Genomic DNA, 142029 nt, shown 5'->3' with positions numbered 1-142029 from the left:
ACACATGAATGGATGAATCAACAAGTGAAGGAATGCCTGGGCAGTGACTGGGCAGTGTGCCACGCTCCGGAGTCACCTGCCACACAGCATTTGACCTCTCCTCCCAGCCCACTTTACTTTTCTCAACAGAGTTTCTAAGCCTGGATTCTGGAGTGTGGAGGATTTTACCCCCTCATCCTGTCTCCTTGAGAATGTTACACACTTTGAACACGGCCTGCGGTCATTCCTGAAAACACTCCTGGAGCAAGGACTCTGTCGCCCTGCTTGGTTTTAATTAAATTTTCAGGGGCAGGTGGTGAAGGAGACAGGTGCGAGGGGGAGTGGGCTCTGAGGCCAGAAGCTGGGAGGTCTGGTGTTTCTTTTGCTGAGTCGACCAGCTGTGGGGCAGAAACAGCTGGACGATGCTCAGTTGGCTGGACGCCACGCGCGACCCAAGGCAGGTGTTCACCCGCACACCTGCCCAGAAGCTGCCCACAAAGGACATTAGATCCTGGTGCCTCCACCCTTCCCTGATCTCCTGGGAGTAAATGGTTGGACTTGGCCAACCCCCCAACAAGATCCCGCTGCTTCAGTTTGACATGCCCTTGGACGCTCGTCCTAAGTGTATAACACAAAGTAGAAGCAAAAGGCTAAGTGTTTGCCATACTGAATAAATCTCTGATGCCTTTATAATTCATTAAAACACACACAGTTGAAGAAAAATGAACAAGCAAATTGGCTTGGAATGTACTGATACCTAGAAATATTCTAACTTAAATTACCTAGTGGTAACTTCAGTTAACAGCTGCACTTCAGACAGGAGGGAAAGGGGATGGGGAAGGAAGGTCCTCTTATTCCTGCCATTCACTGGAGGTTTTTAACCACCCCATTTTACAGAGGAGGAGACTGAGTCCTGAGAGGTGATCACCCAAGGTTGTGCAATAGCTAAGGGGCAGAGCCAGGCCCGGGACATATGTCAGACTCAGGGATCCCTCTCCATTTCACGGGGTCACACAACCTCCCAAGCAGTCGGCAAAGGAGGCTCCAGAGGGGAGACTCAGGGACCTTGCTCACTGCTGACGCTTGCTTTTACACAACTCTCACAAGTGTCTCCTGGCTCACAGACAGTTACACATAGCAAATAAGTGGGAGGGTTGGCTCCACGGGGAGGTCCACGGAGAGTGACAAATAGCGAGGTAAAGTTTCCAGCTACAGTACACAGGGTTTTGTTTTAATGAGACTAACCCTTCTAATGGTAACAGTTAAAAATCTCTGGACAATACATATTTATTTATTTAGAGGGAGAAAGAGAGAGAGAGAGCGCGTTCACACATGCATGAGCTGAGAGGAGGGGCTAAGGGGGAGGAAGAGGGAGAATCTTAAGCAGGCTCCACTCCCAGCACAGAGCCTGATGCAGGGACTTAATTCCATGATCCTGAGATCACGACCTGAGTAGGAATCAAGAGTTAGACACTTAACCGCTGAACCACAGAGGGACCCCTGGACAATACACTTTTAAAAACCATCTGAAGGGGGTGCCTGGGTGGTTCAGTGGGTTAAGCATCTACCTTTGGCTCATGTCATGATCCCAGGGTCCTGGGGATGGAGCCCCACATCTGGCTCCCAGCTCAGCGGGAAAACTGCTTATCCCTCCAACCCTCCACCCGGTATGTGCTCTCTCTCTCAAGTAAATAAATAAAATCTTTAAAAAAAATTAAAGCACTGGAGAGAAACCAAAAACAGGAAGTAATCCAACTCTTGAAAAAAAAAAAAAAGGAAACACATAATTTTATTGCTCTTCTCAAAGAAAAAGCACTTGATTTCATTCTCTCTTCAGTTTTCAAATCACTGATTTCTAATTTATTTCATTATTTCTTTGCTTCTGACTTTGGGCTTAATTGTTCTCCCTGTTCTTGTTTCTTCAGGTGAGAGCCTAGATCGTTGCTTTCAGAACTTTCCTCTTTTCTAGTGGCAATCGGGGCTATAAGTTTTCCCCTAAGCATTGCTTTAGCTGCATCTTAAAAACGTTGATCTGTCGTATTTTAATTTTCATTCAGTTCAAATAACATTCTGGTTTCACTTTCAATTTCCTCTTGGCCTATAGGTTAGTTAGAGGTGTGTTATTGTGTTTTTGATATTGTGGAATTTTCCAGATATCTTTTGAGTATTTCCTATTTAATTCCCCCACCACAGAACACAGTTTATGTGCCGGGGATGCACAGACATGTACGGTAACCTGGTCTGCAGCCCAGAATGTGGTCTGCCTTGGTGTGCGTTCTATGTGCATTTGAAAGGAGTGTGTTTTCTGCCACCCGTGAGTGACATTTCTGCAGACATCAAGTGTGCCGTGCTGGGTGATAGTGTCCCATTTGTTTTTTGTTTCATTTTCCTCCTCTTCTGCCTCCTTTTAGATTATATTTTTATGATTCCCTCTTATCTCTTTTGTTGGTTTCTTAGCTATAGTTCTCTGGTGGTGTTAGCGGTTGCTTTAGGGTTATAGTGCATATTTTTAATTATCACAGGCTCCCTTCACGTGATATTACATCACTTCACATATCGTATGAGACCCTTCCCTCAGTGAACTCCCATGTCCTCTCTCCGGGCCTTTGTATGTTAATGTGTCAGACATTTTTAACCTCAATATGTGCTAGAAGCTGCATACTATGTTGTTAGTATAATAACTTTAAACAATTATCTTTTTTTTTTTTTATGTAGGCTTCATGCCTAACGTGGGGCTTGAACTCACCACCCTGAAATCAATAGTGGCATGCTCTACCAGCTGAAGGCAGGCACCCCACAGTCCCTTTTAAAGGGATTCTTTAAAAGCAGAAAAATTTATATTTACCCACATATCATTATTTCCCACATATATCATTATCATGAATGCTCTTCATACCTTTAAGAAGACTGACTATACCAAGTATTGCCAAGGGTGTGGAGCAGCTGGAACTCTGCTCTGTTGGTAGGGATATAAAATGATACAACCACTTTGAACACACTTCGGTGGTTTCAAGCTAAGCACATACCTAGGTATGATCCAGCCACTCTCCATGGAATTTATACACAAGAAATGCAGCTCTATTTCCACACAAAGGCCAATACATGAAAGCTCACAGCCAGTTGTTTTGTTGCAATAGCCAAAAACTGAAAACAACTCATGTCCATTAATAGGTGAGTGGATAAATAAACTGTGGTACATCCGTATAACAGAACACAACTCAGAGATAGGAAAGAATGCATTACTGACCCCTGCAACAGTGTGGATGTGGGCAAAATCATGATGCCATAAGAAATAATCCAGACAGAAAAAAAAAGTACATTCTGATTATATAAAATTCTAGAGAAAGCAAGCTAATTTTTGTTACAGAAAGCAGGTCAGTGGCTACCCGGGAATGGAGGGCAAGAGATGGGAGGGAGAGATGGGAATGGCTTTCAAAGAAGCACAAAGAAATTTGGAGGGTAATAAGTAAATTCATTTTCTTAATCGTGGTGATGGTTTTATGATGGTTGCATATGTCAAAATTTTTCAAAGTTTACACTTGAAATATGTGTAATTTATTATATGTCAATTACACATCAGTAAAGCTGTAAAAATGTATGGAGTGGGCTTAAAGCAGACTGGACATAAGAGAAGAAATCATCAGTGAACTTGAAGAAAACGTAATAGAAATTATTCAAACTGGTTAAATAGTTAGTGGGACCTAACCAGCAGCTTAACACATGTTCATCCAGAGACTCAGAGGAAGAGAGCGATAAGGAAACAGAAAAATGCAAGGACAATAACAGCCACATATTTTTTTTCTTTTCAAATTTCCGACAAACTGCAAGTCCCCAAAAGGTCAACAAACCCCACGTAGGAAAAAAATATAAAGAAATCCACATCACAAGTGAAATGTTCTGAAGATGAAATCTAGAGCAAATCTTAGAAGCATCCAGAATAAAGAAAAAAGATACATGAAGTACAGGGCAACAGTAAGGGGAGTGACAGCTGCCTTCTCAGTAGAAACAGGGTGACAGAAGACAGCAGATTCACAGCTTTACGAGTGTGAAGGAAAGTGTCTGTCAACCTACGATTCTGCAGCCGGTAAAAGTTTTCCTCAGAAACACAGGGAAATGAAGACTTCCTCAGATAAACAAGAGCCGAGAGAATTCACTGCTGGCAGATCCACACCACAAGGAATAGTAAAATCAATTTTTCAGGCTGGAAACGTGAATCTCATGGAAAGAAAGAACAGTACTGGGAATGTTAAGTATGACGGTAAATATAATGATGATTTTTTTCTTAATTTCTTTAAAAGACACTTAAGCCCTTAAAGCAAAAATGTTTTAAGTGTATTGTAGGGTTTATAACTTACGAAGCTGTAAAATATATGACAGGAAAAGCACAGAGGACAGGGCAAGAGTAAATGGATTTCTGCCATCTGTTGCAATGCTTGTATTTTACATGAAAGGGTATAATACTAATTCAAGGTGAGCTGTGATAAGTTCAGAGTGCATGTTATAATACCTAAAGGAACCACTAAGAAGTAACACAAATGCTAAAATGGAACACTAAAAATATTCTGTTATTCAAAAGAAAACCCCAAAGGAGAAATAAAGACACAGAGGGAAAAGACCAAAAAATAAACAAAAAACAAACAAACAAAAAACAACAAGAAAAAGGAGAGGGGTACCTGGGTGGCTCAGTGGGTTAAGCCTCTGCTTTCAGCTCGGGTCATGATCTCAGGGTCCTAGGATCGAGCCCCGCACCGGGCTTTCTGCTCAGCCGGAAGCCTGGTTCCCTGCTCGCTCGCTCTCTGCCTGCTTCTCTGCCTACTCGTGATCTCTGTCTGTCAAATAAATAAAATCTTTTTTTAAAAAAAGGAGAAAAAAAAGACCTGCACTGGACCATATCAACTCCTTCACACATAAAATTAACACTCCAGTTGACAGATAGCAGTTGTCAGACTCGATCGAAGAGTAAACAGTAAGAAAATTAAAGCAAGATCCAACTCTACACAGTTGACAGGCGAGAACTCTCAACATAACGAAGAAAGCAGATATGAAATTCGAATGATGGGGAAAATGCATAACATGGAAATATGAAGCATGAAAAGGCTGGTGTGGATAGACTCACATCCGAGAAAGTAGAGTTCAAGACAGGGTGTATTTCCAGAGAAAAAGAGGAAGATTCCATAATGAAAAGGATCAATTCATTAAAAAAATGCAATAGGGGCACCTGGGTGGCTCACTGGGTTAAGTGTCTACCTTCAGCTCAGGTCATGATCTCAGGGTCCTGGAATTGAGTCCTGCATTGGGCTCCCTGCTCAGTGAGGAGCCTGCTCCTCCCCCAGCTCCCGCTCACTCTCTCTCTCTCTCTTAAAGAAATTAAAAAAAAAAAAAAACCATAATAGACCTAAAAATATATGCTTAAACTCTAACCTTAAAAATAAAGCTTCAAATCAAGTAAAGCAAAAATTCACAGAATTAAAAGGAGAAATAAGCACATTCACAATCACAGTTGGAGATTTTGACAATCACTCCATCAATAACTGATAGAACCAGGGCCAGGATTAGGGTAAGGCAAGTGAGGCAGTCACCTTAGGTACAAAATGTAAAAGTTCGCAAACAAACCCTGTCATCATAATAAGTAATATTTTGAAGAAATAAATTGTCTTTTTAAAAAAATAAAAAAATTATTATTTTTAAAAATTTATTTATTTGTTTGTTAGAGTGAAAGAGAGAGAGCACAATCAGGCAGAAAGGCATGCAGAGGCAGAGGGAAAAGCAGGCTCCCCGTGGAGCAAGGAGTCCGATGTGGGTCTTGATCACGGGATACTGAGATCATGACCTGAGCAAGAGGCAGCCACTCAACCGACTGAGCCATCCGGGCATCCCCCCAATATTATATTTTTAAAAAATGAAAATTAATGCCAAAAAATCCATGAGGAACAAAACACCAAAACTTTAAATAATAGTGGAATCAGTATTTCTGATCTTTCCTTTTACCTCAGGTTACAGTATGGATCTGAATGGCAACATCACTGATCCTTCTTTATTTAACATTTTTATATATTCCTCAGCACTTCTACCCATGGGTCACCAAGGAAATTAGAACATATCTCAATCTGAATCATAATGAAAAGATAATATAGTGAGATATGTTGGATGCAGCTAAAACACTTCTTATGGGAACATGTTTACCTTTAAATGTCTATATAATAAAAAGAATAAAGTTTTGAAGTCTGTGACCTAAGCTTTCAGGTTAAAAGCTAGGGGGAAAAAAAAGATCAGACTGAATTTGAACAATTTGTTCATTACGAAGATGCATAGAAATCAATGAAACCAAAAGCAAACAGACAACAGTAAATATCAGCAGGGTCAAAAGTAGTTTCCTTGAAATGATGACTAAAACATACAAATCTCTATCTAGATTGAGAAAGAAAAGATAGGGGGAAAAGACCTAGTGCAGCTTACCAATACCAGGAATGAAAGAGGAAGCATTGCTGCACATGCTGCAAAGTTTCAGTGAATCATAATGAATAACTTTATGGTGATATGTTTGACAACTTGGATGAAACAGATTACTTGGAAAGCCCATCCTACTAAAGTTGACTCAAGAAGAAATAAAAACATCTGAAATTATTTAGTCCTGCTCTCAGATAGAGCTACTTTCCCCTCCAGCTCCAGATAATTTTTCAACCCCTGTGTATCTTGCATCTCAGGTTTCCCTGGCACCTGGCCCCTCCTCTGGGAAACACAGTAATTAAATGTTGTTATCGGTTGCTATGTTTTACTTTATAGTTTTCTGTTACCTAGTATATATTCACTCTTTTGTTGATTCAGCAAAGCTTTACTGAGCACCTACTAGGTGTCAGGGCACTGTACTAAGGTATTAGGGACATACCAGCTAATTACATTGATTAATGGTGAATTAAATTTAATCATTTGTGTTCACTCTTATTAAAATCGGGCCTTGGATCCTTGGTAAAGAACACAGTCCATCATTGTGACACTGTGTCTGTGGAAAAATCAGAGTTTCTTGATGTTACTTCAGGGCAGTATCTTTGCATTGGAAATCAAATTTATTACAAACTTGAGGGTTGTCCGTACTCTAATGAGGTGGTAGGGACATGTGTACTATGATTTAGAAAGTTTTTAACCAAAAAAGAAAAAAACAAAAACAAAAACAACCACAAAAATAACACCTAAAAAGTGGTCAAGGTTTGAAAAGGAATGTCAGCTGTCTGGGAAATAAGGACCCCTAGAGGCTGATTCTTGAACAAGAAGCTCTGGATTGCATCATGTGCTTCACCAGCTGTGGCTTCATCCCTCGCACAGGGACTGGGAGGAGGGTGCTGTTGATGCTGGAAGACCGGAGGTAGGGGAAGGGGCCAGGGTACTTAGGTTGGCAGGTTTGAAATCCCAGCTCTGCCCCTTACCAGCTGCATGAGTCTGGACTGCCCCTCAGGGTGCTCACTGGTCCCAGCTCCTGGTACAAAGCCACACCTGCCCTGGGTGTGGCTTATGCTGACCCAGTCACCTCCTCTGAACTGGCTGGGGGACCAGAAATTCCAGCCACAAGGGTCCTGAGAACACTTTCCTACAGGGCTCTGGTCCTATACCCATGGACAACGCAGAATTCACTCACACCCATCCAAGAACCACAGAAAAACATCAAGAGGAGAAGGAGATACTTATAGGTTTAAAAGAATATGCCTGTGCACGTACTTGACCACTTGGGAAGCCCTACTTCTTAGCTCGCTTGGTTTTCACAGCCATCATCTATGACCCTGAGGTACAAATTGCATGCCCATTTCATGGAAGAGAGAACTGTTAATCAGAGGGACATAGTGACTCGCCCAAGGGCCCACAGTAAACGCATGGGTAGGACTAAAGACCTAACCAGGCCTTTGTCCTCCCTACCCTGGGCTGCACAGGTTTCCCTTGTTCCTACCAGTAATGGAGGCGATGTGCAAAACTCTTGTGGGTGCTGAAGACCTAGCTGGGGCATTTTGGCTTTGTAATGGACTCTTGTAAATATCCCTGGAGCCAGGTGGGGCCAGTAAAATGTTAAACAAATAAGAGCTATTGTTTGGAATCTGTAAGTCCCTTCCTGGAGTCAAAGCCAAGCAGGCGTGGTGGGGGTGGGGTTATCCCTTCTGCTGTAAAGGGACCCAAAGCAACCTTTGGGGGTGGTGAACTTCTGGGGATGGTTTGGTTTACTCTCCAAACCTGTGTCAACATCTGAACGGTTTCCAAAGGCTAGAGTGGTATTTGCCAGGGTGATATAACCAGACAGAGAAGGAACTGGAAGGCAGCTTGTACCACGTGAAAGTGGTGCCGAGTCACTGTTCTGGGCCAGGGTTTTCCCACTATGTCATCTCCCCCAGGTTTTTCTCCCCACCTGCATGAAACTTGCTTCTCTTCAGAAGCAAAAGTCTGGGCATCTTTCTACAATCTGTCTTCTCTCCAGCCCCACTCTGGGATAGATTTCAGACCTTTGGTAGCTCCTGAATTCCATCTGGGATTTCCATCTCAAGTTCAACGTCTACATACAAATCTACCCCAGGACTGTTGCACTGCCTTGGGTCTCACCCAGGGGCAGCCCCAGAGGCAGCTCTGCGTGGGGGGCTTAACCATCTCCAGCCCAGATCTTCACCAGCCTCCTCCCTCCCAAGCCACTCCAGGTGACATCAAGGGAGAGAGCCTGCTTGTCCTGGGAACGGGGAACAGCTCTTACATCCTCCTCCACTGGCAGGGAGACCCATCCACCTGTCCTATACTGGATTTCCAGAGCTGTCCCATCGTAGGCCCTAAAGGTGGACTATGAAGCCACTCCAGCCTGCCTTCCACATCCTCGTCCAAACCTGCTCTTTGGGGCTAGTTTCTGCCCCATGATGAAATCTTGGGCAGTCCTCCTGGCTGATCTGCTCCCTCTGGGACAATACCCCCAATAATAATAGTAATCACAGTGGCCTTCTGTCTCATTTTAATAAGTACTGTATTCCTTTAATACGATGATCAAAACTCCTCACTTCATTCAGAGTTAAAGCCTCTCCTCCCTCAGCCAGGAAGCAAAGGGCTAGAAGCCTCGCGGTCTGCGGAGAACGCTTCTGCACCCTCTGTCCCATTTTCAACCCGAGGACCATTGTGCTGTCCCCTCCTAGGCTGCCAGATCCACTCAGGCAGCCTCTCAAAGCCCTTGAGACTTCTTATAAGTGAGTCACAGCCCAGTCCGCTGTGTCTCTGAGGCTGAGGAAGACACATGACAGGCTCTCTGAGCCTTGCTTCCTTGAAGTCTCTCCCAACCAGAGCTGGAGAGAAAAGCACCACCCAGATGCCCGCCCCCCACCAACGTGTCCCCGGTTGGAGGAGGGATAAAGGGTGGGGTTGGGGAAGGGCTCATCTACAGGGACTCCTCCATTGAAGGACGCCCCCCATCTTCTGGCCTCTCTTTCGTGGTCTGGGGCAGAGAAGAAGACAGAGGTCCTGAGATCAGTTGTGGGCTACCTCCTTGGCAAGTTCCACGGAGGCCGTCCAGTACCCACTCTACAATGTGGGAGTCTGTGCATTGAAACCATCATCTCAGGGCCTGGATAGAAAAAGAACATAAAATAGCTCTGTCCTTTTCGATAGAAAAGGAACATAAAATAGCTCTGTCTAAACACTGCAGGATACAGTGTTCCCTCCATTGAGAAGCGCCTGGCACACCGCTACCACGCAATAAATGTTGCTGTTCAGCTAACTACATAACTGCTACCCGGAGCTATTGTTACTAATAGTAATTACTATCCTTACTTGTCCAAGCTCAGCTCTTGCAAGTCTTCTCCCCATTTATGGTCTAAGCTCTGCAAGCGCCTTGCAGTTCCCTGCTTCAGCCCCCCTGGATACCTCCCTGTCCCACTCCCAGTCTTGGGGACTTGACCGATTGCTTCACGTCCCAGGCAGCCACTGGCCTCACTTGTGGGTGGTTTCCACCTGCCCAGATGAAGCTGATCCCTCTCTTTTTCTGGTACTCCCCACAGCAACTATCCTGCTTCTGTCCTGGCACTAATCCAACCCACTGCATGGCCTTTATCTGCTGTATGCCCTTCTTCCCCAACACGACTTTGAACTAGGTCTTAGGCTTTTACATAGCTCTAGCATGCCTGTCTTCAGCAAGGATTGTTGAATAAATAAGTCGTAAGTGAATGAATGAATGGATGAATGAATCAAAAAACCAACCAACCAATCAAGGAACCAACCAACCAACCAATCAACCAATCAACACACAAGTAAAAGGAAGTGAACTCCTCCTCGGTGAATCTTGCCCTAAGCTCCCACCCTTGATTTCAATGAGGACTTGAAGCTAAAATGGAGCTGGGGATTTGTTCTACATTTAAAAAGAAAAAAAAATGTAGATTTTTCTTTCATATTCACCTAAAAATAAAGACCAGTGAGTGGTAGCAAGAATGTGGTTCACTTCAGGTCTTCATAGCCAACTACCTGAGTGGCCCGGACCCTGACGAACCCCAAGTTTCTGAGCCATTAAAATCAGTAGTTTGAGTGACAGTGGTTTCTTCACATTTTACTGGGGTTGCCATTCCTGTGATTCAAGAGGTGTGAGGGACCTGTTCCCTGTGGGATGCTGGTAACTGTGATCATGAACACTGTCTGACCCTGACCAAGTCCTGCCCTTGACAGTTTATGGAGGGATGCCATTTATCCAGTCTCACTTGGAGTCAATAGTCATTGTACGTCCAGTTTGCCAAATCTAATGGTCAACTTTCATCATCTTCTTGGCAGCATTTGACATGACTGATCACAGTTTCCTCCATTTTGAGATACTTTCTTCACATACTTTCTGAGCCACCACATTTTCCTGGTTTTCTTCCTACTGAGCAGATGGTGCTTTCCAGATCCTGCCTTCCCCTGGTCTCCTCTCCTTTCCCCCTCTCCTCCTACAATCCCTCCATCAGTGACCTGTCCCTTTTCATGGCATTGAATATGACTTAACCCTAATGACTCTAAAATATCCATCCATAGCCCTGTCCTCTCTCCTGAGCTTCAGATTCACAATCCAGACAGCCTATTTGACACCCCACCCTTCTCTGAATATCTCAAACTTCAGACTCTTGATTCCCATGACTCACCTCACTGGACGTAAGCCTGTCCCAGTCCCCTGGCCTCGCCCATCTCAGTAAATGACACAGTTGTTCATCCAAATGTTCAAGCCAACAACCTAGCATCATCATTCTTGCCTCCCATTGGCAAATCCTATGGGCAGTCCCTTTGAAGTGTCTCTGAATTCTGAGTACTTCTCTCCTCTCTGCACCTGCCCTTGTCCACGTCAGTGTCGTCTCTTCCTTAGATGAACAACAGTCTCCTGACTCGCCCCATTACTGCCGAACTCTGCCCCATCTGTTCTTCACACAGACACCTGAGTCATTTTTCAAAGCAACAAATCATATCATGTCACTCATCTCCTTCTAATTCTCTGATGATGTCCTAGCCAATGCAATAAAGCAAGAAACAGAATTGTCGTAATGGAGTCCCGTTATAAGAAACAACCAGCTTGGATTCTGTGTTCATGTCTTTGCAGTCTCCACCAATCTGGAATGAATTCTCCTTCTTTCCCTAACTTTCAAGTCCTCAACCAATCTGTAGGATGACGCTCCGCTCAGGCCCATCTGATATGTATGTTGACAGGATGTCCATATGTTCAGTATCAGTAGAAACCACCTGGGAGTTTTCCAAAAAGGTTGTATTTAATATGCACTCCTCCCAGGAGTCACTACACATCCTTACCAACACTAGTTGTTTTCTGTTCTGTTTCATTTTAACCACTCTGGTGGGTGGGTAGTGGAATCTCAAGGAGTTTGAATTTGCATTTCCCCAATGACTAATGATGTAGAACCTCTTTTTATGTGCTTATTGGCCATTTGAATGTCCTCTTTTGTGAAGATCCTATTCAATAATTTTACCCATTTGAAAAAATAGGTTTCCCCTGGGGGCACCTGGCTGCTTCCGTGGCTAGAGCATGTGACTTTTGATCTCAGGTTTTTGAGGTTGAGCCCCACGTTGGGTGCACAGTTTACTTAAAAGTAAAATCTTTTTTAAAAATTTCAAAAACAAGTTTTTCTGTCTTTTCCTTATTGATTTGTGTGAGTTCATTAAATATTTTCAATATGAGTTATTAAATGTTAAAAATAATACAATAAAAAATAATAATAATACAATAAAGCATGCAAAGGAAGCATAGGGGAATAGCCTTATGATTTTGGGGTTAGCAAAGACTTCTTTAATTGAATAAAAAGAACACTAACTACAAAGAAAAAGACTGATAAATTGGATTTTATTAAAATTAAGAATTCTTGGTCACCAAAAGACACTTTAAAAGGCGACAAAAGGAAAGCCACATAGTGGGAGACCCTTGTAGTACATATGTCCAATAATCATGTTTTTTGGCCATATCTATAAAGTAGACTATACATACATCTAATGAATACATATATATACATTTCCTAGGTATGTATCTAACAGAAATGCTTACCTATGTGTGTCAAAAAACACGGACAAAAATATTATTAGCAAGATTTTTATTCATAGCCCCAAGCTGGAAACTACTCAAATGTCCATTAATAATAGAATGGATAGTTAAGATACAGTATAATGGAATACTACATAGTGATGTGGAAAAAAGGAACCGAATTTCTACATGGAACACTATGGGTGACTCTTGGAGACAAGTTAGATCAAAAGAAGACAGACACAAAGAAATGTATACTGTCTCATTCCATTTATATAGAGTTCAAAATAGGCAAAACTCACCTTTCACTATGTAAACATTTATCGCTGATGTGTATACTTAATTTTTGTGTACTTACTGTGTGCAATATACTTTGATTAAAATAAAAATAAAGATAACTAGCCCCCTGGTGGCTTCTCATCATACTCATTAGTCCACATTCTTATCAAGGTCATATCTGATATGGCCCTACCTGGGTCATTGACTTCAAATCCTACCTCTCTGCTCTTCCTTCATTCTAGCCACACTGGCCTATGGCTGATCCTCAAACACAAAGCTGGCTCCCATCTGTAGTCAATAGCACCACTGTTCCCAGTTTTTTTACCCTTCCCTCTCTGTACTTTGCTGGTGCACCCACTAGAGGTAAGGTCTACTTCTCTGCCCAATGGTGTTAAGCTTGACCATGTGATGTGCTTTCGTCCATGAAGTATGGGTGGAAGCCCAGTGTGCTAGATCCAAGCCTAAGCTCTCAGAGAGCTCCCCTCTTTCTGCCTGTCCTATTCTCTTACACCATCAAGCTGAGAACCCGTGCTCCCTAGCATGCTGATCCAAAGAGGACGAGAGACACATAGTTGCAGCTTTTAACCAAGCCTGGGTGAGGCCACCCTAGATCATCCAAGCACTGATGGATCTGCAGAGGCCACATCAAGAATAAGGAACTGTTTTCTCAAGCCACTGAGTTTGGGGATGTTTGTTACACGGCATTACTGTGGCACTAGCAGACCAATTCATCATCTCTGGATCGTCACCTTCAGCCAGATACTCTTTCCCCCCACATACTCACATGGTTCACATCCTCATTCTCTTCTCAGTTCCAATGTCCCTTCTTCAAAGAGTCCTTGCCTGGTCACTCTACCCCCAGAGCCGCACTGATCCTCTCATCCTGCTTTATCCCCTTGCCCTACTTCATATTTTCATAGTTCTTATTGCCACCGATGTTTTATTAACTACCTGTGCATTTGTTCGAGCCGCCTTCCCTAAGAGAATATAAGGCCCACAAGAGCAGGGTCCTCATCTTCTCATCACTGGATCTCCGGTGTCTAGCACAGGGTCTGGCAATAACAAGGAACTCAGTAAATATTTGCTGTGTCCTTGCCCTTATCCCCACACACAGCGTTGCTGGCACATGGAGGAAAAGATAGACTCAAAGGTAATATCCTTTCCCCTGCTTACCCAGGCAGGGCTAACCTGGAAACAGAAAGTGACCAGCCACTGGGCTAGTGGAGGGGGGGAAAAAAAAAAAAACGGAAGCAAAGAATTTGCAAAATCTCAAAATCTACAAGCCGTCACTCCAGCCCCTGGGGAAACTTCTCTATCGTGATGGTGCTTAGGTGTGAGTCAGCGGGGCCCGTAAGAGCACACTTGCTCACCTCATCCCTGGGAAGGACTTTCTGGAGCTTTGTTGCAGGAGAACATGCTCCAGGCAGGAAGCAACAACCCATCGGCAAGGCACTAGGCATCTGCCAAACGCCACCCCCACACCTGATGTTCCCAGAGTCTCCCGGCAGTCCACAAAGGGGGCCAAGGGCCAAGTGTGTGTCCGATTCTGCACTCTGCCCATTAAGGGCATTATGCCATCAATCCTCCAAAAGTCAGGCCAGGGAAACATCAGCCTCATCACTATTTACCAAGGAAACTGTAGCCAGGGCAGCTCAGAAGTTTGCCCAAGGAACTGGCAGCGCCATATTTGAATCCAAAGACTGCTGATGCTGAAGTCCATATGGTTGCCACCCCATTACCCAGTGCTCCTGCCGGAGAGGGGGCCCTGGGGCCACGGTGGACCCCCACAGCACCGTCAGCACACTGAGTCCCACCACACTCTCCTGAGTCTGGAATTTGATTTTGCGGGAACATCTCATTGAATCTGTCCTGCTGGCTGTAAATGATTTGGGGGGGTTATTGAGGTGAATAAACAGACAGCTCTTGCTTGGAATTTTAGAACCCTGCCTCCTCCTGAAATGCTGAAATAAAGACGGAGCAGAGCACCTACATACAACTATAAATACAGGTGCAGACATAGTTAGAAAGATAGACCATTATTAAAAAAAAAAAAAAAAAGGAAGGAGGAAGTGGCCACAGAAATATTTAGAGGGAATTGAAATGAAGAAGGAAAGGGAATAAAAATTGCTTCGCCTTCTACAAGGAAATAGCACAGCAGAATTTGCAGAATTATGTATGCAGAAGCCTCTGGCAAGAGAGAAAGAAAGATGCAGAAAGTTTCTTGTTAAATAACTTTTCCAACCGCAGTGCAAAGGTCTCTGGGTGTGTGCCCAGCGGCCGGGGTGGCAGCAGCAGGCGGCACGGTTGGGGGAGGCGCGAGAGCAGGATGAAGCCACGGGAACGAGCCCTTCAGCTCAGTTGGGTGCTTACTCACCTAGAACACCTAGAGGATCAGTCCTGGGAGAATTAAATCCACCTGTGATCTGTTTGAGGCTCTGCAAGCCCCCCAGGCTGGTGGCCTGGTGTGGCTGAAAGCAGGCACTCGGGTGAGAAGCAGAGCTGGTGCGAGTCTTGGGACTGCTCTTAGCTGGCTAGGACACTGCGCAAGTGGCTTCCCTCTCCCCGGGCCTGGGAAATGTCAACAGCAGTCTGCACCTTTCAGGGCCGCACAGGAAGAGGTGGTATTGTCACATCACACGCATGGGACTCAGAGCCCCAGAAAGCCGACGGTGGTTAGAGCTGAGCTGCTCCTGATTTGGGTTTCTTGCCATTGGAGGTGGAGCTTTGTTAGTTCCAGCCAATATTACGAATGATTTGCATCTTCTGAGCTTGCACCGGCAGATCGGGACGAAGCCGATGCAGGTTCTTACTTTTACAAACTCAGTAATAACACTCTTTCCATGCTCCCCAAGAGCCTTCTCATTTGCCGACTTGCTACTTGTCTGTCGACCCTGCTGGAATATGTTTCAGAAAGGGAGCAAGGATGTTGAGCCCTAAGAACCTACCCAGCGCCAGCGCACCGGAAGGAGCACGGGAAAGAGTTGGCAGCGGGAAGCTATGCATGCCCAGAAGCTGGGTTAAACTCTTTGGTGGGGGGGGATCCGCCTTTGGGTACACTCACCAGTGTGCTGCCTGCAGGCAGTGCTCTGCCGGTCTCAAGTCCATAACGGCACCCTAGATGGTTTCAGGGTTTGAAGCTTAGCAACCAATGACACCTCCTCCTGGGAGCCTTCCTATACTTTAGTTAGAATCGATCCCCGTGTGCTGTGCTTCCATGCCCCACGCTATGGGCCTCTATCATTCCACTGATGCCAGGCATTATGTCAATGACCCCAGTGCACCTCCCCATGGGGGAGTGAGAAGCAGCTGGATGATTGGAGCAGAAAAGCAACATTATCTGAATTAAGGATTTGCAGGATCCATCCAGCTGCTGGGCTGAGCCTGCGGAGCAGTGGGGGAGCAAGGGACAGATGGCAGGAGATTAGTCAGGACGCAACTGCAGTAATCTCCGGGAGAGGTGATGGTGGCAGGGAAGGTGGGGTGAAGTCATTGCATTGTGGAATTTTTTTTTTTAAAGGTAGCACTGACAGGATGTCCCAGAGAACCCAAATACGAAGGTCTGGGAGACCCCGGGAGGAGCCAGTTTGGAAGGAAGCCGAGGACGTCTGTTTGGGACATGGTAAATTGGAGGTGTCAATTAGACACCCAGTGGAGATGGGACAGGGGCAGCTGGATATGTGCGACCGATTGTGGGAGGGATCAGGCCACGCCTGATATCTGAAAGCCAGGAGCCTGGATGACATCCCTGAGAAGTACGTGTGAGACAAAAAAGAAGACAAGCAACTCATCCCCACATCGACTCCCCGAGGCTGGGCGTTTGCACCGTGGCTGGCTCTGTACGGGGAGCTGGGGTAGGCATGGATTCGAATGAGACCTGATTTCCGTCCTCAGGGAGCGCTGAATCTGGTGGACAAGAGGGAGCTTGAAGCTGCCCAGAAGCTGGGCAGTGTGGGAAGATCTCCAATCAGAGCTTGGCAGACCTGGGGTGGACCCCCTCCCCACCTCCCACCTACCAGCCACAGCTTTTCTCTGAGCCTCAGCCTCCTCCTCTATAAAATGGGGATAATTATATGTCCCAGCAGAGGCCACGCTGAGAGCTTTAGAGAGAAGCCATGTGCTTGGCACAGAAGTGCTTGGGAACCTGCGCTCTTCATTGTTTGTTGGCACATTTCACACCCTGCCGCCCCCCCACCCCCGCCCTCTGCCCCGGAGTCCCACTGTCGCACATCATGTCAGCTGGGTTTCCAGGAAGGGAGCTGCGGACTCCCCTCACCTACCGCCCAGCCTCCCTCTGTGGCTGCTGCTGCCTTGTGCTGGCTGGGGACATGCAGTGGCAAGGTCAAGGCCATGCTGCCCCTTGCAGTAATTGGAGATGACAACAGCATTTTGTCTCTTGTGGAGACGGGTAGAGATCAAAGCCGGCACAAAGGAGCGGCTGCGACAGGCAGGAATGCCCCGGCAAATGCCACCAATTACTGAAAATTGGCTGCACTTAGGACTATTACCATTCAGGGCTGCCTGGCTTCTCCCAGTCTGCCCCAGCGGCTCATTCTTGATGGCAGGGGTGAGAGCGTCCCACAGGGCTGGTGGGAAGGCAGCCGGAATTCCAAGGGTTTCCATGGACCACGACCAAGCTTCAGCGTGGATTACTGGCCAGGAGACAGGCCAAAGGGGAGTCTGGGAATGTTCTCTGGGCAAAGAGGAAGCAGGGGTCCTGGAAAAATATGTGGGGAGAGAAGGTGAGCTCTGGAGACCTGTAAGGAGAAGACCCGTGGTCTCCGGGCTCTCTCACACCGGCTACTGCTGTGCTTGGCAGAGAGGTGGGCATCAGCGTTCTGCTCTCTGGCTCCCGAGCACAGGGCACAGCTCTATGACGAACCAGCCGGAGGCCTCCTTTGGGCACAAGAACAAAGCAAAGACAGGATGTAGGACCCTGAGCCAAACCCCAGGGCCCTCCTTGTGTCTGATGTCCACACACTGTCCTCTGTCCAAGCAGCAACTTCAGGAGCAGAGTCCTAAGGAAGACAGGCAGCCAGAAAGTGGCCCCCAGAGCCACATGGGGCACATGGAAGAACTCTAGCAGGTTCCAGGGACGATAGGAGGAAGTCGTGAAGGAACGAGTTACCCCTTCGAGAGAGGTTGACACGGGGTGGAAAGACCACTGTCTTTCTAGCTGTGAAATACGAATCTCATCTCTGCCTCCAATGCTTAGGAGCTGTGTGACCTTAAACAAATTACTTAACCTCTCTGAGCCTCATAGTCCATATCTGCAAATGAGGAACCTGACATCAGAATTGTAGAAGATGGCACTTTGAAATGAGTCATGACAGTACTATTGCCGTGTGTACAAAGTCCAAGGCTAACTGCTGCTTGGCCATGTGCGTGGGGACACGGCCGTCACTCGGCTGCTCAGTGGAGACCCTAAAGCATCATAAGTAAAATATAGTAAAAAAAATTATATTTTATACTTATTTATTTTATTTATATATTTATATTTCTTTATTATATTCATGTTTCTAAAACTAAATTATAAATAAAGAGTAAAAAAAAGTAAAAAATAAAACGACACCATGTTAGGATGCTTCAGGGAGCAAATAACAAGATGTCACCTGACAATGGCTTAAACATGAAGAGAATTAGCTCGGCCAGCAGCTGGGGGGGCTCTTCCAGGTCTGGTCCGGTTTAACAGCCCAACGAATAGAGGATCCAGTTTCTTTCTCCCCTCTGTCCCTGTCACCGCACCATCCTGCCCTCTCAGTCAGGGCCAGCCACACAGTCCGCAAGGCCCAGTGTAACGAAAACGAAGGGCCCATGGTTTAAAAAGAAGGATAAAAGTGATGGGAAAAGTACTGGAATAATAAAACCTTTTCTTTTTTTCTATTGTCTCTTTCTCCACCCTTCACAGTGTTTTTATTTGCTACTTAATGATACGCAGGGGGCCAGGCGCATCCCACCTACAGCCAATGGGGGGCGCTGGCGGCTGGGCCCCTCTCCCGGTGACTGCGGGACTGACACGCGGTGACCAGGCTGCGGCCCTGAGTGCCAGGAGATGAGGACCCCCCCCTGCGGAGACTCCCTCCTGAGAGGTGGGGAAAAGGCAGTAGGAGGCAGGACCACGGGTGAGCGAAGGCTCCATCAGACTTCACTTACAAAACACACGTTCAGAGATAAAATGGATTTTGTTTATTTCATTAATTGTTAAGAGAGGGACCCCAGAGTTCTAGATGCCAAGCGCGGGGTGCTTCCGAGTGACTGCACTGCCCCCCACCCCACCGCCAGCCTCTGCCTCTGCTCTGCCCACCGTCGGGTCACAGTCACGACGCCCGCAGGTGGGAGGAGAGGGGCTTTATCCACAGCACCTCACCCCTCTTTAGGGGCCAGTGAGACATTGCTACTGTCCTCTCCTTGGTCAGGCCGGGCATGTGGCCACTGATGGCCACAGAGGAGTCTGGGAAGGTGAGGGTCTAGAACTCCAAGTTTCCGCTGGCCGGGAGAAGCGGGTGGGCCATAGCTGGTGCTCAGACAGAGGCGTGGGCCCAGGCTGGTATGGGGAGCGCTCCGGGCTGGTTGCTGCGGCCTTGAGCTACGCTGGGCAGCTGGATGACCAGATGTCCGGAGTTCAGATCCATCAACCTGCAAAGGAATGGGTGCGGGAGACAGGATGGTGGCCACGCCAACAGGCTACGGAGTACCCCCTCCCTGACCCAGGCTGCAGGAAGGGGGTGTTAATCCCACTTTCTGCAGATGAGGAACCTGACATGGTCTTCAGCACATTGTCCTGTGTCACACAGGAAGTGAGTTCAGGGAGAGCGTGAGTACGTGAACCTGAGCCTGCCTCACTGTGACGCCTCTGCCCCTAGCCCTGGCCCGGCCCGGTGCTCACTGCGGATGAGGGCATGCAGGCGACTTGCCTTGTGCGGGGGCGGGCAGAGGGCAGGGGCTGGATTGCAAACCAGGCTGGTCCTTGCTATATTCTGGACAGCCTCAGGTCCTTGCAGGCAGGCTGTGAGGGAGTAATTCTCTCCCAGAAGGTCACGGCTGAGTCAATGCCACACCCCGAATGAGATAACACCATTGAGGAAGGTCTCCGCTCTTGCCTATGACAATGCTGGGTGAACTGGGGGCTTGAAGAACAGCCTAGCTTGCTTGACAGAAGTGGTAAAGACATCCCATTAAATACAACTGAAGAAGGTGAGTGACCACCCCATAGCTTGTGCCTAGAGAGGCTCTCGAGCTTCACAGGACAACCTTCAGAGCTCTGCTCCCGCACCTGAGCCCCCCAGCCAGCTCCACGGCCACGAAGCTGCCCGAATCTGGCCCATTGGTGCAGAAAAGTGCAGACCCAGGAAGGCCTCAAATGGAAAGGAAAGTGAAGGACCAGACTCTGAGAGAAGGATAAGGCTGCCTGGGGGTGACAGTGGGGCAAGAGGGGCAGCTAGGGAGCAGGAACCAACAAGGGAGGGGGGCTCCTTGCACACACACCCCCCACCTCTTCCTCAGCCTCAGCCACCTTTAGTGCTTTTGTCCCTGTGCAGGAGATCGAAACTCCAAAGAGCAGAGACAGAGCCTCTGAGGGTCCCAGCTGGGTCCCAGATCCATTCCTGGGCCAGAGGATGAGCGCCCCTCGGTTGAGAATCCCACCATCCAGCCCATCAGGAGGAGGAGGTGATTGCCCTCAAGGAAGTCAGGGCACTACTATCAGAAGGAGCAGGAATCAGTGTTGGACAGGGAAAATGAACACATTCCTACCCCATTGCCCTTTCCGAGAGCTCAGTTTCCTCATCCATAAAATCGAAATAATGATATCCATCTGACGTGAAGATGGGGCTGATTCCGTGCAGCTGTGTGTGCTGACATGGTGCCCAGAGGCTGTTCCTCTTACAGCGCAAGGGTGTCCCGCCTGGTTAAGACCATACCTCGTGTCAGTTGCACAGTCACGCAGTTGGAACTGACGAAGGGCTAGATGTTCGTGGCTGCTCCTGGGGGTCCGGAAGGTGTTTCCTCCACTAGGAAAGGGGCAGGCCATACAAGCATCCAGTCTTGTTTAATCCCACAGCCAGCCCATTTTCCTGATGGGAGCTGAGCCTCGAAGAAGCCAGAGAGCTTGTTAGTGGTGGGCACTGCCGAGTCTGGTTCCAGTCTATGCAACTCCAAAGTCACGATGACAGTCATGGTTTGAGGACTGTGCAGCACATCCAAAATGAGTAGTCTGATTCACAGCCTCCCACCAGGGATGTTGCATTCCCTCTGGAATCCCTCAATGAGTTCTAGGGCCCCTGAGCTCTGCAGCTTTGCCCCTGAAAGAGTATAACGTGGATTCACTTGAAGTCATTTTTGGGGTGAACGAGGTACCAGATGCTCCCCCTCACTCTTTTGAGAGGTATGAAGCTTTAATTTTTGCTTTTCTTAAGAAATAATGGTTCTGGGGGCAGGAGGACATGTAAAATGAATAGAAAATTATAGGCAACGTGCAGACAATTCTTAGTTTCCAGATGCATGTCAACCAACGTCAGGAAACAGGCCCTCCTCACAGGTAGGGGCAGCCAGAAACCCTTTCCGGCTTTGGAACATCCCGCCAGAGAATTAGCAAGAACTCTACCTTCTCACCTGGGACTCATCACTGTATTTAGCAGCATTTAAGAAGCAATCCCCCCATCACCGCTTATTAAGAGGAACATCAATGTTAATGGAGAGGTGTTACCAAAGCTTGGCCATATGCCCTAACTGGAAAGGTCACTTTTCTCAGAGTGTCTGCATTCCTTTCCTTCCCAAATTAGGGAAAGGTATGTGGGAGGGGGCCAGCCTTTTCTACTGAATGGCTGGCCTCTGTCACCTCCCAGGACGGGGGATCGCCCCGGCAAAGCTATCAGGTGGCAAGTAGAGCCCACTTGTTTATACAAGGCTGTGGGTCAGGAGTGGGGTTACAGACTTTTCTGGTCCTGAGGTCTCACCTAGAAACTCTGGGAAACATGATCACCCCTCCCCGAGCCATCTTCTCCTGTGTGCTATTTCACGCCTGTGTGCATTTCCAGCAACCCAGCAAATCAGGGACATGCAAACTGCAACTTGTAAAAGCAGAGAAGTTGGGCATTTGAAAGGAAGCCCAGCTCCCTTGGGCTGCAGGGTCTCTGCCCCGCCTCTTTGCCAAAGAGTCCCTGAGGCTGGGGGTAGACGGGATGGGCTTCCAGCAAGCAAGGGATGGGGAAGGAGAAAGGTCGTGCGGTGCCCATTAGTCTTGATTCAGTTCCATGGAAAGCTTCGTGCAAATTGATCTGATGCATTGGTTATACTATTGTAGCTTACAGAGCAAAAACAAGGTCTCGATAAGAAGATTCATTCTACAGTCATTCTTCAGGCTATACCCTTGGCCATGGAGCCAAGCTGGGGGCAGGGGCAGGGGCGGAGACTGAAGAGTAAGTCCAGGGCAGGAGATGCACCTGGTTTCATCTTCCCCAACCAGGTTCAATGCGGGGCCTCCCAAGCACAGGGCAGCATCCTATGCACTGAAATCCCGTGATGAGCAGGAGGGACCAGATCTCTGTCCTCAGGGAGCCGTGCCTCAGAGTGCAGAATCAGGGGGAGGGGAGAGAACAAACAGAAGCAAGAAAGTAATGCCAGCTTGTGAAAGGGGCTAAAAAGGAAAGGCCAAGGCTGGTGCGAGCGTAACTGGGGCTTCCTAAAATTGCAGGTCAACACACAAGGACATTCCAGGTATGGAGCTATGAGCGTGTAGGGTCCTGTGTTACTGAGCAGGAAGAGATCTCTGAAAAGACGTACCAGTTTTCAAACTCCTGCGACGTGGCAGAAGCTGTATCTGATGCCTGGTGTGTGTTTTCTCTAACCCGTACACCAGGCAGGAGGGGAGCTTGATCATCCTACTGCGCAGATGGGGGAAACTGAGGTTTCAGAGAAGTTGAGTCACCTGTTCAAGGTCACACAGCAAAGTGAGGCAAAGTGAGGGTGGCCCCTAGGGTGGTCTGCCGCCAAGGGTAGAGGTTGTCCAGGCCTGCTGTCTCTGTACAGGCAGTGAGGTCTGAGTGGAATCTTTTTTTTTCTTTTTTTAGGATTTATTTATTTATTCTGAGAGAGGAGAGAGAGCGAGAGAGAGAGCACGCGCACAAGTGGGGGAGGGGCAGTGCGGGAGAATCCCAAGCAGAGTCTGCTCAGCGCGGAGCCCGACGTAGGACTCCATCTCAGGACTCTGAGATCACCAGCCTGAGGTCATCACCTGAGCTGAAACCGAGAGGGCAAACAGAATGACGTCACTGTCCTGACCATCCTCAGTGCTCTGCCTGTTCATCCCTCCACACCATGAACCCTCAGCGGCTGCTCATCTTTTTACCTTCTATGTAGTTTTGCCTTTTCTAGAATGTTACGCGGTTGAAAGGTACAGTACGCAGCCTTTCCAGATTTAAGTTTTCCCCATGGCTTTTTATGGTGTGATACTACTTTCCTTTTCTTTCTTTTCTTTCTGCTGAATACTATTCTATCGTGTGGGTAGACCACAGTTGATTTATCCACTGACCGAGGTAAATTTCCAACAAGGTAATTACATGAACGGCATCAAAAATGTCCCTACCATGTAGTAGGCGCACAGCAAGGACCACTCGCTGTTCTTCAGGGCATCCGGTTAGCACCTTGAAGGCCCATGTTGCTCTAAGGCAAGGACAACCCTCTTCCAAAATGAGGACCCCTCGTGAAGGCAGGACCTTCCCTAAAGACAGGGCCCTCGGGTTTCTAGCAGTCTAGTGGTGATGAGGGCCCCAGTGGAGCTGTGGCGTGAGGTGTGAAGCCTCGGGGCTCCCATATCCTTGAACTTGGCTCACGGAGAGAGGAAGGGCTCGTGCCACCTTGGTCTCGGACCACATTTCCTGCACACGGCTCCTTTTACCAAAGAGAAAGCATTCGCCGCATCTTCTATGCTAATTAGCCAAACCCTTCGGTGCCCATTTAGCAAAGCCATATTTGAAGCTCTCTGTGATGTGGAGTGGGAGTCACCCTCGTGTTACTTCAAACACTAGCCCCTGGGGTGTAGGTTAAAGTTAACTAGCGCACCCACGCTCACACAGCAGTTTCTACTGAAGCGTGCTTCTAAAGATGGTCACGGACGTGTGACAAAGGCTCATGCGGGGTTGTGTCTCAGTCAACTCCCCTTCCGTCCTGGGCATCGGGAACTGGCTTGTCAGTAACTAGTCTCATCTCCTTGGGTTGGTCACAGACCCAGCTGGAAGCTGGGTGTGGAGGTGGGGAGGGGGGCTGGGGAGACAGCAAGGAAGGACAGGACAGGCTGTGACAGAAAGGATGCTGGCCTCCACCGGGAGCCCCGGGCTGCCCTAATTTGCTGCATAGGATTGGAAGTCCCTTTGCCTCTCGAGAATCGGCTCATCTCTTCTCTGAGCCAGTGGGCTGGGCTTGTCCTGACCTTCCTTGGAAACTGTGGCCCCGCACTGCCCACAGGAGCATTGCCCTGGAAGCGCTGGTCTGCCCCGGGGCCCCATCATTCCAGGACAGCCCTGTGCCAGCCAGGAGACGAGTCCTCTTGGCTCCCCTCTATCTGCTGTTGCCCAGAGGTCAGAACCACGGATCCTCCAGCTCCAGCATCCATGAAGGCAAACAGCTCGTGCCCTGGCCCCCCCAGCTCCAAGGCCTCTTTCAGCTCCCGTTACATGCCCCCCCCTCCCCAAAGCCATTCCCATTCTTATCCCCTTAATGGAAATATCAGTTTACCCACCCCAGATTTCTCACCGGGATGGTGGGGTGTTCAGTTGAAATTGTGAAGGAACGTGTTCACGACACTGTGGGCGTTGAATGCCAGGGACCCTTGGGCCATGCAGATATCCAGGAGGAGAGGACTGGGGGGGGGTGTTTGCCGGAGGGGGACGGGTAGACTCTGAGCTGCCGGAGGGGGACGGGTAGACTCTGAGCTGCCCACGGGAGGGTCCGAGGGCTGGGCATGCAGGAGGGGGAAGGTGGGAGGGCAGCCCCGTGAGAGGAACAGGGGGAGCTAAGATACAAAAGCTAAAGGAGGAATAGTGAATTTTGGGGGGGTGTAGAATATGTGGGTACCTAGCCTCCCAGAGATGGCCCAGTCTGTCCTCTTCCAAAGAAGTGCCTCCGTTTCTCTAGGACTTCTCCCGCCTTCCTTCTTTTCCTTCCTTCCTGCTCCCTGTCTCTCTTTTTCTTGTCTTCTTTCGACTTTCTTCATCAAATATTTATCAGTACCCATCATGTCCCAGCCACTGTTCTGGACATGGACTGTACGCCCCAGTCCTTGTGTGCAGAGTTATACGGAAGCGAGGGGGGAAGATAATGAACTACCCACTCTACAAACAGTCCGTTACAGGGGGGTGAGTGCATGGAGGGAACTCTCAGGGAGGGTTAACAGGGAGGTTGTTCTCTGGGAGGAGCTGGGCAGGACAGCAGTGCTTGGAATGTTTAGAAGACACAGCCAGAAGAATTCCTCCTATCCAGAGGTGGAGCTCCTTGCTTTAGCTCCTGAATCTGGGCTTAGCTTTGTACTCCCCTTGGCCAATGGACATTAGCAAATGTGACACTAGCAGAGGCTTAAGAAGACCTTAGGCATTGAGGCTGGCCCTCTTTGATGGGCCTTGGAATCCTGAGCCCATGATGTGACAAGGCCAACTAGTCCACTGGAGAGGCCACATGCGGGTTTGAGGGGCCTCCACCAACACTGGACCCGCTGGGACACACGTGAGCCCATCCTAGAGCCATCGGGCCCGGCCAAGTGCAGAGACTAAGCAGGCCCAGATGAGACTCACACAAGACCCCTCCCCCCAAAGCTGGCAACCAGAGAGTCTGCAGCTGGTTCATGACTGTTGCTGTAAGTCACTATGTTTCTGGGTGGTTTGTTACACAGCCAAGACTGACTGATACAAGAGGAAAAGGATCCCCCAATGAAAGAAGATCTGAGCTAGATCTGAACAATGGGCAGGAATTCACCAGGGAAAGGCTAAGGGAAAGTGGAGAATTCCAGGTGCGGCAAAGAGCGTGTGTCTTTAGGCAGGAGGCAAAACTGTGCTTTTATTTTGTACAAATTGGACTGTCCATGTAATGAGTAAATACCGTGTAACCAGACCCATATAAGAAACAAGACATGAGTGACCTCCCAGACGACCTCCTTCTGCTCTTTCCCAGGACCCCCTCCCTCCCAGGCTGACCAGTAGCCTGGCTTGTATCACCACAGTAAGGAATGGTTTTGAACTTCCTAGATTGCTCTTGAACTTTTTCCCCGTGGAATCCTAAAGGACACATTCTTCTGTGCCTGGCTTCTTTTCCACATGATGGTTCTGAGACTTACCCGTGTTGCTCTTTCATCCTCATTGAGGAATTCCGTTATTTATCCATTCTCCTCCTGGTCGATGTTTGGGTCATCTTAGCTACGCAGAGGAAACCTGCTATGCATGCTTTGGGACACATATTTGAGCAGCCTGTACGCATTTGTGTTCAGTATAGACCAGCAATGGAACTGCTAGGCCATGAAGCTTGTATATAGAGCAATTCTTTCAAGGAAGTGAAAGGAACAGGTGGATGGCACAGAGAAGCATTGCTTGAGGGGAGAAGTGAGACCTTGCCGAGCACTATAGGCATAGGAAAGTGAACATCGGACGCTAGCTACAAGCATGGATTTGGGAAGAGCACGTAAAACTGGCAGGACATGCTGCTCACTTGAGTAAGACTTTTGCCCTTCGTCCTTTGCAATCTGCAAGTCCAAATCCATTTGCATAGCCTGAAATACTTTTCCAGCAGAGCCACACTGAGGGATCTTTACAAAGACAAGTTGCCATCTGAGCTGCCCAGGGGTCGGAAGTGGAAATGCCTGACAGCTTTTCACCTAAACCTAAGAATCGTCCCTGCAGAGGGCAAAGGAGAGTGTATTTTTTTTTCCTGACCTACTAGGAAAAACATGTTCCTAGTGGTCTTGTTTCCTTAAGGCCACCAATTGGCTGTACTTTTTTTTTTTTTTAAGTGAATCTCTAACATGAACAGTTACACTTAGTGACCTGGGCTAGTTCCAAAAGGTCAGCATTTGCTGAGAAGCAGCAGAAAGATCAGACTTGGTTTCTGCCTAATACCTAGGGTCAAGTCCCTTCTCTTGTTAGCCTATGACCTGTGTGACCTTGGGGATATTACTGAACTTCTTTTTATCCTTAGTTTCCATCAATAAAGAGGCTGATAGGACCTCCTTCAAAGGGTTGTAGGATTAAAGTAGATAATGCCAAGCCCTTGACACAACTCTCATCAACTGTTAGCTGCACAGAGGGGAAGAGATACAGAGTAACTTTGTTAAGATCCACTTGCTTGGGGGTGCCTGGGTGGCTCAGTGGGTTAAGCCGCTGCCTTTGGCTCCCGTCATGATCTCAGGGTCCTGGGATCGAGTCCCGCACCGGGACTCTCTGCTCAGCAGGGAGCCTGCTTCCCTCTCACTCTCTCTGCCTGCCTCTCTGCCTACTTGTGATCTCTGTCTGTCAAATAAATAAATAAAATCTTTAAAAAAAAAAAAAGATCCACTTGCTTGTGCTGGGAACACAGGCATGAGGGGCTGGTCCCAGGGATCTTAGCTGCACCAACCTTTGGCTTTTAAATCCCCCTTCTTGGGATTATCATCAACAAAGTTTGCTTTGGATTCCAAAATGTTAAAAACTATATATATTTCGGCAGTACTGTTGCAAACAACAATATGGGATGTTTTTGTTCTGTACATAACATCTCCCCTCTCCCCACAATTTCACATGGCCAACATCTCAAACGTTCCTTTGCTTTACCGGAAAATCTGTCCTTAAATAGTGTTCTAATGCCTGCAAAAAAAAAAAAAAAAAAAAAAAAAAAAAAATTAGCAGTACTGTCTCCAGGGAAGCAGCCTTTGACTATTCAAACCTGGAAGAAATGAAGGGTTTTATTTGTGGAAATTGGGACATCCGGTGCTGTCTACTTAGGGAAGCAGGTTTTTTTTTTTTTTTTAACCACCCATCAACACCTACACATACCAAAAAATTTAATAAAATCCCAGAGAACACATTAATATTTTACACTGTAGGTAATTTCCCAAATTCAGGGGCAATTTTTCTTCTGAGTGTGGTTCATTTTATGCCATGCAAATGATCTGAATCTTACTGAAGAATCTTACCAAAAATCTTACTGAAGCATCTCTTCTCTATACCCCCATATCTTGGTTCTCACAACAATCCAGATAGGGACCCTGGGCCCCATCTTACAGATGAAATCAGAGGCCCAGAGAGGTTCAGAGCTTGCCTGAGGTCACACAGCTCAGGCCATTACTGTCTGCCTACTATCCACCACCCCACACACCTTCCCTCCTTTTTGCTTGAGCCTGATTCTTTCCATTTCTCAGGATCTCTCTCTGCCACCAGCCTTTGCGTCACTTACTGCAGGACTCCCCGGGGCCAGGGAGCAATCAGTGGGTAATCTTTAGCAGGGAAAAAATCAGCAGATAGGTAGATACCTGGCATTCCTAAGGCACAGGGGAGACCTCCTTTAGGGGATCCGGGGCTCCAAAAGTTTTAAGAATTACTGCTTGATGGAGTTTCAATATAATTTGTTCACTCATACACACCACTAACCCTTACTGAGCACAGACAGGCGCTGCGCTGTTCTGGGCCATCCTCGGGTGGGTGCTGTCACCTCCACCATCTGAACAGCTGCCTCTATGGCTATGGCCATCTCACTGCCTCACTGAGACTGACTGTTCCCTGAGCTCCTGTCCCACACCTCTGACCCTCCCTCCACACCACAACAGAAGGGACAAGCTGACCCGTGAGAGTCCTCCAAAGTCACCTCTTAGGACAAAGTCCAAACCCCTGAGCAGGTAGATTCTGGGTCTTGTCCACGGTTGAGTCCTGGCACAGGGCCAGGCCATGGGTAGATATATTCGACCAATGTTTATTAAGTGCATAAATGAGGCTGGTGCTGTTCATGCTACACAAGGGCATGAGCAACACAAGGGCAGCCTTGTGACATCATAATGCAGACCCCGCCCACCCCAGCCCAGGAAGTGGTCTGGGTCTTTGTGAATCATCATCGGTGAGTCTGACTGGGATCCACTACAGCCTCTTAACTGGACTTCCCAACAGTTTTTTTTTTTTTTTTTTCAAAATTTTATTTATCTGAGAGGGAGAGAGACAGGAGACAGGTAGCGAGTGAGAGAGAGAGCATGAATGGAGAGTAGAGGGAGAAGCAGGCTTTCCGCCAAGCCGGAAGCCCGATGTGGGGCTCGATCCCTGGACCCCAAGATCATGACCTGAGCCGAAGGCAGATGCTTAACAGACTGAGCCACCCAGGTGCCCCTCCCCAACAGTTTTTACATGCTGATGAGCTGTCTTTTTTTTTAAATGTCAAATAAACACGACAATACATAAGTCCATATGACTAATACCAAACTGCTATGTGTTCGGTCCACAGCACAAGTCCAGCTGTACTTGCGCTGGACACAGGCAGGCAGTGAGAAGGACAGTTCAAAGTCTCCTTTTGCTTTACTTTGTGACCTTGGGCAGGTATCTGAACAGCTTTAAGCCCCACCAAAAAATGCGCCTGCGTTGTTGGCCTCATGACGGTTATTAGGAAGACTGGCTGACACCGGCCATTCAGGGCTATTCAAGGGCTATGCAAGGGCCATTCAAGCCTCAAGTGTCACACACAAGTACGGGATCATGACAATGACTGGAGAAGGCAGCTTCCCACTGGCTGCGACCCTCATCATACCGCTCTCCTGCAGGGACTGGTGGGGACACTGGGGTTATCTCCGTTGTCTTCATTCTTTCCCAAAGTGGGTCTGGGATGCAGACATGCAAACCTCCCGTCCAGATCATCTGCATGAAGTCATCCGTCCCCATAAACAGAGGCAAGAAGATAACTGGGCCAGATGTTTTAAAAGTCCCTACAAAGGGAGGGATGTTGGACTTGATCTCTGCGGTCCCATCAGGGATTCTTTGAGATTCTCTGATGCCACATCCTTTCGCTTGGCAGAACTCAGTTTTAAACAATGGCACAGATTCTACTGGAATTGGGCAATTTCTAGAAAATCCGTTTCTGGAAACTCCCAGGAAGCCAAGCCTTCAGGCAGAGTACTTTTCCTTCCCAAAAATAAAAGTGTGAAAGAAAAATAGTACTGTTAATTCAGGCAAGAGGGCAAACAGCCTAAAACCCGACGGAAGTCACATGCCCTTCTCTCCCCGCTGGACTTCCAGAACCAGGAGGCTGTATACACCCGAAGAAGGTACAGTGTGGTCTTTGCTTGGGGCCCAGCTTTGCCCATTGCCAGTATGTGAACATTGCTTTGACGGCCACTCCAGAAGTTCACTTGGGCCCAGTTCATGGGGATCAACCGTTTGTCATTTGGTCCTTGCTTTGTGAGTTCTGGCCTATAGTGAACTCTTCAATCACCCACCCACTCAATATTGAGAACTCTCTCTGTGTCAGGCACTGTGCTAGTGCTCAGATAAAGTCATGAGACAGCCATGTTCTCAAGTACTTCAGCTTCAGTGGGAAACCACCAAGTATACCCAATTATTATGAAACGTGTTAAGATGGGGTTCATGGGGTATCATGAGCTTGTACTGAATATTATGGGACTCGTAGAAGATGGGCCCTCAGCTGGGCTTAGGGGTTTTTGAGGAGGTCCTCTTGGGATTAACACGAGTTAGCAGTGGTGTGCTGGGTGAAGGGAAAGTGCAGGGAACAGGGCGGGGAAGGGCATTTCAGAGGGAACAGAATAAGTAGAGGCCTAGGGGTTAGTGGGCTGTGGCCAGACCTCTGTTTTCCACTTCCTAGGTAGAAAAGCATAAAACCAGGATTGATGGGCAAGGAGGTGACACAGGGACCAGTCCGGGAGGGCCAGAGTTCAGGGAGAATGAAGGAAAGAGGAGTGATACTGACACATTAGCTCAGTGAATATTCGGGTACCTGCTAGGGGGTAGCCTTATGCTTTGTGCCAACGTGGGTTCCTACTCCCTCTTAACTACCTAAAATTCTCTACGCCTTGGTACAAAGAATTCCTCTGCACCGACATTTAGCACACGGTTGGTGCCCCATCGATGTGATCAGGCCCCTCTCTGCTAGGGCGTTGTTATCGTCCCCACGACGTTCCTCCAATGAAGCAGCCTTCCGTTCACAGGACAGTCGTCTTTGTGTCCCAAAAAAGGGCCCATCCCTGCCCCTGACATCTGCACCACCTGGTTTAAAGCCTTCTGCTCCCTGAGACCCCCTTCTCGATGCAGAAGGAAGCTGATTTTCTTGGCTCTTTGCTTTGTAAAGAAAATGATTTTCAGCCTCACTCTCCTCTCCACAGCAATTATGGAAAATAAATTGAAGCATAAACACGGGAGATGGCTAGCAGATGGGGCAAAGCCAAGTGATGCCTGGCTACTGGCACCCAGCTCCGGAGGACACAGAAGCAGCCCTGCTCCCCCGAGTGTGAAATGAACAGGCGCTTTCAGACCCAGTCAAGGAGAAGGCAGCACCTGCCTCGAGCCCCAGGGCCTGCACCCAGGCACCTAGGAGCTCCCCCCCACCCGCCCCGTTGGCTCCACTGGCCTCCATTGGGCATGTCGACCCGCAGATGAGGAGAGCCTGGAAATACAAAATCTTGAGAGGTTAAAGGAGAACTTGTTGGTTTTCTGCCCGATTATAAAAATACTTGCTCATGGTGAGAAACTTGGCAAAAAGAACAAGAGAAAGAAAAAGCAATGCAGAGCTTGACATTATATTCCTGTTTATCCTCCGGTGAAACTTCCCTACTGCTATGGTCAGCTCACTGGGCTGCAGTGTCCCGTCCCTGATTATGCCCCTGCCGTCTAGAAACCGGTGGCACACAGGACGCCATCCTGGGGCCTGTGTCCACGGACCCTGCCCAAGTCGCTTTCCCGATGGGGGCTCCCTTCATCCCCGGGTTCAGCTCTAAGGTCAGTCCTCCTGAGATCTCTCTGGACCCCTTCCCCATCTCTGCCACCTACCCCAGTGCATTCTCTCTGTTCTGGAAATCATTTCCATGTGTATTATTTGGTTTCTTGGGTGTCATGTCCCCCCTCCCCTCCAGGAATCTGAGTCTGATCGTAGATTCATTCATCTTAGGGGCACAGGGTCTGTTCACCAGTAGGGGCGGCATAGTTATTAGCTACTGAGGAAGTAGCCAGTCTATCTGAGTTTCTAGTGGTTCGGTAGCATGGACGTGGCAATGAGGAACACAACTCAACCTGTATTTAAATGCTCAGGGAGACCTGCCCACAATTTTTTATTTTTTTGACTATCCCATATATAAGCAATCCTGTGTGGAGCCAGGCTGGGAGAGCCTGTCCCGGCACTCAGGAAAAGGTCAAAGTACTGAGCCAGGGGCTTGGATCTCATGTCCTTAACTCATTCTTCAGCGTTGGGTAAATTCCAAGATCCCAGGACCTCACTTTTTGTGTTCAGGAAACCAGTTAACTTTGCCTGATGTAGTAGCCAGCCCCAAACAAGATGAAGATCTGCAACTCTCAAGAGTTAAAAGAAACAGTGAAGAACCGCCCCCCCAACACACACACACACACACACACACACACACACACACACGCCCCCACATACCCAGAAGGCCCATACTCATTTTCAGGAAAGCCCCAGAAAGGGTCACTTGGAGATTCAGGGGCCTGGGACTGCCCGGGGTTGGGGGTGGGGGCTCGGGCTGCTCCTTCCCTCCCCAGAATCTGGGGTCATCTCCGGACCGGATCTCCAAGGAAAAGGTTTCCAAGCTGGGAAAGCAGTCCTCTCGCTCGAGCTCCCCAGTCTGGAGGCAGAGGAGAGACTGGCCCTGACTCCATCTCAGCGTTCATTTGCCCCTACCCAGGTGCTGGCCGCTACCCCAGGTGCCCACAGGGGAGCCTGGCCTCGGCCCGGGTCCCTGTCTTCCGCAGAGGTGGCCTCTCGGAATTGTGCCGAGGCAGGGGACCTGAGGTGGTGGGGTGTCTGCGGTTGTCTGTACCCCGGACAGGGGTGCGCTGAGGCCCCGGGAGCCGGGTGGGGGGGGCGTGCCCTCCCGGACCGGCGCTGGGACCCGCGGGCTCACCCCGGCCGGCGTCGCCCCGCCCACCGCCCCCTGAGACATCACAATCTGGGGGCCGGGACCCCGCGCCTCATCACCGCCCGTTTGCTACCCAACAATCCACCCAACAAACACCCCGGGTGGGGGGAAAAAAAGAAACCGGCCCGAGCCCAGCCTCCCTCCTCCTCCCCCCCCGACCCCGTCCCGCCCCGCCCCGCCCCTCGCCCCCCGGGGCCCCCGCCCCCGGATGGGGGAGTGAGCGCCAGCCGGGCGCCCCGCACCCGCCGCCCCGCGCCCGCCCGCTGCCCGCCCGCGGCGGGGGCGGCCCGACCGCGCGCCCGCCCCGCCCGCTGCCGCCAGCCGCCGCCGCCGCTCCGGCTCCGCGGCGCCCTCGCCCGCCAGGCTCTCCGCCCGCCGCCCGCGCCCGGCCCCGGCGCCCCGGCCCGCCGCCCGCGCTTCATGGCTGCGCACGAGTGGGACTGGTTCCAACGCGAGGAGCTCATAGGGCAGATCAGCGACATCCGCGTCCAGAACCTGCAAGGTAAGGCGCCCCAGTACCCCCCCCCCCCACCAACCACGGGGAGGGACGCCCGGTCGGGTGGCCCCGGGAGCCCCGGCGCCGCTCCCGCCCGGGACAGCGCCGCCCGGCGCCGCCACCTGGCCCCGCCTGACCCCGCTCGGGTCGCCCGCTGGCGGGGAGGGGGCAGAGACGGCCGCCCCCCCTCCCCAGCTCCCCACGGGGCCGCCCGGCCAGATTCGCGGTCGCCCAGGGGGTGGGGCGGCACACGTGCGTGTGTGTGTCCCGGGGTCCCGCTTTCTTTGGCGGGGGGACGTCACGACTCCCCTGCAGCCAATGCTGCGACTTTGGCCAAGTTTGAACGTGTGGGCTCTTGGGGGCTGTGGCCCAGGTCAGGGAGCGAGGAGAAAGTGCGACTGCGTTTGTGTGTGCGCGCGCGCGTGTGAGCTTGCACACCTCCCAAGTGCCTCTGAGGCTACGGGAACGGACCGGGGGGCGGCGCCTGAGGGGGTGGGCTGGGGACCAGGGCCGGGGGCGCGGATGCGGGGGCTGGGCGGGCTCAGCTCCGGGCCAGCCACTTGCCGCGGGCCGGGGGCTCCAGTGGGGAGGGGGCGAGAGGCCCCGCCCGCCGGACGCGGGACGCTGGGACCCGCCGCTACCTCGACAAGGTGAAAGAGAAACTCGGGAGGCCGGCGCGTCCGACCGGGGCTGGGGGTGCCTCCCGCCACACGCGAAGTGTATTAACCTTTCAAGAGTTTATTCATGGTGGAAACTCGGAAAGCACAATAAAGGGAAAAAGTTACCCACAACCACCGTCTAACCCACGCACCCACCCGCCTACCCAAAGAAAGCTGCTGTTTGCGGAGGTGTATTTCTAGCCCCTTTTCATCTGTGGGCTTTGCAGAACGAGACAGGGTTCCACTTCCGGCCTCGCAGGCACAGAGACCTGGCTGGCCAGGGAAGTTTCTTTCTAAGTTTTCTGGGCAGACTTGGGTTTCTAGAGATTCCAACGTTGGGGGCGCTGCAGAGAGAGCTGGGAGCCCTGGACAGAGAGAGGATGGGGCGGTGGGTGCCCCCCTACCGGGTACCTGCCTTTACTGCCCGAGGGTGGCCTGGGGGGTGGGGAGGGTGGGGATGGCCCCGGCAGTCAAATTTAAACATTGCACCTGAGAGAATGTTTCCTGGGAGTCCTGTGGACCTGCTCCACCCCTAGGCTACACAAGGACAGGGCTAGGAAAGGTGAGCTCACGTGGGGTGGGGGAAGCCCAGTGCAGGGTCCACTGGAAATGGAGTTTGCTCTGGGCTCCCCCCACCCATCTGGCTGTGATTTGTGTAAGAGGAGGAGGATCAGGCTGGAGATGTTGCAAATGATCCCTTCTGATAACAAGCCTGGTGTCTGGATCCTGTTGCCCCAGAACTGACATCCTATTTGGGGGTGGGAATTAGCATTTGTTGCTGAGATGGCATGTGGTTTGGGCGGTCGTGCTGTGTGTGTGTGTGTGTGTGTGTGTGTGTGTGTGTGTGTTAGGCAATCAGTGGGTGTTTAATAAACGCATGCTAACCAATTTTTAATGCAGCAGCTCCCTGCATTCCTCAAAGCCCAGCTTCCAGTGTAAAGGGGATTTTAGGTGCCTTGACTTTCATGCCCAGTGCTCAGCAGTGTGAGCAGTTACACCTGGAACTCTGAGAGAGGGCTTCACTCCATGGGGCAATTTGAGATGGGTCCTGAAGGTTGGGTAGGAGGTCACTGAATGGGTTCTCCCCTCAGCTCCCAGTGAGCAAACTGCCCTTCCCCTTTAGGCAATGTCAGGTACAATGTGAGCATCCGTGGGCTTTGCCGTTTAAAAAAATAAGCTTTTAGATTTGTGTCTATATTATGCATACATCTTCTGTATGGTAGAAAATGTGCCTTGCTCTTTGGTGCCGGGCCAACAAAGTTTTACCCATGGATAACCCAGGTAGTCACCGTCCATATCAAGATACAGATGATTTCCAGTGCCCTGGATGGATGCCTCGTCTCCCTTTCCGGGCAGTGACTCCCTCCCTTGCCTGCCCCCACCAACGGCAGCTACTATTCTGAGCTTTATCACTCTAACTTTGCCTGTAGAACTTCCCTATAAAATGGAAGACTACGATACACCCTCTTTTGCACGGACTTGCTTTGCTCCGTACTTGATCCATGTTCTTGCCTGTGTTTTTTTAAGAGCTTTTGTAGACTGCTTTGTTAAAGTATAATTTCCATACCATAAAATTCACTTGCCTTAAGTTTACAATGCTTATTAGCAAGTCAACAGAATTGGGGAAACCTCCCAACAGTCCAGGTTTGGAACATTTTTTTTTTTAAGATTTTATTTATTTATTTGACATACAGAGATCACAGGTAGGCAGAGAGGCAAGCAGAGAGAGAGGAGGAAGCAGGCTCCTTGCTGAGCAGAGAGCCCGATGTGGGGCTTGATCCCAGGACCCTGGGATCATGACCTGAGCTGAAGGCAGAGGCTTTAACCCACTGAGCCACCCAGGTGCCCCTGGAACATTTTCACCACTCGAAAAAGCTCCCCGGTTGTGGGCACATATGCGTGTCTCAGCCCTGGGCCCAGGCGACACGTGGCTCCTGTTCCTTTTGTCCGATGGGTGCACCCCTCTTCGTGGGGCTGCTCATCGGTGGGGGGACATGGCGTTGTTTGCAGGTTGGCATTATTGTGAAGCGGTTTGTCTTGGGGGGGAGGTGTTTGCATGATAGAAGTGCCCTTCATGGCTTCGCTGATGTCAGGGGCAGGAATCCACCTTCTGTCCCTTTCTCCTTGGGCTTCCCCGTCTTTAGACTGGATGCTTCGTGGAGATCTTCTCTCCCCATCTCCATGGTCCTCAGAAATCCCCAGCCCAAGGGCCAAATCCAGAAGGCTCTGCTTGGCTGTGCTTTGAGCATCTGCCCAGACCAGCTGGCCAGTGTCACTGGGCCTGGACATGTGTGGATGGCCAGCTCTGCAGGCCGCAGGCGGGGTAGGGGACCTTGTCATCTGAACTCCGCGTGGGTGGTAGGCAAGGGAAGCAGGGGGAGTCCAGGCAGAAGGGCTGTGTTTTGAATAAAGCTGTGTGCTTGCTTAGAGCACAGGTAGCCCACAGTTGTCGTGGTGATGGGAGGCCGGGTACCGTGGGATTTCATGACGCTGGAATCCGAGGGACCGAGGATGCCCAGCCTCCCGTCTGCAGGTGGTGGCTGCTGTTGTGGGCAGGAATCCTTTTCTTTTCACAAGGCTTTGACTCTTGTGGTCCTGGGACCCGGGCTTGCCCCACAATCTCAGGCTGGAGGACACTGCGTTTCAGGGAAGATGGCTCAGTAGTATACCTGTGTGTTTCCATCTTTCTCCGTGTCTGTAGTTCAAAGTTGACTTGGAGGTCTGTTCACCTCCTCTCATTTGCCCCTTGAAGCCCTTTGTCCATCGCCCTGAATTGTGGGGTTCTGGAGTTCGAGCAGATAAGATTGCGATGTCACCCGATCACCCCCCCGCGGACCACTGGAACGAAGACTTCCGGGCCTGTCTTTGGAGAGCCGGGTGAGCTCGGCAGAAAGCATGGTCTCTCCCGAGAGGCCTGTCCCTCAGCTTGCTGTCGCTGCCGCAGGGGCCGATGAAGTCCTCGTGGATACGTTCGCTCTGGTGGCTCCTAAAAGGACACTCTGGTGGAGAGCACGGGTGTCCCTCTGGGCCCAGGCTGCCTCTGCCACCCTTACGGGACTCCTTCAGGGAAATAGAGGTGGCCCAGGCAGTTGACTCTCAGAGAGGAGAGAGCAGAGCCATGCCCCGCCCCCCCACCCCCCCGCCGGTGGTCCCACTTCCCTGGAGCTTTGTGGGGTAGCCCTGAGGTCTGAGGTAGTCGGTGGACTGTCTGTGCCTTAGTTCTTGGCCTGGCTGTGTGGGGGGGGCGCTCCGGTTCCTTTCCCGAGCAACAAGGCTGCTTTGGCTGTTCCCTGCCCACCCCCGCCCCTACCCCGTCCCACCACCCGCCCCCCCATCCCCCTTCGACTTGGCCTCAGGGTCCAGCCTAGTGCTCCACCAGGTCTGACTGCTGGGCCAAGGTTGGGTGGGTTGTTGGGAGTTTGGAAGACACTCCTCTTCAGGTCGGAAGCCTCCACTATCCTCAGAATTCCCTGGACTTTTCTGTTCTGTTGGGCAAATGTGTGCAAAGCATATAGCAGTGTGTGGACAACAAGGAATGTCACTGGTCCTTGTTCCTGCCTTTAAAGCAGCACAAAGCCAGGCTGGGCCTCCAGTGTCCGGCTTCTGGCCGTCTGGTGCTTTGTTCCTTCTGATGCTGTGAACCTAGACCTCACTGCTTCAGAGCTGTTCAGCCAAGCCCTGGTCCCCAGAGCGGGGGTGGGGGGTGTGGCTGGAGTTCGGTGGGCCCAGGCCCGCTGCCGCTCTGGTGGTGGGGCTGGGGAGAGCGTCTGCTGCTGCCAGCTGGGCCCTGCTGGCTGGTCGTCCCCGAGCTGTGTCCCCACCGTCCCCACCCCTGCCTCAGTGTCTCCCTCAGTCAGATGGGTTGGGAAGCCGTACTGCCCAGGGTTGACAAACAGGACTGCGGTTTGGGGCCCTTGGAACTGAGGTGGTCCCGGGCACGGTGCTAGCTGCCTCCTCAAGGTTTCCCACAGGCCTTTGAGGCGGGGTGCTTGTTTCGGGAGGGACTTGCCCACAGTCATGGGCTTCTAAGTGGAGCTGGGTTGTGAACCCAGGACCCACTGAGTCCACCTATCTTGTCACACTAGCTCCATGAGTCAAGTATGATGGGTGCCCAAGGGAGGAGCTGGTGGCCTCAGGCATGGGAGCTGGGCAGGCCTCGCAGAGGAGGGGCGTTGGGGTCCGGCCTTGGGGGCTAACCAGAAACGTGATGGTGTGAAATCCCTGTTTCACAGTTCACAGCGTCAGAAAAAGGACAGTCAGGAGAGCCTGAAGGCAGGCTCTGGGCAGGACAGCGCCTGTATGGTTAAAAAGATCAGCCCTTGCCGTGTTCTCTGCCCCTTTCTCTGATTGCGTTGGCTCGGGTCCAGGAGCAGGCCATCCCGTGCTTGCCTGGACTCTGTGGTCACGTCCTTATGGCTCAGGGCTTGTGTCCCTTCTTCCCAACTATCTTCCACTTAGCCACCCCTCACTTGCCCCTCCTAAGCTCCTCGGTGGGTCTCCGTGACCAACCTGCGGGCTGAGGCAGCCCCTGAGTCCATCCCAAGATGATAGCATCATGGTCCACGGACGTCACGATGGGAAGAATGCTGGGCCGCACTGGCTTATGGGATCAAGGCCAAGCCCCTTAGTCTGGCATGCGACGTTTTCTGTGGTCATGTTTGAGATGCCAACCAGCCTCCCCTCCCACAGCTCCCTACCAGCTCCCAGCCCCCCACACCCTCCCCTCCTGGCTCTTATCCCTCTACCTGGAGACCTCCTGTGCAAACAGACAGATCAGGGATGTCACCGTGGTCAAAGTTACCGAGCAGCAAGGAAGAATCGTTCCTGCTTCTACCTCCCCCAGCTCCTGGAGAGCACAGCAAACGTGCTGGAAGTTTCTGTGTGAAAACAAAGAAAATCAAATGCAGAGGTTTCCAGGCCTCTAAAAACTGCTGCCTATAAAGTCCCAGCCCAGGTCTGTGTGCTTGGTTCTAAAGGATAAGAGCTCATGGAGAACATTTTTTCCAGGCTCCCTGCTGGAGTCAGGCCACAGGCTTTGAGTTAACGCTGGGTTTTGCCTCCCTCAAAGACCATGTTCCAGTCCGGCTCTAACCCTCACTTGGGATGTGGATTCTTCTCCAGGGGCCTTTCTGGGTGGAGAATTTTGTGCAGCTGGGGAACCCACAGCCAGGACCTGGAGGTTGACACCCTGAGCCCGAGTCCCAGCTTTGTCACTAACTTGCTATGGGATCCTGGGAAATCTCTTCTCCTGGCCGTGCCTCAGTTTCCTCACTGCAAAACAAGATGGCTGAACTCCCTGGCTCAAATGGGCCCCCTGGAAGGTGGTGTGAGGAGTGGCATGGCCTAACCAGAGCGTGTCCCCGTAAAGGCACCTGAGTTCCAGTCCCTGGCACGCTTGGGCGGCCAGCATGCAACAGCAGGGCTCCCTCCTGGATTCTTTACAGTGTTAAGTGCTAGACACTCACCCCCACTGAGGGTCCCCTATAGAAAAGGTTGCAGTTGATAAGCTCGTTATAGAAGTAGGGCGCAGTAAACGGTGTGCGTTCTTGGTCTGTTCTCGGCAGATCCATCAGAGCTTCTATGAAGAGCCCAGGGCAGGTCTGGGACACCTGCTCCAAATCAGCTGGGCACAGTTGGAGGTTACCCCCATGGGTGGAGTGGCCTGTCCACAGTCGGGGTGAATGAGGGGATCCTGGCGTCACCCATGTCACATTTATGCTGAGGAACGAGAGTGTTTAGGGACCAGGTGGAAGTCTGTACCAGGGGGCGGGGGGGCGGGTGCACAGCCAGTTGGTGGCAGAGCTAGGAAGAGGTGTCATCACAGGGTTACTTACTAGCGGTCCCAGCTCCTGCTTGGCCTTGACTCCAGTGAGCAGCCCAGAGCCATCCGCCGCCGCCGAGCCTCATGGGAGAGGCAGTACTTCTGACTCTACTGAGCGCTCCGGGGAGGCGGCCCTTAGCCGAAGAGGCCCAGATTGCATTAAGTGCCCTCCCTGACCTGTGGAACACTCTGGCATTTAATTTTTGCCTGGAACAGCTGAGGCCCAGGGCACGGTCCTCCGCCTGACCAGCCAGAGGTCCCGCCCGCCCTGCTCCAGAGGGGAAGTGAGAAAAATAAAGTAATTGTCTTTTTAGTGATTGAACCATTAAAAATGAACTCCCTGTTCCCATAGAAACCTTCTTTGATTTCTCCCACCCCCTCCCTGTGTGTCTTTTTTTTTTTTTTTTTTTTTTTTACCCAGTGGTAGATTGTGTCAGTCACAGAAGGAATTAGAGGCAGCATCAAAAATCACAAGTGTGGGTTTAAAGACTCCTTGTGGGTTTTTTCCCCCTCACAGGCCTGTCCCTTGGTCTTTCATCAGTTGTTTTCTGTCAGAGCGGGGCCGGGGGTGGGAGCAGGTAGCAAACTCTGGTTTGCAGGCTGAATCTCGCCCACTGCCCGTTTTTGTGAATAAAGTTTTATTGGAACACAGCTGTGCTCATTTGTTTGCCTATTGTCCACGGCTGCTTCTGCCCTCCAAGGGCAGTTGAGGCGTCGTGACAAGGAAGTACCCGCAAAACTGGAAATATTTACTGTTTGGTTATTTACTGTATGGAATGTGGGAATCCAGAGGGCTTTCTGTGGCCTGGCAGGGGCCTGGAACCCAGACGTGGCACTTGACCAGTGGGAGATGCCCTGATGACCACAGCAAACGATGGTTGTTCCATGTGTAACAGGCCCAGCCTTGTTTCTAGAAGGTTGATGATGCCCGCTGAGGAGGGTTCCGGCCCTGCCTTACAAAACCACATGCCCTCTGTGAGCCTGGCCATTCAGCCAAGCTGCGGTCCCGGGATTGCTGGAATCCTGAAATCCTGGGAGCTGGCATGTCCCCAGGACACAGAGGAGGTGGATATCATGAGGCTAAAAGGAAGCACATTAGGACTGAGTGTGCTCGGTGGGTGCTGCAGGAGTATGGCGGGGAGGGGAGGTCCAATCCAACTTGCAGGGTGGGGCTCTGGGGAGGATGGGGAAAAGTCTGTAATTGCAGATCTCTATCTTGTGTGCAACCAGGGAGTAGGGGAGTGTATGGTGATGGGTGAAGTGGGGGCTCTTGGGGAGAACTGTGGCCATGGTTGGGGTGCGGGGCATATAGGGGAATGGGCCCCAGAAGTAGCCCGTGCCGCTGAGAATTTCCTTTTCATCTTGCCCTTCTGGAGCCCTGTGATCCACTGTATGGGCGATTAGAGCCCAAGTCCCCCAGACGAGGACGGGGACAAGCCTAGGAGGATCTGGGGAATCTGCAGAAAGCCCTAGAGTCACTTGTCCGGTCTTGCAGCACTGGAGGTCTCACTGGAGGGACCTGTAGGGCTCCGATGATGTCATGCCCCACTCCTGCCTCCCTCTCCTGGGGGGCTCGCCGCGCAGGCAGGAACCTTGGCGATATTTATATTCCTCTCCTCTTTTAAACTATTTTCAATCCTCTATGGTATGACATACTTAAAAAGCAGGGTTCTGAGGCCTTCTAGCTGGGAACTGGGACGGGGGGTGGGGAGGGGGCACGGCCATGACCTGCCAGTTGGCTGGTGCGGTAGCTTAGCCTGCCCTGGGCATCCTCCACGCGCCCTCCCTCCCGTCCCGCGTCGGGCCCGGCCCGAAGCTCTCCCCTCTCACCTTTCCGTGCTTGCCTGCTTTTGCCAACATCCTCCTCCTCGGTCACCGGGACCACCGTTTTTCTGCTTCCGGCACCTCTGATCCTGTTTCCTCCCGGCAGTCCCGGAGATCTTTCTGTGTCTTGGTAGAAGATGCCTCTTGGCCTGCAGGAAGAAGCGGAGCTGTGCGCTCTGGGTCACCCTCACTTCTCCTGCCCTTCCCAGAATGAGCCAGCCCCAGCCGCATCCGCCCGTGACCCTGTACATGACTCCTGCAGAGAAGGACCATGACCCGGCCTAGAGCAGCCTCCCTGAACCCTGCCTGCACCCACTTGGGTGGAAATCACGGCCGCCTCCCCTGGGTCCCCGGGGGCTCCCCACGACTAGGTCCCCAAGAGGGGTGCATGTATCTTTCCTCTGCGAGCACTTCCTGGGGACCAGGTCTTCAGAACTGTCCACCGCATTGTGTTATGTTATTTCACTTGGCAGAGGGACTTCACAGATGTGGTTACTTGAAAGATGTTGAGATAGGATAATCCTGGGTTACACAGCTGGGTCCCATTAATCTCAAGCATCCTTAGCGAAGGAGGAGGCTCAGAGAGAGAGGAGAGGTGACAGGGGAAGCCGATTAGGATCATAGCGATGCCGATGCTAGAAGGGGCCGTGAGCAGGAGAGTGCAGGCAGCTTCTGGAAGCTGGAGAAGAGAAGGAGATGGCTTCTCCCCCAAGCGTCTCCAGAAGGAGCACAGTCCTGCCGATAACTTCAATTTTTGCACATCAAGCCCATCTCCAGAGGTAATAAATTTATATTGTTTTAAGCCACTAAGTATCTGGTAACCTGTCATAGCAACAATAGGAAACTGGCACACAAATGAATTACAACTGGCTGTCAAGCCCAGTGGACACCCAGGTGGTGGCATGGAGCCCGAGCTGGGAGCGAAGAGACCGGGGCTCTGGCCACATGGCTGCCACCACTTGGCTGAGGCTACCTGGCAGAGGGCAGGAGAGCAGGGTTTGAGGGGACAGGAGAGGGCGCTGGCCTGGGCTTTCAGGAATTCCAGCCAGGAATCCACAGGCATGGTGTGATCTGAGATATACACAGGGCTGTGAATGACCCTGGGGACAATGACATGAAGATCGATCTCTGCTCTGGCGCCTGGATGGTATGGATGGCTGGGGCGTAAAGAGGGTAACATCACAGTGGCCTCAAGGTACCCACCGTTATGGGACCCAACACTTTCTGGCAACTGCGACACCTCCCTTCTAAGCCTCATGTTCTTTTAGGGTTGAGCTACATGAACCCTGGAAATGCTGTTACCCAAGAGTGGGTCCAGCCCCGGTGGCTTGAAACAGTTGTCTACTTCACATGAAACGTTGAAGTCTATTTAGAAAACAAGAGAACATGCGTAGGGTATTGGCTTGTGGGCAGTTGTGATTTGTTGGTATCGTTCAAAGTCCAAGGCTAGACATATAAGTTATGAGGAACTTAAGTTCCCAGAGAATGAAAGAAAAGTCCTCATCAAGCCTCACGGTTGGAGCATGACGGAAGGCCGCCATATTGTATTCTACATTTTACCCATTTTCCCCTTCCTTCTTAGTTGAAGGGCACCCCCTTGCCTCCCACCAACTTAAAGTTGCTCTTCTCGGTGGTATTAAGTATGAAACCAGTAGTAATCACTGATAATGACACTTTTTTTCCTGTTTCTACTCATTTCTATAAAACAAGGATGAAATGCAATTAGATGTTCCAGTAATTTCTGAAATGAGGTACCATGAAGAAGGCAGTGTAGCTAAAGGGCTCCCCTGTGCAGTGGCTTGGCTCCTTCCTTGTCAGACTATCTTCGTGAAGACCTGACTTGAGTAACAGAGGATAATTTGGTGTGTTATTGTAAAGTGTGTCATATTGAGTACAGGTTGTGTAAAAATCAGCTAAGTCAAGGATTGTCTTCGTTGGTTATAGGGCATTGATGTTGTGTATGGGGAATATGGCAGGGGGCTGGCCACTTGCTAGACAACTGTACATGTCTTCCAAACAGCCCCCATAATGGGCATTATTATCTGTCCCCAAACACTAAGGCTGAGCAGCAATGCCAAGCTACTGAGCTAACAAGTCATAGAACCAGGAGTCAGAAGTTTAAGTCTGGGAGGTTGGAATAAGTTGGGGGATGGGGTATGAAGAGGGAGCACTGATGGGACTTTGGTTTGGGGTAGGGGAGAGACTTGGTGAATGCTGGCTCCAGGCCCAGTTGGCTCTGGAGGGCACAGTTGACTTGGAACCCTGGAAGAGAGCTGGACCAGCCTGAAGGATGTTGGGCAAGAAGTCAGCCAGCCTTGGGTACTGAGCCTTATCCGAGGGGAATCAGTGACTCAGCTGTTCGTGCCATGTACCTACCAGGTTCTTCACACTGTGACAAAATCAAGTCTAAATTCCTGACTGATGACCCCCAACTAGTGATTCCCAGGGGCAGAGTCAAGAAGATAAGAGACAAGGATCCCATCTTAAGAGCTTGACAATATGAAATCTCCATAACCTTGAATTATGGCAGAGCCAGAGGCAACCATAGGAAACCATCCTGTCCTCCCCATTGTGGGTTGTGATAAGGGCGGTGTCAGATTATAAAGCACGGTCACCTTCACTCTATCATTTAATTCTACTGTGACCTGTGAGATTAGTGTTCTGTTCCCTCTACAGATGCAGACACTGGGGCCCAGAGGAGGTCACTGTGGCATCTGAGACTTCCCGTGGCCCAGTCCCACCAGCAGTTGCTGGGAGCTAGTCTGTACAAGGGATTCACTTTCCTTTCATGTACACAAGGGACTGTGTGGAACTTTCCCTTGGAGAGCTGGTCTGGCTTTTGAGCTTGACTCTGATCTAAAACAAAACAAAAAGTGATACCTTTCCGATCAAAGCTAAGGGCCTTGGGCCCCAGTGGCAGGGTGTTGGCAAGCCTGGACGATGGCCTGTCAAGTTCCCAGAATTGCTGTGGGCAAGTGCCACGAAATGGCATGTGGTGGCGGGGGGTGACGGATGTGGAGGACACATGTGGATGCCATAGGACTGATGATTGGCGAGCAGAGGCGGCGGCCAGGAATCAAGAGTTGCCCTTGATAGTGTTTGCCCTGGGTGGGCACTGCTATACTGGGATTTGTTATTAGTGACAGCTTGTTGTTGGCCTGGCCTGCCCTGATGAACCAGAAGGCTCACTGGGTTGGTAACCATCCTGGTTACCCCTGTGTCCCAGGGCCTACCTTCTTGTTCTAGACTCCACTTGCATTCAGAGTTTATCTGTTGGATATGTGAATGTGGACGTGAAAGTGTAGATTCCAGGATCTGGCAGAGCTGGGATTTTAATGTTAGTCTCCTTTCTGTGGACTAGCTGTACATATCTGAACTGTACATCTTTTTGGTGAAAATCCCACCTTCTCATGGTTGTTAAAACATTCAGTGGTATCACATACCTTCAGCATGTTTCCCTATACTCACCTTTTCTAAATCATATGTAACTATAGTTTTCCAAGGTATGTATGAAAAACAGTGGTTCTCCTTTTTACCCCCTTCCCCAGGAGCAATAGCTTGCAAATTTTTTTAGCTGATGATTTTGGTATTTTCCTCTTTGTCGCTGAATAACATGCATATATCCCTTTGTCTTGATATTTGGTTCAGGGCTCTGATTTCCAACTTGGAAGGTAAGGCTGTTGCTCTCCTCTTTACCTCTTCTAACCACAGATCTTTCTGCCCTTCCAAAGCCTGATATGTTTTCATCATACTTTTGGAAGATTAGTGATTGAGGTTAACATCATTAGGCCGGCACTATTCAGAGCTGAGTCATCTAGTTACTTAGGATCACTGTTCCTTTCCTGTTCTATTTTTGGTTTCCTTGGAGTTAGAACTGTCCATTGTTATTGGCATATGTGCTTATTAATTCATTCCCAGACTCTGTTGGTGTTCTGGATATCCCCGCAACTTGTTTGTTGCATCAGTTAAACCTTCTCAGTTTCCTCTTCTTGAGCACATCAGGGTCCTTTGATCTACTCCAATCTGGACTCATTACCCTCCATACCTGGGGCGTGGCTGTCACCTAGGCCTTCTATCACTGTCACCTGGGCCCACCCCCACCTCTTTCCTGGGTTTGTTCTCTCGTTTCCTGTCTTCCTCTTCTGGTTTAGTCTCTTAAATACAAGGGTACATCCTTCCTGAGAAAGTGTGCCTGAGGGGTCAACTTTCTGAGAACTTGCCCATGGAAAAATGAATTTATTCTTTTCTGACTCTTGATTGCTACTTTAGCTGGGTATCAAATTCAAGGTTGGAAATCACTTTCCTTTGGAAGTGGAGCCTTGCTCCATTGTTTTGTTTTGTTTTTTTAAGATTTAATTTATTTATTAATTTGTCAGAGAGGGAGCGAGAGAGAGCGAGTGAGCACACAAGCGGGCAGAGTGGCAGGCAGAGGTGGAGAGAGAAGCAGGCTCCCTGCCGAGCAAGGAGCCCGATGCAAAACTTGATCCCAGGACCCTGGGATCATGACCCAAGCTGAAGGCAGCGGCTTAACTGACTGAGGCGTCCCACTCCATTGTCTTCCAGCTCCCAGCGTGGCAGTTGAGAAATGTGGAGCCATTCTTGATCTTTTCTGTGACCTGCTTTGTTCTCTCTGGAACCTTTTAGGAACCTGTTTCTGTCCCCAGTGCCCTGAGACTTCAGGTTGGCCTGCCTGGGTGCTGGTCTCTCCATGCTGATCACTTAGTGAGACATTCCCCTCTGGAACTGCGGCTGTCTGTTCTGGGAAATTTTCTTTCTTTCTTTCTTTTTTTTTTTTTTTTAAATCTTGATTTCTGCTCATGGTTTTCTCTAATTTTCTAGAACTCCTTTTATTTGGATATTGGTCCTTCTGGACTAATCCTTTAATTTTCGATTTCCATTTTAAATTTCCCTCCCTACTGCTTTTTGCTCTACTTTCTGGGAGATTTAATCAATTTTATATTCTGCATTTTAATCTTCCACATTTTTAATTTACAAGAGCCCTTTGTAGGGCGCCTGGGTGGCTCAGTGGGTTAAGCCACTGCCTTCAGCTCAGGTCATGATCTCAGGGTCCTGGGATCGAGTCCCGCATCGGGCTTTCTGCTCAGTGGGGAGCCTGCTTCCCTCTCTCTCTCTCTCTCTCTGCCTACTTGTGATCTTTCTCTGTCAAACAAATAAATAAAATCTTTAAAAAAAAAAAAGAGAAGTTATTCTTTAGAGAAGTCTTTAGAGAAGTCTTTGTTATTCTTTAGAGAAGTCTTTATTTCAGGGTTGCAGTACCTTCTCCTACACACTGGGAATATTAACTGTGGACAGTGAGAGCCCAGAGCTTGCTTTGAAGGGCAGCATCTGAGAGCACAGAACCAAATGGTCTGGTTCGAATCCCGGCTCTGCTACTCACTTGCTTTGTGAGCTTGAGAAAGTTTCTCAATGTTGTTATTCCTCCAACACTCCATCTGCAAGATGAAAGTAATAATAATGTGGTCTGCCTCAGGATGTCAGAGGGCGCAGAGCTGTTGGGGGTGCTGTGTGTCTGTTACATCTGCCGTTCTCCTTGTTTATGTGGGTTGGTTGGGTCTGGAACTTTTTTTTTTTTTTTTTTTTTTTTATAAAAGATTTTATTTATTTGTTAGAGAGAGAGATACAGAGCGCAAGCACAGGCAGACAGAGTGGCAGGCTAGATGCAGAGGGAGAAGCAGGCTCCCTGCCGAGCAAGGAGCCCGATGTGGGACTCGATCCCAGAACGCTGGGATCATGACCTGAGCCGAAGGCAGCTGCTTAACCAACTGAGCCACCCAGGCGTCCCAAGGGTCTGGAACTTTAACGTTAGAGCCTTCTTTGTTTCGCGGCTCATAGTCCTTGATTGTTTTCTCCTATTTAAGAGTTGAGGACTGAAAAGTGTTCTGTGGGCTTGGAGCATGGGCTGGCGGGGGGGGGGGGGCACTTCTTGGTGAGGAGTCTCTCTGATGGGCACCCTGCTGGGTTGTGTCATAGGGAACCCTGTGTTCCCTGAATCCTCCTGGCTGATCAGATTGAGAGAGGCTTGCGGTCTTCTGTCTGGAGGGTGAGGGCCGGGGATCTGGGAGCTGGAGGAAGAAAGGGAGCTAGGGGCGAGGAGCTCGTCCTCGGCATCCAGTGTGTAGAAATCACTTACTGTGCCTCGTTTCAGCCCAATTCACACTCAGCCCTTCTGTTTTATCCTCTTTAGAGAACAGACTTGTGGTCTTGTGCCTGATGGAGGATGGGACCGTCACCTGCGAGTAGACGTGGGGGAGGGGATATGGGGCCTCATCTTACTGTGTTTTCCCACCCCAACCCCATGCCCACAGATACCTGTCACCAGTAATTCCTAAGAACCTTTGAGACTTCTGGGTCGTAAATTGGGCTGTCTTTGCCCTTCCCCACCACCACATTAAGGTGTGGATTTCTTGCAGTGCTAATCAGTTACCACAGGTCTGTCTTCTCTCCACCCTTTGGGATCTTGCTACTGTCCTGCCTCCTTCTGTTCTCTCCATCCTTGTGGATTTATATTCTAAATACATAGCGTATATCCCACAAAGACCCCTTTGCCCTAGGTTTTCGTAGGATTTCAAGATGGACTGAAATCAGAAGCTTGTGCTGAGTAGAAGCCCAACTCCTGTTTGGCAGGAGATCACTCCCCCACCTCTCCCAGTGCCTCCAAGCAGCTGGGGAGGAAGCTGGCGACAGCGGCGTCCACCCCAGCCCTAAAGGTTTGAAGTGTGAGGACACTTGCTTGCCTGTGTTCCCTTCCATTTTGACTGTTTACCAGAAACTGATGCCCGGTCCTGGTTACCAGGGGAGATCAGGGACATTGCAGATGCGTTTGGTCACCCCTGCTGGCTGTTTTTCCAGGCGCAGGCTCTGGTTACCTGGTGTTTCGAGGCATGGGGATCAGGGGTCCAGGCAAGGGTGCAGCTCTAGGAACAGAGGGACCTTCTCTAACAAACTTGTCCCTGACGTCCTCTGAGGTCTCAAATCCCCAGGCAGCAGCCTCAAGGCTCCTCTCGGCTGGGCTGCAGGCTGTGCCGCCCACGGGGTACACTGGCTCCCAGGAGAGAAAAACCAACCAGGGAAGGAACAATGGGTTGTTTGGTTGCTACATTATTTGATGTTGGAGCCCTGCCTGCTTTTATAAAACATCCCAAGCCCAAAGCCACAGGCTACCTGGGGGAGAATTGGCTGGTGCCAGGCTTTGAAAGTTAAGCTATTCTTCATGGCAAGATTAAAGATTATCCTGCCTGAACCTCCATCAGACACTGGCAGGCTGACTGCACTTGATCTCCTCAATTTTTGAGTGGGTTGGATTACCCAGGAGGAGGAGCACCATGGAAGAACCTTGGAGATACCCAGGAAAGGCAGAATCAATACATGACCCCGCAGGCTCCCTGAAATAATGATGCTTTTTTATCCTGCAGCCTTGATCGAGTCAACAGAGTTGATGAATAAGAACAAAACCAGAGAAAGGAGAGCCTGCCTGATCTCCAGTGGGAAGAGGTGTTTGAGGCCAGGTGTGAACTTGAATTTTAGCCCCTTTGCTTTGTGGCTGTGGAACGTTAGCCCAGTTATGGGTCCCTATGGAATTTTGATCTTCTCTATCTGTAATGTGGCTTTAATAATAGTAATGCCCTCCCAAGGTTGTTTGGAGGACTCCGTGAAGTCATGAATGCCCAGTGCCCAGCGCTCTTCAGGACCTTTGAAATGTTTCTTTCTTTAAAAGAGGAATTTTTTTTTGTTTTGCTTTTTGGTATGGTGATCGAGATTTTGATAGGGGTCCAACTGAACCATAGGAATGGATCGATTGCTTAGTCCATATTTCAAGGACAGATTCAGTGTCTATTATGAAGACCACAGGGCAGTAGCTGACACTAAGTGAGTAGTGTAGTTGGAGGCCTGGCGTCCTTTGGGGATGGGACAGATGATGGGGGGTGAGCCATCCAGCAAGATGGAAGTTGCAGCACCTTGTGTTGAGAGAGTGTCTAGGATGGTAGGCGGAGACGAGCCGGGATGACCCTCGCGGTGAGTGAGGTGGTTGGCGTGAGCCAAGGTGCAGAGGCCGGAATGAGCTGGAGTGTTCAGAAGGTGCGTGGTCCCGCCTGGGTCAGAAAGGGGCCCAGAGTGGGGCAGTGTCTGGGTGCTCGTTAATAATCAAGTGACCTTTTGGACTCATTTCCTCCCCGGCCAGCGTTTGACCCTGGAGACATGGCCTAGGCTGGCTTGTGGCCCTCTTTCCTTGGTGAGGGAGTAGTAGGGGGGGCCACTGTTGGTTTTCGGAGCAGGATGGTCTTCCTGGGATGAGATGTCCCCAATGTAGCAGGTGGTTTAGCATCCTTGAGTGAGCCCACGAAATGCTAATCAGGTGACAATCAAAATCTCCCTCCCCGTTTCTCCCCGGGAGTGGTAAGCACCCATTTGAGACTAATAGGGCACTGTGGATGCAGACGAAGGGGGAGCCCGTGCTTCTCCAGAGCTGTCTCCACTTGTGTATGCAGAAGTGTCATCACTACATGTGCCCCTCACTCAAAAGACTCTTTGATCTGAAGCTCCGGCTCCAAGGCTCTTGGAGAATCAGTCGTTGATGTAATAGTCATTCTGTGAATCGTGTCCATTATAACCAAGTGTGCTCCAGCTGTTGGAAGAATCCGGCAGAGTGAGGTGACAACGCGTGCCCTTTCAGATTATTCCGTGGAAAATCACTTACTGCGTCAGGAGAAGCTGTAATTTTTACTTCTGTGTTCTAAAACATTGCCCGTTTTCTCTCCGTGTCAGGACAGGCAGAGCCCCTCTGGCTCCTGAGTTAACTTCATGCGAGGACTACGTGCAGCAGGTAGTACGGGTGTCAGCTCAACAACCCTGCCAGGCTCTAGGGAGAGACAGGCCCGTCTGTGTCCCATGGCAAGGACTCCATCCCCGTGGTCCCATCGGGACATTAATGATGACCATGATGGGAAGCTATTGTGAGTGTCTCCCGAGGGAGCCCCACATAGCGCCATGAAGGACTTGTGGACGAGGTGCCATTTTCATTTGAAATGAGAAGAAGTGGAATTAGCCCGATGGAAGGGAGAGGAACATTCTATGCCGAGGGGTCAGCTCAGCCAGGGGCTGCGGCGGGCAGGAGCGTGACTCAAAAACACAGCGCTACCGACTGGGGCCCCCAGAGATTGCTGTGGGGGCCGTGTTAGATCCCAGGCACTGTTGTGCAGACCCCTGGAGCCCTGCCCTGGGTGAAGATGGGGCATGTCTTTGGAGTTGGAGGTAGAGCCTCTGGATTTTTTCCGTGCAATGAAGCTGGTGGGGCTTTGGGCCATTATCAGGGGCATCACAAGGTCTGTGACTGACTTCCTTCCAAATAGGCTCAGCTCTGAAGACCTGCTCCCCACCACTGAGAGTGCACTGCGTGGCTTCAGGGTCACAGAGCTGGGGTGGCTTTTGTCTTACTCCTGTGTGTGCCCTGAGGCTCTAGTGTCCTGAGGGCGTGTCCTCTCCTGTCCCCATGTCACCTCATTTCCTCTTCCTGCTCCTGTCCCACCTGTCCCAGGCTAGGCAGATCTGCTCTGTTCAAGCACCATTTCTCTGTTGGGGAGGATGGCAGTGTAGATGGTGGTGTAGATGGTGATGGTGACATAGTCACCGCATATGTCACCATTATGTCCCCGTATTGACTACCTATTGTGTGTCAGGAACTCTGCTGGGTATTTTTATATTTAACTCTTCAGAAACTGTATGAGTAGGGAAGGGGCTCATTTTGTTATATAGGATATTAAGGCTCAGTGAGGTCCAGTTCAAAGTTCATGGTCACACAGCTGGTTAGAGTTACAGGCTCAGAATTTGGCTTTAGATTTTCTGGCTCCCAAAGCTGTGCTTTTTCCACCTAAGCCACACCAGGTCCCCCACTGAAGTTGAGTTTACAATGTGGTTTACAAGCCTGTGGCGCTGGCTTCTTTGAGTCCCCCATGTAGACCTCTGAGTCTGCAGTGAACACTGAGTGCCTCTGTGGTCACCACCACTGATCTGAGGCTCCTGGGGACTTGGGTCTTATCCACGTTGAGACAGGCTAGAAGTGGGAAGGATGCACCACGTTTGAAGACCCGCTAGGAGAAAAGGATGTAAAACATCTCAATAGTGGTCTTTAAATATTGCTTCCATGTTGAAATGAAAATGCTCTGGTTGTAGTCGGTTAAATAAAGTACGTTGTTAAGGTGAATTTCACCCGTGTCGCCTGACCTTCTGCAATATGGTGACTAGAAATTTGCAACATAACCCACATGGCTCACATTATATTTCGACTCAGCAGGACTTTGGCGAGACTGTGGTTTCTGAGGACCTTTCAGTGGTTCCTTCTGCAGACTCGGTGTCTGCCTTTCTTCTCTTCCTCTCCAATGTCCTTGACCCCCAAACCCCCTTCTGAATTACTTGCCCCATGTGTGTCCCCGAGACTGTCCCGGGGGACTCCCCTCCTGCCTGGCCTCTGACCCCATCACAGGATGTGCTGCTCCAGTGTCCCTTGCCACCCTGGACAAGTCATTCTGGCTGTTCTGAGTCTCAAATGGCTCGTCTCTAGAATGGAAGTGACATGCCTTCCTTGTGGGGCTGTTCAGATATGAGGATATGTCAGGTGCCCACACCTGGTAGGGGCCTTCTATAGCGACCCGTGTCACCTCCATGACAGACAGGGGGTGAGGGAATGCCGCAGAGGCTGGTGAGACGCCCCCGCAGCAGGGCACACTGGGTGGTGCCAGTCCGTCCTGCGGCTTGGAGGCCTAGCTGACGTTGCATACCCGGCACGGGGAAATCAGAGTCCACCCTCTGAACAGATGGGTCAAGTGCCCACCTGTAATCCTGTCTCTGGTGCCCTTGGATCCCTCACTAGTCCGTCTGTCCCCTCACCTGGGCTCAGATCGAGAGACCCTGGGGTCCAGGATTTAAAACGGTGATTCACGGTGCTGGTGGGGCCATCCTGGCTGGTGGCAGTGACAAGGGGACAGGGGTAGAACAGAGGGCAGGGCAGCAGCGAGGGAAGGCTCACCCACTCTTAGACAGTGTTCTGTCTGGACACAGAGCCCTCGTAGGCTACAATAGCTGTGGATTCCAGGGCGAGCCTCCTGACCTCCCTAGTCCGTTTCCTCGTCTGTACTTGGAGGAAACCAGGGCCCGCCTTATGATAAGGCCCAGGAAGCCCTTGGCACTGCTGGGCGCTGTGGTGTGCAGGGGTGTGGCCCGGGGTCCTCATCTGTAGCAGTTGCTGGTTTTGTTTTCACGTGGTTCTACAAGTGCTACAAGCACATTTTGCCCCCCCCCCCGGCCCCCCGCACACTTCTGTGTTGCCCCTCCGGTATGTTTCTTGCGATCCTAGCTCCACACTTGGATCTGTTACCCCTTTGAGGCCTGCTTTGGGCTTTTCCATGTTGCGTCTCACCCAGTGCCGCCTTCCGTACTGCTGGGGAGCCTCTCTGACACCCCGAGCTGGGTGAAGCCGCCCCCACCCCTGCCGTGCCCATCTGCTCTTGGCACCATGTCTCAGCTCTTGTCACTTCGTTGTCACGCTGCCGTGACTTGTGACCGGAGCCCTTTGCTGGGAGGGTCCGGTCTGAGCCGGCCCAGCCGTGCCCACAGAATGGACGTGCCGTGCCCCACTGAGCAGCCCGACTAGAATTTCCTTAACCAGCTGCCTCCTGAGACAGATGCCCCCGCTTTCCAAGTAGAGCACCGCCGTGAGCGTCTCGCTCGGGACAGCCATCTTGACCTTGGGGTGGTACTTTCTCAGGCTAGATGGGTTCCCTGAAAAATGACCAGGGCAAACATTCTCTGAGTCCCGATCAACATTCGTGGTGAGTTTTAAACTTGGGGCTGCTCCTTCTTTTTGGGAGTGGGATTCCGGGTTCCCTTCAAACTCCCTTCACTGGGCACTTAGGCAGGAAAAACCAGTTGTGAAGCTGATTCTGATGGGAGCAAGTGCGAGCCAGGAATTAAGATGGAATGGAACAGTCTGACCGAAGCTTGGGCTCCCCTCAGCTCCTTCCCAGTGGGCACAGGCCGAGGGGAGATGATTTCAGGTGGTCCCTGGAGAGCCGGGCATGAAAGCCACTTCCCCAGGGTGGCCCGTGTGGACAGAGCCTCATAGGCCAGCTCTCCCCAGAAGGGGCTGTCCAGAGGGGAGACAGCCAGCGAGGGCCAGGTGGTGCTGTGGGGTGAGGACGATCACAGCACAGAGCCTGGGGCCTGGGCTGAACCTGTCCTGCTCCTCGAAGCAGTTCCCCGGGGAGCTCCTGGAGGGAGGTGTCTGCTTCATGCCCCAGAGAGCAGTGGTTCCCAAACTGGAGGTCCCTTGTCCTCAGCGCAGGGTGATTTTGCCCCCAGGAGACCTCTGACAAGGTCTGGAGACGTTTCTGGTTGTCACAGCTGCGAGGATGCGCCTGGCCTCTGGTGGGGGGAGCCCAGGGATGCTGTCAACGTCCTACAGTGCACAGGACGGCCGCCAGCAGAGAGTGACCCAGCCCAGAATATGCACCCCGCCGAGGCTGAGGAACCCTGCCAAGGGCCCGTTGGGATTGCCTGGAGGGCTGGCTGAACCCCATCCCACTAGGTCTGGTCGGGGGCGAGAATTTGCATGTCTAGCCAGTCCCCAGGTGCTACCGGTCCCTCGAGACAGATCGACAACCCCTGGGCACATTCACCCGCTCTGCTCCTGGCTAAGGCTATTTTCAGTGCTTGTGAGAGCTCGCCAGGGGCCTTGTGAACAGGTTACCCACATGTCACGACTATCCTGAGAGAGGGCTACTTTTGTCTACCCCCCCCCCCCATTTTCCAGAGGTAGAAACTGAGGCTCGTAAAATGTGATTCACGCTAAGTACCTGCACGCATCATTCCCCAGTGGAGCGGTGCGCTCTCCCTCTGAAGGGCCCAGGCCAGCCCAGCGGCGGCCTCCCGGCCCAGCAGGTGCTGGGAGACGAGGTCGGTGTGCTCCTCCCCCTTTCCCCCTTCCAGTCCAAGTTCTGTTCCTTAGCTTCACGGGGTCGGGGGGGGGAGGCGATTAGGACCCCCCGGGCTTTGGTCCCCTGTCTTAGAGAAGAGTGGCGAGGGGAGGCTGCCCAGGACCAGCTTTGGGGACCTGTCTCCTGCCCAGAAATGGATGGGCAGGGCCTCAGAACTCAGGGTGGGGGCGCTAAGCCCCTTTGTGCCCCTTCCTGCCCCCCGGTACTTGGTGTAGGAGCTGAGGCCTGATGGGCTCGCGGAGGACAGGGGGAGACCCAGGTCTATGGGATAGCCACGCTGGGTGTTGGACCCCAACACTCGCGAAGCCGGGCCTTGAATCTTGGCTCCTCCCGTGACTTTGCACAAGACACTTTTTCACAAGAAATGGGGGAGATTCTCCTACCCCACGCAGAACTGTGGTGTGGATTAGCTGATGCCCACCATGTGTGTAACGCAGACCTCACGCACAGCAGCCCTTCCAGAACCAGCAGCCGTCTGTTCCAGGCTGCCGAGGAGCCACCAGACCCTGACTGGCCTCCCGGTCTCCATCTCCTCTGCTGAGAAGCAGGTTTAAACCATTGGCCTGTCTTCCTCACAGTGGCAGAAAGGGTTCAATGAAGCCTGGGTGAGGAATACCCCTCCCTCCACTCCCCATCTGTCTGCCTTTGCTGCTCACCACCTCCAGGCAGCCTTCCTTGATTCTCCGCCTCCTGTTTCCAGCACCCCAGCACTTAGCCCTCTGCCCCCTAATGAGCACTGACCGCTCTCCTCTGGAAGGTGTGAGGCCTCTCTGGGGCAGGGGCTCTATTGTGGTCTCCTGTGTCCCCTGTGCCTGGTGCAGAGTGTGGGTGCTCAGAAAACACCTGAACAAATGCACAGAATGGCCGTGTGCTTGGGGAGCACTCTCGCTCCTGCTGTCAGAGCACCTCACCTCTGATGTGGATCTCAGTGGGGCCTGAGTACCAAGAAATAGAATATTCTCTGGGGGTTCTGATTTTCCCTGGGTGCTCACTCCTGATTTGGGCAAACCTTTTCTGGTTGGGAGAGGGCCTCGGGGGTGGCCCAAGGGGAGGACCCCGGGCAGACCAAATCTCCTAGCTCCACGCATTGGCTCATTAGACCCTAAGTTCTGCCAAGGCAGGATTTGGTCTGGTTCATTCATGGACATGTCCCAAGTGTCTGGAACAGCGTCTGGCACATAGAGGGAACTCAATAAACATTTGCCTGAGTGAATTCTAGAAGGTGCTAGAAGGTTTTTTTATGAGGCATTAAAATACCTAGAACCTGGTAGTAACATAGGAGTTTTTAAAATAAGCTTCTTTCCAAAGATACATTGGAGTCAGGAAAGCCCAGATGGACTCGCCAACTGGCCACTCCGGCTGTGTGACCCAAGCGGGTTGTTGTGTGTCTCTGGGCTCTTGTTCCTCTTCTGCAAAGTGAGGATGATGATACCCAAGTCACAGGGGGTTAGGTTGGATGTGCTCGTGTTATGTGCGTCCTGTTCCCTTTCATGTTAGCCTGTGCCAGGCCTACTGTCCCTCCCCGCAGATATGAACACAGCTTTTGTTCTTTTAAAGATTTATTTATTATTTTAGAGAGAGAGAAAGAGCCCACAAGTTCACAAGTGGGGGGCGGGGCGGATGGGGAGGGGAGGGAGCATCTCAAGCAGACTCCTTGCTGAGCCCAGAGCCCAATGCAGGGCTGGATCTCAGGACCCCAAGATCACGACCTGACCTGAAATCAGGAGTCAGACGCTCTTCCGACAGAGCCCCCCAGGAGCCCCTAAAATACACCTTTTTGAGTGAAACAGTGCCTGCTCACCTGTTAGGGATCCTCCTGGTTGATCCCTGGCTCAGCCCTCAGTCCCCAGATCTCCTTCGCCTGAGCGGAAAGCTTCTTTCTCATACAGATTGTGTGTTTTCGGGGAGGGGGCTGACAAGTGGGGGAGCCACATTGCTTTCGCCGAGGTTACCATCTTTTTGCACCACTGACCCTCCCCTGTTGGGGGCCCCTGGGCCAGCAGCCATGTGGCCCTTTGAATAATCTCTGTTTCCGTGACCCAGCCTGACTCTAGGGGTGGCAGACCAGACGGCGGGAGAAGGTCCTGAGGGCGAGAGGACCTTTACCAGTGGGGGGCTGCCTGTTACGGGCTTAACGGATCTTTCTGTCCATAATGATAAGAGAGAGAAGCAGGCTTCATGCTTTGTGGTTAGCTGGGGTCCAACACCTGTTTGGGGGCAGCTAGCGGGAGAGGACAGAGAGCTGCAGGTGGGTCCCCGTTGGGAGCTGGGCATGGCGGTGGTGGTGGTCCGGGGCCTGGGGCCGGGATGATCACTGGTGTCTACAAGCTGGGACTTTATGGTAGTTCTCAGCAAGGGCTGGCGAGGTGGGGGCACCTGGAGCGCCCTCACTGTCCACAGGTATGAAGGATGGTATCACCACCTGGGAAAACTTAAGTGGTTTTTCAAAAGTGACACATACAGTCGCATTCGCCTCAGTCATTCCCCTCCTGGGTATTTCCCAAGAGAAATGAAAACAGGTTCACTCACACAACTCTCTCTTTATATATATATATATACACATATATATATGTATATATATATATATATATACACACACATACAAATTCATATATATATGTATGTATATATATACACACAGAAATTCATATATCTATATGAATTTTTTTTAAGAATTTATTTATTTATTTGACAGAGAACACAAGCAGGCAGAGAGGCAGGCAGAGAGAGAGGAGGAAGCAGGCCCCCCACTGAGCAGTGAGCCCGATGCGGGGCTCGATCCCAGGACTCTGAGAACATGACCCGAGCCGAAGGCAGCGGCTTAACCCACTGAGCCACCCAGGTGCCCCTATATATATGAATTTTTGTGTGTGCACTATTCCCAGTAGCCAAAAAGTGGAAACAAGCCACATGTCCCCGGGCTGGTGAGTGGCTAACCAGACCATGGTGCCTCCGGCAGAGGAGTCCTGCTCAGCCACAAGAAAGGACATACGACCCAGGTGGATTGCACAAACCTAAGTGGGGGAAGCCAGATTCTAAAGGCTCTAATGGCATTTCATTTATAAAACATTCTGGAAAAGCCAAGATTGTAGAACAAAAATGTGGATCTGTGGTTGTCAGGGGCCGAGGAATGGGGAAGAGAATTGACTACAGTCGAGCACTAAGGTATTTTTGGGGGGATACACTATTCTGTACCTTGAATGTGGTGGTTACTCAACTTTATTCATCAAAACTCATAGAACTGTATACAAGAAAGGGTGAATTTTACTATCTATAAGTCATGCCTCAATAAATGTGATTTTAAAAGTGGGGGGAGGGGGAAAGAGAGAGGGACAGACCACTAACAAGCAGAGTGTCTTTATCACGGGTGTTCTCATGACGCTGGCGTGTCCGTTGAAACAGGCCGTCACACACAAGTGGCCTTCCTTGGTCCTGTGACCGTTGATGTAAGTCAGCACTTTCTAACTGATCTTTGAAATCTCTTCCTTGTAAAAGCTACGGGAACCCCCACTGAGCCCTGGGCATGGATTTACCTTGTAAATGAGAATTTACAGACTTCTTTCAAGTCTAGTAAAGTGAGACCAGCAGGGAGAAGCAGAGGGCGGAGGCTGGCAGCCACCCTTTCACTCTGGCCCCGAGCAGGCACCAAGCCCAGAGCCCTCCCTGGGAGCACACCAACGGGCCCGCCTTTATTCCAAGAGAGACAGACTTAGGGGTGATTCTGGATCCGTCTTGACTAGGTTTGGCCGTGCATTACAGAGAGCCCCACAACAGTGTCGTAAACAGGTGCACATTCTGCACAGGCAATCCAGAACTGGTGTGGCAACTGTGAACCACAAAACCGGAGGGACCCAGGCTTCCTCTAGCTCCCTGCACTGCCATCTCCTGGTCCGGCTCTTGCGTCCTGATCCAGCGTGGCTGCTAGAGCTCCAGCCATCATGTTTAGTGTTTCAGGCAGCAGGGTGGAGGGAGGGACAATAAATAAGGGTCAGGCAAGGGCTGGGTGCTACATCTCTGTTAACGGAAGTTTCAAGAAGCTGTCTCTTGGTATTTCTGCTGACATCTCATTGGCCAGCACGTGATCACATAGTTTCAGTGAACTTTGAGGCAGGCTGGGAAGTTGAATCTAGTGGTGCCCACCTAAGAATGGGGTTCTAGTTCTACAGAGGGAAGAGAGAATGGCTTTTTGGGGTGGGAAATGCAAGCCCTGCTTTCCACCACAGCTCCCGACCCTGCCATGGTTTTGCTCTGGGTTCCTGGACTGGGTTCAAAGCCCATTAGGGCTTACTTTTCCTGTCTGTAAAGTGAGCACAAGTCCTTCTGTTCTTGCTTGTTATGGGTATTAAACAAGATGATTATAATACCCCCCTGGTGGCACTCAGTTTCCCCATGGTAACCGTGTTTATTTCTCCTACTGTGTTTTCTCTAAGTGGCCTCTGGTCATTAAGGGGCACTTCAGGGACTACCATACAGAGAGCACACACTTTAAAGGCACCCAAGATCTAGCCATCCAAACCTATTTGCACAGCAGTTAACTCTAATAGGCCCGCAGGACCAAGCTCCTCGCTTTCTGGTATCACCATGAGCTTTCCTCTGTAGTGGCCCAAGCTCAGGGCCTCTCTGGGAGCTGGAGAGATGCTGTTGTCATTCCTGCCCAAGGCACTGAGAAGATCAGAGGCCCACCCAAGGTCACCTGGTCAGAGGCGGGCTGAAATTGAGCTCAGGCAGCATGGGGACAGGGCCTGGACTCCCTTGCTGACCGGCAGGTGCCCACAGCTCTGTGCAGGGACAGACAGCATGCACAGCGGGGCAGGACAGTGGGGCGGGATGGGCAGATACGTTACAGGTGGCCATGGGATCCCCAAGATTGATGCCCCCCTTGAAAGCACAGCAGCTCAGTAGAGAGACCAGCTGGTGGTGCAGGGGGGCATGCCAGGCAGAGGGAAATGCTGGTGAAGGTGGAGAGGGCTATGTCCATTGGGAGTGATCTAGATGAGGTCATGGCGATTCATTCCATTTGGCATTGAACTGTCGGTCTTCAAAATAAGTACTGTATAGGGCGCCTGGGTGGCTCAGTGGGTTAAGCCGCTGCCTTTGGCTCAGGTCATGATCTCAGGGTCCTGGGATCGAGTCCCACATCGGGCTCTCTGCTCACAGGGAGCCTGCTTCCCTCTCTCTCTCTCTGCCTGCCTCTCCATCTACTTGTGATTTCTCTCTGTCAAATAAATAAAATCTTAAAAAAAAAAATAAGTACTGTATGTGCTGGGCAGGAGGGCGGGGGCTGTCGTTAACCCTGAGTTTACAGGGTGATGTGAATCCCAGCTGTGTAACCTCTCTGAACTTATGCTTTGTTTTTCTCCATATCATGGGCCTGATGCCAGGTCTGCTTGAGGAGACTGGACATGTCCATCAGGAAGTGTCTGGCACCTGTCGGCCATGGCCTCTCCTCCCCTTGACCCATCCTGACCGTGGCCTTCATGGGCTCTGTGGCCTCCACTTCCCCTGGCTGAGGGTCTGCAGAGCAGACCAGCCCCCCTTCAGTGTCAGGATCCATCGTGCCCTCTTCCTTGGGAGTGGAAGAAGTCCCCAACAAGGCTGCCGTACCTGGTGGGGGGTCATCACCCCAGTGGTCCGGGTGAAAGAGGGTCCCTTAGTCCCCCAGGGCCACATCTCATTGCCATAGGTGCCTTTTCTCTGCGAGCCCTGCACACAGCAGAGAGGAGGGGAGCGGGTTGCCTCCTTGAAAAACCCCTAGCTGGACCCCAGGCCGTGGCCATCGGCTCTCTCCCCATGGTAGACCTGATAGTCTGATTATTTTCCTCTCTTGGCTTTGCGGAGTCCCTAATTTTTCTACAAACAATATGTTGAGTTTTGCTAAGCAGAAAACTGGTTTTTAAAGAATGAGATTCCAGCCTTCCGCCTGGTGCATGGGTGGCACTGGGACTTGCTTTCCAGCCCCGCCTTCCCCGCAGACACATCCACCCCGCTCTCGCTTTGTCTCCATCTCAGCCTACTCCATGGAAATGAAACGTCTTAAAACTCATGAATAATTCACAATACAAAGGGAGTATCGCCTTGACAGCAGTCTGCTTTCGGGGTTCATCATCTGACAGAGGCTGTCTGGGGAAACCAAAAGGTGGGTTTGGTGGAGGGTGGAACCGCTTTGTGCAGGTCTTAGGGTCTCCAATGCATCCTCCTTGGTCTGTGTCTCTGCCCCCACCAGGGCCCCACCCCCCAGGGCCGGGAGTGGAGGGTTGGACTTTGCTGCCTGTTCTGATTGGTCAATCACCCAGATCAGGGGTGGGGCCAGCTCTGGGCTCCTTGGACTGGCGGTGCAGGGTTCGATTAGCAATGTCTGCCGGGGCGCTGGGTTGGGAGTATTTCCGCCTGGTGGAGCATTTACTGCCCCAGGACTAGATTATCTCAGAAATCTCTGTGACAGTCTGTGTTTGTGTGACCTGTCCTGGGGCTGGCCAGTGGGGGGAGGAGGGCAGTGTGGAATGAGAATGGGGCCCTGGCTGGCAGTGAGGAAGTCAGTCTGTCCTGTCCTTCTCAGGAGCTCGCTGCCGGCAGCCCTCAGACAGGAGCTCCCTGGAGCCCGGGGTGGGACCGGGGCCCTGCTTCCTGCTTGCCGAAGGCCGCACTTTTGTACCTGCACATGCCTGGGCTCCAGACTTGTGACTTGTGATACCTTCCTGTCCCAATCTCCCTCCGCTGTGGGGCCCCGAGCCACCTTGTCCTGGGCGCCCGCCTGCTGTGCGGGGGTCCAGCTGTTTCTCTTGGCTCACCTTACTCCTCCTCTGCCGGGCCTCCACTGGGCAGCCTCCCCTCTCTGTCTGATGACCCCTGACTTGAACCCTCCTTCCTCAGCCCAGAGCGTGACTGTCCTATGACACCGGCTTGGGTGGCTCCAGGAGGAGGTTGAACACAGGGACTGTGGCTCTGACCTCAGCATGGATTGCAGCCTCTTGCTCAGCCTTCCCAGCTCCCAGCTCCTTACAGGAGCCTGTACTAGCCAGCTTGTGAGCCTTGCAGCCTGAACACATTTCCCGCCCCCACCATGTCCTCCACCATCCTGGTCACGACCAGATGGGTCGAGCTTGTCACAGGGCTGGATCACTGAGGAGCCCAGCTGGGCACGCACAGAAGTGAGTACAGAGTGGAAGGGCTGTTTCCGAGGGGAGGGGGGCAGGAGGAGGACCCCTGCAGGGACCATGCAGCATTTGGGGGGACTCAGAGCAGCGGGGAGCTGTTGCGGGCACGGAGAGGGGGTGGGGCTAGAGGAACCCCCCAAAGCCGTAGCCTCGTGAGGGGTCCCCCTGCAGGAACTGGGGACGGAGGTGGAGGAAGGCAGCCCCGGCCAAAACCCCAGCTGGGGGGCTGAGGGTGGCGGCAGTGCGATGAGTCCTCGGTGCCTTCTACCCGGTCCTCCTGCCAGCGTCCCCTGTGGGCCGAGCCCAGCAGGCAGCCAGAGGACAAGGGTGCCCAGTGATGCAGCCTGTGGAGAGACCGGCCTCCCGGATGGGGCGTGAATTGGAGAGAGGGAACGTGCAAGCGGAGACCGAGCCCTACAAGGACTCACATTCTCCTCCTCAGCAGGGCACTTGAAAATGACTCTTTCTGTGTGTTTTTATAGACCATGAAGTAATTTACAAGCTCACGCTGCTCGGAAGCGACAGGCAAGGGACGGGGAGCTGGGGCGGGGAAGGTCTGTCTCCAGGCTCTTTCTGCTCTACCTGATCCTTGCGTCCAAAAGCTGGTGGGCTTGCGTACCCTTCCCATAGGTCCCTGAGCTCTGGCTGTGGGCAGGGCCTGTCCCCACTGTGCCAGCCCAGCACCCCGGCCCTTCTCCTTCCAGAGGCATTCTGGGCTTTCACCTCCAGCAGCCTAGCTTTGTTCGCCTTTAGTGCAAACATCACAGTAAATCCGTGGTTGGGTTTCTGGATTCATACGTGCTTCCCCATGGCAAGCAGGAACCATGCATCTTGCTTCGCCCTGTAGCCTAGTCTGGAGCCTGGAACATAGTAAGTGCTTAGCAAATAGCCCAAAAATATGGGTAGCTCTTCCCTGTTCATTTTTGGCTCTTCAACAAGCAGGCTGACCTCTGTCCTGGCCATTTGGGGAGGGGGTTGCCTGGAGAGTTGCTTCCCCCTGCCCTCTCCCTCAGCATCCCCCAACCCTCTGTTCCAGAGGAGGGTGTAGAAGCACCGGCTTCCCCCTCTCCAGCCCACGCCCACCTACCCCCAGCCAGGCTGGGACTGGCTCCTTCCCTGCTGGAGTTCTGTGAGCTTTAGCTGCAGCATTAGGGAAGAGACTGGGGGAAGGAAGCGGGCTTCTTCCCTTTTCTCTTCCCGCTGCCTCCTTTCTAGCCATTTCCCCCTCGAGGCCCAGTTTCTAGAGACCATAGCTGGGTCTCATGGAGGGAGGGAGAAGTCGGGAGCAGCGCCCCAGCTTGGCCCTGCCCTTGTGCCCTGGCGCTGGAGTTGGTATGGTTTCCTCCTGCCTGCAAGGTCAGGTGCTCAGAACCCACTGGAAGCTGCTCCTGGCCTTGGCTCCAAAGAGGGCAGTGAAGACTGGCTCTTGGCAGACTTCCCAGGACGGCTTCAGAAACATGTATGTTTATTTGATTCGATTTAAATACAAATTAGAGAAAACGTGGGCATATAGGGTGGGGGTAGAGAAAGAAAGTATCTTCTAGCACATTTCCTGTGCCATCATTATTGTTGTGTTATGTATTTGTTTATTTTAATCCTCTCTCAAATACACTTACGTTTGTTCCCACAGCCATGAAAGGCTGCGTAAAAACTGCATTCTGCTCTGTGTCACTTACCTACCCCCTTTCTCCTGCTGCTTGCTTTCCCCTCTTGGATCAGGTTCAGTGACTGGTTGGGGGCATTGGGGTTGGGTTAGCTATGTCCTTGGAGATGCACAGACTCTAGGCCTCCTGCCCCCATGCTCCCGCTGTAAAAACTGCATTCTGCTCTGTGTCACTTACCTACCCCCTTTCTCCTGCTGCTTGCTTTCCCCTCTTGGATCAGGTTCAGTGACTGGTTGGGGGCATTGGGGTTGGGTTAGCTATGTCCTTGGAGATGCACAGACTCTAGGCCTCCTGCCCCCATGCTCCCGCTGGTATCCTGTGCTCCCTCAGGCCTGTCCTTTCCCAGCCTCATCTTGCCTGTGGTAATCCTTGATGATTTCTCTCTAACTCCTAGAGAAAGTCCTGGGTCCTGGGAGAGCTGTTGTTTTTAGTGGGGGGCACAAGCTCGACCCCCACCCCTTCCCCTGCCACCAGCCTGGGAATCCAGAGAGCAGGTGCAGAGGGTCCCCTGTACCCCTGAGAGGGCAGAAGGGGAGAGCTGTTCTCAGGCTCTTGACCTGAAGCTATTTAAAGTCAAGGGCATAGTCTCCCAGGAAGGAAAATCAATGTGTAAGACAGTACAGCTCATACTGCCCGGGGCAGGGGGTGGGGGTGGGGAGCCCTGGGAGGGCAGATTTCCTTGCATTACTGGTCTTTGTTTGTGTTGTTATTTAAGCCATTCTAGGGAAGGTTATGAAATCTCTGGAGCCTTTTAAAAATAGCATGGTTTCTGGTTTTAAAAGTAGTCTTTGTGCACTGGATAAAATACGGAAAATACTCAAGATATAAAGAACTTTGAAAATAAAAATCATCCCACATGGCACTACCCAGACAGAGATGACTTCCCTTACCTTCAGGCTCTTTGTCCTATAAATGTGTTGATGGCTTTAACATTAATGTCATCACATGCGGTATTCTGGACCTGCAAATGGGTCCCAAAGTCACTGCTCAGTGATCTTAGTGCCTGGTGCTGTGGAGCTGATGACATGTTCTCTCTGTGCCTCCACGCCTTCATCTGTGAAGTGGGCGTGAGGTTGGACCTTCCTCTCAGGCTTGCGGCAAGGCTAAACGAAGCCCAGCCCTGGGCACGGGCCCCCACGGAGCTCGTAATAAATGCTCATCGTCACCATTAGCGATTTCAGTCAATCACATGTGCAATTTTGACTCTACTCTTTTACATGTTGTGTTTGGCTCCCAGAATTTTCCCATCTGAAATGTCCGGCGAACCTCGTCCCGTGGCTACGGGAGAATTCTTCTTACGGTGTCTTCAGCCACCGTCTACAATTCTGTTCTCAGCTTTTCTACTCCTTTCTGTACATCCTGTGATGATGCACTTCTTTGCATGTCGATTGTCAGCCCCGATTTCTGATGACCTTTCTTAGGGCAGACACCGAGAGGCAGACCTACTGGGTCACAGGCTATGGGAGTTGATTTCTGGGGCTCCGGAACAGAGACCAGATGGCTTTGTAAAAGGGTGATAGCCCCTCACATTCCCCCGACCGGATTCGCCGGGGCCACCTCACCCCTCCCTCATCCGCATTCTGGTTGGGTTGATGTTTATTTGCAAAAGCAATCCGTGCCAGCCATGCCTGTGACCAGGAGCCTCTGGGGATGAGAGGCGGCTACTCTGGACTGTGACATTTGCAGGGAGGATGTGGGTGGCCAGGTTTTGTGTTTCTGGCGTGGGCAGCCTGCAGTCCCAGTTGTCAGGCCGCTCGGAGAAGGGCAGGAGCTGTAGCATGCAGATTGGTGTGGGCGGGAGGAGCAATCTGTTTACAGAGCCATTGCTAGGCTGCTGGGCTCCTGCTGAACAGGGCAGCAGGTGGTTTCCTGGATGGCGAGCCAAGCCCCAGGCAGACAAGAAAGCGCCATTCCTCCTGCTCAACTTGGGAATGTTTCTTCTGTAACCAGGGACACCTTCGTCGCTTGGGTTCTGCTCCAGCCAGCTAGAACCTTTGCCACGGCCGTTTCTCTTTTAATTGTCCTTGTTCTTGGGGGGAAGAAGAAAAGTCCGAATTCAACCCCAGAGCTGGGTCAGGTCAGAGCCTAGAAGGTGGCTAACATGATGAGAAGGATGGCCTCGGTTGCTGGTGGGTCAGAGAGCCAACTTCTGGCCACGCACCTGTTCACGTGACTCCTGCTGCTTCCAGGGGGCTCCCCACCTTATTTCTCTGCACCCCTGTTCTGGCCCACCCAGAGCAGGTGCCTGGAGGAGAAAGGGGTCCTCCCCCTCTGACTCTTTATCTTCACACGTTTAGCTCCTGCATTATTTTATTTTATCATAATTTTTTATTTGGAAAAGCAATTTTTTTTTTTAAATTTTGGGGCAAAACCCTTTTTTAACAAAGTGCATAAAATTAACCACTTTACAGCATACAGATCAGGGGCCCCTGGGTGGCTCAGTTGGTTGAGCGTACGACTCTTGGTTTGGGCTCAGGTCATGATCTCAGAGCCCTGGGATGGAGCCCCCGTGTTGGGCTCTGCGCTCAGCGTGGAGTCTGCTTGGGATTCTCTCTCTCCCTCCCGCTTTGCCCCTCCCCCCGCTCACGTGCACATGTTCTCTCTCAAATAAATAAAATAATCCATAAAGTGTCCAAATTAGAGGCATGTAGTGTGTTCAGAATATTGTCTATTGATCACCTCTCTCTAGTTCCAAAATATTCTCATGACCCTCCAAGGAGATCCCTGTGCCCAGTTGTGGTTTGTCCCCGTGCCTCCCTGAACCCCAGTCCCAGTAAGCACTGATCTGCTTCCCATCTCTATGGATTTACCTCTTCTGGATATTTCGTTTAAATGGAATCATACAGTAGGTGCCCTTCTGTCAGGTTTTTTCCGTGTTACATGGTGTCTGGGTTCATCCGTGTGGTCGTGTCGGTCAGCACTGCATTCCTTTTTTATGAGCAGATAATGCTCTGTGACATGGATATTACCTTTCCCCTCTCGTCCCGACTCACTCTCTGGGACTTAGTGAATTGCAGACATCACACTGGTCCATCCATAAATATTTTAGTGTGTTTCTTTAAGAGGTAAGGACGCTCTAAAAGCCACGGCCACACTTAAACCAATGAATGAAAGTTTCTGAACATCACCAAACAGCCAGAGGAAGAAGTTTCTCAGCCTGGCCCTGGGCCCCCACCCCTGCCTCGTCCACTCTCCTCCTCCTCCTCCTCGCACAGATCGGAGAGCTCACGGAGACTTTATTACGCGGTCCCACGTGGATCGATGCTTAGTGGCTGTCTGGAGTGCTCAGCACAAAAGGATCTTGAGGTCAAGTCCAGGATGAGTGGAAGGCGAGCCCTGCGGGTCGTTAGCAGTGCCCGCCTGGGAGCGGATGGAGCCTGTGCCTTAGCAGCAGATCCCAGAGATTGTCTCTGCATTTATTCAGGAACCTAAGTCACCTGTGCCGTGTCCCTGACCTCCCACCTGCCCACCCGCCCTCCACGTCCCCACCCCCCCCCCCGATCTCATCCTGCTGAACCCCCAGCATAAACGTGCGCTCTTCTGAAAGACCTTCTCCGCCTGCGCAGTCATTGCTAATCTTTTCCAGCGCAGCTCCGCTCCGTGACTTTGGGTGACCTTGGGTGGGTTGTTGTTCCTCCCCTGGTCTTGTGTGGTCCTGTGTTCACCAGGGCCGGGGGCTCGGTCACAGGCGATCCCTCTGCCGGCCCTGCTGCATCTCATGGCTCCTCTCCTGCTCCCGCCAAGAACAGTCCAGACCCGCTGAAGAGAGGACGGCAAGCCGAGAGGAAGCAGAGAGATTGTTAGAAATTGGGCTGTTGTTCCTCTCGGGGTCCCTGTTCTGGCCTCTGATCAGGACAATAACCCTGCTAGCACCCAGGTGGGAAATGCCTTGGAATTCAGGCCTCAACTCTGCCTTTGGGGGGCACGGGGTGCGTGGCATTTACCTGGCGCCTGCATACTGGACTCAGCAGCCCCTGTAAGCCCGCCCCACTTTACTCCCTGCTGCCTCCTGGTAACTCTGAGCAAATCATTAGCTCTTTCCTCAGATCTGACCCCTCCTACCTCACCCCCAGCTCCTGCCCTTGGTCAGGGCCCCCAGCACTCATGTCTGGATTAATAGTGCTTCCTAAATGGCTCCCGGTCAGTCTCCTCTCTGTATGCTGCCGGAGTCCTATTCGTAACAATGAAGTCTGATCTGGCCACTCCCCACGGTTCTCTAGAAATCCAAATGTTAGTGCAAGAAAAACTGTGCTGCCAGAGTTTGTAGCTGGGGCTTATTTGCCTCTAAACCACAAGCTCCTGGAGGCAGGGATGGTGCATTTTCATGCTGTTATTTTGCGTGTCTAACACGGTGCTGGGTTCAGAGGTGGTGCTCTGGGTTTGTTGAATGAATGTGTGAGTGATCACTGACTGATCATTCTGGATTTGGGGGAGACCGCCTGACTGCCCCCCACAACCTGGTTCTCTGGGTTTTGCCCTCACTTCCCTATTTCAGTTTTTCCTCTGTTTCTCTTCTCTCAATTAGCCTACCCTTCTCTAGGCCTGGCCCTGCATACTCGGCAGCGTCCCCCTGCTTTGTATTTGAAACATCAAAGAGGAGTGTGTTTACAAAGGTTTCCATGAGAAGGAGTTTGTTTGGATCATGGGAAGATAAGCTTTGGTTATCTAGAACCTTCTCTGTCCCAGCAACTGCCCAAATGAAGTGCTGTTCCTTGAAATGACTCAGAGGGCTCGCAGGTGGGCCATGAGCTTGCACCCAGAATGAAAACTGACCAGACTCTGATAGCTTGGCTTGGTGATTCTTCCTTGGCCCAACCGAGGTCCCCGTCTGTAAGTTGTTCGCGGCGGCATGGGATGGGGAGAGGTTTCTGGGCACTTGACAGAAAGTCCATTTTATTCTGAGGCCGTGTTGAGGTGGGCTGCCCGAACGGCCAGCCGGTGGTGACGGACTTGCTCAGCTGGGAGGGGAACAGCGGGTCCCAGCGGCAGGGGCCTCATCGCTGTGACAAGCCACCCCCTCCTGTGTCCCTGTATTCATGGCATCAGAAGGACCGGGTCAGGACCCTGCCGTCGATGCCCTCACGGACTTCATCTGCCAGGAGGGGACGATAAAATCCCAACCCCCCCCCCCCAGACCTCTTCTTAGAAGCACTGTATACCTTAATTCCTATTAATTTTAAAGACATGGTTATGGACTATGTTGAGCATCTAGAGGGAACAGGACAGCGACGCCCCTGTGTCCTTCACGCTCCAGCAGTAACGGAGCTGTGACCCACTCCAGTGTCACCGGTGACCCGCCCGCACGCCCCCGGGGTTAATTTGCAGCAGATCTCAGACATTATATCATTTTATCCACATATATGATAGTGTAGAACTCTAAAGGAGAAACGCTTTTAAAAATCTAACTACGATGATGTTATCACACCTGAAAACCAAACAAAAACCCTCAGTTAATGATCAGACACCATCAGCCTGCGCAGTTTCCCGCCGTCTCAGCATCGGGGTTCGGTTTTGCGTTTTGCCCTTGTCCTTCACGTGGGAATCCAAACGAGGGCTGGGCCTTGTACTTGGCGGCTCTGTCTTCTAGGTGTTTTGAAGTGAGAGGTGCTTTGTTGGGGGGCTTGGAAATACTCAGAGGGTTTCCAGCCCCTGCGCCTCCGCCTCTGCCCCTCCGGAGCTCCTGCTTCCATCTGTCCGTCTGTCCTTTCGCCTTCCTCAACAAGCCCCTCCTTGTTCCTGTGTTTATTTTATTGTGTCCTAAATGTCCCCCCAGGGTTTGTGGTCTGAGCTAGACACCAGGATGAAGAGCGGATTCTCACCAGAAAGACGTAGGTGAGGTGCCTCGTGTCGGTCAGAGTCTATTCACTGTGTGTGTAATCACATAAATCTGGTGCTCCTTGTTTCCGTCCGGTCTTTACCCGAATGCTACCTTCTCAGTAAGGCACTTCTGAGACACTGTTTTGAAATCAGGGTTTCGCAATCTCAGTGTTGAGCACTTGTTCGCTGAAGGGTTCTGAGTCCTAGGGGGGCTGCCCTGTGCATTGGGGGATGCTGAAACAGCCTTCCTGGCTTGTGCCCTCTGGACGCCAAGGGCTCCCTCCCCTCCACCGTGACCATTAAAACCTCCAGAATTGCTAATGTCTCCTGGGGGCAAAATCCTCTCTGATTGAAATATAAATTGGGGAAAATAGAAAATCACCCTTTGCCCACCCATTTCCATGCACTGCCCTGCCTCCACCTATAATCTCCATCCCCCTTCCCTATCTAAAATAATTTTTTTTTTTCTCTTGAGCCCCTATCCCCTCCTAACCAAGTAGTCATTTTACCTATTTATGCAGGGATGGTTGGCTTCTCCATACCAGACTGTAAGTGCCGTGCACCTGGGACTTTTGTCTGCGTCGTAAGATACTCATCTTTATGGTCTCCTAGAACCCTGCCAGGCCCGTAGGAGGGATCATAAATGTTGCATCAACAAGGGACCGCTCAGTAATACTGCAGGACACACTCAGAAGGAAGCAGGCAGTCAGAGTCTCCCCTGCAAGGAGCTAGCCGAGGCTTGGAGCCTTCCTTCCAAGGCAGCGTGCTGAGGGTGACCAGTTCCCTGGGGCTCAGGACATGCTTCACTCCCAGGAGGTGGCCTGGACCACGTGGCGGAGGTGCCTAGGAAGTAAGCGGAAGGGCTCCAGACAGCTGCTGCCGGGCAGGGGTAAGTGTGCTGCTGGGCACACCATGACACGGTGACGACTAATCAGGAGGCCACGAGTGCAAGGTGTGGGCAGGGGTGGCAATTAAAATACCAGCTGACTTCATGGTCCTGGGTGCCCCGTAGCCCCAGGAAGTTAATCGGGTGCCGTTAGCGCCGTGCGGGGTCTGATAGGGGAAAAGAGAGAAAACAGACATTGCCAAGCAGAGCTAGGGAGAGAGAGCGAGCAGAAGAGGGAGAGCTCTGGGTGTGCAGAGATCTGACGGCAAACAGGCCAGGAGGAAGAGAGCTGGAGCAGAAAAATCGCCACAGGGGGCGGGGGCTGCCCAGCAAAACTGGGGTGGGAAAATGATGGGAAATTGCAATAAAGGGTAGCACGAAATGGACTGGTAAGCCAGAGACGAAATGAAGAAACCCAGAGCTGATAGGGCAAGGCTCTTCTTCGCCTTCGTGTGCCACGACCACACAGCAAAGAAGTAAAACCAGCTCCCGAGCCATGTGGGTCGGCCGCGGGTTCTCCGACACCCAGAGCGGGCGGAGGAGGGTTCCTGGCTGGGCGGCTGAGTGCTGAGCGAGCCGGCGTCCTGAGACTCTGATTGCGGATGTGCGTCCCGGGGCCAGTCTTTGAGAGTTTCAGGAGGATCCCTTGTGGTCATCGTATTCGTAGGACCAGTTCTGGGGACCAGTGAGGACTCGGGACATTGTAGATGTCTTATTGCTGTTGACTTAGGGTGTGCAGTCAGAGCGGAGATCAGGTAGGGGGAGGGTGGAGGCCGTATGTGCAGAACCGGAGGTCAAATACACATGCACAGTTACCCGCCCTCCCTTCTCCACCTCCCGTGGGGCGGGCTGAGACAGCCAAGGTCATGACATTCCTGAGATGCAGCCATGGGCGTCGGGAGTGCAGGACAAGGGTGGTTGTTACTGATCTGTCACAAAGATCCCTGAGCCTTTAGGGGCTACTCCTGAATATGGCTCCCTGCATTGGGAGTATTACTTGTCTAGGGGTGAGCCAGCTTCAGACTGGGGATGTGAGGGCTGTCGGGTACAAAGCTGACCACAGGCAGCTCCTGGTTCTAGGTGAACTATGGTCTCATGAATGCTGCCTCCTCCTCCTCCTCTCTGATAAGCACATGGCCCGACACCAGATGAGGATCCTCTCCCACACGGGGGATGAGTAATGGAGGAGCTCGCCCAGATGTCCACAGGGTCTGTACGTCCTTTGGGGCTTTCCACCGGCTGGTCCCTCTTTCTGGAATGTTCTTCCCACCGCCCTCTGCAGGGCTGACTCCTCCTCAGCCTTCAGGATCCAGTCCTTTAGAGTCTGCTAAATTGGCGGGGGAGGGAGGGTGGGAATGTGTATCGAGACATTTGTTTATAAAAGTCTCAAGTATTTCCAGAAGAAATCGCACATACCAGGACTCTATTATTTACTTTGGGGAAAGGAAATTGACTGGCTGGAGAGAGAGGAAGCTCACGTGTATTATCTTATTATCTATTATTTCATTATTTACTTTGGTTACACGTTTTGAATTTTGAACCCTGTGAATGTTTATTCAAATTTACATTAAAACAAATAACGGAAATTCAATATTTTGCGCCCCCCCCCCCACCAGGGTTTTACCTCTGGAGCCCTATAGACCATGTACAGTTATTTTATTGATTAGCTTGAGTTTGGTTTTTCTTTTCTCCCTTAAGAATATGAACACGCAGGCAGGGCTGTGTTGGCCTTGTTGTTTGGAATCGGGCATGGGGCTGGGCACACAGCCTGACTTAACCCTTTCGTAAGTGGAGAAAGAATGAACTAACTCAGGGCATACGGCTGGTGACTGGAGTAGTAAAGTCGAATTTGTATTCACCAAACTCCATACTTGGCTGCTGTAGATGTCAAGGAACACACAGAGTCTGGTGAGTTTAGCGCTGAAATGCTTGAGTTTCCTGGCCCCTCAGCATGGGGCCTGGTGCATAGTAGGTGGGTAGAGAGATTACTGAGTGACACACGGGTGGCTGACGGCAGTGGTCTGCGTACCTCGCTCTCCCTAACGATGATCCCTGTTTGTTTTTTATTATTTATTTATTTATTTATTTTTTATGATCCCTGTTTGACATTGTGGCATTTTCCTTTCCATCCCTTTTCCCATTCAAATATTTTTCTTTAAGAGAAGACAGGGTTAATGCCTATCAGCAGGAGAACAGATAAATCGTGCATTTGTTATACAATAAAATAATACGCAGCTGTAATAGTTTTTAAAAAGACCATTGTATTGATACACACAGTAACATAGATGAAAATAGGAAATATTAATGGAATTTTTAAAAAGGCACAAAGACCAGGTGCTATGTGATTCGTGTCTGTGAAGTTCAAGAATAGGCAAATTTAATGAAAGTCAGAACAGTACCTACCTTTGGCCAGGGCCGGGTGGATATGGACCATGAAGCGACACAGAAGAGCTTTCTGGGTAATGGACATATTCTGATTCTTGATCTGGTTGTGGGTATATAGATATATACCTGTGCTAAGATTTGTTGAACTATATGCACTTGACTTTTGTGCGTTGGGGGAAATGAAGGAGAGTTTTGTGCTTTGCATCCTGCTCTGTTCCCTGATACTTGACCTTGGTTTTTCAAAAACATTCTGCCATGCTCCCTAGTATTCCATTGATTGGCCATCATTTGTATCTTTGAGACCAGCTTTGTTCCCAAGTAGAACATCCTTCTGCAATGATGCAAGAGAACAGGGGCTGCACAGTATCTTTGGTATCCTCCTTGTGCTTCCGGAGGATGTGGTCTCTGCAGTCAAGGCAGGAGAACATGGCTCTTGTCCTTATTGAATGTCCAGAATAATTTCGTTCATCAGGAAGAACTCATAAAAATGGAACGGGTAGGGGTACCTGGGTGGCTCAGTGGGTTAAAGCCTCTGCCTTCGGCTCAGGTCATTATCCCAGGGTCCTGGGATCGAGCCCCATCTCGGGTTCTCTGTTCAGTGGGGAGCCTGCTTCCTCCTCTCTCTCTGCCTGCCTCTGCCTATTTGTGATCTCTCTCTGTCAAATAAATAAATCTTTAAAAAAAAAATGGAACGGGTGTCATCAAAATTAAAAACTTTTGTGCTCCGAAGGACACCATCAAGACAGCAAAAAGATGAGCCGTAAAATGGAGAAAATATCTGCAAATCACGTATCTGATAAGGGACTTGCCTCCAGAATGTATCAGGAACTCTAGTAACTTAAAAATAAAAAGACAAACAGCCCAATTTTAAAAATGAGCAAAGAATTTGACTAGACAGTTCTCCAAAGAAGAGGTACACATGGTCAGTGCACAGAGGAATAGAAGCCCAGCATCATTAGTTATTAGGGGAATGGCACAGAAGCCACAGTGAACTACCACGTCACACCCCATGGCTGGCTAAAACTAAAAACAAAACAAAAACAGACAACAGCAAGTGTCAGCAAGAATGTGGTGACGTTGGAGCTGTCATACACTGCTGGTGGGAATGTAGAATGGGGCAGCTGCTTTAGAAAATAGCCTAGCAGTTGCTCAGAATTTCAGTTATCGTCAAAAAATCCCACAGTTCCCCTTCTGAGTATCTACCCAAAAGAAATGAAAACCTACATCCACACAAAACTTGCACATGCATGTTCCAGCAGCAGAGCAGAATTCTCCAGAAATGAATGGATGTCCATCAACTGACAAATGAACAAGCAACGTGGTGTCCAACCACTGTTGAGTGCTAAAAAGGAATAAAGCCCTGATTTGTGCTACAACATGGATGAACCTTGAAAACGTTACGTTGAATGAAAGAAGCAAGTCACAAAAGGCCACCTGTGATGACTCCATTGAGATGAGATGTCCTGAACCAAGGGAGAGAGTATATCGGTGTCTGCCTGGGGCTGGGGAGGGGGTGCGGGTTGGGGAATGACTGCTAATGGGAGTAGCATTTTTGTTGCGTATTCTAAAATTAGGTCGTGGTGATGTTTGGAGGACTCCGTGTGCTACTAAAAATCACTGACCTGCACTTTAAATAGGTAATGGCATGTGAGTTACATTTTTAAAAAATGAGTAAGGCACTTGGCAGATACAATGGGAAATTAATTAATTTTTATTAAAAAGACTGAATTAGGTGATCATGATAGGAAGATGGCCCGTATGAACAGGTCTAACTGGACTGTGGCTTGACAAAGAGATGGGGCATGGCACGTGGGGACGGTCCCACGGACGGCCCGCATCCTGGGCTCGGCCCTCCCCCGTGCTGGCTGTCCCCCGTGCATGGCCAAGTCATTCTACCTCCTTGGGTTTTGTTTATTTATTCATAAAAGAGAAATCCCATGTTAGGAGATATGTAGCTGCTGTAACAGATAAACCTATACATTGCAGTGGTTTAACACAGCAAACGTTGAAAGTTAATTTTTTTTTTAAATTATTGAAGTATAGTTGACATTCAATGTTAAGTTAGTTTCAAATGTTCAACCTACTGATTTGACGATTCTGTGCATTACCCAGTGCTCATGATGGTAAGTGTGGCTCCCACAATCTGTTGCTGTGCAGCGTGGTTACATCATCGACTGTATTCTCCATGCTGTACTTTCATGTCTGTGACTTAACTGGAAGCTTGTCCTTCTTAATCCCTTTAATCTGTTTCCACCGGTTTCTTTCCTGGAATTAAGAGTCTGTCTGGTTTTGTTCGCTTTGTTTTTTAGAACCCACATGTAAGTGAAATCATATGGTGTTTGTCTTTCTCTGTCTGATTTCACTTAGCCTGATACCCTCTGGGTCCACTCATGGGGTCGCAAATGGTAAGATCTCATTCTTTTTCATGGCTGAGTAGTATCCCATTGTATAAACATACCACATCTTCTTTATCCCTTTGTCAGTGGACACCTGGGTTGCTTCCATATCTTGGCTCTCGTAAACAATGCTGCAGTAGACATAGAGGTGCATATATCTTTTTGAATCAGTGTTTTTGTTTTCTTTTGGTAAATATCCAGTAGTGGAATTGATAGATCTGTGGTATTTCTATTTTTAATTTTTTGAGAAGCCTCCATACTGTTTTCCACAGTGGCTGCACCAATTTGCATTCCCACCCACCGTGCGTGAGGGCTCCTTTTTTCCCACACCCCTGCCAACATTTGTTATTCCTTGTCTTTTTGATACTAGCCATTCTGACAGGTACAATATATCATTGTGGTTTTGATTTGCATTTCCCTGATGATTAGTGATATGGAACATCTTTTCGTGCATCTCTTGGCTGTCGGTATGTCTTTGGGAAAATGTCTGTTCAGGTCTTCTGCCCATTTTAATCAGATACTTTCTTTTCTTTTCTTTTCTTTTTTAAGATTTTATTTATTTATTTGACAGAGAGATCACAAGTAGGCAGAGAGGCAGGCAGCTGGGGGTGGAGGGGGGAGCAGGCTCCCCGCCAAGCAGAGAGCCCGACGTGGGACTCGATCCCAGGATCCCAAGATCATGACCCGAGCTGAAGGCAGAGGCTTAACCCACTGAGCCACCCAGGCGCCCCAGATTATTTCTTTTGTTTGATGTGTAGTTGTATACGTTTTTATACATTTTGGCTACTAACCGCTTGTCATGTATGCCGTTTGCAGATATGTCCTCATGTTTCCTAGGCTGCCTTCACACAGGTGAATTTCTTACTCATGCCAAGTCCACCTTAGCCAGTCAGTGGGTGGGAGAGCACGAGGGTGGGCGTTAGGGCGCAGCTAGAAGTGACACCTTCCACCCCAGCCCCTCGACCAGAACTCTGTCACATGATGCTAGCTAGATGCAGGGGCCCGACGACACCGTTGCCTCCTGGGAATGTCTGCATAGTTCGGAGGGAAAGTGTGAACATTCGTGGGAAGGCAGCCAGGCTCGTGGCTCCAGGAGGGGAGCCTGGCAGAGGCTCGGACTGACAGAGCCTTTTGACCAGTCAGAGGCGGCCACAGTATTGTTCAGTCGGACCATGAGAATAAGCCCTTTGATGAGTTGGAAGGCAACATATGAACACAAAGCACTCTAACCATAATCGTGGGTCATGAGCTGGGGTAAAGTGCTTTGGGTTCTGAGGGTCAGACCATCTTGAACACCTTTCAGATCTGCCAATCAGAGGGGAGGCATATTTTTACCAGAACACCTATCAAGTGCCGAACCAAAGGCCTATGGTGGCTGGCCTACGCTGTCTTCGCGTTGGTCTCCAGCTGAGGCCTCAATGTGACTGTGCCATGTACGGCTCTGGTGCCTCGTGTGCCGGTGGCGGCTTCTCCCGTGGCAGCTTGTCCTGTGGCCTCCGTGTGAGATGTGTTTCACCGGGAGTTGGCCACTCGCTCGCTGCTTGTAGCTGCCAAGAGGCCTGTGTTGTGGAGCTGTTGCTATAGAGAAAATCTGATTATATTCAAACTCGAATTCGTTAAATCAGAATGTTCTTTTTCCCCGAGGCTGGAGAATGTCACAGGGAGGCCCTTCCTCCTCCTTCCTACCCCAGGCTATTGGAAGGGATGTGTTCAACAGCGTGTGTCTGAGCATGAGAGGAGGCCTTGTTCCTTCTGATCCCAGCCAGCCGTCTGAAGGATGAGTCACTGAGAAGTGAAAATGAGACGGGTTGATCGCAGATTGTTGCAGATGGGAGGTCTGATACAGCAGGGCCGCTCTCCTCCTGGCTCCCGTTTTTCACATACCACAGTTCATACCTGTGTGTATTAGTCAGGGTTCTCCAGAGGGAAAAGAAACAACAGGGCATTGTATATAGTGATTTATTTTTTAAAATTGACTAATGATTATGGAGACAGGTGGGCTGGCAGGCCAGAGGCCAAGGAAGAACTACAGGTCGAGTCCAGGGGCTGAATGCTGGCACCATCCCTTCTTGCTCAGAGGAGCTCAGTTTTTATTTTATGAAGGTCTTCAACTGATTGGGTGAGGCCCACCCACATCCTGAAGAGTCATCTGCTTTACTCAGAGTCTACTAATTTAAATATCAGTCTCATTCATAAAACACCTTCCCAGAAAACAATCCAACTTACTCTTTGACTAGATATCGGGGTGCATGGCCTCATCCAGTGAGCACATAAAATTAACCGTCATGCTGTGTTTAATCCAGACAGGCTCACAGAAACACCATCACCAGCTGACCCGCAAAGTGCATGGAGGCTAGGAAGCCAGGGTGGGCATCTTTCCAATTGAACTTTCTAAGGATGTAACCTTAACTTCACTGAGCCCCTGCAGCCTTGTAAAAGTACCGGCCACTCGTGGAGCCCGAGTGCAGGGGAGTCGTGATTCTTCCCAAGTTTAAAGACAGGACATTTTAAGAGACTGTCCTCACGTTGTACCGCTTGGAGTTGGAAGAGTGGGGTGTGGGATCCAGGTCTGGCCTAGGCGGCATGGTCTTCCCACCGCCACGCTCCAGCCCAGGTGAGAATTAGTTCTGTAAGAGGCAGGTGCACGTGTGGCACTGCCTGACTCGGTCCATAACAGATTCCTTCCCCTAAGTGCCCCACTGGGAATGGTGGACTTGCAGAGTCTCAGGCCAGGTGACGATGGCGACAAGGACAGTGAAAACCACCATTCACTGGGCATTTGCCAGCTCTTCTAGCTCAGGGAGCTGTCATGGCAGCCCTGTGAGGTGGGGACGCTGTTGGCCTCATCTTCCAGGAGATCGAGGCTCCATGTGTATGACTTGCTTGAAGTGTCCTCCTTCGCCTCATGGCCGGTGGCTGCAGCGTCTGTCCCAGTCAGCGCGGGCCACTCTGGTGCACTGTGACAGCAGTTCATTTCCCCCAGTTCTGGTCATTGGAAGGCTACGCTCACCGTGTCTGGGGACAGCTCGTGCCTGGTTCACAGACGCCACTTTCTTGCTCTGTCCTCGCGAGGAAGCTGTCTGGGGCGCCTCCTATCAGGGCGCTAATCCCCATTCATGAGGAGTCCACCCTCGGGACCTAACCGCCCCCCAGGGCCCCACCACCTAATAACCATCCCGTTAAGGGTTGGGTTTCAACGTAGGACTTTTGGGGAGACACAAATGTTCAGTCCCTCACACAGCTCCCTGCCCCCTGACCTTGCATCCAGCTCAGAAAAGCGATTGTTCCCATTCTAAGTGTGTGGCCCCATTGCAAATAAATGTTACGGCTTTGTTGCTGAAATTGCGCATCTGGGGTGAAGTGAGCAGGTTTTCCATCCTCTTTCTCCTCCTGGGCCACTCCACAGCCCTTTTTCTGGATGTCTGTGGCCGCGCCCTCCTCCCGTCAGTATCTGGGTCACTCAGGCCTGCTGGGTGCCTGGCCCCAATGAGCCTCATGCCCCCTGGGCTGTGGGTTTAGCCACCAGAAGCTGGGCCCGGGGTGGCCCCCACTGCTCGCTGATTAAAGGCTGGAGACTCTGGGACCCAGCCCTGGCTTCACACTCCCCTTCCAGAAGGGCAAGCTGTGTGGCCCGGGGCCCATTCCCAGACTCCATAGGTTTGACCTCCTCATCTGGAAAAGGGGGAAAGAGCAGTGCCCACCTCGGACTTACCAGGACTAGAGAAAATACTCTCTAAACCACGTAGCCCAGTGCCTTGCCTGGCATGCAGCAGGAGCTCAAGAAATGGTGTCTGTTTTTATTAGGCATTTAATAAATACCCAGCGGATATCTCTTGGCTGACTCTCCGCTTGCTCTAGATTATTTTGGAGGCCATAGCTTGCTGAGTTGTCCTCTGGTCGCTGGAATGTATTTGCTTGTCTTCTGTGGAGGGAGGTGGGGTTGGCCTTCCGGTGACCTGCACAGCTGGAGAAAGGCTGCGTGTCGAGTAGCCAGGCCAGAAACCCGGGTCACCAAGGGATGGGTACCGGGCCCTAAGGAATGTTAACTTCCAGAGAGACCCCTGGAGCTCAGCTCTGAGAATAGCTTTAATATCTTTGGACAGGTGATGACGCATGATGGCTGGTGCCCCACGCGACTCAAGGAGAGTGCATGTTGACTTTCCAGAATGGTTGGGGACACAGACGCTGGCCCAGCCCCAGCACCTGTCACCCAGGCTTCTGTTGCCAGCTGTCCCACACCTTGAGCCGAGCTGCTGCTCCAAGGAGAGATTCCCAGAAAAGGCATCTGGGAGAGGGAGCTACTTGCAGCTTGTTGGGATTCGTTCCCTCTCGGAATGACTGCCCTCGGAGGCCAGGGTGGGGACGGTTCTAGGCCCCTGCTGCTGGTGGGAGATGGGCAGTGGGGATCCTGGCAGGCCTTCATGGGGGAGGCGGGGAGAGGGGGCCCCCCCGTCTGCGGACAGCAGCAGACGGCCAGATGGCCAGGGCTGGAAGAGCCACCTGACCCGACAGCCACTGTGTGCAAGACACAGGTCTCGGGGACCTTGGTGACTCAAACTTTTGAGAACGAGAAAGGGGAGGCCACTTATTCCAGGTGACACCCCTTCTTCAGACATCCCACATTTGCAGTTCACTGAAATAATTTGGAACCCTAAAATCCACAGCAGTGATCTTTTCCTGGTCATTTGTAGACATGCGCACAGTGACCAAAAAACTGGTGTCCTCTCTGGGGCACGGGGTCCTGGCGGAGGCAGAACAAAGCAACAATCTGTCTTCCTGTTTCGGCTCTCGTTGGGTGAACCAGTGTCTTTTTGGAGGTCTAGTTGGTGTCACATTTGTAGCATTTTTGGGCTTTTGGTTGGTGATTTTGCTGTTTAAGGTGCCCCCCGCCCAAAGAGGCCATGACCTACCTGATGGGAAGAATTGCCTGTGTTACCTAAACTTCGTCCAGGCCAGAGTTACAGTGCTGTGGTCAGGAGTTCAGTGTTAATGAGTCGACAATGTACAGTTGACCCTGGAGTTGCGGGGGAGGTGATGCCTCCCGCAGTCAAGATTCATGTGTAACTTCTGCCTCCCCCTCCCCGGTTTACCCGCTAAGAGCCTGCTGCGAACTGGAAGCCTTACCAGCCGCATGAACGGTCAGCTAACACGTATATTGTATGTTGTATGTACTATATACTGTAATCTTCTAATAAAGTAAGCTAGAGAGAAAACATTTCTCGGAAAATTATAAAGCAGACATATCAGGACATATCAGATTGATTGGGAAAATGTGCGCAGAAGCAGGCCCCTGCAGTTCAGACTTTCTAGAGCATAACTACTGTGAACAAGGAGAACCAACTGTATGATCTTCGGCCAATAGGGATAAATGGGATCATGTAGTCACTCAATACATGACGCGAAGCTGCCACCTCCTCCAGGAAGCCTCCCATGGTCTCTCCAGCCTCCAAAGATCTTTCGCCTAGACAGTTTCACCCCCCATATGTTCATCCTTGATTTAGCACGTGACAGACTGCGGGGTGGTAGTCATTACCCCCATACAGTCCTCTTCCTGTGTGACAAGAGGATGAGCTCCCTGAAGGCTGGGAATGTGTCTTTTATAATTCTTTGGACCCTATGCACGGTAGGCAATGTGTTTGATTCTTTCCGCAAATATTCCATTCATTCATTTGATTTGTGTGTTTGATTCCTTACTTTGAATGAATGTCTGCCTGCAGACTGCCTGGGGGCAGGAAGGAAAAGTGCTCACTGAATGCCCATATCCCTGGGAGGCAGGGAGGCTGCGGGGATGAGGAGGGCCTTAGTCCCAGAGTCTTGGGTGCTGCCGTCGTGGAGAGCAGAGAGGAGGCACTCTCTCATCTAAGGAGGGAAATCGGACAGCTGGGTGCAGAAGCGCAGGGACAGTGTTCCAGGCAGCATGAACAAGTACGTGCAAAGGCCCAGAGGCATGGCAGGCAGATGGGCTAAGAAACTACAAAGATGTGCAGCAGCGAAGGGGATTATGGTCTGGAGGAGCGTCAGGGGCAGAAAGGATGGTAGAGCTGAACGAGCAGTGGGGCCAGGCCCCAGGGGCCATGTGTGTGCACGGGAGCGGCCCTGGGTGACCAAGAGCCTTTGAGGGGTTGAAGCACACAGTGGGACATGAAACTTTAATCAGCTCCACCACACATGTGCGTAATGCAGAGCAGGGATCTGTCCCGTGCTGGCCCGCAGGAGGGCTTAGGGCCCAAGGCTCCCCATGGTCCTCCAGGGGGCTCACACCCAGGAGAGGGCCGAGATGCACTTTTCTTGCCCAGCCCTTCCAGCGATGCATGAAAACAGGATCCCCAAACAGATCAAGATCTCGATTTGCTGGCCCGCTCCCAGCAGCTCTGTGGGAACTGCAGCCATCTCGCTTCCTCTCCAGTGTTTCTGGAAATCCCAGGGGGCCAGCAGCCCCGGGGCGGGGTGTCCCTCCCAGTCCTCCGAAGTCTGCCTTCTGGCACCTGCCAGGCTTTTCCAGGCAGCATTTCCTCCTTGCTCCTGGGCCAGAGGTCGGGCCAGGCTGGGTGGGGGGGAGTGGGGTGTGGCTGGGGGTGTCCAGCCTTGCCCTGTGTCCCACACCCTCTCCTGCCCATGGGGGGGGCGCTGCCTGCCCCCCCCACCTCCCCTAGCCCTGGCAGGCTGGCCCTCCTGGCTTCCTGCTTCCAGGGTCCCCAGCGGCCCCGAACACACACTATACACAATACACACCCCACACAGAGACTGCACACGTCCCCAGACCCCCCCATATACCATACACGACACACACAAACACACCCCAGGGACTACAAACTTCCCCACACACATACCATACACACAACACACACACAACTCTCATGTGCTACACACCTCCCCACACAAACAGCACACACATAGCACACACATACACAACACACACCACACATACATATACTGCACATGTACTACACACTTACCCACACCCCACACACATACCATACACATGCCACATACACATCACACATGTTCTACACACCCCTATACACACCCACACACATACGTCACACACACCACACACACCACAGATGTACTACACTTCCCCCCCCACACAACACACATGTACTAAACACTTCCCCACACCCCACACACACATACTCCTCATACTCCACACTTCACACACACACACACACACACACACACACATTTCTTCTTTGGTGAGTTGGTGATGATGGTGCCTGTCTATTAGGACTCTTGGTGGCAAGTGACAGAAACCCTAACTGGAATTCACCTAAGCACAAAAGGGAGTAAATCTGCGTGTGGATTTCCAGGAGGAGATACTGGTGCAGCCACTCGCCGGGCAGGGGTACAGCGGGGGCCCAGGAGTGAAGGACACCAGGACTCCGGCATCAGCCACTAGTTCACTCCTCTCCGCATTTTGTCAAATTCCCTCTAATTCTTGGAGTGCCTGGGGGGTCATTCGGTTGGGCATCCAACTCTCGATTTCCGCTCAAGTCATGATCCTGGAGTCCTGGGATGGAGCCTCGTGTCAGGCTCCGCGCGGCACCTGCTTGTCGCTCTCCCTCCTCTCCTCCCCTTGCTCACTCATTCTGTCTCTCTCTCTCTCTCGAATAAATAAATCTTTTTTTAAAAAATATTTTTATTGATTTATTTGACAGACAGAGATCGCAAGTAGGCAGAGAGGCAGGCAGAGAGAGAGGAGGAAGCAGGCTCCCTGCTGAGCAGAGACCCTGATGTGGGGCTCGATCCCAGGACCCTGAGATCATGACCTGAGCCAAAGGCAGAGGCTTTAACCCGCTGAGCCACCCAGGCGCCCCTCAAATAAATAAATCTTGAAAAAAATTCTCTCTTACCCTCCAGACCAGCTTTCACCACAGCGTGGAAATATGACGCCATTAACCCCCAAGTTCAAATCCTAGCTGCAGTCATGAGTGAGAGACATCCCTGGTGGTCTCTGTAGTCCCAAGTCCTAAGGTCCCGGGGAAGGAGCTCATTGGCTCAGCTGGGTCCCATGTCCCCCAAGGCCATCTGTGACTGCAAAGGGCTGGGATCTGACAGGTGGTGGGGTCATGGCCTCGGACGTGAGATCCCAGTAGAACACAGTAGCTCCATACCCCTCAGCCACGTGGCAGTGGCGAGGGAGCAAGGAGGCAGTGTCCAAAACGGAGCTCCCAGGCACAGGTGTTGCAGGAAGGAAACAAGATGGCGCTCACGATCACGCTTGGCCAGCCACCTGCCTCTGGAAATGTGTGCTTCCTGCCCCTACCCACCGCTTATGGAATGCGAGGGAATTGAAGGAGACTTATTTGAATTAATGAGGTGCCGTTAAAATATTTTTAACGTTGAAGCACATCATTATTCTATTAACAAAATATTTTAAATGGCTGCTGCTGGGTCTTTGTCGATGAATAGACACCTTCATCATGGTTGGCGCCCTTCACATCTGAGAGAATGACTTAAAATCCGTTCCTTGTAGAGGATGAAGACAGAAACCGAATAAACACAGTAGCGAATAGTTCCTTGTCTAGACACAGTTGGCGGCAGGTACGCGACAATCCTTTACTTGGGTGAACAAAGTATAAATCATTCTCTTTTACTCTTACCTCCTTTGGTTTGCTAATCAAATTCTAACTAGTGTAAACTGCAACCCAGAATGAAAGATCACACATTCTAATTTAAGGAACCCAGATGAAGAATGGCCTCATTGTATGCTCCGTCCAAAGGAAGCCCTTGGGTGGCATTCAAGGCTCTCGCTGAGCTCCCCTCGTGCCCTCCCTGCCACGGAGCTGGGCTTGGCACGTCTCAGAAGCCACCATTCATCACTAGTATTATTATCATTACTGTTATCCCACTTCCCTGTCTGCTCAGGTCCTCCAGGCTGGTGACCCGGCCCCGCAGCAGAGCCCTTCTGCCATCCAGACGTTATCGGGGTCTCTGCCCAGCAGGGTATGGATAGGGAGCCTGTATTTGGCAGTGTTTCTCCCAGACCAGCAAAGACACATGTTGTGTCAAGTGTGTTGTTTCACCTTTAAATGAATAAATAAAGGGACATATAACCCCTGGTTATTTAAGTGTCTTGAGTGAATGTTTAAGAGATGGTTGAGAAGGGGGGGGGGGGTTGGGGGCTCGTAGAGGACTTGCCTGCCCCTCGGCACAGCAGTTGGGATGTGCTCGCTGAGGCAGCCTCTTAGGGAACAAAACAGTGGTCATAAAGAGCTTCCTACGTTGTAAGTGCTACAATTATCTGCTAATTCACAGAGTTCCTTCCAGTGATGCTGCTTTGTGAATAAGATGGGGTAAAAATGACGTGTAGGAGTCCTTCCCGACTGGTGGCAGGGACTCGGTGGCGGCTGAGCTGTGGGAGGAGTGTGTCGCCTGTGTCCTCACCCCCTCCCCATACAACCCCCCAACATCCCAGTTTCGGGATGCTGGGCTCCAGAGAGCCTGACGGCCTGGGCTCGAACTGCAGCAGCGCCCACTTCTAGGGGTACGACTTGAGGCAAGTTACTTGACCTCTCTGTGCCTCAGGCTTCCTGTTTGTAATATGGGATAATAACCCATAGTTGCTTCACAGGGGTAAGAGAATTAAGATTAAAAGTATTGCTTTTAGCAGAGTACTTAGAATAGTCCGACCGTAACAGGCTATGTAACATACGCCCTGTGAGCCCCCCCAAATCACCCCACTGTTATAAGCATAAGAATAAGAGGGGCGACTGGGTGGCCCAGATGGTTAAGCATCTGCCTTCGGCTCAGGTCACGATCTCCAGGCCCTGGGATCGAGTCCTGCATCCGGTGGGAGTCTGCTCCCTCTCCCTCTGCCCCTCCCCCTTGCTTGTATGTGTGCATTCTTTCTCTAATGAATAGATAAAATCTTAAAAAAAAAATGAGAATAAGAGAAAAATAGGCTGGAGTCATGAGTATTAGAATAAAATGCTTTAGACCGGGGGCTCATAAAGAACAGAAATTTGTTTCTTGTGATTTGGGAAGCTGGAAGTCAAGGTTGAGGTGCTGGCAGATTTGGGGCCTGGCAAGAGCCTGCTTCTGGTTCACTGTCGGTGTCTTCTTCTTGTGCACTCCCTTAATGGACAGTTGGCGGGGCGGGGCGTGGGGAGGGGGTGGCAAGGGAGCTTTCTGGGGTTCCTTTTATCAGGGCACTAATCCCATCCACGGGGGCACCACCCTCTCAACCTCATTACCTCCTGGGGGCCCCACCTCCAACACCATTCCATGATGAGGTGAGGATTACACCATGCGAATTGGGGTGGGGCACAGCATCTGGTCTAGAACAGAGCACGACACTCAAGAACTTGGCAGGGACACATAGGAAAAAGAAGTGGGAACCTCGTAAAAAGAGCAGCCCAGTTTTATACCTGGGAAGTGGTTGCAAAAGTCATAAAGACGCAGCCGGTGTGGCAGCCTGCCTTGAGGAAGGCCCGAAGCTTGCTCGTGGTGGGGGGCGCGGCGCGCGTGTGGCTCCTGAGAGACGGCAAACTGGTGGAAGGCGGGTGACCCGGAACTGGATGGAAGGCGGCATGTGCCCATCTGCTCCAGCCGCTGTCGCTAAACACCTCCGGCTGCGTGGGATGAACAGCAGACATTTTTTGTCCCCCAGTCTGGAGGCTGGAAGGCCAGGATCAAGGTGTTGGCTGGATTGTTTTCTCCGGAAGCTTCTCTCCTGGGCCTGCAGACAACCAGCCATTTTCTTGCTGGGGCCCCGCCATGGTCTTCCCTCTGGACAGTCGCTGCCGTGGGGTCTGTGTGTCCAGATCTCCTCTTTTTATGAGGACGCCGGTCATACTGGACTAGGACCCAACCTAATGGCCTCATTTCAGTGGAATCATCTTTTATGTCTACATCTCCAGCTGTAGTCCCATGCGGCGGCCCTGGGGGTCAGGACTCCAACAGAGGAATGTGGGGAGGATGCTGGTCAGCCCACAGTAACACGTAACAGGAGGTGTGGTTGGACACGGCTCGTGACACGGCGGCGAACGAGGTAGCAGGTCGATGTCTGCAGTGTGCACACCTGAGTGTGTGAGTGTATGTGTGTGTGCGTGTGTGTCTGTTACAGATTCCTGTGTGACTCTGTTTAGCTCCGGTCGGCTGGGTGGCGCCGTCTGTGTACATCCAGTGTTGTACGCAAAATTCATGTCGTGCTTAAGTTTCTCCCAAACATGCCAATTGCACCGGCAGGAGTTTGTGTTTTAGGCAAGGGCAGTAGCGGGCCTGGTGTCCGTGCAGGATGGTCCAGGGAGGGCTGTGTGCTGCGGCTCTGCAGGGCAGGGCAGGGTAGGGCAGGGCTCCTGGGTCGTGGTGCTGGACGCTGCTCAGGTATGTCATCCTCATGGCTGGGACCACGAGTGAGAACGTGCAGCCACAGGCACCACCCCTGTTTGCACAGGTGGGGACCCAGGCCCTTTTGATCTGGATGGCGATTCTCAGACCTGCCCCTGCGAGAGGTTGGGCCCCAGGGCATATTGGACATGCAGATTCCCAGGCTCCTCTGCCGGCGTGTGGCTCTCAGCAGGGCCTGGGCCGAGGAGGCTCCCGGGTGGGTGATCGTCATGATGCGACTAGGCAGTGTTAGGTGACACCTGTCCCCCGTCTCCCAGCATGTAGGCAGGACTTGATCCGTGTTTGTCATTGTGATGATTCAGATGTCTGAGACGTTTTCCGTGTGAGTGAGACCTGCCGCTGAGGTTGGGTCTGTCTCCCCACTGAGCTGACCTCAGCCCGGGGAGGGAGCAAAGCTCGGTGCGAAAGGCTGAGACGGTGGAGGTGCCCCGTGTGCTCTTGCTCCCGCTGTGAGACCTCGGATAAGCCACAGCCTAGAGAGAGGCCCATTCAGTGAGTCCCATTTTAGAGATGGGTGGACTGAGGCCCCCAGGAATTGGCCTCTGGAAACTAGGTCACGTAGTGCCCGCCCGAGCTCCCGTTGTCCCCTCATCCATTCCAGTTCAGGTGGTTGGGGGTGACGGTGGGCGGGAAGCTCAGGGGGTTTCATGTTGTAGAAGTCATCCTGGGGGCACCAGACTGCAGAGGTCATGGAAGCAGTCTCCCCATAAGACCCCTCGTATTTCCAACACCAACTACAAGTTCAAGGAGTTCCAGAAAGCACCCACTGCTTTGAGAATTCGTTAGAAGGACAGCATACTAACCGAAAGCTGTTCCCCTCCCATTACATTGGGGAAGATCCCTGAGCCCAGGGCTTTCACTGAGGCATAATGGACTGACTGATGGGCGGCCCTCCTTGTGGAACTTGGTCTCTAGGCCAGCTGATACTGGGTCCCCCTCACCCCCCCAACAAAATCACACAGTTGGTCTTTCTGGCACGGCCAGCCCTACCCTAAGATCCAGAGTGGTCCGGCCCTGCCCTAACCAGACATAGTCCTATTGCCCGTGACCTAGATCACGTCCCAGAAGCCCAGCGTGCAGGCCAGACCTCTCTTTGCACAAGGCCAAAGTCGGCCCTGCTCGGAAATCATGGCAGGGTCTGGCTTTGGCTGCTCTGGTAAATGTAAATAAGCTCATGGGGACAGGCCTGGGGCTGTCCCTTCTGCAGGCACGGCCGTGGGTCCCTTGGAAGCCCTTTGCAGGCCCGAGATCTCATTTCATCCTCGCCAGCCACACGGTACCGCAGACAACTCCCGCTCCACACACACACACACACACACACACACGATGCAGATGGGGACAGTGAGGGGAGGCCTCTCCCCCCCATCACAGAGCTAGTAAGTGGTGGAGCCAGAAGGCCTTGACCCCTCAGAGTTGGCTATTGGTTTAAAAAACATTAATAACTTGCTGCCCTACTTCAGATGGCCTGTCCAGCACCCCGTGGCATTCCTTTGGTAATTTCCGGCCCCTTGGAGAAGAAAAGACCACCCCGAGTCCCCCGGTCCCCGGGCCAGACTCAGCAAGAGCTAGAGGAGGTGCAAAGCCATAAAGCAGCCTGGAGGGAAGTTATTTTTCAATCAAGTTGGGCTTTGCCGTGCTAATCCTTCCCTTCTGCGGGGGCCAAGAGCAGAAAACTCTTCTCTGCATGAAGGGACCCCGGGCCTGACTCCGGCCCTCGGGCCCGAGTATAGAACCTGGGCCTAGAAGTAAAGGAATGTGTCTCAGGACACCACGCGGCCCGAAGAGCTCCAGCTGCCCCTTCTGAAGGAAAAGATTGAATCTGGGAGGAGCGGCTTCCAAAAAAGGCCCAGTGATTCTCTGCGATTCCACGGCTCTGGAGTCAGAGGGAATTTGCTCCCTGCGTTTAGGGTTTCTCTTTCTTCCTGTGTGATCCTGAGCATGAAACTCCCCCATCACCTCTCTTTCCTCGTCCGTAAGGGGGATATCGTGACGTCCATCCACCCCGTGCCCAGCACCATGCACACAACTTAACACAGCGAGTTCCCTGGTTTCCACACGCGGGAGTAACAGATGACCTCTGTGACTCGGACACCGGGCCCTCCTTGCTCTACAGCAGAGGAGCTTGGTTTATAAACTGAAGGCGTTCAGAATGGCGCTAGGAGGGAACCCGTGTGTTTGGAAGATGGCAAAGACCGCTCCGCTGGGAGATGAGCCACGTTTAGGGTCCCCATTCGTCCAATGAGCACGCGGGGCAGAGGTGCAGGGCTTTGGCAGCAAGACGGTGGGTGGACGTCTCATCGCCGCCATCTAAGGGCCAGGAAGATGGACGTTGCCTTTGGCTCTTCAACAGCCCCCCCCACACCGCCCCCCACACACGTGGGATCACTTGGTGCAGACGCGGAACCCACATACCACCTGGGAAATAACAAGTGTGCGCAGGAAACCTGGAGGTTAGATGGGGTGAGGTTTGGTTCCAGGTGGTCCCCCGAGCAGATTTCCTGTATCGTCGTTAAAAGCCTAATGCCTTTTCAAGATCCCACAGTCTTTGCTCCCTTGGCTAATACCTGCCCTTCCCAGGTCCCCCCCTCTTCCCCAGCTCACCCCAACACACAGAAACGTTCGGTTCCTCGTCTCTGAGACTTCTGTCCAGTTCCCGCGCCCCGTCCACTGCCACGTTGTTCAGGGGCCCCGGGCCACATGCAGGATGTGCGAGTCCCTCTTCGTGCCTCCCCCTCTTGCGTCCATTCATTCTTTGCACCCCGCGGTGAGAGGCTTCCCGGCTCGCAGGGTGACTCCCAGGAGGGCTCATCCACGGGGACAACACGTCCCTTAGCTCTTCTCCATTCTTCACCATGTGTAGTTGTTTCTCGTTTCTGGTGTAGACTAGCACCCACGATTCGCTGAAGTTCATGGCTTTTTGAGCACAACGTAGACGGGGGGTGGGTCACAAAGGAGAGAAAAGACATGGCGGAGAGCCCGTTGTCTGTCATGTGGTTCCTGAGCCATTCATTTTTAGCTGCTGCGCTGGGGATGGGGTGTGTGCGGAACAGGGTTGCAGGTTGTGATGTGGGGTAGAGGTGTCGGAGCCTACCGGAGCGTATGCATAACTGTACTCATTGCTCAAGAATTTTCAGTGGCTTGAAACATCGCAGCTAGCTGGACTGCCGACAACGGGGATGTGGCTGAGTCGGCGCTGGTGGGTTTCAAGAAACAAGAGAACGTGTCTTGTACCAGTTAGGATTGTGTTTAGCTGCAAGTAACAAAAACGCAACTTACGGGACTTCATCCGAGAGCGTTGATCTAGCTCGCACAACGGGAAGCCCAGAGCTGGGCAGCCCACGGCCAGTTCGGGACCCGGTGGGGCCGCCAGGGAACCATCAGGGAATCGGCTGCTTCCGCCCACTGCTCAGCCATCCTTAGCACTGGCTCTTGTGTTTCTAGCTCCATGGCCCCCCAGGGTCAGGAGAGAGGCAGAGAGGGCACACTCCAGCATTCTACGCTCCCTTCTACAGAGCCCTCCTGGAATCCCCACCCCAAGTCCCTAATTTCCACCCCTACTTCACTGGCCAGGAGCTGTCACATGAGTACCCCTCGCTGCCCGGGAGGCTGGGAAATGATCCTTCATGAACTAGGCAGATCGCTGACTCGAAATTAGGATCCTGGTGTAGTTGAGAAGAGCAAAATGGTTAGAGGGGGGGCACCCTGCAGTGTGTGCTCAGCCCTCCCTAAGCCACATGGCATCCGTACAGTCCATACACACCTTCTTCCAGGGAGAGAGCCACAGGCTTTCATCCCACCCCTGCAGCTGGGGCTCAAAATCCAGGATCGTGAAGGGCTCTGCCAGGTTCCCTTCCAGGTCTGCATGTGGCTGGTTCCTTGAAACGGAAGGACAGGTTGTCGGCCTGCCTCCCCTCACCCAGCCCCGTCGTACAGTGATGGAGAAGAGAAGGTAGGTAATAGTAAGGACAACAATAACCACGCCCAGGAACGGCGGGGAGAGATCCTGCCTCGGCACCCGGCAGCGCCCGCTGCACGAATACCACGCTGTACGCGTAACGGGGTCTAAAAGTATATTAAAACAAGTGAGGGGCGCCTGGGTGGCTCCGTGGGTTAAAGCCTCTCCGGCTCAGGTCATGATCTCAGGGTTCTGGGATCGAGCCCCGCATCGGGCTCTCTGCTCAGCAGGGAGCCTGCTTCTCTGCCTACTTGTGATCTCTGTCAAATAAATAAATAAAATCTTAAAAAAAAAAAAAAACCCACAAATGAGCACAATGAAAACCCATGCAGAAGGCAAAAATGAAAGGAAAGAAGCGGTCTGGGAATAATTCACCCGTGTGACCCTTTTCTATTGACTTTTCCAGTTTTTTCTGTTCTGGGTATCTTTTATAAACAGAAAATCCTTTTGTCGAATATTACATTTGTAAATATTTCCCCCTTGATGGTCTGGAGGACAGAAGATCAGAAACACTGTGCTCTGCACGGGGTTGAGTACATGGCAGGTTTTTTAAAGTAAAACTTAAAATTCCTCCCAAATGATTGCACATGGCTCAAATGGTAAAATATACAGACAGGCTTATAAGGAAAGCAGAGTTCTTCTCTGGCAGCTTTCTCCACCTGCCGGCCTGTCCCCACGGGGAAGCCCTTCTGCAGCATTCGGACTTTCTCACTTTGGGTTCTTTTGGGCCCGAGGCGTGGTTCTGTGTAGAAGAACTGAGTAAAAATGTGACCTTGAAAATAATGAATCCCCAAAATATGCATCCATTTGCAGAGGGATCTACCAAGGTGGCAGGCAGTGTGGCTGGAGGTGTTGACCTAAATTAAGGACTTTGACTATTCTATGAATGTTCTAGAATGATCTCCATCCTGGTTTACCAGCGAGTCTGAGTTGGTGGAGGGCAAGGGCAGGAGAAGTGTCATAGTTAGGACCACACGCTTTGGGGCCAGACGTAGGTGTGAAACCCGGCTCCATTTCTTCCCGGCTGGGATGACCTCACTTGTCCCCACCTCAGTAGTGCATCTGTGAAATGGGAATTAGGGATGTTCTTGGTAAGGGCTCTTTGCTGTGTTTTTGTTGTTGTTTTTGTTTGTTTGTTTTAACATCTGTTGATTTATTTGAAGTCCCTATTTCTTCCTTCTCTCATTTTGGCTGTTTCTGGTTTTCCAAGAATTTATTTTAGTTCTGTTTTTGAACTTTCAGAACACAGTTATTTTGTTTTTAAAAAGGTTGTTTGAATCGGGATCCAGAGAAGGGCCCTATATGGCAATGGGCTGGTGTCTCCTAAGCCTTCAACCCTTTCTTAATCCATAGGTTTTCCCTCATCTCTTTCTTCTTTGTACTTTGTTTGTTGAAGAGGTTAGGTAGTGAGGATGCTTTTAACCGTAACCAGCAGAAACCCATGAGAGTGTGACGAGGCTAAAGTACTGCATTAAGAAAATGACAGCCGCCCCACGGAGTCCAAAGGCCCGGGTGTAGCAGGGCCTCAGGAAAAGGCTGGGACAGGTCTGTCCTCTGCACGCTTTGCCCCGCTCCATCTTTCTCCTGATTGTTCTTTTTTTGCCCTCCAGCCTACACGGCAGCTGATGGCTTCTGGGCCATCCACTCCGTTCAGGGTCCAGTTGGATGGAGACGGAATTCAGTCTCCATCTGAGTTGGCCTCCAGGGTCCCACTGCCCTTACCACCCAAAGCAACGGGCAGAGCACTCAGGGGGTACGCACTCCAGTGATAGTACACACACCCCATGGGTTCACAGGGTCAGAAGAAAGAGACAAGGCATGCATGGTGTGAGCCCCAAAGACTTCACACCTTAAGCCGTAAAGAACGGACCGCCAAAAACTCTTGAAGTGAAGTTTCCTTTAAGCACATGGGCCTGCACGGCATGGTATCTCACGTCTTCCTGAGAGTCCATCAGACCTAGCTGCTTCATTGGCCATTCATTTAAGCCAAGTGCCAAATGCTAACATGGGCCAGAGGTGGCCCTTGGCCACTGTGTGCAGGTGGGGGGCATTCTGCCGTCAGGCTTGTCCTCATGATCCCAGAACCCATGCACCAGATATGCTGGCCTGGGAGAAATCCCTTCATGGCAGCTCAGTGCCCCCAAACAAGCCCGTGGACTTGGATTCCAAGTCAGACCCCCACTGATAGAGCCACAGTGATCTACTCCCTCAGGGCCACCACCCTGCTGAGCTGGTCCCCACACTGATTCCTGGAAATCCTCCCCCGAACTTTCTGGGTTCCAACCCCGTCAGATCTGCCTGAGGTGGTGGCTCCCAGAAACAGTGAGCAGAGACTGTGGGAGTCGCAGGGGGCAGGTACAAAATGAGAGAAGACCTGGATTTTTTCCTAGAGCCACTCTGGGGAGGTTCGATGGACAGGCTGGAGGTCAAGGTTGCAATTGGAAAGTGAGTGATCCAGGCCATATTGGAATGGGTGTGGTGGTTTCGGAGGCCAAGGGCAAGGAGCAGGCTGGTACGTGGATTTTCCACTCTGTCAACAAGCATCTGCTCTCACATACCAGGGGCAGCAGTGATGTACAAGACACTTTCTGCTAACGGATTTACTCACTCTCGTGTTCATGCCTTCACCGAGGATACCCTACCTTCTTGAACAAAAACCCTTAAGGGGCTTACCTGCTCCGTAAAACAGACTTAAAAAGAAAATCAATAAAAGAGGCTGCATCAGATAATATCTTCGTAAACATGGGGTGAAAGTTGGTGTCCAGATTACGTGGGCTACGGCCCCATTCATCCGCGAAACTTGGACTTCAGGTTTCCTAAAGAACTTCCTGGCAGCAGAGCATTAAAGGAAACTCTGCAGGCTGTGAGGTTTTTCTTGCCCCCAGTGAGGAAAATGTGAGTTTTTCCAGCAGCCCCTGCACGTTTCTGTAAGAAGCTGTTCGTGACAGGATCTGTCCCTTTTTTGGGTGGACTCCTGTGTTTTCATCTCCTGCATAAACACACAGATTGATTTTCAAATACAGATTCACCCCGAAGAAATCTGTGACAAGGAGAGTTGTCGCAGCATATCCGGATGGAGGAAAGGGAATCGTTTTCAAGTGCGGTAACAAAGCCTTCTTCCAGCTCACTGGCTTTTTTGGCAGCCTGAAAACCATTTACCACGCTTTCTACCGAAATCAGCTGCTGGCGAGCACCGGTCTAGTTTTAGTTTCTAAAATGCGAAGATTTGAAGGACTGGAAATGTTTGGCCTCTCCAGGTAGCCCCTTGTGCTGTTGGTCACCTCCGATGGCCTGCCTTCTTGATGTCAAACGGAGGCCCGCTGACTTCCTCTCCCTTCCCTAACTCTTGTACCCTTACTGGATTTGCCCTTTTCTGAAAGACAGCTTTAAGATCATGGGAGCCTGATTTTGGAGAAGTGCTGAGTGCCTCATCCTGAGACGCATTGAAGTAGACTCTGGATGACTGCCTTAATAATGCCATTGCTGGCGGGGAAGCTACCCTCGGTAATCTTGAGAACCTTTTCAATTAGAACACAAGATTCCTGAATGATCTGATGAACAGAGGGATTCTGGGTTCCTCCTGGAGCTCAGAAAATTGGGAAGACAATTACTCTCCTTGAACAAAATTTAATCTACTGAGAAGTTTTGCCTACAAGAGGGAGGAGGTGGCCTTTCTTTTCTTCTCTTTTCTTTTTTTTTTTTACTCATTTCCATTTAAATATTACAAAAGAAGAGAAAAAAAATCAATGATGATTATTTGGGGTGGTTTTTGCTCTTGCTCCCTTGGGTTCCTCAGACAAAGGGGTGAGGCAAGGAAGGAGTAGGTGCTCTGACCAGTTTGTCTTGGAAAAGGCCAGTAGCTGAACAAGGAAAGCAAAGGTAAGAATCACATCAAAGTGTGATTGCCCGAGTGTTGTCTTACTGGAGTTGGTGATGGGAGAAGAGAAAGTATTCTCTGATCTGCAGGCACTAAACACTCAGCTTTTCTGCTTTTCTCTCTTTTTAAGATTTTCTTTATTTGGGGGAAGGGGTGGGACAGAGGGAGGAGGGATCTGAAGCAGACTCCCCACTGAGTGTGGACCCCACGTGGGGCTCGATCCCGCGATCACGAGATCATGACCTGAGCCGAAACCAAGAGTTGGACAGCTCAACCGACTCAGCCACCGAGGTGCCTCTGCTTTTCGGCCTTTATTCCCCATCTGCCTGCCACTCCACCAACCCAAAGCACTCCACCACTGCTGTTTTATTTTCCTATGACAGCAAATAGAATGCAAACAAAAGCCTGCTCTTGAAGCCCCAACGTGAATTTTAAAAGTTGGGCTGTCACTTCTCCAAAGAAGACATACAAATGGCCAACAGACACATGAAAAAATGCTCCACGTCACTAGCCATCAGAAATACAAATCAAAACCACAATGAGAAACCAGCTCACCCCAGTTAGAGTGGCAAAACTTTAACCAAACAGGAAACAACAAGAACAACAAGTGTTGGGTGAGGATGTGGAGAAAGGGGACCCCTCCTACACGGTTGGTGGGAATGCAAGCTGGTGCAGCCACTCTGTGAAACAGTGTGGAGGTTAAGAATAGAGCTTCCCTACAAACCAGCAATCGCAGTGCTGGGTATTTACCCCAAAGATACAGACATAGGGAAAAGAAGGGGCATGTGCACCCCAACATTCATAGCAGCAGTGTCCACAGTCGCCAGACTGTGGAAAGAGCTGAGATGCCCTTCAGCAGATGAATGGATAAAGAAGATGTAGTCCATATATACAATGGAATATTACGCAGCCATCAGAAAAGATGAAGACCCAACTTTTGCATCAACATGGATGGAACTGGAAGGGATTATGCTGAGTGAAGTCAAGCAGAGAAAGGCAATTATCATATGGTTTCACTCATATGTGGATCGTAAGCAGTAGCGCGGAGGGAGGGAAATACAAAGAGGGAGAAATCAGAGAGGGAGATGAACCATGAGCCTCTGTGGACCCTGAGAAACAATCTGGGGGTTTCAGAGGGGAGGAGGGCGGGGGAAACGGTGTAACCAAGCGATGGGTATGGAGGGCACGTGGTGTTATATTTAACTAATGAGTCACTGAGCACTGTATCAAGGACTAATCATGTACTACACAGTGGCTACCTGAACATAATTGAAAAACAAAAAACTTGCGCTGTGAGGTTGGGCCACCGTTAAGACCCGGAATGGCTGCTTGAATCAGGAGGAGGAGCCAGTGGAGTCCAGGACCGGGCTTGGCAAACTGCGGCCCACTGTCTGTTCATATAAATAAAGTTTTATTGGAACATAGTCATGTCCATTTATGTACTGTCTCGGCTGCTTTCCTGCCAGGACCACAGAGTTGATTAGTTGCTGGAGACCACGTGGCCTGCAAAGTCTAAAACATTTACTGTCTGGCCCTTGACAGGAAAAGTTGCCAACTCTTGGCCCAGAGCCGTGGTCTCAGCTCTGGCTCAGCGTCAGAATCACCTGGGGAACTTTAAAAATGCAGATGTCCAGGCCCTGCCCCCAGGGAACTGGGTTCAGTTAGTCTGGAGTGGAGCCCAGACATCTCTATATTTTAACGCTTCCCCAGGTGACTGTCATGTGTGCCAAGGTTGAGAATCACATGTCTAGTCTCTGGGTTGTTTTGTTTTGTTTTGTTTTTTAAGATTACAGACCTGGAATGTGCCATTCTGCAGGATTTGTACCCATGACAACGATCCAACCTTGACCTCAATGTCAGAGTACAGCTGTTGGGTCCCAACCATGTGTCTGTGGCACAGGCACACTAAAATCCCTCTGGGACCCTTGGGGACGCAATATGCCTGAAGAGGGTTGGAGGTGCCCTCGTGTGCACATGGACACACGCGAGTGTCCATTTGGATGGTCTGTGTCGGGAGGTAACTTTGGTCTGCTTTCAAACCAATGCATGTCTAACAGGAGCCAGTGTCGTGTGAAGCAGTGGTCGTCGTCATGTTGGCACAGCTCAGTGGCTGGACCCCGGCACAGGCAGCCTGGCCTCTCTCCTGCTAATTAACGTGGAATGTTGGTGACATGTCCAGCCACCCCCCCACTCCACCCCGCCGCAGGTCCCAGCCCTCCCTGTCCTGCTCACGGTAGGAATTTAGAGTCATGCTGGTGTCGCTCTGTGTTAGCAGCGAAAGCTGTACATGGGGGTTTCACAGTTTGCTTTCTCCGTCGCATGTAAAGCAAGTATTAACCACCTTGCCTCTCCCCATCCGCCCGGCCTCAGACTGTGTCTACCGGCCAGGATGACCAACTCATCCCAGTGTGCCGGAAACTTTCCCAGTTCTAGCCCTGAACCTCCCGAGTCCTGGGGTCCCCCCCCGGGTCCTGGATGACCTGGGGAAGTGGGACGCCCTAATTCTCGAGATTCCCACGGCTGATCGGCCTTTGCTTGTATCTGAAAGCATCAGTATGTGAGGGCAGGTGCAGGGCTTATTAAAGACAGATGTGCTTAAAAATGCAAATCAAGGTCATTTGTATGAAGTGGAATGTTTTTCATCTCCTTTAAAAAAAAAAAAAAAAAAGCTGAACCCAAGCGGTCGAGTTAATTCTTCTCATGAGGCCTGGGGAAGATCCGTTTGGGGATAAAATACCAGGTCGGCCGTTACTCCGCCATTGACCGAACCCGGGTACGAAACAGGTTCTTCGTGAAGGTTCTTCAGTGAAGTGTTCATCTGGAAGGGGTTTTGCCCAGCCCAGCGCCACGCCGCAGGGAGAGTCTTGGCTTACGGGGACCACGCTAGAGTCTTCTCCAGGCTCAACTGCCAAGCGTGCGGGACTCGGCGTCCTTGTCCATGCCTGAAGCACTGTCACTGCCCTCGGGGGAGCGGGCGCTGGGACAAGTGAATGGCGGGTGTCAGTTGAGTCTCACTGTGCCGGAACAAGCAGTAAATGTGGGCATCCTGCCTTCCTTCCTGGGGAGCCTGGTTCTCACTTGTGATGGGTATTAGCTAGGACAGGTGGATCCCCAGCAAAAACCCCAAGATGCCTGTGGCTTAACACAGGGACAGCGTGTTTCTGACTCACTCAGTGGTCCGACCGTGGTATTCCTCATTGGGTGGTATCACTGGTGATCCTTGTCCGAGGAGAGAATTGGGAGTCCAGGCTCCTTCCCTCCTGTGGCATGTCATCCTCTGTGTCCTTGAAGTTGTCCTTGCATAGTGGCCACAAAGCGTGGCGGATTACCCGCGCCTGTGTTGGAAGTGGCCTGCCTTGGACTCACCCGTATGCCACTGGCTAGGGCCCAGTCGTGAGGCCCCCGCCACCTGCGAGAAGGGGCCTGGGAAGTATAGTTTGGCTATGTGCCCAAGAGGAAAAGGAAGCAGAGTTTGGCAAACACATGCTAGTCTGTCCCAGGACGTGTGGCTGCCCGGTTCACTGGCTGTCAGGACCCGGTGGAGACGTCCCTCGTTAATGAACATCTCTCTCTCTATTAGCACAGCAGACGTCTACAAGGAAGCTGTGATCAGTTTTACGAAGAAGAGTGGTCTGGCTTCAAGTGAGCTTAGTTTAGAACAAGTTAAAGAATTTTTTTTCTAATTGCGGGACTTACCAGAACCTTTAATAGACTGCTATTTCCCAGACTTCTTGAACTCCTTTTATTTTATTTTATTTTATTTATTTATTTGACAGAGAGAGAGAGAGATCACAAGTAGGCAGAGAGGCAGGCAGAGAGAGGGAGGGAAGCAGGCTCCCCGCTGAGCAGAGAGCCCAGGACTCTGGGATCATGACCCGAGCTGAAGGCAGAGGCTTAACCCACTGAGCCATCCAGGTGCCCCTGGACTCCTCTTTTGAGAGGCCTTTGAAAACTAGTAGTCTACAGAACATGGTTCAGAAAACACTGCCTTAGAAGTTAATTCAGTATTCAGAGGACAGAATACTTTCACGAAAACACTCGTGTAAAAAAAAAAAAAATCACCAAAATATAGCAGAGTTCAGTTTCCCAAGGATCTCGGTGTCAGGAGTTCCCTGAGGTGAGCCTCCATGCTGTGTGAAGAGAATATTTCTCTACCTCTTTTTCCTTTTTTTTTTTTTAATCCTTCCCTCCTTCTCTCCCCCTCTCCATCCGTCCTGGCAGAGCTGTCAGGACAGGGTCCCCGTCTTACTGCCCGCGGCTGAGTGTCGCCGTTACTGTCTGCGTCCTGGAGGGGCGCGTGCGTGAACGATCCAGGCGGGGCTCCTTCGGTCCCCAACTCGCCTTCAGCTGGACACGTCAGGGCGGGCCGCCTGGACTGGTCGTGTCACCCTGGTCTGTCCATCTGGGTCGATGTAAAAAATCCCTTTCCCAAGCTTAGGTTTTTATGACTGGCTGGCGTCATCCGTCATCATAAAAGTGGACTGAGGTTTAGCGTTGAGGTTAGACAGAATCGCTCGCAGAGAAAAACTAGAGCGGCTTTCTTTTTTATTTCTGTTAGGAGATATATATATATATATATATATATATATATATATAGCTTAAAACTTAATTTGGTGTGTAATTGGGACTAGCTCTGTGGAGCCCTGGGTTATGGGTTTTGGAGCAGCTGAGAGGCAGGGGCATGGCGGGGCAGGACGTGGTATGTTAATTGGTGGCCTCTGGGACCTGTGAGAGAATTGGATTTGAGTCCCCAGTTAGAATGAGCTTGGCAATTTTATTTGAGTCTCTAGTGGTGCATACTGGGAAGACCACTGGTTTGCACCAGCTCGAGCAGGTCGCCGATAGTCTCCGTCTGGGATGCCCCTGGGCACGAGGGACAGAGGCCAGCAGGCGGGAGCCAGAGAGAGGGTGACCGCGCTCGGCCAGCTCTGGCCTGCCACTTCTCTGCACACTTAGGCAATAGTAAGTTGCGTGCTGCTGGGCCTGTGGTCCCAAGGAGGGTTTTGCATTTTACTACCAAAGTCTTGATAAAAGGAACTCAGGTCAGAGCAAACATTCAGGGAGGAAAAACAAAGGAAATTAAATGCAAAATCAGTGTGGGTGCAAAACCACATGGAGGCCTTGGCTTTAATACCACCAGAGCCGGTGGGGGGAAGTGGCCCCCAGGAGTCGGAACCAAGGAATGCTGGCCTGGTGTTCCTGAAGCCTGGCCCCTCTCTCCTGTTGAAAAAGAAATTGCTGTTTAATTTGTTTCTGAGTTTTATTTCTCAAGTGAACCAGCATGGGGCCATGTAATGAGCTTGTGTTTCTGGGAGGTGTTGAAAGACGGGAAAGGAGCAAAACCACAGCCAGACGGGGTGGCCAGGAGCTCCCGGGGGTCCAGCAGCAGGAGGACCAGGGGCCAGCGGGATCTGCCGGAGCACTGGCTTCTCAGGGTGCTTCTGGGGGTGGGGGCGGGCGGGACATGTCCTTGCATGGGCTGCTGGCCGTCCACGGGGAGACCAGAGAGAGGGAGCTGTCTCTCCGTCTCTGTTTAAGATCCTCCGGGCGGGTGGCACGGGCGATGTGAGCCAAGGAGGACACTTCAGTGGAGAGCGGGTCTGAGCCGTGGATAAAAAGAGGAATATTTGGCAGGAATCGAGAGTCTGTGTAAGCCTCTCAGGAGGCTGCTGGTAGAAGGCTTTCTGGATCAGATTATTACCTGAGGAAGCCCTAGAGATTGTCCCCGGTGGGGGGCTGCAGCTGTCCCCTGGAGCTGAGATGGGCATCTGTCCCGTGCCTGGCGGATGGGAGCGGCCACCTGCTAGGAACTTACCCCTGCGCCAAACAGAAGTAATGCTAGGAACGTGTGGGGCCCTCCCACCACCCTGCCTGCCCCTGGACAGAAGGGGTGGGTGACTCTCCCCCTGGAGACAGGCAGAGCCCACCAGCCATAGCCAGGGTAGCAGCGCCCCTGCCAGATGCCCTTGTCGTCCCAGACCTGGGTGTGTGACCCCGTGCGCCCCCCACTGCCACTGCTATTGCCTCCCAAGCGCTGACCAGACCGAGAGGAGCGGCCTCCACGACCGCCAGGTTGATTCGTAAAAAGGAGCTTGTGTCCCGGACTTGCTAAAGGACTAAAGGATACAGGAGCTCGTGTGCCCGTGAGGGGCCGTGAATGGTGAGGACGGGCAGGTCCGGTTCCCGACATGCGTCACACGCCGGGAGGTGAGCAGTAATGGGGACAGCTGGGTTTCCGCAGTGCTGCGTGCCCTGCGCTGGGCCGAGCCCTTTGAATGCTGTGCCCCGTGGAAGGCCTATCGTCACTGTCCCTGCCCCTGCCTCTGTCTGTCCCCTCCTGCACCCTCTATGAGCCCCATTCTATGGATGGGTAAACAGAGTCTCTCCGGGAAGATACCAGCAGAGCTCTTGTTTGCTGGAGCTTTTCTTTGTATTCTGTGGCAGGAAGGCTGAGACAGAAGCCTGCTGGGGGCGTCCCATAGGCAACCCCCCCAGGCCTTCTCACCCTGAGCACTGCTGACATTCAGGGCTGGATACATCTGCCCTGTGGCAGGGGCCATCCTGAGCACGGTAGGGTGTGGAGCTGCGTCCCTGGCTTCAAGCCGCTAGATGCCAGTCGACCCCTCCGCTCCGTGACAATCAAAACGTCCCCAGATGCTGCCAGATGTCCCACAGGGACAGAGGCACCCCCACTCCTTGAGCACTGGCCAGGAGCCAGGCCTATGAGGGGACTTCAGCCCATATAGGGCCTGCCCAGCGTGGGGAGTAGGGCCAGGACTGCAGGAAAGCTGGAGGACTTCCTGGAGGTGGGTGTGGAGCACTGAGCCCAGCAGCCTGGCGGAGGGGAGCGATGAAGCCTCAGCCTACCTGTCTGCCTCCTGCCTCCCGCTAGGCAGTGCCTCTGATGTTGGAAAGAAATGCTCCCGGCTGACACGTCTGAATGGACATTGCAGAGTGAAGGCCCCCTGTGGGAGTTCTGGTCTGCAGTCCTTCTAGTAAATTCTGGTTCATCTTCTGGGGAGTCAGAGAGGTGTATGAATTCAGGACTGAAGCCACTCTCAGGAAGAGCCCTTTGGACAATGAAGGAACAAGAAATGTCTTTTTTTTTGGCCTGTTGCCAGAAGACAAGCTGGGAACCGTACCTGTGTCCCCTATCTTTGGTCTCCAGGGCGACCTACGTACCAGGCTCCAGACGGCCTGTTCCTTCCGTGCCCAGCAACAGGTCTGGTGCACGCCAGACACCGCCTGGACAGAGCCAAGAGATTGTGCCAATTGTCTCTTCTCAGTTAGATCCAGGTTCTCCAAGTGTACCACGTGGTCACCCAGCAAAGCTGATTAAATGCAAGTGCCCAGGCCCAGGCCCCAGAAAGAGTGAGTCTGGAGGTCTTGGATGGGGTCCAGGAATTAGCGTGTTAACTGTCACCCTGGAAGGTCTTGGTGTGAGTCATCTGTGGGCCATACTTTGAGAAACACCGAGGCATTTGCTGATCACATTAAAGTTGCGTACATGAGTATCTTCATGCTTTAGCTGTGTGTGTGTGTGTGTGTGTGTGTGTGCGCGCGCACACACATGGTTCTAGAAGGATAATCAGTAAATTATCAATAGTGGTGATCTCTGGATATAATAAGATTTCAACAACAGATTTTAGATCTGTTTCTCTATGCTTTCCTGTATTTTAATTTTCTTATTACGAGCATGTGCTTATAGACAGATAAACCATCAGGCCTTTCTCATGGGTGAGGAAGAGCAGAGATATTATGGAGGAAATGTTAGAGAGGAAGTAGTTTTAAGGGAAGTGTGGATATAGGGAAAGAAGGCTACAATATAAATCTATTTTCACTCCCAAGCCAACATCCCTCTCTCTGTGGTTCCCAACTCCTGAACCAGCCGCCGGTGGCCTGAAAAGGGAGAAAGGTCACATTTTGGAATTGCCTATTCTTTTTATCTTTCTTTCTTTCTTCCTTTTTTTTAGAGAGAGAGCGACCGTGTGTGCGTGTGAGTGAGATGGGATAGGGAGAGAGAGAATCCCAAGCAGGTGCAGTTCAACCTCACGACCCTAAAATTGTGACCTGAGCCGAAATCAGGAGTCAGACACTTGACCGACTAAGCCACCCAGGCACCCCTGAAATTGTCTATTCTTGGCAAAGCAGGGGGCTAGAGTCACTCCAGGGGTGGCGGGTGGGACTCGGGACGGTGGCTTCGTGCCCAAAGCTTGGGCTTCCCTTTCTGCCTTTCTCCCGTGGGTCCCGGGGCTGGCGAGCTCCTCCTCCTCCTCCTCCAGCCTGCCCCACACTGGGGCACCCGGGGCAGCCAGGCAGGCCTGGAGATGGTGCTTTTATAGCTCTGTTATTGCTCTGCTGTTACCCGGCACCCCCACTCTGGGCCCCACAAACACTCCGTGAAAAGGCCAGACCCCTTCCAGAGGAATCGCTCCCTACACCTTTACAACGTGATAGGTGCGGAGGAAAAAAGGGGCCACGGGATTTATGGAAACTATATAAAGTTTATGGAGTCTTGGCAGGCCAGCAGTAGAACGAGTCTGTGGGGTGGGGGAGGGTATCTCGAAATGGAGAAGGTCATGAAAGAGCGTCAGACTTTGGTGCGGAGACGACAGACGGAATACTGCGGGTCCCGGGTGTGCCGTGTGACCGTGAGGCCCGGGCAGGTGGCCCTCCCTTAGCAGCTGCTGGTGGAACCTTGTGGGGGTGATGCCTTTGAATCTTCACCGCATGCCCGTGAGGAAGGCACAGTTTTCCTCCTCCTGTAGAGGGGAGACTGAGGCAAGGGTGTGTTGGCCGTCGTGAACTTGCCCAAGGTTGCACAGCTAGTGGTGTGTGGCTCACAGGGGATATTCTGGGGCAGGCTAAATTCGCACAGTCTCTCTCTCTCCTGGGTATTGAGCAATGTGTCCCAGTTTCAGGTCCAGAAATTGCAGTCTCCATACCCTATTTCAGTTTGGGACTCATCTGTTATTTGTGACTTAGTCTCATGGTCCCCTGGTGTCTTCCGTCATCACGTTGCCCTCCTGTGGGTCAGCTTTGCTGTCCAAGCTAATCTGTGCTAAGATTCACCCACAGGCCATGGCTGGAAGGGAAATGAAGCCTCCCCGAGATTGGTTGTGGGACAGGGCAGGGCTGGGACACTGCCCTTGCCTGCAGGAGCCCCCTCCATGTCTCACTTCCACTGTGGGATCCTCTTAGGACCCCTGGAGGAGTACCCCACGGGGTCTGAAATTACCTCCTCTCATCCCTATCAGCCTGGAAACTTGTAATTTATTTTGTCTTCATATGTGCCTTTTAGCTTCCATGTTTTCTCTCCTGCTTAGCTGTGAATTCTTGGAGTGCAGATTCCACGAATGTGGTTTTTTAAAAAGATTTTATTTATTTATTTATTTGTCAGAGAAGGAGAGTAAGCACAAGCAGTGGGAACAGCAAGCAGAGGGACAAGCAGGCTCCCTGCCGAGCAAGAAGCCTGATGCAGGACTCGATCTCGGGACCCTGAGATCATGACTTGAGCCAAGGGCAGAGCCACCCAGACTGAGCCACCCAGAAGTGCCACCATGGATGTGTTCTTTATCTCTGACTTTGCCCACAGGGTCTGGCATAGTTCCTAGCATGTAATGATCACTGACTAAATATCAGCCAGGAGGATGGAATGATGGAAGGATGGATGGGTACATGGTGGATGGACGGATGGTTGGATGGACGGATGGTTGGATGGATGGATGGATGGATGGATGGATGGTTGGATGGATGGATGGATGGATGGATGGATGGACGGATGGATGGATACTTGGGTGGAAGGAAGGAAGGAAGGTTGGTTAGATGGATAGATGGAAAGATAGATAGACGCATGGACGGATAGATGCATGTTTGGATGGATGGATAGATGGATACGTGGTGGGTAGAAAGATGGATGGATGGATGGATGGATGGACGGATGGATACGTGGTTGGATGGATGGATAATTGCAAGGATGGATAGATGGACAGACGAATGGGTGGCTGGACGGATACATGAGGCATACGTAGACTAACAGACAGCCACTTCCTCTTTTGTAGCCTTCCACGTAGTTAAGCCAACAGTCCAAACCAGGTTCTCTCAGGCTTTCACTGAATGCACTTCTGTTTCAGGGGACGCACTTTGCTCTCTCTGAAGCCATATGGAGAAACCAGCCTGAGTGTTTGAATGTGTGTGTAAATACTTTACAATCCCATAAACTTGTTTAAAGACAGGTTGGGGGGGAGTATAAACGAGGGCAGCCTTTTGGGAGGGCAATTTAGAAGGAGCTATTAAAATGTTAAATATGCCCACCACTGAGCCCCTGCGGTTGCACTTTCAGTTGTCAGGCATGAGACATACATTCATACGCTTGTGCCCAGAGAACCCCTCAGAAGGGCACTTACACAAGGATGTGCCCTGCCACACTGCTTGTGACGCTGAAACACCGGAAACTGCCAAGTGCCATCAACAGAGAAATGGCCGCCAAGCTATGGGACACCCATACCATGTCAAACACTGCAGAGGCAGAAAGGTCCCACGTGGGGCTGGGGGCAGGGTGCGCTCCAGTCTTCTGGAAAACTCTGAGTCTCTGTAGCCCATGGCCCTCAGCAAATGCCCTGCTCCCTCCCTCCCTCATTTCTATCAACTTCTTTTCCTTTCCTCCTCTTCTACCCACAAAACACAGTTTACTGGAATTAGATCTTTAATTCTTAAACCTGCTTGCTAAGTGACCTTTCCTTACAGAAAAGGAGGAAAATGAGAACAAAGCAGTTAATGTGCATAATTACTGTCTGCCGGTTCTTCAATTAAAAAGATTGAAAGCCACAATATTAAAATTTGATTTATGGGCAGCACTATCTACCTAATAATGAGGCTGAGATGGAAAAAGAACCGTAGTGGTTACAGAGAACCCGAGCCCCTTAGCTCCCCCGGGAGATAAATTGCCTCCCATTTTCTTATTGCTAAAGAAACATGGAATGGTTTTAAGCATATGTGATATGTTCCTCCAATATGTTGAAATCCAGAACTTAGTAACTCAAGAGTCTTCTGGCTCAGACATTTCAAGGAAGCTTCCTGAGGGGCGCAGCAGCCTAAGCTGGGGTGCGGGGAGCGGGGGGGTGTCCTGGGGTCCCAGGGTCCCAGGGTCCCAAGCCAGCTAACCCTGCGGAGCTCAGGAGTCAGTGGGAAACGCACGGAATCCAGCTGCCGAGTCCCAGCTTGGCTGCGTATTAGCGGTTTGTCCCTCTGTTTCATCATCAGTAAAATGGGAATAACCTCACTGGTTGTGTGATGTTGGGCACATGCCTCTGTTTTCCTACCGGAAAGAACATTCTGTGTGTCTGAATTCGTGGTTCTTTATTCTCGTTAAGGGGCTGTGAGGTTGGGCTGGGGGAGAGTGGATTCCAGGTGCCACGTAAGCCTTCGCGGACCCTGTTCCGGGAAGGGCTTCCCTTCTACAGGGGCACGCTGGGGTCCGTCTGCCATCCGCCTGGAACCCCTCTTTGAAAGAGGAGAGCAGCATTTTGCCCGTGTTCTGTGTCACCCAGCTAATGGCATTTCTTTGTTTCCAGTCGAAAGGGAAAATGTGCAGAAGAGGACCTTCACGCGTTGGGTGAACCTGCATCTAGAGAAGGTAAGCGGGGCTCTTGGGCTCTCGTTCGGTGACTGATTCATCCGTGAGCGGGCCGTGCAGGAGCGTGGTGGGAGGGGAGGGGTAGCTCGGTGCTTTGGGCTGTTGCTTTCTTCACGTGTTCGTTTAAACATCTGCTGAGTACATTTCACTGCCAAGTGTCCAGCTCTGTGTTGGGAACACGGACGTTAAGACAGGGTTCTGCCCTCGTGGGGTGATCAGTCCAGTTGCGGAAGGAAAGGGTCTGTCTTTAAATAGGAATCGGTGAGCGCATGTTTGAAGACGTTCACTGTCGAACACCCCAGATGCCTCCATGAACAGAGGGACCCGGGGTGGGGCTAGGGCTGGGCTTCCGGTCCTAGGGGGACAGTAGGGGACCCTCTGTGTGAGTGTCATTTGTAGGTTTTTGGATTGATTTATGCAAGAACTCAACACCTTGTAACAAAGCCAGATTCCCTTGTTAATCACAGAACATCGCTACCGACCAACGATATTACCTGCCCCTTTAGGTGCCTCTGGCTTTGTGCATCACACGTCTCCTTCAGTCCCTGTGACAACCCTCATTCCCCCTCCTGCTACCAATGAGGGAAGAGGCTTTTGAGACCTGAAATGGTTTTCCTGAAACCAAGAAGGAACCTCTTCCAGTGGCTTCTTCTCTGTATTCAACTTGACGTTCAACTTCTTTTACCCCTTTTCTTTCCGACACTCTGGGGCCAGGCAATTTGGGATTGCATATTTGTCTGCAGGCTTCTCACACACGGTCACCATAAAACCGAAGTGGCTGTTTCAGCCCCTGAGAAACAGACAGAAGGATGAGCTGCAGAGGAGAGGCGGGTTGGAGAGTGGATAACCAGCCCAGCCCGGAGCCGGTGGAAATCTGAGCCCTCTGAGCCCTCCCCACACACCAGTTACCCCCGAGGCAGGGAACATTCTAACTTGCCAAGGGCAGGGGGAGGAGAGATGATTTGAAGAGACAGCTGATTCATCAGGCTGCGTGTCCTTCCATCATTTCTTCTTAAATTCCACTTTGTGGTTCCCCCGATAGATGCAGCCCACTGCACGTTTCCTTATAAAGCTGATAGTGTTCAAGTCTCCCACTTTAGTGAGGTTAGGTGTGTGGATTTTCTTCTCTCCTGTCCTCCTAGAAGGTGCAGAGGCAGCTACTGACTGCCCGTAGTTAACCCAGAAGAAGGGGTCATAGGGGAAATCTGTGAGATCGCCAAGAAAATAATAGTGGTTTTTCGGAAGTGCAGCTCTTGACCAAGATTCTAATTCGTGCCATTGACCTTGGGGTCGGTCATGTTTCCCCAAGCAGCCCCTGACCACCCACACCTCTATCCCGCACCTGCACAGTGGGGTCCCCTGGACCCAGGAGGGCTCCCGAACTGCCCAGGATACGGAGTTACAAATCACTTGCCAGTTGTTTTGACTCTTGGTGCATTTTCGGCAGGGCTCATAAAGCGAAGTGTTATTTTTGGAAAAAAGGAAAACCGTTCCCCCAATCTAAGTTCGCAGGACTCCTAAATTAATGCCTGATGTGTGTTAGCTGGAAATTCCTCCTGGTGGATGGAGGGCAGCCATAGCAGTTCTTTCTTTCTTTCTTTCTCTCTTTCTTTCTTAATTGAAAAGTAAATACTGAAAAGGACAGAGTGTGATGCAGCAAATACCCGTACACGCACTCCCCAGCCTCAGGGAGCCCCCGTCCGCGCCTTTCGGATCAGGGATGGTCTCCTTGGCCAAGGCCCCAGTCCCTTCTTCAGGGCAGGTGGGTCGCCCCGCTCTGAGAATAAATCAGATAACACCTGAAACCCATGCCTAATAAACAGGGCGAAATTAACAGCCATGTTTCCAACCTGGAGACTTTCAAGACCAACCTTTCATGTCAAGGAAACCCGGGAACCGCTAAGGGACCTGGGCTTAACTACAATTTGAAGGCTGTCAGAGATATTTACAGAGTCTGGGGCTTCTGGAAAAATTCCTTCATTTACCAAAGGAGTTAGATCATGAAGAAAGCCCTGGGGGTGCTGTTTACTCGGCCATACCGATCTCGTGAAGCCCGCGGAACATTTGGGGCCCCGGCCGTGTTTTCACTGGAGCAGGTTCAATGTCTCCCGCTGCTGTCCCGCCGCGTGGCCTCCGGCCAAGTCCCCATTTGCTGCTGCCGAGGCCCTTCCAGACGCTGTCGGTGGAAATTACTCTCTGGGTTCGACGCCCAAGCAAGGCTTGGCTGTGGCCGGGGCTGGTACCTGGAAAATTTGTTAGTCCATCTATCAGGGGGTGTTTTGTCCGGGCGTCACGTTTTTCTGCCTCGCGTTAGCAGGAATAACATTTCCGCGAGAGTCTCTGTAACCTGATGCCGTCATGTTCTGAGCGGAATGTGCCCAGGGAGCGGTGGGGGTTTGCAAAGAAAATAATTTGCCTGGTGGTTAAAAGGCACTGTTGCCCTAAAAGCAGATCCCTTTTCTGTGCACCTGCAGGAGGAATTGGCCTGTATTTGGACTAACAGGGGGTCAGGGGGCTCATATAAGGGGTAAGGAAATGCCACCTTCCTTCATAAAAAAAGAACACAAGGACCCTCCAAAGCTATCAGAAGAAGGAGGCCTTCCCGGAGGGAAAGGTGCCCAGACCACAGCTCCTCCGTGTTTCCGAGGCTCTGCTCGGACTCCTGAGTCTCTGGCTGGTTTCCAGCCACCAGCCCCACCCCCAGTCCCATGTCCCACGTGAACAGCCCGTTCATTGTACCCAGGAGCAGGCCTCACCTGTTGCAATATTGCCAAAAGCCCCACAACCAAACACTAAACTGAGAATTCACGCTGGGGTGAGGGTATATTACAAAGGTGCATTTCTAGAGTCTGTTCCCTGCGATTCTGTATGCTAAGTTCTCATCATATGGCGTTGAAGGACCTGTTATCAAGCTGGTTTGGTCAACAGCAACCTTTCTTCAGGCAAAGTGTTAACCTCGAACCCGAAAGAAAGGCCAGTAAGAGCTAAACTTCTCTGATGAAAGCATGGGGTGCCAGCGATAAGACTCCTTCTCAGCACTCCCAGGTCCCCCATAGGACACCCTGAAGCTGTTCTGCTCTAGGCCAGGGTTCCAGGAAAAACGTGCTTGGAGATCTGTGTGCTGGGGCCTCTGACTGACAGTTTCCAGGCAGCCCTGGGAGCCCCCAGGCCACACGTCCAGCAAGACTCCTGGTGGACACGGTTCACCTAGACAGTGGATCTCTCTGCATCCAGGCCCAGAGAGGAAACCCCAGGCAGCCTCCGGCTTTGCCCACCCAGGCCTCCTTCATGCTGCAGATCGTGGGGGCCGAGTTGCCCCAGGGAAGCCTATGTGTGGGTCTAAGACCTCGCAGACCAGGACAGTCGGGCCCAGGGACATTAAGGAAAATACCCAAGGCCCAGTTCCTGTTGAAGGTAGAGCCTGGATTTGAACTCAGAACTCCCTTGATTCTTAGTGGAACAGGTAAGAGGAGCATCTTGAGGTTACACTGGTTCTCCAGAAGTCTGGCTTTTGGAGAAGAACCAAGGGAGTGGCGTTCAGAATGCTAATTAACATTTTTATACAGTTTAATTAGTTTGATTTGTAATAAGAAGCATGGATTACTTTTGTGGCTAAACATAGAAATATACATGAACACCTATGATAAACTGCCTCCCAACCTTTGCGTCCCTAACAGGCCTACGAACTTGGTGGGGGTGGGGGCGGAGAAGGGATTCTCCTCCTGAGCCAGCCGTCCAGTCTGTCCATCCGGCCCCTACTCACCACAGCTGAGTCACACACACTCGCTGCCTTCCTGGCTCCCTCCGCCAGGGGTCCCGCCACCTCCAGAGTTGGACTGAAGATTGATGAGGGTCAACTGGCACGTCAGGATGGTCACGTTCAGAGATGGAACAGTGGGGGAGGCGGGGAATCCTTGTGGACACTGGCACTGAGGCCCAGAGGGTCACTGACTCAGCATCATGGCATCGTGGCGTGGGTCTGGACAGCGCCCGCGGGCAGCCAGTGTGTCCTGATGAAGGAACAGGACTGATGGTACAAAAGAGCAGATCTGCCCAAACACTGCGGGTGTCACCTAACCTCTTTGAGCCTCAGTTTCCCCAAATCTAAAGTGAAGGGCTTATCCTAGGTAAGTTCCTGGAAGTCCTGCTAGAATCATTTTATTCTATGGAGGGTGATAATACCCTTTCTTGCTCCCCTTAAGGAGAAGTGTGGATGCAATGTAATGGGGATGGGGGGGTCCCAGATCTCAGGGTCCCAGGGATCTCCAAGGTCCCTTTTGTGATCAGCCCTTTGGTGCCAAGTCTCCTCCATGGTTCACCAGCCCAGGTGTGCCTTCCCCCCGCCCCCGGGGACTGCCTGTACCCAGATTTGGATGCATGGAAGTCTTCTCCTGGGGGAGACCTGCAGCTCGGGCACAGTTTGGTGGATCACACAGGCCACTAATCAGCTTCTTTTTTCTGCTTCTTCAACAGTGCAACCCACCTCTAGAAGTTAAAGATTTATTCGTTGACATACAAGATGGCAAAATCCTAATGGCTTTGTTAGAAGTCCTGTCTGGGCGAAATCTGGTACGTATGTCACATATGTGATGTCAGGGAGACACCAGCTGCAAAGGATAACTGCTGGTTTGCGTTCAGTACACAGCTATATGTATGCGCCCATGCCTGGCCATGTGTGATCCTGTGACCAGAAACTTGGAAGGGTGACATTCCTTTCTCAGTGACCAAGAGTGATACAATCATGAATAGCTAAGCAGCATCTTTTTTTTTTTTTTTTTTTAAAGTAAATACACTTCAGTAAGTAAATAAATAAATGCTCAGTATTTTCCTGGGGTCAGCTAAGGGTAAAGATGGAAACTAGATCATTAAACTTTAGCTCTCCAGGCATTATAGTAACTAGCCAAGAATCAGGAAGTTGGAGGAGAAAGGCATCTTGCCAACCGGATTCCATTACCCACCCAAGGCTAAAAATACAACTGCTGGCTTCTAGAACCTTCTCTTAAGTATAGTCATTCCCCCTTATCTGCAGAGGATACGTGCCAAGACCCCCAATGGATGCCTGAAACTGGCGGCAGTACGAAGCCCCGTCTATGCTGTGTTTTTTCCAATACACACATCCCTGTGATGAAGTTTAATTTAGAAATCAGGCACAGTGAGAGATTAACAAGGATAACTAATGATAAAGTAGAACAATTCTATCACCACATACGGTCACAGAAATTACATGAACATGAAAAACATAAATTAAATTAAAAACAAATTATGTGAATGTGAACTCTCCCTCTCTCACAGTGCCTTACTGTCCTGTCCTTATCCTTCTCCTCGTGATGATGTCAGTTGACATCAAGCCCACGTGGTGAGAGGAAGCGAGGAGAAATGACAGAGGTCCATGATGTAGCATGAGGCCACTCTGACCCTCTGACCACACGTCAGAAGGAGGGTCCTCGGCTTCTGGTCTGCAGTCAGCTGAAAGCGAAACCACATATAAGGGGCGAGTGTGATAGGACCATGTTGTACTGAAGCAGCCAAGCTCGAGGGTCCTTCTACTGTGGGTCTCTTCCCTGGCTCTCCATATTGTATGTGTCCGATGTGTGCAGGTTGGTCCCAGAGCAGGGCTTCTGAACCCCAACACTGTTGGCATTTGGGTCTGATAGTTCTGCGTTGTGGGCATTGCAGGATCTGTAACAGCAGCGTTGGTCTCTACCTACTGGATGCCAGTCGTACCCCCAGGGATGACAGCCAAAAATGTCACTTGACATTGCCAGATGTCCACTGAGGGGGCATGGGGACCCGGCCAAAATGCCAGTGCTGTTGAGAAACCATACTCTAGAGTCTAGCATTTGATGTGGCCTCTGTTCCCCTTGGCGGCAGAAGAGAAGGCACAGCCATGGGTCACAACTCTGCCAGCCTATAGCTCGGCCAGTGCGGACCTCTCCAGATCTACTTCTAATTATAGTTACAGTCAAGAGTGTATCCTGCTTTCAGATCTACTGTTGCTGGGATCTCACTGTACCCATTTAACCCTTCCCGTCTTCACCTCCCAAAGCAAAACGGGAGATTCCTGTTTGCCGCTCCAGGGGGGCTGTGCAGAATCTCATAATGAACTCTCACAAGGGATGGACCCACTGCGGTAAAAACAGGGTTCGTTTCCTTAGGGCTGATAATGAGCCAGCAGCACAGTCCCCATAGGCTTCCTGCAAAAGTGTATCCTCCTTCCTTGTTCTGTGATTCTAGCGACACACGCTCCCACTCAGTAGTCCAGGCCACTGGTTGATAGACACCTGTCCTTGGTGAGCCTCTGTTGGGGGGGTCTTTGATTCTAAGCTAAGAACTGGCCTCTGCCTGCCCGCTAGCTTGGCTGGCAGGTCCCCGCCGGTAGAGCTGACTCCCACTGGTTTGCCAGGTAACGTTAACCCACCCAACCGGAGGCGCTTCCTTGGGATGGTCAACTACCATCCTCAGAGTCTCAGCTTCTACAAGCCTATCTCTCTCTCGCTCTCTCTCTCCCTCTGTCTCTCTCTCTGCCTGTCTGTCTTCCTGCCTCTTTCTCTGACTCGGGACAACTGTCCACAAAGCTCCTGGCAGAAAACAGACACATCTGCTGTTGGCAGGAGGGACTTGGTGGCTGATTTAGCAGCTGTAGGGACACCCCGGCTGGTGCTCCCTGCCTGACCAAACCATCCGCGTGGGGAGGAGAACACGTCCCTGGAGGTCTCTGGAGGGGGTCGATATCAAAGCCAGGAGCCGGGTCAGAGACAACAATTCGACAAATCTGTCCCCTGTTTAACCTGCCTAGGTCCTCCCCATTCACCAACTCCAGTGAGTTTAAGTCCCAAGGACCGTACATAAGGGGTGGGTTTCAGCTGCGAGCCCCTAACTTTCTCTTGGGGTCAATAAGAGGCAGCGACAAAGGCCCGCCCCACAGCACCGCTGCCAGGGAGCGCCTCTGCTGGAGTCACTACTTGTTTGCTCTGTTCTGTCTTGCAGCTGCAGGAATACAAATCCTCATCCCATCGCATTTTCCGGTTGAACAACATAGCGAAAGCACTTAAGTTTTTGGAAGATAGCAACGTAAGTATTTGAGACACATCCTGTCAACACAAGCTTTTCTTGCAACGAGAAAGACGAGGGCCGGTCACAGGAGAGGCGTGAAGCGGGGGCCCTGCTAACACGGCAAAATTTAAGTTTAAACATAACAGGACTCCCTCCGGCCAGCCTTCAACTGGACAGATGGTCCCTGACTCCCCGCCCGCCACGGCCTGTCCATCCGATGCCATCTCGGCCGGGCACCCAGCCGCGGGAAGGGTAGACCAGCAGGCTGGCCCTCCGACTTCAGTATTTCACATTTCCTTCTGTCTCCCTCTGAAGCGTGATGCAGCGCGCGTGCCACAGTGGGGCACTTCCTCTTAGCAAGGAACTTTCTAGACTGAAGTTCGCTTTTTCTGTATTTTGGGCTCTGCTTCATGTCCTTCAAAAGTGGGGAGGGGCGGTCCTAGAGGGATGAACTTTCCAGAGCTGCTCTTCCATTAAAGCTTCACCAGGTAGCCCAGGTAGAAAGTCCACAGCTTGCCCCACATATTGGAGCGTGCAAGAAAACTTCAAGTGTGACGCACATGGGGTTCTTAATAGTAAGCAGTGGAAGCTGACCTGGGCTGCTGTAAGCAGAAAAGGAATTTGTGGAAGGGCTGCCGAGTGCACCGAGAGTGCCTTACTGGACTGAGGTGTGGGGAGTCCAGGGATGTGAGGCGCCAGGACCACTGCAGAGCCTGCCTCCCCACAGTGTAAGGACCCGTGAGCACAGTCCACTGTACGGCCCCTGAGAATGCATTCTCACTGTCACACATTCAGATTCGAAAGCCTGGGCCACCATGCCTGGGTCCCGTCCAGTTCCACGCTGCCGTGGGGGAGGGAAAGCCCTTTCCCTTTTGAAGGAGGTGGGCTCCACCTCCCATACTGTGGGGAAGGCTCCAGATACAGGAGGGAGCTCAGGTGATGGCAGCCAGGAAGCCTGGTAACAGTTTGCTACAGCGGCTTTCACACAGCCAAAAAGGGGGAGGGAACTCGGGGTGCCTGGGCGGCCCAGTCATTTGAAGAGACGACTATTTCAGCTCAAGTCAGGATCTCAGGGTCTTGGGATCAAGCCCCGAGTCAGGCTCCACGCTCGGCAGGGAGTCTGCTTGGAACTCTTTCTCTCCCTCTGCCCCCCTCCCCTCCCCTTCTCTCTCTCTCAAATAAATAAATAAAGCTTTAAAAAAGAAAAGAAAAGAAAGGTGGAGGCAGCCCAAGTGTCCATCAGCAGATGAGTGGGTGAACAAAGTGGGTCTGTCCCCCGGTGGAATATTACTCACCCATGAAAAAAGAGTCAAGTACAACATGGTGGAATCTTGAAAACATTGTGCCGTAGGACAGGAGTCAGACACAAAGGACGTTATTCTTTGACTCCATTCGTATGAAAAGTCCAACACTGTCTTTCAAGACAGAAAATAGGGGCACTTGGGTGGCTCAGTCAGGTAGGCATCTGCCTTCAATTCAGGTCTTGATCCCAGGGTCCTGGGATCGAGCCCCACATCAGGCTCCCTGCTCAGCGGAGAGCCTGCGTCTCCCTCTCCCCTCTGTCTGCTGCTGTTCCTGTTTGTGCTCTCTCTCTCTCCGTGTCAAATAAATAAAATCTTCAAAAAAAAAAAAAAACACAGAAAATAGATTCATGGCTGCTTAGGGTTGTAGAGGCGTGATAGTTCAAGGGTATGGAGTCTCTTGTTGAGGTGCTGAAAATGTTCTAAAAATTGTGATGACAGGCGCATACCTTCATCAATATACCAAAAACCATTGACAGATACAGCTTACACGGGTGAATGCAACAGAATGTGAGTTACAGCTTAATAAAGCTGTTCTATTTTTTTTTTTAAGACTGACTTATTTAGAGCGAGCGAGTAAGTGCACATGCGTGGGGGGAATGCGGAGGGGGAGAGAGAAACGCAAGCAGACTCCCCGGTGAGCACGGAGCCCGACGGGGGTGGGGGTCAGTCTCACACCCTGAGATCATGACCTGAGCCGAAGTCAAGAGTCAGAGGCTCAACTGACTGAGCCACCCAGGCGCCCCAAGACTTTTTTTTTTTTTTTAAAGCAGGTCACATTTCATGAAAATGTCTGGCTGGTCCGCAGCGTTGGCTTCACCCTGGCATCGGCTCCTGTGGTGCTCGGAGCTTGGGTTCTGGGGCACACCTGGCGGGCTTCCAGCCCGGGAAAATCAGGCCGACGCTCCGAGCCTCAGTACCCCCATCCGTAAAATGAAAGTGATAAAAACACAGGAGCTTGTTGAGGATTGGGTGTGCCCGGCCCGGTGGAGGTCAGCCAAGTGCTGGCCCTGGGCCAGGGCTCCGTGGGCACCTGCTCTGACTTCTTCCCTGCCCCCCGCATCTCTGCTTCTGGAAGGGAGCACCGGGCATGGCTCCTCTGGGCAGTGTGTCCCCCATTCCCAAAGCGGCCCTTTTTGTGGTAACGTAGAGCCTTGGAACAAGTGCCTGGGAGGTTCGTTGCTCTTCCTTCCTGCTGGTCGACCCCCAGCCCTTCCCTGCCCTGTCCGCCGCCGCGAGTTGTTGGACCTGCAGTGTGGGCAGCGGAGGTGGCGGGTCTGCTTCCAACAAGCCTTCGGAGCACATTGAACAAGTGTCTTCTGTGGGCCTGGGTTGTGCCCGGGGTTGGGGACACACAGCTGCGTGAGAAGCACGCCTGCGCCTTTGGGGAGCCTGGAGTCCGGCGGGAGAGGCCTCACATGGCCAGCACGCTGCGTGTTGCACCAGGGGCATCCAAAGGAGCCATGATCCCTTTGTGGTTGGCAGGGGGCAGCCGGGGTGGTGGGCCGTGCAGGTAGGACTGGGGTAGCCCCCAGCTAAGGCGGGAAGGCCCGGCCTCTGTCATCCTCCGCGGCTGGTCCAGCAGCCGACTCAGCGTCTCCCGACAAGGCCACTCTGGCATTTTTTGGCTTGGGAAGGTTTCCCATAAAAGCCCAGCTCAGAGGGCCACGCTGGGCTTCCTCCAGGTGGGAGTGAGGCCCGAGACAGGCCCATGGGCTGCTATGATCCCAGTGCAGGGCGTCGCCGATGGGAGGGGGGCCGTCAGCGAAGGGTGTCCGGAGACAGCAAGACCCCGTGTGGCAGGTGACTCCTCCCTGGGATCGGGCTGCCCATGAGGAGCACGAAGAGAACGCCGGACCCAAATTCCATCAGCCCTTTAATTCACAACATTGACGGATTCCTTCCGGGCTCCCAGCTGCCGGTGATGAGTTCGAGCTGCCGGAGTCGGGTGCTCTCTGCTAGGCAGACCGGGACCTCGGGAGTCTCTCCCCCGATCAGGAAAGCCCAGCCCTACCGACGGGGGTCATCAGATCCCCCTGACACATTGAGAGAACCTGAGACCCACATGGACAGTTGTGAAAAGGCCCGGGGAGGAGCGAGAGAGGAGTATTTGAGCGAGACGCGCTCCTCAGTCTTGCTTTCCAGGGTCTCCTGGCAGAATTTTGCAGGGTGGATTTGGGAGGAGAACTTGACTGACTTTAATTCTCCTCTCTGCCCCCAAAGAATGGTTTTTACTTCTGTAGAGGAGTTGGGAAGGAAAGAAGCCAATGTGCCCGAGGTCGGTGTGGCCCACAAACCCTTGTGATTATCTCCCGCCCTTTCCAGAAGAAGGGTGCGGATCTGTGCCCAGATCTGTGCGCTCAGATTCTGTTTGCAGGATAAAGCGACGTCCTCAACCCTGAGCGCACATCAGAATCACCTGGAGTGCAGGTTCCAAGGGCAGGTGGCTGGGCCCCGCTCTCGGACTTCCTGATTCCTGATAACGGAGGATGAAGGAGAGAATGTGTATTCTAACCAAATCGCGGGCAGTGCTGTTGCCCCGGGCCAAAGGAACACACTTTGAAAACGAGTGCTGTAGGGATTCACCAAGAGCATCATCCCGTGGTCAGAACATAGTTAAATAAATAGGTTAGTCCCCTAAGAGTTTCTGTAATGGGAGCATTTTAACCAAAGTACTTAGTAACGGTGTAGACACTCAGAGTATAAGTCTTATACCAACACTCTCTCTTTATCTCTTTCTTTCTTTCTCCCTCCCTCTCTCTCTCTCTCTGTCTTTCTTTTCAGAGAGAGGGAAGAGAGAAAGGCAGGAAGGGGATGGGGGAGCAGAGGGGGAGAATCTTGAGCAGACTCTGCACCCAGTGAGGAGCCCGACATGGGGCTTGATCTCACAACCCCGAGATCATGGCCTGAGCCGAAATGAAGAGTTGTACGCTCAACCGACTGAGCCACCCAGGCACTTCCCGCCCCCACCAAGCCGCTCTCTATACTTAGCAGTGGATAATTATCTTAGCCATTGGTGGTCCTTGATTGCTGTTGTTGGTGCTCTGTGTTTGTCCAAACATGTGTTAAATCTGGAGGTTTTGTGCTGTTGGTGCGGCATGGAAACAGACCAGCGGGCACCACCATCTCCCCTTGAGAACAATGACCAAGACCTTTCCTGGCTCTGGGTCTCAGGCGCATCACATTTGGCTTCGGTGAGATTTCCTCACCCGACACGTAGGGATAACAGAAGCACCTACGTTGTGGGGCGCTTGTGAGGTCGAACTGAGTTCCTCCTTATGAGGAGCTTATGATAGCGGCTACTGGTAAGTATTGTGGACACGTTTAATAAACTCATTTACGTGTGTTCTGCACGCGAGGGTCCCTGAGTTGGCCTTGGGCAGGCCTGAGTGATAAGACGAGAAAGAGTGAGAGCCCGCGAGGGCATCACAAAGGAACAGGCTGCAGCCTTCTGGAAGGCCCCACGTTAAGCTCCTCAATTGCTTCTCTGCAGGTTAAACTGGTTAGCATCGATGCAGCAGAAATAGCAGACGGCAACCCCTCTCTGGTTCTTGGGCTGATATGGAACATAATCCTCTTTTTCCAGGTAAAGTGACTTCTGTGACACACAGTATCATCTCCTTGAGCCTGGTTAGAGCCAGCAAAATGGGGTGGAGGGAGGGGGGGGGCACGTCGAGGAGACTGTGAGATCGTGTTCCTGACGGATTGTGACTTCTCTGCGTCTTGAGAAAGAACCAGGGGCCATCTGATTGCTGACCATCTGGGTCCCTGTGATTTTAATAGGGATGTGAGCTCCATCCTCCAGAAGGGTAGAGCCGTCCCCTTGGGACTTAGGGAGTTACAGATGTATTTCAGAAAATCATTTTGTTGTAAAGCGGAGAAATAGACATTTACTGAATGAATGAATGAATGAATGAATGAATGAATGAATGAATGAATGAAGTAAATGTCACTCCAACCAAAAACTGAGCTTGGAGTTACTTTACTAAAATGACCGACGCGCAGAAGAGAGAATTAAGGAGTCGGTGGGGAAGACGGCTGTGGGAAGAGGCAGGTGTGACAGGTGAGACCCTGCTCTCCATCCTTGGTGACGTCAGCCTGTTTCTGGAAACACGGATTTTATAGGGAAGGACAGAATTGGTGGCTGGAGTCTGAGGGTGGCATTTAAAACAAGCTCAAGTTCTTGTCCCCGAGCAGGAGGGAGTAAGCTGACATTTTGTCTTCTAAAATCCCCTCTTCTGAAATAGAAAGTCCTGGCTCATTGAATTGTCCTGCCAAGAGTAACAGTGACCTGCCCAGTGGTGATGTGTGGGGGCTTTTTTCTCGGTGCTTGCATTGCTAAGAGGAATGCGCACAAACAAGGTTTACGGACAACAGACCCAGTTCCATGTGAGCCTTGAACTTAAAAAAGCAGTGTTATATACAGGCTCCAATTACTAATGTCTCTTATTAAACTCTCCGATCAATGCTGGAAACATCCTGAAAATGAGTCCAAGGTCAAGGCCTTAAATCTACCCCCGATCATTCATTCATTCATTCATTCATTCAGTAAATGTCTAGTGAGTTCTTCCTACGTGCCAGGCTCTTCACACACAGAGTCCTGCCCTCTTGACACTCTGGGACCACAGACAAGGCAGTCCCATAGTACAGAACTGTGTGGTGCAGGTTCTGACCAAAGTATGAGCAGAGTGTTAGAATGCAGAGCACGAGCAAGCAGAGTAGGGAAGGGAGTGAGGTAAACTTCCTAGAGGAAGTGACACCAGAGCTGGGTTTTAAAGGATGAGTAGGAGTGCGTTAGACCGGTTCTCAGACTTTGCTGTGTGTACAGATTGTACAGATTACCTGGGGGAGGTGTTGAAATGCAGATTCTGATTCTGTAGTTCTGGGGCAGGGCCTGGGGTTCTGTATTTCTTGCAAGAGCTGCATGATAGGAGCCAGGAATCTGGTGATGGAGGAAAGGAAAATCCAGGCAGCAGGACCAGGAGGAACACAGGCATGGGGCTTGAAACAGCCTCCTGCGTCCTGGGGCCAGTAAGCCATGAGAGGAAAGGTATAGGCAGAAGCAGGTCAGGAAGACCTCGCAGGCGTGCCTGGCCAAAGCCCCAGAAGAGAGAGGCTCCAGGAAGAAACGCGCTTTCCTGGGAAATGTCTACAGGCACCACCAGCCCCACAGAACAGTCTGGCCGTAACGGGTACTTTAGGAAGCGGCTTTTCCCTATGTGGAGAACTGGTTGTGCGTGAGCTGGGCCCTCCAGCCAGGCTCCTCCTGGCCGGGGGGCGGGCAGAGAAGGGTTTGCCCTGGGACTGTCTCCGGAGCCTGACATACCATTTTCCTTCCAGATTAAGGAGCTCACGGGCAATCTCAGCAGAAACTGTCCATCTTCCAGCCTGTCACCTGGCTCGGGGGGCACAGACTCCGACTCTTCCTTCCCACCCACGCCCACCGCAGAGAGGAGCCTAGCGATAGCAGTGAAGGATCAGAGGAAGGCCATCAGGACCCTGCTGGCATGGGTGCAGAGGAAGACGAGGAAGTAAGCCTCACGCCCTGTCCCCCGCCCAGCACATGCTGTCATCAGGCCAAGGGCAGTGGGGGGGGGGCTTCTTTGGGGAGTGGAGCAGAGGAAGGGGGCTTCAGCATGTGTTAATGTACACACCTGTTGCCTCCTAGAGGCTCTAAGAGCAGGGAGCGCTGTGCATCTGCAGTTTCTGCACACGCAGAGCTGCATTTGCAGAGCGCTTGGTTTGCAGAAAAAAATGACAGGAAGATTGGAATACAAATCAAAGGGGCTTTGCCCCGTTTAATGCCAAAGTGAGAAAGGCTCTTGGATCCTCATGATGGGTGCGTATCCACTGCTAAGCTTCAGGGGCTCTTTCAGAGTCTGTACCAACTTAAACACTAGGAACAGTAAAGGCTGTATCGTGCTCTGTTAGGTGTAACCTTGCCAAAACCGAGACAGGTGACCCAGAGCAAAGGTCCTAGGGCGGCTGGGTGACCCCGTGCCAGCAGGTTGGGGCTCTCTGCAATTTTGCATCAGGCTTTTACTGGCAGCCAGCTGACGGCTCTTGGGGCCCCTGGGCAGTGAACCCTGGATGGGGATAGCTGGAAAGTTAGGTCACCTGTGATAAGAGCCACGCCCCTGCGGGGACACACAGAGACCTGGTGCCCTCCTGGTACATCACAGCGACACCTGCAAGACGGTAACTTACCCACCTTCCGGGACCGTGAGGATTAAGTGACGCAAGCTCATGAAAGCGCCTTGCACGGTCCTATAGCACTTAACAAGCACTCGTCGGGCCCCTTCTCCCCGCTCAATGGAAATAAAAGAGAAAAGAAAAAAGAAGAGAAGAGAGTTGGATCTTCGGGTTTGGGCTGAGGGGTCGGGCATGATAGAGTCGGTGAACACTAACAACCCTCAGAGGTGGTTTAAAATAAATCAGCCGAAGGAGAGAGCTCAGTGCCAGGAGGTGGGGTGACAGTCAAGCTTTCATGTCCACGGGATGGTGGACCGGGTCTGTGTCTGTATCATGGCAGTGGCCGCCATCTATACCTTATACCACCCCCACGGGGGAGCCTCTGGAGAAATCCAGGTGAGGTCAATGGCTCAGTAGTTTCCCACCAATGTCAGGGTCTCGCTTCTGGCGGTTGACTCGGGACAGAAGGCATGCAAGGGAAGCCAGACAGGCAGTATGGGAGCTCTCTGTACCCACTTTTCCAGCTTCTTAGCAATCTCAAGTGATTTCTAAATGAAACTCTCTTTTCAGAGAGGTCAGTGACCACAGTTGGGAGATGGGTGGTGTCTTGGGATGGATCCTAAAGGAAATTAGTGCCTGGCAGGACTCTCTCTCTATATCCCTCACGTGTAGATGGTTGATGTTTTTGATAGAAATAATGACATTGGCTGCCACTTACTTGGTGTCTTGTGTGTGCCACGTGGGCAAAACCTAACGCTTCCCCCAACAGCCGCCAAGGGGTCAACATGAGATGATCCCCATTTTATTTTTTTTTATTTTTTATTTTTTTTTAATTTATTTATTTGACAGACAGAGATCACAAGTAGGCAGAGAGGCAGGCAGAGAGAGAGGAGGAAGCAGGCTCTCCGCTGAGCAGAGAACCCGATGTGGGGCTCGATCCCAGGACCCTGGGATCATGACCTGAGCCGAAGGCAGAGGCTTTAACCCACTGAGCCACCCAGGCGCCCCTTGATCCCCATTTTACAACTGAGGAGCTGGAGGATTAGAGGATCCAGGATTCGCCGCAGCAGGGCTGCACCCATGGCAATGCACAGGGGGCAGCCAGGCTGTGACCTTGGGTGTTAACTGCATGCCCTGACTGGCTATTGCGACCCTCACTGCAGCATGCACAGTGTGCAGAGTCGCTCCTTTACGTGTCTGGGAATCTGAGAGCACAAGCTCCTATATTTGGCCTCTCAGTGCAAATTATACCTTTCTCTTCTATTATTCTAGATTATTCTAACATTATTCTGTTTCCCTGGAAATAGAGATCTGGGTGGTTCGGCACCGCTCTCCCGGGTCCCAGGGCCTCGCGAATCGGCATCTTGGGGGGCTCCGAGGCCTGTGAGGCTGCCACGTGTGGGCTCCTCGCTGGGGAGGGGCGTGCCTGTGCTGACCCACAGCGTGGCCGGCGTGGCCGCTTTGCTGCAGGTATGGCGTGGCGGTGCAGGACTTTGCCGGCAGCTGGAGAAGCGGGATGGCCTTCCTGGCAGTGATCAAGGCCATCGACCCCAGCCTGGTGGACATGAAGCAGGCCCTGGAAGACTCCATGCGGGAGAACCTGGAGAAGGCTTTCAGCATCGCACACGAGGCCCTCCACATCCCCAGGCTCCTGGAGCCAGAAGGTAGCGCTCATTCTCTCTCTCTTTTTTTGCTTGTTAACAATTTTTGTGATATAAGATGTAGACAAATTTGGAAAATACAGAAAAATCTAATGAAGACATGTTTATATTTCCTATATCCCCGCCCCTCAGTATTTTTCCGCACATCTCATTACTTTTTTTTTATATAATTGAGATCATTTGGTGCTTGTATACAGGTGACCCTTGAACAACGTGGGGGGGTGGGTGTAGGGGTGCTGACTGGCCCATCATACTTGGAAATCCACGGGTCACTTCTGACCCCCCAGAAACGTGACTGCCAGTAGCCTACTACTGACTAGAAGCCTTGCTGAGAACATGACCAGTTAATTAACACATACTGCACGTTATATAAATTTTGCGCCGTGTTCTTACGGTAAAGTAAGCCAGAGAAAAGAAAATGTTACTAAGGAAAACATAAGGAAGAGAAAATACATTTATAGGACTGTACTGTGTTTTTTGGGGGGAAAAAAAAATCTGCGTGTGAGCGGCCCCGCCCAGCTCAAACCCGAGTCGTTCCAGGGTCAGCTGTGGTTTTATATTTTACTTTTTGTAATTAAGTTTTTTATTTTAATGCAGCATAGTTGCCATACGGTGTTGTATTCGTTTCAGGTGTACAGTCTGGTGATTCAGCAGTTCTGTATATTGCTCAGTGCTCCTCGTGATAACCGTGCTCTCCATCCCCACTGCCTGTCTTTTGCTTTTTTTACTTAGCGTTGTCATTATGACAGCTGCGCTGTGCCTGTTGCTGTCGTGTCTCTGTTACCCGTTTTACACAGTGGCCTAGCTCATGGGCATACCAAAAGTCTCCGTAGGTCTCCTACCCCCGGGGGACACTGAGGTTGTTTGGGAAATAGTCACTTTTATACATAACCTGCAGTGACCATCTTACTGAACGGACCTCAGCGGGCGGGCGTCCCACAGGATGTCCTCCGGGACCAGACGCCGCCTGGGGAATGCCGGACTTGGAAAGTGAGCACCTTTCTAAGGTGTTTGGCTGTTTGTCAGGTTGCTTTCCGCATGGCTGGGGCTGATTTGGGACTCCCTCCAGCAGAGAGGAAGGGTCCTGACTCAGCGGACTCCCGGATGGGGCCGGCAGTGAGCTGTCTGCTCCCGGGGTGGGGGGAGCAGGAGGAGGTGGGAATTCAGCAGGAAATAACGGGACAGCCTTGAGAACGAGGAATTCTGGATTCTTCGGCATCCCAGCTCCGCTGTCCATCAGCCAGATGTGAGACTATAGTCAAGTGATTCATCCCCTCTGGGTCTCAATTTCCTCAAATACAAAACAAAGAGAAGAAAAAACCTCAAAGTTCTTGGGGGCTCTTCACCATGAAGCATTCCTTGATCGTGTTTAAACATCACACGATTGCCGTCCTTCTAACTCCTGTGTCTCTCTTGACAGACATCATGGTTGACACGCCAGACGAGCAGTCTATCGTGACTTACGTGGCACAGTTTCTGGAACATTTCCCGGAGCTGGAGGCCGTATGTTTGTTTTCCTTACCTTTAATATAGAAAGCGTACATTCGCATCTGCTGGCGTCACACAAAGCTGGGGTTCAGGCCGCGTTGCTCTGTGCAACAAGCAGGGATAGTCAAAATTGGATCTCAAGTCCCTTGAGCGATGCCTTGGCACATTTTAATTTCAGAATCATAGGTAAGGTTTATGTTTAAAAGCAGGATGGCAAATTGGCTAGCCACACCTCTTACAGACGTCTTCCCATACCAGACTTCACTGAGATTGTCAAAGGTGCTCTCTTGTCACATGGATTGGTGACCTGATCCTCTAGGCGTCCGATGGAACATTTTAGCAGTTTATCAGATTTTATCAGAGTGTGCAAAAAAAGACAATGACCGACCGTTCAGAAGCACGCCCTCTTATTTTCAGAATCCCAGATTATACTTGGAACAAAATCAGACCTTTCAGAAGTTATCACAGCTCTACTGAACTTGCACCCACCCCACGCCCAACCTTGAGATGATAATAGTGATGGCAACAATGTAACAGTAAATCGCTGTTGAATTCACTGGTAATTTACCAGACACGCTCAAGGGGACTCAGCAGTAAGCTGGATGGATGAGGTCCCTGACCTGGTACAGCTTTGTTCTACTAGATAAACCAGTTAACAAGTGAGCAAACACATTCTAGTGGTTCAGGTGGTGGCTAAGTACTAGACAGAAGCAGAGTAAGCATGAGAAGCCGATGCTGACGGGGAGCAGAGCCACACTTGGAGCTGGAGGCTGGTCAGATCGGTGCCCTGCGCGTCTCCAGGCTGGCTGCCCCTCCCGCCCGACATGGCTCTGTGTGTTTCAGATGAGGATACAGATGGTCAGAGAAGCTCAAAGACCACCCCAGGATCACAGCTACTGAGAGACCCCAGGTCTCTGTGAATCCTCAGTTCAGGCTCTTAGATTCCCTGACAACATGTGGCTGAAACTGAGGCCCCATTTTGTGCACCTCCAAAGAGCCAGGTGGGGTCCTCCTGTGCTGTGGCCCGGCTCTCATTCCATTCCCTTTCTGTGTGTCGTGTTTCCCCCTGTCCCTGCACCACAGATCACTCCCCAAGATGCCTAAAAGGAATTCCTTGGGCTGGAATGGCAGTTCTGCCACTTAAAGCTCTGCAACCTTGAGCTGCTTACTTAACGTCTCTGATACATGTCATCAGTGAAATGAAAATAGTACCCACATGGCAGAGTTGCATGAAGAATAAATTGATGGTATAAAGTACCCAGTCTTCTGCCTGCCAGACAGTTGATGCTCAGCAAAGGGTGGTGATTGTGACTGTTTTGTAATTCCATTTTCTCTGCCCGTGACTAAATTCTGAGATGCTAGGCACCAGAGCCTTTATGAACCCTGAGCTCTTAAGCTGTAGGCAGAGTCTGAAATCAACTGAATCTTACGGTAACCGTGTGAGTCGAGGTCATAGCCAAGATTCAACAAATCTGACACTTGGACCTCCCCAGCGCTGGGGTCGGAGACTGGGGCTAGGAGGAAAGAGATTGAATGAGATAAGATACCTGGAGAGAGTGGTCCTTGTTCACAGAACACAGCACATTACTGCAGAACTGACCATATACATCCTCAAGGGAATACAGGTGGGAAGTCCCAGCCGATCTATCGGTCCCTCAATCGTCCCTTAACCATTCAGCTGAATGTAATTCATCTTCCTAAACCTTGGGTAAGCCCAGCTCAGCCATGTGCCAGACACCGTGTCTAGCTTTGTGGCCCAACATATGGTTTCTTTGAGTAAATGGATCACATGCACTTGGAAAAAAGGTGTCTTAGGCAGTGAAAAATTGGACATTTTTTGAATACTGATTGGATAGAGTTGCTTACTCTGTTCTTCTAGTATTGTGTACACTTACTGATTTTTTTCCCCCGTCAACTAGTGTGAGGGGAAAATGTTAAAAATCTCCAACTTTTAATGGTTGTGGATAGGTTTCTCTTAGTTCTGTTAGTTTTCGCTTTCTGATGTTGAAGCTGTGCTATAAACGCACACACATTTAGGATTGTTGTTTGTTTCCAATGCCTTGATCATTGGCTTTTTGTGCTGTTTTGGTCTTTGTCTCAAAGCAATACTTTGTCTGATAGGAATATAACCATACCGGCTTTCTTATGATTAGTGTTTACATGATCTACCTTTTTTATTTTTCCCATCTTTTCTTTCCAGTGTATGTGTGCTTATAGTTAAAGCAGGTCCTTGTAAAAACAGTTAGGTCGTCTTTTTTATCTGTTATCACAAGAGTTAGTGAGTCATTTTATTAGTGTGTTTCTCAACTATTGACATAGACTTAATCTACCATTATTGTTTTTCATTGGTCCTGTCTGTTCTGTGCTCTTTGGTCCTTCCTTCCTAACTTTTTTATTATTATTATTTGATTTTTTTTTTGTTTCCATTTTAATCTCCTCTGTTGGCTTTTTGACCACGTCTCCTTGTTTTATCTTTGCAGTAGCTTCTCTAGGGATTATAATACACATCTTGAACCTACTTTAGTCTGCCTTGAATTGTTATATTGCTTTGAGTAAAATGCATATTGTATACATTTTTAAGTATGTAACAATGTAATTCCATTCACTTCTCTGTTCCTTTGGGCTATTACTGTCATTTACTTTACTTCTATATGTGCTTTAACTCCCAGTGCTTTGTTATTGTTGCTGCTTTAAATAGGAGACTTTTTAAGAAAAGTTTTGGCTTTTTTTTAAAGGTTTTATTTATTTATTTGACAGACAAAGATCACAAGTAGGCAGAGAAGCAGGCAGAGAGAGAGGAGGAACCAGGCTCCCTGCTGAGCAGAGGCCTGCTGCAGGGCTCCATCCCAGGAACCTGGGATCATGACCTAAGCCGAAGGCAGAGGCTTTAACCCACTAAGCCACCCAGGCACCCCAAGAAAAGTTTTTAAATAGTCTTTTATGTTGACCATATATTCACCATTGGGTGCTTTGTAGTCGCTCCTTCAGTTCCAGGCTTCTGTCTATGGTCCTTTCCCTTAAGCCTGGAGAACTATCTCTGTATTTCTTGTCATCCTGCTTACTTTTGGAGCCTTTTAATTTGCTAGTTCTAACCCTGGGTCATATTGGAGTCTACTTCTAATGATTGTCATTTCTCTTGACTGTGGATCTCATTTTCCTGCTTCTCTGCGTCTTAAAATGTTATATTTTATACTAGACCTGGTATAAGAAAGAACAGTAGAGACTGAGATAGCCAACATTTTTACCCCAGAGACATGTAGCCTTTTCCCAAACAAGGACCTAGTTGAGTAGCCGATTGTTTTGACCTTTTCAAGAGTCACTAACGGCTCCATTGCAGTTTCACTTAATGTCAGCCACCTGGTTTCCAATGATTTTAGGATGAGGTCAGTTGACTCTCTCCACCAGTATGCCAGGAGCCAGTACCACCAAGATGGCTCTCTGCTGTCCACCCCTGCTCTCAGCTGCTTCTTAGCAAAAGTCTCCGTGTGGAAGAAATAGTCTATGAAGACAATTGGTTTTGCATTTGGGGCCCCTCCACATTTAATCTCTCACACTGGCCCATGCAATCAAGAAAGATTCAGCTAATCTTTCCTTAGCCTGAGTAGGCTCACTCTCTTAGCCATGTTCAGACTAGGTAATGGCCCACCCATGTAAAGTAGCTGAGGCTCACTTAGGAAGGGCTGGTCCTTTTCTAGAGTTCAGTTCTTTGAGATCTCTTTGCACCCATGGCTTTTAAAAATACATTATTTTGGGGCGCCTGGGTGGCTCAGTGGGTTAAAGCCTCTGTCTTCAGCTCAGGTCATGATCCCAGGGTCCTGGGATCGAGCTCTGCATCGGGCTCTGCTCACAAGGAGCTGAGCTGCTTCCTCCTCTCTCCCTGCCTGCCTCTCTGCCTACTTGTGATCTCTCTCTGTCAAATAAATAAATAAAATCTTTTTAAAAATTTTAAAAAATACATTATTTTGAGCTTATCTGGTGTTTTCACATTTCAGCAAGAGCAACTATTGGGATCTCTCCGTGAGAACACTTTGCATTAGTTCTGAAGTGGCTTTCTCCATGCTGGTCTTTGTTTTGTGAAATGGAATATACATTGTACTTTAGCGCTCCTGATTTTTATGTTGCCCTGTTTCTTCGCAGGAAGATTTCATGGATTCAGATAAAGAAGCCCCTATCGAATCCACCTTTGTCCGCATCAAAGAAACTCCCTCTGAACAGGAAAGCACAGTGCTCCTTCTGACTGAAAACGGGGAGCGAGCCTACACTGTTAACCATGAGGCCAGCCAACCACCACCCTCCAAAGTCTTTGTCTGTGACAAGCCCGAGAGCGAGAAAGAATGCTTCCTCAGTGGTGTGTCCAGCCATGCACTGTCAGACAGCTCCCCCGAGTTCACGCCCCAGATCATCGACCAGGCCCCCCAAGGGGTCCCAGGTAAGGCCAGCAGCACCAATGACCCACCTCCAGATTCTTCCATTTTATCATCCAGAAAGGACAGCCGGAGGTCCAACTCTTTACCCATCAAGAAAACTGTGCACTTCGAGGCTGACACCTACAAGGATGCTTCCTGCAGTAAGGACCCTTTCTACAGTCAAGACCTTCGCTTTGAAGGGAGCCCAAGAGGGACAAAGGACTCATTGCCAAAGCAGGATGGGTACATCCTGGCAGTTGAGACTGCTGAGGAAAAGCCAAAACAGGAGGTTCCAAAAGGTTCGGAAGCAGCCTCTGATGAGTCCCCAGGTGACATCTCTTTGGTGGATGGTAAGATCAATCATTCGCAGACTGCCCAGAGTTCTCCCTCCTGGAACGGGGCGCCAGAGGGTGCGGCCAGCCCCAGGGAGGAGAGTTGTCCGCTTTCACCCTTTGGGGACAACACTGTTATGGCTGATTCCTTGGAGATCAAGGTCAAGCTGCTGACCGTAGAAGCTATGAGTAACGAAGACGATTATGAAGATGTTCCTTTAAAAGCCTCTACATTTAACAACGACCTCATAGATTTTGCCTCAACCAGCCAGGCTTTCAAGGAGGTTCCTTGGCCTCAGGAGAAAAAACCAGCAGAGGATGAGGTTTTGGAGAATCAGTCTGAGAAACTGGGGAAGAGGAGAAGTAAGTCTGCGCACCAGAGGAAAGGTTCGGATGAGTCCCCGGAGAGGCCCAGTAAGCTTGAACCTCACAAGGACCCCAGGCAAGAAGACCAAGACCATTCTCTGGCCCTAGGAGAGGCGCCTGCTGATAAGAAGCCAGAGGTGTACGAGAAGCCCAAGAGGAAGTCCGCACGCCGCCATCTGGACGAGGACGAAGGGGAGGTTGTGGGGCTGCAGGGGCCGGAAGGGGAGGCGCCCTCCGAGCCTCCGAGCAGCAGCGTCAGCCTAGAGACCCTGCACAGTCGCAGCGAGGTGGGCCTGGACTTCAAGCCCTCCCCGCCGCTGTCCAAGGTCTCCGTCATCCCCCACGAGCTATTCTACTACCCGCACTATGAGGTGCCCCTGGCTGCGGTTCTGGAGGCTTATGCAGAGGGCGCGGAGGACTTGAAAAACGAAGACCTGGATCTTGAGGAGCCGGACGGTTATCTGTGTGATGTGGGGGCCAGGGACGAGGCCGAGGAGGCCGAGGAGGCCGAGGAGGTCGAGGAGGCCGAGGAGGCCGAGGTGTCTCAAAGCAGCTGCAGCTTCTCAGGGCTGGGCGAGGATGTCCCCGAGGCCAGTTTCCCCGCAGTGCCATGTCCCACTGGGGGTGTGGAAAACACCAGACTGACCTCAGAACCTGCCGACCTGTCCCCACCAGATGACCACCAGCAAGGGGAGGCCGAAGACAGTTCCCATGTGGAGAACCAGCAGGTACTTGATCGTGGGTTCGGGAACCCTGGGCCCTACATGAGGACTCTGCCCTTCTCCCGCCACAAAATAGAGAAGGAGAAGATTCGTTGCGGGCAGCCCAGGCCAGAATTTAAGGAGGCGCTCGCTCAGGCTCGGGCAAGGACGGGGCTGGCACCCTTCAGCACTCCTGAGATTTGTACGTCGGGTGCCTCCCTGGCCTCCCCATAGCCCTGGCCCTCCACCCAGGGGGGCCGAGGGGATGGAATGAGGTCATGTTTGAGGGCCAAGGGTAGTGGTAGCCGTGATCACTGTCAGTGCTACTCATAGCTGCATCTAGTGCACGCTCAGTGAACCTGAGCCCCGCCTCCTGCAGCAGTCTGAGGAATCCCAGTGCGCTCACACTTGACTCTGGCCTTGAGTTTTGAAAATTGCCTGTTGGTACATTATCTGCTTACAAGTGGGGGACACGCACTTCAGAGTTCTAGCAGCGGGGCATACACTCAGCCACCACTTGGTATCCCCATTTGCCTGGCCCAGCAGCTTGAGGGGCTACCGGCATGGGTTATGAAAGGGTACAGGGGGCCCTGAGCTGCTGTTCCTCTCGTCCTCCCCCTTCCCTCCCCTCCAGCCAAGCCAGCCTTCCCCCAGGCTCCCAGGCACTCCACACTCTGCTCTGCCTCCCTCAGCTTCGCTTGACAAACACTGATGGCCCCTTCAAAGCCCAGTGTCAGTGACACCTCCTCCTAGGAGCCTTCCTAGGTTCTCCCCAGGCAGAACAGTTGCTTTCTCCTCTATAGCCAGCAACGCATGACAGCTCTCGAGTCTTCTGCTAGCCTGGTGTGGTAGGTTGTGATTTTCTGTCCCAGCAGAAGAGTGAGCATTTGAATCTTCAGACCCTGGAGAGCATCCTGGGAGGGCTTGACGTGCAGGAAACAAAGGTGGCTGGATTGCATGATGGCTTGGGGGGGTGTAAGGCGACACACATAGGGTCAAGTCAAAGGCCAAGATAAAGATGACACTCTGGCTTGCAGCAAGGGAGAGTCAAGGCTGAGGGAGGGGCTGAAAGGCACTCAGGGGAATGAGAAATCCTTGCACGAGGCCTTCCAGAGAAAGGGACACTCCCAGTAGCCCCACAAAAGACCCGTAGGATTTAGATGGGCCAGAAGGGGTGGCTTGGTCTTCTGGGTTCGCCAATCCCAGAGAATGCACTGGGTGGAGCAGAATTCTCCGACAGGGACGACCTAGAAGCCAGCACGGCAGGACCGATGCTGTGTCTGTGTTTGGAGAGAGAAGGGAGTGGGGGAGTCCCGCAGGTGCCCGGACCCACCTGCCACCTGCCCCTTCTGCCGCAGGGTGAGGAACCCGGGCCCAGCCCCCCCCCCCACCTGCCGTCTGCTGACTTGCTGAAGACCAGATCTTGGGGTCCCCAGGCTGGGGACCATGACAACAACTACAGCAATTCTCGGGACTGTTAAGGGACAGAAGATCTTTTAGGACAGAAGAAAGGGGACTGAGTGGGTGACAGGAAGAAAGACTAATTTTCATCTCTGCCCGTCTCTACTATTTAAAATGGCTTCTTAGCAGCTCCCTTCCTCCCCCGGGGCGGACTGAATGTCGCTGCGGCCGTGCAGACCTGTCCTTCTGCTTTACAAAGACAGAAGTTCTTTGCCAGGAGCAGGTGGTGCGGGTGCATGTGCCCAGCACGTGGACAGGTGATCTGGGGTGTAGCTGGACGAGTCCTGGGCTGGGAATGGAATTGGGAAACGTAGATTTGACTCTACCGTACACTGAGCTCAGCATGACCCTTGGGGAGAGCTTCTTTTCCTGGATCCAATGGGCCACCATTTCCGTGTCTGGGCTCTGACCTGCCTCCCATGGCACTCGCCCCTCCCATGAGAGGGAGCACATGCTCCCCCCAAGCACACCTGGTCCTTGGTGTGCCTTTGGTGGCACACATGGGGTCGCGGTAGTCCCAGGGAGGGGGGGCTGGCTGGGGGCCCAGGAGGACAGGTGAGGCCTGGGAGTCTCGCCTCCTGTCAGACAAGATGACACAGGAACATTTCTCGGATACCTGGGCCTCTTTTAAAAAAAAAAAAAAAAAAAAAAAAGTAAAGAAAAGTCTTCCAAGAAGACTAGAACATGGAAAGTTTCTTCCAGTCTTAAAAAAAAATGTCCTCTTCTCATTTCACCTTTCAGAAAAGGTAGTGTTGGCCCCCGGATCCCAGAGAAGGAACTGGCATTTCCAAATTACTGGGAGCGTTTTTTTTAGTTCCTGCAAGGACCTTTGTTCTCCTGGACTAGCTCGGCTAATCCCCCACTTCCCATACCTGTTGAGCGGGTTCTTCCAGCCCCTGAAGGGACTCTTTTTTTCTTTTTTTTTTTTTTTTTAATTTTCTTATGTCCATCATGGTACAATATGTCATTAGTTTTTGATGCAGTATTCCAAGATTCATGGTTTACATGTAACACCCAGGGAGAGCGGGCTTCAGCAATCCCCAGGCTTTTTGGCTTCCTTTTTTTTTTTTTTTTTTAAGATTTTATTTATTAATTGACCAGAGAGAGAGCATACACAAGCGGGGGGGAGCGGCAGGCAGAGGGAGAGGGAAAAGCAGGCTCCCCGCTGAGCAGGGAGCCCGAGGCAGGGCTCGATCCCAGGACCCCTGCAAGCATGACCTGAGCCAAAAGCAGACGGTTAACCCACTGAGCCACCCAGGCACCGCTGCTTCTCGGCTTCTTAACTTCCCTCTGGAACGTTGCTGATGGGCTCCAGATTTGCCCACTGCGGACAGCCGTCAAAGAATCTTCCTCATCAAAGAAATGCTAGATACGTTGCCCTGTGAGCCACCAAAGGCACAGTGCAGCTGTCATCTCACGAGCTATGGGTTTGTGTGTGTGGGCAACTCTCCCAGCTCAGGGGCCCCCTTTGCATCTGGTAGCCCACGTGGCTTCCCGGATCCGCTCCTCTGTTTAAGCAGATGATGGTTGCGTGAAGGGCCCCACATGGCCCACTGTACGGGGCAGCCTTCATGGGAAACACTGTGGTGTAGTGAGAAAAGACTGATATTGATTATACCCATCAGACAAGGAGACTGAGGCAAGAGAAAGTCGATTGGGTAAGCTAACTCACTCAGCCGGGATGTGAAAGCAGGTCTGAGTGGCTCTGAAACCCATGCTGTTTTTACAATCTCTGGCCTTTGCCCTCTGCCCAGGGAGCCCGAGTGCGGGTGGGCTTGTCTTCCACGACAGGCCATGCTGGAAGGACTCCCCAGGAGGGGCAGAACTGGAGGGGATGCCCTAGCTTCCTGGACTTGGGGTTGAGTGGAGCGCTGCTGGCGGGGGCGGGGGGTGGCTCACACACTGGGCCTCCCAGCATGAAACGCTGACTTGAAACGTTTGGTTGTCTTGTCCTTAAGTCCCAGGAATTCGGAAACCAGGGAAACTTAGCGAACTCTTTAGAAGAAAAGGTAATGGGAGAAACGATCAGCAGTAAAAAAAAGGAGAAAAGGAAGCATGTGGACCACGTAGAAAGTTCCATATTTATAGCACCCGGCAGCGTCCGATCCTCAGAGGACCTAGAAGAAGACCCTGGCGACCACAAAGTCCTCTCCAGGTATCTTGTTACTCTCTTCTTCCCTAGGGACCGAGCTCGAGAGTTGTTCCCTGAACTCGGTCCGCTCTTGGTTTCTGATTCGAGGACTCAGAGGGGTGGGACCGGGAAACAAGGGAAACACAGGTTCATACAAAATTCATCTGGCCAATGGGTCATTTGCCAGAATCAGAAAGAGATTCACCCTCATCCTCTCCACCGGGCTGCCCCACGCTGCCCAGAGAGCTGGAAGGACCTGGGCCTGCCTTCTCCCCACTCCGAGGACCTTTGGGGGGCAGCTGGCAGTGGGCAGCAAGATGGCAGAGACCGAGTAGGTGTGGGGCGTGGAACATCACCAACTCAGAGGCTCTGGGGCCTCCCGATAGCCACTGTTTGACCTGCCCTGATGCGTTCAGTGTTTCCCATCCGATCCCTCATTGATTCTCACAGCAGCACCCAAGGTGGGTAGGAGGGACTGTGTGTCACCACGGTGGGCACAGAGGCTCTAGGGGGGTGCCGCCCAGCCTGGGGGACGGCAGAGCTAGGGTCTCGGATGCAGACTTGTCAGACTCCGTGACCCACATTCTCTCTTTGAGCCTTCCTGGCCTGTGGTCGGTGAGCCACACTGGCTGCAAAAGGGAAATCATTGAGATCAGCATTTAGGGAGAGAGTGGGGAGAAGCCAGGGCAGGGGGACCTGGAGGAAGGGCTGGCAGGGGTCCTGCTTTCCAGCCCCCTCCCCTCTACTCCTGCACCTGCTCTACAGAGGATAAAAGGCGGCTAGACGGGAGCCCAGGTGAGGGGCAAAATACTGCCGCCCACTTTGCACGTGACTCCAGAATCCCTCTCCCTATAGCGACATGGTCATGACCATCCAGCAGACATCCGTGACTTAGTAGGCACGTGCCCGGGCTGCCATCTCGTTCCCCCCAGCTCAGGGAGGGGCCACTAGTCATCTAGTTCGGGAGAACTAAGCAGGGCAGCTGGTAGTGCTCCTTGACCAGTCACTCCGGGAAGAGGTCAGCCGCAGTGGTGACACGGGCACGGCCCCAGCTCCCGGGGGCTCGGGCAAGCGGGAGGGAAAGTGTGCAATGTTCTTTGAGCTCAGCACGGAGGGATAACGGGGTCTGGATTTGGGGGTGAGGAGAGAAGGCATCCCGAGTGGAGGAGACAGCCTAAGCCGGTAGCAGGCACACAGGACATGTTAGCTGGATGCGAGGGGGTCCGGAGGAGCAGGGGAGCCTTGTGCGGATTGAGCATCTTGGACACCAGCTGCATCTAGCCATGCCCACAAAACCCGTCCCAGGGAAGAGGAGACACAGCGGGTCGGTGTTGGAAGGGCGATGTCATCTTGGTGGGTGTACGGGAAGGAGGCCCAGTTGGCTTTTCCCGGCAAAGATCTGACGGATCTACTTGGAGCGGCGGGCATCACCCCTCCTATCCCACCCCAGGCAAAGCTGTCGGTACTGCCTTGCATTCTAGCTGCGGTCAGCTCTTAGCAGCCGTTCAGCAGATGGACAGAGGTGCGCTCTTTGGAGGCAATGAGTGGGGAGCCCTGGAGCCCCTCCCGTGCACCACGTCATCTCCCCTGCCCCCTGCAATGCAGAGGGGGCCACCGCCCCCTTTGACAACTGAGAAAATGAGCTCAAAAAAGTCAGTGCCTGGCCTAAAGCTATCCTGCAGGGGACTGAGCCCCGGGCACTTTCCCTGCCAGACACAGCCTGTTTTCCTGACTGTACCTTGACTTGGTCCCCCCTGGCGCTTCCCATTGGTCTAGGCAGAAAGGCCCATTGTCCCAGAGCCTCTGGGACCTCTGGAGGACCTGTCAGTCCAGGCTCATCCTTGTCTGCTCTGGGTCACCTCTGCCTTTCTCCCCAGCCTGCCAAGCCCTTTGGCCTTCATTGAGATCGTTGAATGCCCCCCAAGCTCCTTTGCCTTTGAGGACCCCTTCTGTCCCCTGCACGTTCCCTGACTTCCTTCCCTGGGTTTCGGCTCCACTCCCACTTCCTCCAGGTAGCCTTCTTGGATTGCTCTGGGCTCTTTTTAATCCCCCTTCATCTGTTCTCACAATCCTACTCTCTCTCTTCACAGCATCTCTCAAAACAGTCCTTTCTCCTGTCGTCTGTGTAAGGCTCTGTTTATCCTCTGCTGTTCCCTGAGACGGGGAAGCAGCTGCCCGGAGGCAGGGAGGGCGCACAGCCGTCCTGGCACTTAGCGCCACGCCTGGCTCACAGCTGGCCTCTAATAAGAACTCGTCTTCGGGTGGATGACGAATGGGTCAGATTGCGCTCTCAGGCTGTGGTGGGTGGGCTCCGCACCAAGCCCAGTGCCTGGCACACAGTAGGCTCTTGATAATGTCTGGTGAAAGAATGAGGTTCAGGAGGGAAGCCTGACGGTCCTAGAACACAAAAACCACCTGCAGGAAAACAGGCGGAAAAAGAGAGGGCGGGAGAAGGACAGGGGCCCTTCCTGAAGCAGATGTGCTTTTCTTACTAGAAAATACTATGAGCAGGTCGGGCTTCCCTTCGTCTCTGGGCACTCCCGTGAAGTGGACAGTGCTGGGTCCCTGACACCTGAGGCTGTCATTTTGTGATCCATTTTCACGATACATTTTGTCTCGTTCCTGTGCTGTGATACCTGCTGGGGAAACTAGCACAGGCTTTGCATTGAAGACAAGGACTGAAGTTTCCCGGGGCCACACCCAGAGCCTGGCACATAGTAGGTACTCAATACCTATTCTCTGGAAACATGCCAAGGCAGGGGAAGAGGTTGGTGAAGCTTTGGGATGGCAGCAGGCAGGATTACCAAGGCTGCCAGGGAATAAACTCTTGGGTCAGATGCCTTTTTCTTGGAGCCCCAGATGCCACGTGGGAGGTTTGCCTTAAGGAAACTGAGGTGGCTCTCTCTGACACCCAACCCCTAGTTCTGTCGAGCGGCAAGACGGGGCCCTTGGGACCTGGAGTATACTGTCCTTACCACCAGCACTGCAGCTCCACGAAGTAGTTGGGGAAGGAATGATGACCCATTTTACAGATGAGGAAAACTGATCAGAGACCTACAATATGTGACTAAGATGGCCAATTAATCAGGAGCCCAGGCTGCTTGGCTGGGTATCTTTTGCCTCAGCCCCGTGTGAACCAGCTCTAGTAGATGATCAGACATACATCAGCCTCAAAGATACAGTCAGGAAATGAGCATCCTCGGGCATGAAAGGAAAAGAGGTGGCACACCCCAGAGCTGGACAGTCAGACAGCAGCGCTCTGCCCAGAAAGGAGCACTAGAAAGGGAGTCTGGATGGCCAGTCTCAGCCTGGATCTGATATTAGCAGAAGACCTCCAGCAATTCCCAGATTTTGGGCTGTTTGGAGAAGGACCTCCCTTCCTTCCCTGAAACCCTGGGACTTTGAAAAATATGTGGTCTGCTTTCTATTTAAAATTCTTTGTCACTGTTATTTTTGCTTTTTTTTTTTTTTTCCTGTAGATGAGGCCACAGTGTGTCTCTAATACCCATCCCATTATTTGTAAGCACACCCCAACCCAACATATTGGATAAGATTTCCGTTGCTGGGTCCGAAATCCCAGCTTGCCTTAAATCCGCAGGTGGAGGACTCGGGATGGGGGTGACCGGACAGCTGAGCCGCGAAGAGCCCTTGGTGGCAACCAATTCAAAACATGTGTTTGTTTTTCAGGACTAGTCACAGTGACTCCAGCATTTACATTCGACGACATACTAACAGGTCTTTGGAATCGGTTAGTATGTGAATTTCTTCTTCTGCACGAGCCCTGCTAATCAGTTCATTTCCATCCTTCCTCCTCAGCCCAGAGCTTTGAAATCACTGATGTGCAGCAGATAGACTTTTGGATAGAAGAGAAGCAAGTTCAAACCTTGTGGTTAAGCATAGTCCAGTGGGATGTCCAGTGTGGGCAGTAGGGGGTGTGACTAAATAAAGTGATAAAAAATAATGGTAAAGCCCGAAGGCCTCTTTGTGCACCCGACCCCCAACCCTACCCTGGTGCCCACGCCCAGAAAGCCCACCCTCGGAGATATCCGTGCAACACTTTAAGGCAGCAACTCTTAGCACGGGCTGTGTTGGGACCCAGAGCACCGTGGTCCGCACCCCAACTTGAGTGGCGGGTGGTGGTGCCTCTCTGATTCACTAGGCAGGGGTTGGGGGAGAGGGTAGAATGCTGTAGAATGTCAGTTAGCAACTTGATTTGGGAACTGAATGTTTGCAATGTTGAGAACAGCGCTGCATGCTCGGCTTTGTATATTTAAAATCATTTTATTTTCTGTTTCAGAGATTTCATCTTTACTAATTGGGTTGCGGGGGTTTTGTTTATAAATTTCACTGTAGGATCATGTTAGCTATGTTCAGTTGAGGAACGCAGCAGATCTGGATGACAGAAGAAACCGAACGTTAACCAGGTTGGTGGCTTTCCTCGCAAGTTTTGTGGGGTCTATAGATATATATATTTTTTTCTTTTTCCATGATGCAGTCTACCTTGTGGGGTGGCTCTTCTCCACCTCTCTATGGTCGATGGCCATAGTCATCGCCTGAGCTCGTGCCAGGAGATACCTGGTGCAGAGCAAATGATTGGAAACTGGATATAAGCAGGAGGGAGAGTGGAAATTGATGGACACCGGGGGGTGGGGCAGGGTTCAGATAAGGCTTCCGTTTGAAGCCAGATCAGGGTCATGAGCCTATAGCTGCATTTATGCCGTGCAGCTGGGGAGGGGTAGAGTGGGGCAGGAGAGATGTGATGCTGGGTGTGGTCTCCACCCAGTCGCCCCTGACCCCGTGTTCATTCTGTGTCGCCACTGCAGGTACAATACTCAGAAGCTCACTGAGCTGATTTTACAGTTTTATGGCATCAGAGCAGACATGAAGAGGGAGTACAAACATGCCAGGATGTCTATGAAAGTATTTCTTGCTGTTCGAGAACTAGATGACCTAGTCAGATCTTGCTGAATCGCAGCCCGTGTAGAACACAGGAGCCCAGAGAAATCTCCCAAACTCGGGCAATCCGGAGATTCCCCTATCCGTGTTAAAGTTACCGAATCATTTAATTGTCTCGATTTTTTTTTTTTTAATATTTGCCACGGATTTCGGTTGGCTTGGAAGGACTTAGATTATTGGAGTGGAAAAGCCTCTCTGAATATCGCCCAACACCCGTGAGTGTGACCCTTAGAAGCCTGTCTCTCTGGCCAGAGGCAAGACCTGTTTCCCTCCTCTGCCGCAAAATGGAAATATTAATTCATGTTGTCCACCGGGCACGACAGACTCCTTAGGAAAGTAGTGCTTTTCTCTTTCAGGAAATAGAGACTTTGACAATTTAAACTAGAAGGTGAAGAAATGCAGTCATGCTTTCCAAATGTTTTGGAGCATTTATTACCTTTGTAATAAATAGAGTTTAAATCTTTTTTTAAGTTTTAAGAAAGAAAAATTCTGTCCGTTGGCATATGTGAATGAGTCCCTAGACCAAAAGGCCATGGTTTAACCCCTTGTTGGCCTCGACTCTGCATCAGGACACGGATCAGGGAAGAGGTGGTTTTTCCTCCTCATAATCTCCACTGCCTGCCCCAGATGACCCTAAGAAGCTCACACTTGAGTTTTCCATAAATGCAGGTCTAAGCAGAAGCCCCCAACCCCCTTCCAGTCAGATGATGCCCCCAGCCTTTTCCTTGGCCGGAACTGGGAGCTGTGGTTGGTCACCACCTCACCCTCGTAGGTTTTATCCACCAAGCCAAAGTGAAACATCACACTGGGACACCCTCTGTAACACAAAAGAAGAAAGACTAGTCAGACCAAAGTCAAGTCTAGTCATTATCTTCAAGGTTCTGTTCCAAAGCCAAAATCCAAAGCCGGGCGGTGGGGGGCGGGGCGTGCCTGTGTCTCCAATGGCTGTTTTTAAATGATCTGTAATCAGGGCACTCTATTCCTTTAGATGACTTATGACGTCCCCTCTGTTAGTGACAGATGGCAGAGTGCCGTCAGTGTCCAGCTCTGCGTTAAGGACACCGTGGCATAAAGGAAGGTGTCCTGGATGAGGGGGGTGGAGGGGTTTAGTCACTATGTGGCCTTGAGCAAGCCAGCCACGGCCCCCCGTGAGTCTCGGTATGCCCATCTGCAGAATGGGGCTGATGGCCCAGCCCTCCTAGGGTTCTGCGGATGAACTGAGCCTGCGCAAAAACGCAGTACTCTCCCGGGACCCCGGCCCTCCTCTTGGGTCGGCACCTGCCCCGAGGGGCCTCTTGACCGGCTGGCTGGGAAGCCCTGGGCTCTCCCGTTGGGCAGTGAGGTTACAGGCGGGGGAGGCAGCGCGGGGGAGTCCTCCCACCCGGGACCCGAGTGTAACTGCCTTGCCTGTGTCTTCCGTCCTGCAGGAGGGCCAACAACTCTGGCGAAGCCACATTGCTAGAGAGCCAGAGGCCCCAGAGCGACTCTCTGACACAGTTTGTCCAGCAGCCGGATATGATGTATTTTATTCTCTTCCTCTGGCTCCTGGTTTACTGCCTGCTGCTGTTCCCACAGCTGGACGTCAACAGACTCTGATGCGCGTGTCTGCATAATAAAAATCCACAAGCCCCTGAGCAGGGGGCGGGAGCTTTTCCTCCTTCACTGTTATTCGGGGCTGGAGGGGGGCACCTGTGCAGACAGTAGAGGGCTGCAGGGAAACAGCCCCCCTTCTCCCTGCTTCTCCCTGGTTTCCTTTCTGTCCTGTTAAGTGCTGAGCGTGCTTTTCTCCCTGGCTGTGTCCTCGACATGCAGGTGTGTGTCAGACTAGAGCGTCAGGTGGCGTTGGATCCTGCACGCCTGCGTCGTCAGGTAGGAAGCGTCCTTGCTCCTATCTAGCCATGAGCTGGGTCGTAGCCCATCCCCCATCCAGGTGTTTAGGGTCCGGATGGACTCGAGTGACCTGACTCTACAGAGGACATCCTCCTGACGGGAACAGCTGGGGGGATGCCCCACGGGGGACCTCCATGGGGAAGAAAACTGCCCCGTATTCCTCCCAGAGGGGGGTTTGAGTGAAGGTGCTGGGTGTCCGTGCACCTGTTGTGGCCTGGCTGTTGGTTATATCGGAGCAGCACAAAGCTGCTGTCTTCCGGAACAGCAAACCCAAGGAGGAAAGTGGGGGTTGTGTAGGGAGCTAGGGTGCACTCTGTCCCCCTAATATTTTTGGAGGGAGCAGGGGAAGAGAGGTGGACGTTCAATTTGGCATTGATTGGATTGAGGTTAAAGCTGTGATTTTCAAATGTTTTCCACCCATGGAACCCTCCTTTCAAATGATGTCTTAGCCAGGGGAGACTCTCGGAGGAGGAGTGCAGGAATGGCTGGGCTCAGGATAAGTTGCGGCTGACGTTGGAGCTGGGGCGTCAGCACGGACAGCCTTCGTGGCTGGTCATACTGGGATTCTTGAAAAGACATTCTGGAAGGTACCCGGAAAAGTAGACTGGAGCGGGCGGTTTGTGGGGAGACCTCCACCCACCCTCCCATCTTCCTTCTGCCCTGCACCAGCCTCCTACCCCCGTTTCAAGCCAAGTTGCAGGCCCTAGGTCCCTCGTCTTACTTCCTCCTCCATGGCCTTTCCTCTCTGAGCCGTACTCCTAAAAATCACATACCAGTAGGTCAAGGAGGTACAAACCGATAGGTCAGGAGGGGACCTCAAACAGCCTCTTGTCTGCTGAACCCAAAGAGGCAGAGCAGGTTGACCAGGGTCACACAGCCAACCAGGAACAGACTTGCAAGGGCATCTGTGCCACCTGATGTCTGGTCCAGAGCCGGCCCCTCTTTAATGAAACCTGTCTCGGGTCCATCCATGAGTGTCGTTAAAAAAAAAAAAAAAAAAATTAAATGATTAGATAAAGATGTCCTCATTTAAACAAAACCAAAAACTGGGGCCAGCTACAACCTTTGCTTTGCGCTCGTATTTTCCCAGCGAAGAAGCTGCATTCATTTTCATGCCTGGCCCCTGTGACCTCTGGAGTGCCCTTGACCGCTGGGACAGCCGGTTGGCTGCCACGCTGGTAATTGTTCCTCCTCCCGAAATCAGAGCTCTCTCCAAGCAAGGCGAGAAGCTTGCTTAAAATTTCAGGCAGCGGGCTTCAAGTTTACAGAATTCCAGCATGGCCAAAAGAATTTACATAGCATATTTTGATCAATGACAGCCAAAATCCCATTCTGGTTATAGCCTGCCTTCTCGCTTCCTTGGTTCTTAGAACAAATCTGAGCCTTCCTTGTCGAAAGCTGTCAAGAGCTTGGAGCGGTTCCATCTTAAAGGCCAAGCGTCCCGTGGAGAACGGGCTAATTACTGAGCTCCCTTGGCATCATTGAAAGCTCAGAGATACGGATAGTACAGATGACGCGTGTGGTATTTCATAACCCCGCACAGCACGCGGTCCTTGTCTAAACTAGATGCTGGAAGAGCCAGGGAGAAGCTGACCCAAACATGAATCATTCCATTTTATGGGGCTAGACCTTGTTCCAAAAAAATCTCTACAGGCTGCTTCTCCCACCCGTTACAACATGTAATACTGTGTAGAACCACCCAGTGGCCCGTTGCCTAAAAATCGTTTGGTTCCAGTTGGCTGTAAACAAATTTCTTCTTTGAAGACAAAAAAAATTCTCATTTGGGTCTAGGCTTCCATGAGAGAGGAAGTTGGGTATCAAAGGTGTCTAGAGAAGCCTGCAGGACAGACCACCCCATGGCTTTGAGTGTTTTTTTTTTTTTTTTTTAAAGAACTGACTCTTAATTCTTATCCAAGTAATGCATATTCATAGTTTATGAAGAAACAAGTACCATATGGCTTTTCATGAAAACTAGCAGTCCCCTAAGTCTGGTTCCCTAGAAGCAACACTTTCAAAGCTTTTAGCTATTGCTTATTATTTACCTTTGCATTTCTGCATAACATGCTTATGCTTATTTTCCTGATTTAAATTAGAAGCACCTGCAGCTTCTATTATGGTAGATGGGGTGGGTCTCACCCTTCTCTGTCCCCCACTTTGTGTCCCTGATGTGCTTACATCACATTATTTCATACATGTGTCTTCAGTGTAGACAAGTAACGACAGTTCACTCCCGAGTCAAGTAGTGTACTGTGCAGCACGCCCTTTCTTGCCAAAGTGATCCCCCTTGGTTTGATAATCTTTGTTTTTTGGGTTTTTTATTTTTTTATTTTTT

At 51.5% G+C, this 142029-nt stretch overlaps 1 protein-coding gene and 1 long non-coding RNA gene across 8 annotated transcripts; one reads left to right on the top strand and one right to left on the bottom strand.

The window, feature by feature from the left end:
* The first annotated feature begins 33177 nt into the window (after positions 1–33177).
* Positions 33178–139459, top strand: CLMN (calmin). Of its 7 annotated transcripts, none has more exons than XM_032345173.1 (15): positions 33178–33336; positions 105698–105759; positions 110233–110328; positions 112747–112830; positions 117607–117699; positions 119454–119644; positions 121776–121969; positions 123387–123469; positions 127592–129286; positions 130135–130203; positions 132679–132875; positions 136539–136599; positions 137205–137275; positions 137675–137767; positions 139235–139459. In XM_032345173.1, exons 1-15 carry the CDS (start codon positions 33255–33257, stop codon positions 139401–139403), a joined length of 3240 nt encoding a protein of 1079 aa, XP_032201064.1. In that variant the 5' UTR covers positions 33178–33254; the 3' UTR covers positions 139404–139459. The 7 variants fall into 7 exon arrangements, with proteins under 7 accessions (XP_032201064.1, XP_032201068.1, XP_032201065.1 ...); XM_032345177.1 differs by lacking the exon at positions 139235–139459 and adding an exon at positions 138796–138880; XM_032345174.1 differs by lacking the exon at positions 130135–130203.
* LOC116591852 lies at positions 38715–39881 on the bottom strand. Its single transcript, XR_004286181.1, has 3 exons — positions 39824–39881; positions 39455–39567; positions 38715–38866 (listed from the first exon to the last, which is right to left on the bottom strand). It is a non-coding gene; the product is annotated as an uncharacterized LOC116591852 (long non-coding RNA).
* Positions 139460–142029: the final 2570 nt, after the last annotated feature.

The sequence above is a fragment of the Mustela erminea genome, chromosome 5, assembly GCF_009829155.1.
Source record: "Mustela erminea isolate mMusErm1 chromosome 5, mMusErm1.Pri, whole genome shotgun sequence".
NCBI lineage: Eukaryota > Metazoa > Chordata > Mammalia > Carnivora > Mustelidae > Mustela > Mustela erminea.
This window is presented reverse-complemented; position numbering and strand designations above follow the sequence as displayed.

Excerpts from the sequence above, each read along its gene's own strand:
- CLMN (XM_032345173.1), top strand. The coding sequence starts at position 33,255 with ATGGCTGCGCACGAGTGGGACTGGTTCCAACGCGAGGAGCTCATAGGG. Across the intron at positions 121,970-123,386 it reads CAGGCTCCTGGAGCCAGAAG|ACATCATGGTTGACACGCCA; the intron begins GTAGCGCTCATT and ends CTCTCTTGACAG. Across the intron at positions 132,876-136,538 it reads GACCACAAAGTCCTCTCCAG|GACTAGTCACAGTGACTCCA; the intron begins GTATCTTGTTAC and ends TTTGTTTTTCAG.